The following is a 144179-nucleotide window of genomic DNA, read 5'->3' on the forward strand; positions in this document are numbered from 1 at the left end:
TTCCTGCAACCACCAGCATAATTTCCAGGAACGTTACTTTAGATTGTTTATGAATAGCAGAGAATAAATTGACATTTATCAGTACCTTTATCCTTCTTTGAATTTTTTGGTTACTCCTCTGGTTTTTTTTTTTTTTTTGCTCTTTTGTCCATTTATAGACTTACATATTTTTCCACAAACATCACAATAGTCTTTATTTTTGTTTTTTCTTATACCTTTCATTATGACCCTGTAAACTGTTTTTTGTGACCATAGCTTTACTCCTGTTTTTAATAGAAATTTAAAAAATAATCTCTTCAAAATATTCACACATAGGTTAAAAAGATATAGTATAAAGAAAGGGGCTTATAGTGAAGAGCAGAAGACTTAGGTGCCTCCTCCTTAGCCCTCCTATTCTCACTTGCCAAAAGGAACTGCTCTAAACTGTTTCTGTTTGTCATTCTGGTCATTATTCCCATTCTAATGAATAGTTCACACATCCCTGTCCCAAATTGACCTCCAGCTATGATAGATGAGTAGATCAGCAGCTTATGTTTGCTTTCTGTCCATGGTCACAAGAAGCTTGCCACGATTCCAAACATAGCCTCCCATGATGATGTCCAGAGGTAGACAAGGGAGAATTTCCCCCATCGTGTCTCTTTTAAAAGATGAAGAACTCTTTTTTGAAAGTTTCCCCAGAAGACTTGGCCCCTCATAGGAGTCTAGGTTGGAAATGGTTTTTCTTCAGGAACTTAAAGCCGTTGTTTTATCAACATTGATCATGGTATTACTATTGAAAGGGCTGATTCTTGTTCCTTTGGGGGTGATGCTTCTCTTTGTGAAAAAAACTTATGATTTATCTTTATCCTGGTGTTTTAAAATTTCAAAGTATTATGCCTTGTGTGTGCAGTGTCATCATGTTGGGCCTTTGATAAGCATTTCAGTTTAAACACCATTGTTTCCCTTCAGTTCTGAAGCTTTTATGTGAATAATTTCTCTAATAATTTCCTTTCCTCTGTTTATATGATTGTTTGGAGATTACAGCTAGTTGGATGCAGGGTCACCTAGACGGATTCTTACCTTTCTCAGTCAAAATTCCTCATGTATACCACAGAATGCAGAAAATGATTCGAGTGGCATTTTTCTCACATATTTCAAAGATAACTTTATCCAGTACCTTCCTGGATATATGGGAGAGAAATCAGTAGGTAGCATACAGTAAATGTCTTAGGACAGGAGTCAGCAAACTTTTTCATAAAGAGCCATATAGTAAATATTTTAGGTGTCATACAGATAGGAGGCAAAAAGTAAGGCTGCTATGTAGGTACTTTGATAGCCATTTAAAAGGTAACCATTTAAAAATGATTTAAAAAAAAAGAAAAACTGTTTTATGGACTGTTAAAAAAAAAAGGAAGCAGGTGCCTGGTGGGATTTGGTCCATAAGCTGTAGCTTATTCATCCTCTGTTTAGGGCATTAGGGCTTAATTTTTCACTGACTTTGTTCAGAAAATCCTCTTTTTATTTTCTCTCATATTTTCCTTCAGCTTAGCTTTTTGTTCTATATTTTGAGAGATTTCTGCAATTTTACCTTAGATTGCTTATATTTGAATTCAGCAGTCATTTTTAGTTGCAACACCACTGCATGCCTCTTAATATAGTGTCCTATTTTTGTCTTATAGATTCAAGACTTCCATAGATATTTCTAAGGAAACACCTTACAGTTTTTAAAGGTGTTTACTTTTGTTTCCTAAGTACTTTTTTTCTTTGGGGACAGTTCTTCTGGTTATACATCTGTGATCTCTGCTAATATAGTTACACTTAACAATGACACAATAGAAAAATCATCTATTGCTTCTATATATGAAAAGCACAAACATGGAACAATTAATTATATTTTTAGTTATCATTTGTACATTACACATTAAAACTGATGATTGCATTATTGTTGAACCTCTATCTGAAATCAAAGAGGAGCTCTTGCATAATGTGTGTGTGTCTGTGTGTTTAGGTTTAGGTGCCATATGAATGTTCTCTCATTAGGGCCATTGACCCCTTTGGTTCAACTTTCTGTTCTTTTGTTTTCAGTTTCTTCAGAAGCCCTGCTTCATTGCTTTCTTCCCCACTTCATCTCTTCCAGAAAAGTGTAGATATTGCTCACCTGCTGGTGGCCCTCGCATGTGCATATGATCTTTGCTCTGTTGCTTTTATGCTGATAGCTTATGGTGAATGATGTCGGATTCGTGATCTCCGAAGAAGATTTAACTTCGGGACCAGGGACCAGGCTTAATCACTCAAGTGCTTTGGTGTAGCAGAGTTTTATTAAAGTATAAAAAGGGACAGAGAAAGCAAAGATCTTACCAGGCCCACTCCCACTATATATACATTTTAAGATAACAGGATTAGTCAGAAGGTTTTCAGGAAGGAGAAACATGTCCTCAAGCAGGATACATTATTGTTATATAATCCTTACTAAGGAATGTAGAAAAAAACATTTGTCCTTTCCTCCTCCTTGAGAATTCCAGACCACTGTCTCTGCCTTGAGAGCCTCAGATCCCTTTCTCCTCCTCGGGGACCCTGGACTTCTTAACAATTGCCTAGAAATTGACTGTCAGTGCCTTTTACAAATTCCTTTGTTATTACGAAAATAAGATCTCAAGGGGGAGAGGATTAATGTTTGTGTTTAAGCTGTCCTTCTTGAATTAGAATTCTCAACCACACATTTTAAATTGTTTTCTTGCATTTACCGTGTGCCTTTGAAATATAAAGTAGACAAGTGTTTTATGGTGTTTTTATAATTCAGTAGGCAGCTATTCCTGGAGGAGGAAATGGCAACCCATTCCAGTATTCTTGGCTGGGAAATCCCATGGACAGAGCGTGCTACAGTCTATGAGGTCACCAAGAGTCGGACACGACCTAACCGAACAACAGAGAGCTATTACGTACTATTAACTTCAAAAATGGAAGGATGTAGTCAGTTTTCTAATAACTGAAAATGAAGGGGAGTGTCTGGGGAGGTAAAACTTCAGAGTGGAGTTGACATTTGAGCTGAGGCTTGAATAAGGGGTAACTTTTGGACTTGTTGCGTGGAGGAGGTATTGCACATGGAGTGACCTTAGCATGCACAGAGGTGCAGATCAGAAAGCTCAGTGAGCAATAATTAGACTGTTTGTTGTGGGACTAGAGCATAGGGTGTTGGTGTATTTGCGTGGACAGGGGACAGTTACAGAACACAAGGCTCGAAAGGCAAACTGGGCTCAGGTCCTGAAGCTCATTCTGTGTCCAGGCATTTGAGTAATTTTCTTTAGGCCACTGGGAGTAGCTTTTGAATACAGCAGTAAAGAAGGCCTAAATTGTCTTTCAGATAAGTCACTCCAGTTACAATAGGAAAGATAGATTTTGAAGATAAGACAGTTGAGGTAGAGCCTCCTGCTAGGAAGCTATTAATTATAGTCTGAACCAGGACGGCAGAGGCCTCTTCAGGTCACATCTGATATCTGTTGTCTTAGCAGTATTAAACATCTATACTGTCTACCAGGTATTTTGTTAGGCGTTGAGACTTTTTGTTTTTTCTCTTATAATATTTTTCATGGCTTTCTTCCCTGTTCTCACTGGGACCATCAAAGGCAAAGCTCTCAACACTTCATGCCTGAGTTACTACAGCCACAGTCCCTGTGGACTCCAGGGTCTCTCTCTAGTCCTGTTTATTTTGTGTATCACTCACAAAATAATATTTACGTGTGATCTTCATCATTTTACTCTTTTCCTTTAAAAGCTTAATTTTCTCCCATACCAATCAAGTTTTAATTCGTTTTCTGGGTATCAGTGCCTTCAGCCTGGCTTTTCCCTAAATAACAAAATTTTTCTTAAGACTTTCTACCATAAAAATGTTCTTGTTAGTTGATTTTCGTAGAGCATGCTCATTCTGCCCGCATGCCTTTCTCCCCTTTGATCTCCTTGCTGTGAGTATTCTCTGTATTTTCTTACTCAAATTCTTCCCATCTTTCAAGTCTTAGCTCGAGTATCATCTCCTCCCCCAAATTTCCTCTACATCTTCCTAGAAAGGATTATTCTCTTACACTGTTTTCTAACCCCAAGGCATCAGTTCAGTTCAGCCCCTCAATCGTGTCCAACTCTTTGTGACCCCATGAATCGCAGCACGCCAGGCCTCCTTGTCCATCACCAACTCCCGGAGTCTATTCAAACTCATATCCATCGAGTCGGTGATGCCATCCAGCCATCTCATCCTCTGTCATCCTCTTCTCCTCCTGCCCCCAATCCCTCCCAGCATCAGGGTCTTTTCCAATGAGTCAACTCTTCACATGAGGTGGCCAAAGTACTGGAGTTTCAGCTTCAGCGTCAGTCCTTCCAATGAACACCCAGGACTGATCTTTAGGATGGACTGGGTGGATCTCCTTGCAGTCCAAGGGACTCTCAAGAGTCTTCTCCAACACCACAGTTCAAAAGCATCAATTCTTCGGTGCTCAGCTTTCTTCACAGTCCATCTCTCACATCCGTATGTGACCACTGGAGAAACCACAGCCTGGACTGTGGCTTCCACCCTCGTTGTTCCTGCATAGTCACACTGTGACTGCAGGGGTGCCAGCTGTCCTAACCAAGTTCCACACAGGAAAACGGAGGACAAAGGGCAAAAGCAACAGCTCTTCCAGCTGAGTCAGCCCCATTTAAAGAGCTCTCCCAGAAGTCCCACCCGGTGACTGAAGCTAGGTTGGCCTCTTTAGTCACCCCTAGGTGCAAGAGAACTTTTTTAGGGAGTCTTACTGAGAGTTTCAATGTTGAACAAGTTCAGAGGGCACTGTTCACACAGAAAACAATACATGAAAAAATGGAGTGTTTTGTATTTTTATCTGGGTGATGATGACATGGTAAACATGTATGAACGGTCATCAAGCTGGATATTTAAGATTAGTAAATGTTATACTTTTCTGAATTTGTTCTACTTTTCAATTAAAAAAGTTAATGCCCCTCTTCCCCAGAGTTGTGGTGACCCTAGGCAGATTGCTTCGGGTATAATTAGGATTATGTTATCAGAAGGATTTAAGGAAGAGCAGATATTGGTCTGGGTATCTCAATATCCTTGTCACACGTATAGGACTTGACATCAGCTTTTGACATATAAGCCAAAGTTTTAATATATTTCAGTGTTTAATGTGATTTATCATAGTGAAAATATGAATTTAAATGTAAGAATGTTCTATACACCATCTTAAGCTCTGGTTTAAAAAGTTATTAAAGATTTTCTTTTTGTTTGATATTTAGTAAATATTGTTAATAACTTGATGTTGAAACATTTAAGCAAAAATAAAAGCATTGGCTTTGAAAAATAAAATATTAATACTATATGTTAATTTTTACTTGTGCTGTAAGATATAAACAATAAGTGAAAACTCAGTGTATACTTTTTGACTGCTTAGGTATTTTATATAGTAGAAGCAATATTGGTTTTATCAAGTCAGTACTACAAGGATCAGAACACTTGTTACCATAAAATCAACATCCACTTTGACTAGTTCTAACCTGATAAATAAAAAGTGAGTACATAAAATTAATAATAAGTTAAAATCCTGTCTGTATTTTTAAGTGCTTGCAAATATTTAAATTTTTGAAATTGTGTCTTTTATTGTATTTTAGAAAAAATGGGAAAATAAGAAACCAAATTCACTTTGTTGTTACGGTAAAACTTAGAAAATGGTTGACATGTGATGAGTCTTGGCTTTTGTATTAAGTTTCACATGTAATTTAAAATACATTGTAAGTAACAGGAATTAGGAAATGGCAATGTTTACAAGCATTTATTTCTTGGTGTCTGTGGCTTGATGTTCACTTCTTTAAAAATTGAAAGTAGAGTTGATTTACAACTTGTTAGTTTCTGGTGTACAGCAAAATGATTCAGTTATACACACAAACAAACAGGTATGTGTGTATATATATATTCTTTTTCATTGTAGGTTATTATAAGATACTGAATATAGTTCCAGTGTTCACTTGTTTTTAAGCAAAGGTTATTTTTTCCTTACTTAGGTTCATCCTCAGCAACACCGGCTTCTATTTGAAGTGTTTGATGAAAATCGATTGGTAAGTCCTACCGTACAAACATAAACTGTGAAGCAAAGATATACTTGAGTAATAAGCAAAAGTAGGCTGGGAATCTGTGAAATGAGAGATGCTTTTGAGGTGGTTATGGAAAGACTGAGCGAAGTGGTGGATAGAATTTTTTTTTCCTCCTCTTTCCTGGTGCTACTCTCTGCTCTTCTCTTCTCCCTGGCACCTCTCCTGATTATCAGTTCTCAGCAGATTTCATGGTCTTCCTCAAGGTCTCTCATAGCAGGAGATACAGAAAAGTCAGCTTCTTGGCCTGACTTTCCTGCACACTATGCTGGTACTCTGGTTGATAGTCCAAGGCTCAGGAGCCTTCCCCTCTGAGCTCCGGTAGAAATCTTGAGGTTGCCTGTATCCAGTTATGACATCCCATCCTCTCCCTTATCCTCACCCTTCTATTGAATACAAAGGAAACCACTCTAACTGATGCAGTTTCTCTAAAGAATTGCCAGTGTTCAGAGAGACAAAAAGCAAATATAACCTGATTTTATTTTTATAAGATAGTTGTGATTCCTAATTTCCTAAAGACTGTCTTGAAATCCTACCCTCTTCCTAATTTGTCTTGGAACTGTATTTCAAACCTTTTTAGCATTTTACATTTACATTTTAAACCTGTAAGATTTGAATATTGAGGCATAAGAACAGTGTTATATGGTCAAAGCTTATCAATTACTAAACAGAAGCACAACAAAAATTAAAACAGTTTTATTCATTTTGTAGCTAACATAGAAGCTAGATTTTTTAAAGAATCTATTTTTAGTGTTGGACTATATAACACTTGGTGTTATAGATGTGATAACTGTACTAGTAACAGAAGATACTAGAGAAGGGAATGGCAACCCACCCTAGTATTCTTGCCTGGAGAATTCCTCAGACAGAGGAACCTGGCAGGTTACAGTCCATGGGGTCACAAAGAGTCAGACACGGCTGAGCTACTGAGCATAGCACAGCACAACTGAAGATATTTCAGATGAAGTCATTAATTAGTACCATTATAGGCAAAGGTACTTTTTTTGCAGTCAAGGGAGACTTGATCACTAACTTGGCAATCTAATTTTGTAAGGCTCAGTGACAGATGTTGATGATTTGCTTATCATTTGGTTAGTCACAGAACTTTTATTTTCTGTTTGTATTTTTGCCTTTTTAATAATAAAATGGAGATGTTTTCGTTTTTTCCTTCTGTTGCTACAGATCTGTTTTCCTTCTAGATAGGACCAGGTGAAATTTAGTATTGGTGTTTTGTAATCATGAAATAAACATACAAAAATATGTATACTATAATATTTATCTTAAATAATAAGACAAATATCTGTATGTTTATTATTCAACTTAAGAACTTGAACATTACTAAAATCTTCAAAGCATCCTTTAACCCTTCCAATAGCATCTCCTTTTTCTCTCCCACAAATAGTAACCACTGTCCCAAATGTTGTGTCTATCATTTCTTTGCTATTTAAAAAATTTTATCATGTATATATGTATCCCTGAAAAACATAGTGGTTTCCGTTTTCATATTTTTGGAGTTACTAAAATAGTAGCACTGTGAATACTTCCCTCTGTGACATGCTTTTGGCTTAATGATATATTTATGAAGTCATTCCATAAGAACATATTTCACAAATGCATAGTTTTCCCTTCATCTGCAAATGCTATAATACCACAATTTATGTATTTATCCTCCTTAATAGATATAAGTGTTGTTTGCAGGTTTGTGCTATTATCAATTAATAAACATTCTTGCTGTGTTTCCTGATACACATGTATGATTGTATCTCTAAGATTCATATTTTGGGCTTGAATTGCTGGTCATGGTATTACTGTGTTCTTTTTCCTGTTGTTCGTGATACTGATGTGACTTTCTCCCTGATTCTTGGGCACATCATTGGTGAACTGTTTTATTTGAATTATTTGCATATTGTACACAAGGAGGGATAGCTCATGCTGATGCTTTCCACCCTGCTTATAGTTATCTAGTCTTTTTGCCAGTAATCTTAGTACAGTATGACTCTTCATTGCCAAAACTAATATTTGTCATGCTCTGATCAGTGCATTAACACTCCTTGAGCATTTATTGTGTATAGGGTATATACAGAGTGTCATGGTATGTCAAAAAAAAAGCATTGCTTATGATATTAACAATGGAATATTTCTAAAAGCAAAAAGAAAATAATGCATTGATCAGCATATTATAGATCCCTATACCAAAGAGTCAGAATTCCTTGTAGTCCGACTTGTGTTTTGGTATATTAGCTTATGCTGCTGCTGCTGCTAAGTTGCTTCAGTCATGTCCAACTCTGTGTGACCCCATAAACGGCAGTCCACCAGGCTCCCCTGTCCCTGGGATTCTCCAGGCAAGAACACTGGAATGGGTTGCCATTTCCTTCTCCAATGCATGAAAGTGAAAAGTGGAAGTGAAGTCATTCAGTCGTGTCCGACTCTTAGCGACCCCATGGACTGCAGCCTACCAGGCCCCTCCGTCCATGGGATTTTCCAGGCAAGAGTACTCTAGACAAATTATTTAATCCTTCTGAAGATATTTTCCCATGTTTAAAAAGTAGGGATAACAGTATTTGTCCTACCTATCTGATAAATACATTATGAAAATAAAATGAGACAGTAGCTATCAAAGCCCTTGAAAGTTTTTCATCATTAATATAATGTGTGATTTAGAGTTCATGGACTTAGGCATTTTCAGCTGTCTGATATCACATTTTGTGTGTTAATTACAGTATGCCATTTTGGGCATACATTTTGTTCAGTACTCTGCTATGCATTAGAAATTAGAAATGCTATGCATTTTCTTAAGAAGCTCACTTTATAAGCAAAAGGGAAGAAGAAATAATTAAGAGTGGTGCATGTCATTGTAATACTCTGATTTGTTGCTGGTCCCAGCAGATAATTGAAGTGTACAGATTACCTAAGATGTCATAGAAACTAGAGCCATTGATGGAATAGCAAGCTTGATTGTGTAGCAGTAAATTGACCTGTGCACTGTAAATGCCATTTTATCTTCTCCTGTAGCATTCACAACTAAGTTAGAGACACATCCTTTTCCTAGCAAGGTTCTCTTTAGAAGTGTATGGCAAAGAGCAAATATACTTTAAGGAGAAAGAATTTCTAGTATTATGGAAAATGTTTGCAATATAAGTGACATTTTTTTCAGCCAATTTTAAGAACCTGGGGATTATAAACTATCATAGTTTGGTAATGGTGTTGTTGAGGGTGATGGGACGTTTGAGAATGATGTGCCTTTAAATGAATTCTTCATGTACCAATGCGAAAGTTAGTGCTTCTGTGTCACTCAGTTCAGTCGCTCAGTCGTGTCCGACTCTTTGTGACCCCATGGACTGCAGCACACCAGGCTTCCCTGTCCATTACCAACTCCCAGAGCTTCCTCAAACTCATGTCTATTGAGTTGGAGATGCCATCCAACCATCTTATCCTCTGTCGTCCTCTTCTCCTGCCTTCAATCTTGCCCAACATCAGGGTCTTTTCAAATGAGTCTGCTCTTTGCATCAGGTGACCAACGTATTGGAGTTTCAGCTTCAGCATCAGTTCTTCCAATGAATATTCAGGACTGATCTCCTTTAGGATGGACTGGTTGGATCTCCTTGCAGTCCAAGGGACTCTCAAGAGTCTTCTCCAACACCACAATTCAAAAGCATCAATTCTTCGGCGCTCAGCTTTCTTTATGGTCCAACACTCACATCCATATGTGACTACTGGAAAAACCATAGCTTTGACTGTGTGGACCTTTGTTGGCAAAGTAATGTGTCTGCTTTTTAATATGCTGTCTAGGTTGGTCATAACTTTTCTTCTTCAAGGAGCAAGCTGCTTTTAATTTCATGACTGCAGTCACCATCTGCAGTGATTTTGGAGCCCAAGAAAATAAAGTCTCTCACTGTTTCCATTGTTTCCTATCTATTTGCCATGAAGTGCCATGATTTTAGATTTTTGAATTTTGAGTTTCACTCTCCTCTTTCACTTTCATCAAGAGGCTTTTCAGTTCCTCTTCACTTTCTGCCATAAGAGTGTTGTTATCTGTATATCTAATGTTATTGATGTTTCTCCTTGCCATCTTGATTCCAGCTTGTGCTTCATCCAGCCCAGCGTTTCTCATGATGTACTCCGCATATAAGTTAAATAAGCAGGGTGACGTACTCCTTTCCCAATTTGGAACCAGTCCGTTGTTCCCTGTCCGGTTCTAACTGTTGCTTCTTGACCTGCACACAGGTTTCTCAGGAGGCAGGTAAGGTGGTCTTATATTCCAGTCTCTTTAAGAATTTTCCACAGTTGGTTGTGATCCACACAGTAAAAGGCTTTAGTGTAGTCAATGAAGCAGAAGTAAATGTTTTTCTGGAATTCTCTTGCTTTTTCTGAGATCCAATCTCTGGTTCCTCTGCCTTTTCCAAATTGAGCTTGAACATCTGGAAGTTCTTGGTTCATGTACTGTTGAAGCCTAGCTTGGAGAATTTTGAGCATTTCTTTGCTAGTGTGTGAGATGAGTGCAATTGTGCGGTAGTTTTAACATTCTTCAGCATTGCCTTTCTTTGGGACTGGAATGAAAACTGACCTTTTCCAGTCCTATGGCCACTGCTGAGTTTTCCAAATTTGCTGGCATTTTGAGTGCAGCACTTTAACTGCATCATCTTTTAGAATTTGAAATAGCTCAACTGGAATTCCATCACCTCCACTAGCTTTGTTTGTAGTGATGCTTCCTAAGGCCCATTTGACTTCACACTCCAGGATGTCTGGCTCTAGGTGAGTGATCACACCATCATGGTTATCTCGGTCATTAAGATCTTTTTGTATAGTTCTTCCATGTATTCTTGCCACCTTTTCTGCTTGCCATTTTTTGCTTCTGTTAGGTCCATACCATTTCTGTCCTTCATTGTGCCCATCTTTGCATGAAAAGTTCCTTGGTATCTCTAATTTCCTTGAAGAGATCTCTAGTCTTTCCCATTCTATTGTTTTCCTCTATTTCTTTGCATTGATCACTGATGAAGGTTTTCTTATCTCTCCTTGCTATTCTTTGGAACTCTGCATTCAGATGGGTATATCTTCCTTTTCTCCTTTGCCTTTTGCTTCTCTTCTTTTCTCAGCTATTTGTCTTCTCCTCAGACAACCATTTTGCTTTTTTGCATTTCTTTTTCTTGGGGATGCTCTTGATCCCTGCCTCCTGTACAGTGTCATGAACCTCTGTCCATACTTCTTCAGGCACTCTATCAGATCTAATCCCTTGAATCTATTTGCCACTTCCGCTGTATAATCATAAGGAATTTAATCTAGGTCATACCTGAAGGGTCTAGTGGTTTTCCCTACTGTTTTCTGTTTAAGTCTGAATTTTACAATAGGGAGTTCATGATCTGAGCCACAGTCAGCTCCCAGTCTTGTTTTTGCTCACCGTGGAGAGCTTCTCCATCTTCAGCTACTACCCACAGTGACACATTTGTGTCACTACCCAAGAGCTATGTCTGCACACATCCAGCCTCTGAAGCCTTAGGAGACTCCTATATTTCATATTCTAGGTGGACATGCTGTGCATCTCAAGTTTAGTGGTTGTATTAGTCAGGGTTATCCAGAGAAACAAAACCGATAGGATACACATACGTGCACACAGAGAATGAGAGGGAGAAATAATGAGGTGGGGGGATTGATTTATTTTAAGGCATTGGCAGGTCTGACATCCGTGAGGTGTACTGGCAGGTTGCAGATTCAAGTAGCAGTGAGGCATCTGCAATCTGAGGGCAGGGCAACTAACTGGAAACTCAGGCAGTGTTTCTTGTTACAGTCTTAAGGCAGAATTGCTGCTTCCAAAAATCTATCTTTTTTCTTAAGTCCTTTAACTGATTTGAGATCTACTACCACCCACTCCAGTATTCTTGCCTGGAGAATCCCATGGACAGTGGAGCCTGGAAGACTACAGTCCCTGAGGTTGCAAAGAGTTGGACACGACTGAAGTGACTTAGCACACACGCACAACTTACGGAGGGCATTTTGCTGTATTTAATATCTACTGATTTAAATGTCAATCACATCTAAAAAAAATAGCTCCATAGCAACACTTGGATGGGTGTTTGACTCAAAACCTAGCCAAGTCAACATGCGCAATTAAGCGTCACAGGCCACATTGAGCTTCAGAGTTGTAGTCAGTGATTAGTAGAATCCTGAGCTTGTCCATAGGGGTGTGTAATCACATTTATTTTCTGTGTAGATAATTGGAAACTAAATATCTCAGAATGTGGGGTTCTGAGCTTCTGTCTAATCCTAAAATATGATCTGTTTCATTCTAGAATATAAAATGCTATCTGATTTGCATAGATTCCTCCCAGGTGAGGTCTGCTATCATTCTCCAGCTCTTCTCCCTTTGAGGTTAGGGTTGATACTCCTCTCTTGGCATCTCTTTGGCCAGGAGGCTACATCTTATCCCAGGTTCTCCAGGCTGCACGCAGAACTGCTCTATTAGTGGTACAGATCCTGTGCAATCCCAGACCAGAGCCAGTATGCACTGTTTAACCTTTCTAGAATTGAAACGTAGCCTAGAGTACAAGGAAGTGCATTTGATTTTCTTACTTTTCCTTGGCTGAAGCCCTCTTTGCAAATGTTTCAAGCATTGTGCCTTCTTGTCCAGCTGCAGTATTTTGATATTTCTTTGGAAGTAGTAGCTAGATCCATCCACCATCCATCCAGCCTCATCTCTGGTGTTACTTGGTGCTTGCATCATTCCAATGCGGTCTCAGGAGGATCAGAAGATATGCCTAGTTGCGATCCTGGAAGCTTGAAATGTAGTTAGGGGACATGAAGCTGATATTTATAGTGAAGCTTACTGTAGCTTTACTATAAGAGAAAGAGAAAATGCTTATTTGATTAATTATTTTATATTAACACCCAAAAGAGATTTGCTTATTAACTGGAATTTTTAGACTACAGGCATGAGTGGTTGATCTCATTGATTAGCTTACTAGAAATAATCCATTTATTGAGTCATCCCTAACTTAATTCTAGAAGGTAAGCTGAAGTGTTTTGAAGGCATAGTGAAAAGATTAGGACTCTTCCTTCTATAAACAAAAAAAGATTATAAGGGAATATGTACTGAAGTCTATAAAATCATAATGTAGATTATACCAAACCGAAACAGCATAACAATTTTATTACTAAGTTTACAACTGTACATATTCTAAAACATAGTAGTATCTCATTCTAGTCAGAAATAGAATCTAGTAAATTCCATATTTCTGTTTTGTCCTGTCTTAATTGATTAAAAACACTGTTTAGAAAATTATGATTGAGAACAGATCTATCCTAAGTTTTCTTTTTTAAACAAAGTGCAAGTATATGTTTTACATATTTGCTTTTACTTAGGAAAAAAAAACTTACTTAGAAAAGTACAACTTGGGTGTAGTACTATGTGGTGTAAACAACTGAACTATTTTACTTTTTACTTTCCTATGAATGAGCCAGTATATATTTATTACTGGAGTTCCAGCTGTAAAATTCAGGTAAGAAGTTTAAATATACCCTAGAGTATTATTTAAAAATAAATGTGTTTCTTTCAAATAGAATACCAACCTTGGTCTATGACATTTAGGGGAGAAATTAAAATATTAAACTTTTATTACCTAGTAAACTGAAAATAAAGTAAAGGTTAAATAAATACAAAGCAGAAAAAAATATATATATACAAAATCACAACGTCTAAAAGAACAAACAGTTTACTGTTCTCTCTTGTGGGAGCTTTATCAGCAGTAGTAAGTAATTCCATCTTTAGGTCAGTGTAGTACTCAAAAATGTAAGCAAGTATGTATTTTGTCTACATAAAGAAATATGCCATACGGTTTATACTTTATAGATATCAAACAACTAAATGAATTGTTTCAATGCACCAGTAGGGGCCAGCAAAGAGCTCTTAGAGTTTTTCAGAATAGAGTTGGCATTGAGATCTGTTTATTTGATGTGTTAAATCCTTTTTAGACTTCTTTACTTACCACAACACTCTCTTAAGTGAATGAATTGCATAGACAGTGGAATAAAATATCTTGTGTGCTCAAACTATATTGGGGTATAGTTTTTCTGTCTAATCTGCATATATTTTTAATGGAATGTTTGCTTAGGCTATTTCTTGGCAGAGTTTTAATAGTCAAAATATAAATGGAATCATTTAAAGACTGTACTGCTTGGCTGGAAAGGCCTTAAAATTACAGGAGAAAATGCTTGGTGACAGCTTCTCACAAACGTTTTTTTCTCAGACGTATGCTCAATTTTTGCAATAGAATTACTAGGCTAATTTTGTATTTCGATCCTTCAGCTTTCACTTTTTATAAGTACGTAGTGTTTTGGAAACTAAAATATTTATCTGTTTGGTTTAATGCTAAACTTTTAATTCACCCCCAGAGTTTTGGTATTTCCAAATATATACAAACATTTGAACTTTCTCCTTTTAAAAATATTAACAGTCTATATTCCTTTCTACATTTACTAAGTTGACTGGATTCCTAGTATGGCCACTATTTGGAAATGCAATCCTTGATTTGATACTCAATTACATGGAGTTTCATTCCTACCAACTTCCTGTAATTCTATCCCTATGGGTAAAAATATTAGTGGTCAAACTCTGCTGGAGAAAGTATAGGCACCGTGATTCACAGAGTTAAATGTTCATTTAGTAGAGCTGGAGTGAAAAAAATACTGTTTCAACTTGAAATGCTAGAAGATTGTTGTTCTTGTGTTACTCATTCATGCAAATTGGAGAAGGTATAATTGAAACAAGGTTGGCAGTGTTTGAGGCAGTGTGCTGCAGCTGAGCTCAGCTTAAAGGTCGCTGGAAATCAAGTGCTTTGTAAGTGAAGGCATTTTGACTACAAGCGATTCAAGACATTTTGGAAACGTCAGTCTCGGGAATGGGCCGTCTTTTTCTTTCTATGCTATCTGGTCTTTAAGGTTTTACTTAGGATGAAGACTACTACTTCTGAGCTCTTTCAGGCACCACAAATGATTTTTTCTTTTGCTGCAGTGCAGCTGCTTCTAGCCTGTCTACCGACAGAGATCTTTGTTATGACTCTCAGCCCTTAACATGTTTGGAAATGAGAACAAATGGCACAGAGCTTACGATTGCACTTTGCAGCCAGAAGAAGCAATACTTATCCTTTGTCAGAAACCTCCGGAGATGATTTGGATAGCAGCATTCACATGTGCTTCACGAGACCAACCCGGATTTCAACGGCAAACGTGGTTCAAATGAAGCTGACTCCCAAACAGACTGCACTAGCTCCGTTAATAAAGGAAAACCTTAAGTCTCGGGAAAGATCATCTTTTCCTTCACCTGAAAATGTTCATAAAAAGAGCAGCTGTCTGCAGATATCATTACAACCAACAAGGTACAGTGGATGTCTTCAGCCTGGCAGTGTCTTAGCTGATGGTGATGATGCTTCGTTTACTTGTGTCTTAAAGGATGGCAGTGCTGTGGTTGATAGTGAACTGAATGCCATGGGTGGTGGTGACCTCTTAAGCAGTCCTGCCCTTTGCAGAGGTAGCCTTAGTAACTTTTCAGCCAGTGAGAATGGGTCTTGCAGCAGCAATGGTAGTGATTATGGGTCCTGCACAAGTATCACCAGTGGAGGTTCATGCACCAACAGTATCCTCAGTGACAGCAGTGGTTATACTTTTCCACCAACTGATGATACCTTTTTTGGTGGGAATTTATCTTCTGACAGCGCCTCCAATAGAAGTGTGCCAAACAGGAATACTGCTCCATGTGAAATTTTTTCAAGAAGTGCAAGTACAGTTCCCTTTGTCCAGGATGACTTGGATCATGGACTAGAGATTATGAAATTGCCAGTGAGCAGGAACTCGAAAATTCCACTAAAACGTTGTTCATCCTTAGTCATTTTTCCTAGGAGTCCTTCAAATACCCCACCAACTTCTCCAACAAGTACAGGTACTCTTCTAAGCAAAGGATCCTATCAGACCTCACACCAGTTTATTATTTCTCCTAGTGAAATTGCCCACAATGAAGATGGCACTAGTGCTAAGGGATTTCTTTCAACAGCTGTCAATGGACTTCGGTTATCCAAGACAGTCTGTACTCCCGGAGAAGTAAGAGACGTACGACCTCTTCACAGGAAGGGCTCATTACAGAAGAAAATCATTATTGCAAATAATAGTCCAAATCAGACTGTCTGTGAAAAGCCATCTGAAGGATATTCTTGTGTTTCACTGCATTTTACCCAGCAGAAAGCAACTGCATTAGACTGTGAAGCAGCAAATGGTGATTGTAAACCAGAGATGTCAGAAACTGAGCTTAATTCTGATCCAGAGTTTATTAAGCTTATGCATAGGACATCTGCATGTTTACCATCCTCCCAAAATGTAGATTATCAAATAAATATCAATGGACAGTTGGAAAGACCAAATTTACAGATAAACAAAAACCATGCTCTTTTACAGAGAAGTATTTCATTGGGGGGAACTTATCCAAACGCTTCCTGTTTATCTAGCCTTAAGCACAATTGTTCTAAGGGGGGACCATCTCAATTACTCATAAAGTTTGCATCTGGAAATGAAGGTAAAGTTGATAATTTAACAAGAGACAGCAACCGAGATTTCACAAATGAACTACCTAATTCTTTAAAGCATTCTTGTAAGGTAAGTTTCCTTTGGTTTTGGATAATGTTAATTTATACTAGGATAGTTCTGTGAAGTATTTGGTAAAATTTATTATAACTTGGCTGCTTTATATATTTTCTTGGTCCTTAGCTAGCAAGTACTTTGTAGTCATGAACTTGATATTTGTGACTCTGAAAAGTGCCTAATAGTTTTTCACTGTATTTGCTATTTTATCAGCATACAAAATATGCATTAAAAAAAAAAAACCTTTCCAAAGTGATTTAAGCCATAAAACATTGTGTAGCATAAGAACAGGCTTTAAATAATAATTTATTTTATAATACTTTTAGTATATTTTCCCCTTGAGTGGCATGGTGTTTTAAAGTCTAACTCTGTATTTCATTCTTATTTTCAAAAATGCTCATTTAGTATTCTCCCCTCTTTAAGCATTATGAAAAAAAGTAAAATATAGAAAGCCACTTACAATATTAAACAGTAAAAAGTCGACTTAAATGTGAAACTTTTCTTATAAGTGAACATAGAGAAAATATTTCTTTGAAATACATATATTTATTTGATCATTGATAAAAACTATTATACTGAATGTTTAAAGCAGAGGAAAAATAAATGGTATTTGCATTTGTATATACCCTCAACCACAGGAATTTTGTTCCACCCTGTTTTTCTTTAGCTACCAGTTAAGAGTGCCTTCTAAAATGTAACTCATTCTTTTGACAATATTGAACTCTAAATTTTATATTTTCAAATTTGGTTTCAATTGCTAGGCATTTCCTACTTACCTTATTAATTTGTTATTTGGGTAATTTTGCTTTATTAGAGTAGTAATTTAACTCCGGTGAATCTTAACCAAAACAGTTTTTTAGTATAATTTGGCCTTTCCAAAGTAGTTTAAGTGTTTTGAAGTTGAATAGATTTTAAAAATTTCTGTGTTTGGAAGATCTTGCCAGATTTTAGGAAATTAAAAAAAAAGTATTTCTGACTAAACCAATTCTAGATGACAGTACATAATAGTTTGAGGCAAAGAAACTTATCTGCTTATCTGTGTTTATATAACACTTACTCTCAAAATTAAAGTTTTTTTTAAATTTCTGGGCAAATAAAGTATTAAATATTTGCTAGTTTGTTTGCTCTCTTTTGAAATCTGATGAATATAATTCTTATTACCAATGCCCAGATGTTAGCATAAGCAATTACTTTACTGAGGATGAATAAAAATCACATTTCATATTCTGATGTATGTTTTAGAATTATTAATTCTGTTTGCAAAACTTTTAAAACATTAACTGTTAGGAGATTATAATCCATTCAATTATTTTGTCTCCTAAAAAAAGCAATTAACTGATACTGTGAAAAAACACATTAGTAGTTTGCTAATTGAATTACATGTACCTTGTAAGTGTATTTTATGTTTAATGAAATAATTAACCTGAAACAAATAATTGACCTAGAAATATTTATAGCAATATTCTTTAAAGACTTGATTTTGTGGTAATATTATAGTTTGTTGCTTTTGATACTTTTGAAAAAATGGTCTTTTTAATGTTTTTAAATTAAATTTGACTGTCTTTTATGTGGCTAAAAGATATACTTTCACTGGTTTTTCTTTAAAACTGGGTAAGCTAACTTAAACATATTTTGTGACAGCCGAATGCCTAGCTTTCTGCAGATTCTATTTTTTGCTAGATTATTCAATTATAAAATAGTTGAAGTGTGTTGTTTGCTGGAAAGCTTTAAGTTGTTCCTCCTCTTAATGTTTATTAAACAACTTTTTATATAAGAATTGTAAACAACATAGGACCATTAAACAACACATGCTAGATCTAAATTGATCTAATTGATTAGTGGTAAATTAAGGGCTTGTTTTAAGAGGGAAATAGTAATGTTGTTTTTTCTAAACATAGCAGTAACAACAATAATGGGGTTTTAGAAATAATCCTGTGTTTATCAATAATTATATATTAATCTAATTATAGTGGTATATTGTAACTCACTTATAAATAAACAGCTCCCAAAATATTTCCCATGACTCCAGTTAGTCTGGGTTAGTATTCTGATATGCTGAGTCTGGATTCACATTTAACAAGTTGATATTAGAGTAGCATTTAGTAATGTCAGCTATCTGTACCCAGCAGCCGTGAAATTAAATCACTGCTTTGGTCAGGGACCCTGGTTTCTAAAACATGAAGAGGTCTACAGATTCTTTTCCTCTGTGTTTAGTGTCCAGTCTCTAGCAGAATAGTATCCAGTTTATAACTCTGTAATCAACAGCTCATTAATGGCTAATTATTTAAATCTAGTGAGAACTTTTATTTGTATCTACAACTGGGTTCTGTGTGTTGTTTACAATTTAGAATGAAGAAGAGACTTTGTAATCTGCATGATCATGTTTATTTCACTTATTTGCCTTCAAAGAATGTACCACTAACTGACATGTATTTATTGTATGTACTTTTTGAGAGGCAATATTACTTTTGTAAAGGCTTTATAATCTGGAATAAGGCATTTATTTGATATTTTAACATTGTGTGTATTATCAGCTTGATCAAGAGAGAGATTAGGTAGGTGAGATGGTTTTTATTCAGTTAAAAAAATTATCATTAGATTTCTAAAATCTGTGTAATAGTTAGTTTACTCTGTTATTGTTTCACTTTCCCCTATGTTTTTAAAATTTCCTGTGTTGTTAGGATGCTCAGAAATTTCATTGCCCTGTTATTTTAAATACTTTAGCATTTGCCCTAGCTCGTTAATGTCTTCCATTCTTCCTGTATATGCATATTTTTATCAGAAAGTTTGGCTTTACATTTTTCTTTTTATTGTAAAGGTTTATGTTTATTTTCTGTTATTTAATCTCAGGTAAATTGCTTAAGCCCAGTATGGTAGAACTTTAAAAAACTGCCTCAATTATTTCAAAGCCTTTAAAACTAATCTCAAGATTGTACGTTTCAATAATATATTTAGTTGTTCTTCCCAAAATAACTGTTTTAAATGTACACTATTTTCAGTGTTCCATTATTTTCTGTCCTCATTTTATTAACTTTAGCAGAATATTTAGAGACATTTGGTTAAATTTATTTTGAACACTTAATCTTTCCTATAAAAATCAATATAGTTTATAAATATTGACTCTAAAACTGTGATGCAACAATGTTAATGACCAGTTTTAGAAACTTGGTAAGAAGTATGTGCTTGTACATGTGCATTTCTTAGAACTGAAGAACTAAAATACTAATTTCAGGGTGGTTCAGGGAGCTAAATTGTTTTCTTCAGAAATATTTTGTATTTCTCTGGAGATGATTCTTTAATTCATTCATCTAGCACTTGTGTGAGTGCTTCCTGTTTGCCAGTCACGGACTCAAGCTCTGGGAATAAAAGATAATAAAGCACAGTGTCTTCCTGGGGGGACTCCTATTCTTCTTAGAGACATATTGGTAGACAAGAAAAATCTCAGACTCAAATGTGATGTGCTGAAATAGAGCTGTATATGAGAAAGTGAGAAAGATGCAACAATGTTTGTCTGAAGGAGAGGACCAAGTTGGTAGTCAAAGGCTTCACAGGGGAGGTGACATTTGAGCTGAATCTTAATGGGTGAGTTGGAGTTCCCCAGGCAAAGAATCAAGGAGGATATTTAGGTCAGGGATTCTCAATCTCAGCACTTTTTTGTTGTGGAGGGCTGTCCTGTATCTTGTAGGATGTAAGCAGCATCCCTGGTGTCCATTTACTTAATGCCAGTGGCATCATCTCCCTCACTTGTCACAATCAAAAAATGCCTCCGGACATGGCCAAATGTTCCCCAGGGGCAAACCTGACTGATGTTGGGACGTGTTGCCCTAGGCAGAAGCAGCCACACATACAAGGCTGGAGATGTGACAGAGCCACGCTGTGAGTAGTTGAGTGTGACTGGAGTAAGCAGAGTCCAGGGTCGTGGTAGGAGATGATAACACTAGAAGTGGGTGGGAGTTCCATGGCGTGGAGCACCTCATGCTTAAGGAAAGCAGCATGTCTCCTGCCGACAGACAACAGTTAGGCGACGGAAGTTGTTGTTGAGAGTGTAGTGTGCTTACTTTTGTGTTTGTAGATGATGATTTTTTTTACGACACCATGGATTATAAGTGAATTAAACTTTTCTTAACTTGGCCAGCCAGGTGAATAGTGACGTCATGGACTAAGATGGGGAATTCAGGAGAAGGGGCCAGATTGGGAGGGCAAAGAAGAAACCATGAATCATTAAGTTTTTGTCCTGAGAGGTTGCCCTGGTTGTACCGCTGTCCAGTAGGGTAGTTGGAGATATGGGCTCAGGCTCAGGAGAGGAGTGAGAGCTGGAAATGTAGCTTGAGTTAAGCGTCTAGTCAGACTTCGGTAAGGATGGACTGGAAAAAGCATGCAAGTGAGATGGGAGGAGTGATATATCAGAGTTCTGGGGACTACTGACTTGGGAGAAACAGTGGAGGAGGAGATAAAAAGGAGACTAAGAGTCACCAGAAGGGCAGAGAGGCCCAGAGAGCTTAGAGGCCTGAAAGCCAAGAGAGTGGAAAGTTCAAGGTGGGCAGCATACAACGCCATGGAATTTATGTATCCATTGAAAGTAGGAGGTCTTCTAACTTGACTAAGAGCAGGCTCAGGAGAATAGTGTGAAAGCCTGGATGAAAAAAGAATGAAACAGGTAAGGAAGCAAAAACAGGCATAGCTTGTTTGCTCAGTGTCACAAAAATAGTCATGAGTTAGTGTAGGCAAGGTTTATATTTAATGGCTACAATATAGAAGACACAGTGTTAGGCAGATATAATTGCATAAGACAGATTGTCTGTTACAAGAATATTGCAGCCTGTTCTCTAGGAGAAAAAAAGTTCTGTAGCTCCCTGTTGTTTCACCTTAGAACAATAGAGTAAGTGAGCACAGGCAGAGAAAACTGAAGTGGAGAGTCAGCAGTTATGAAATGAAGGGAAAAAATTAGGAGTGAAAATGTGAGATGGCCTATGAGTAGGCATAGCTCTTGGTGAACAGCATTATTCAAATTTTCTCCTGCCCCTCCCTACACCAAAAATAAGACAAAACAAAAATAGAACTTCTAGGTAGAAAACAAGTCAGGGTTTAAGGCTGCTTCCTAGAAACTACTTGGAGAAGAGGCACCTCTGTCTTGCTGTCACCTGCTTCTTCCAGAATATGGAGCCCACTGCAGCTCCCTGTTGCGAGGCCTTCTAGATCCTCTCTCCCCTTAGAGGGAACAGGACAGGCGAGAAGAAGCTAGGATCAGAGCCTTTGTGGGCAGAAGGGTCTTGGCAGAGTCCCTGGGGGTGGCCTGCCAATGTGTTGAGGTCAGGAAGATGGTTAGCAGGAACAAGTGAGTTCTGAGAAGGGCATCCAATGATCTTGTCAGCATATCCACAAAATACCTGAAATCTTGCTCAAGTGTGTGGTTGGCTATTCTTTGTTGGTCAAATGTGAGACTGGAAGGCTATGCTCAGGTAAAGATCCAACACTGAGAGATACAAGAAAGCCTTTCAAAACAAGAGGTGAACCCATCTGTGCTTGTTCAGTGAGATATTGGGGGGAAGCTCTCAACATAGCAGCAATTGTTGGAAAGTAATTTTACTTTCATTGAAACTTAAAAAACCTGTAAAATGTAACTAGAGCAGCTCTGAGAACTTGGAAGGGCAAGAAACTAGCATGTTTGTGTACCTCGTAACTCAATTCATGGATGGGTCATAATGAAGAACACCTTGACCAAGAGATCCCATGATGTTTCTAGTGAGGTTCTGGAATATCTGGGAGTGGGGAGAGGATCATGCTTTCTCTTGATTTAGATGTATTACATCTAAGATAAAACTGTAACACTGTAAAACATTTTATGATTTACTATAATACAAAAAAATATTACCAAGCAGAAAGAAGTTTATATCAAAGATATTGGTGGTACAAGGGGCAGTGTCTTTAAATGCAGTTGTTCATTAAATACAGAAACATTCTTAACTGAATTTTTATCTTTTGTCCTTCTTACCAAAGCTGAGTATAGCATTTTATGATATTGCTAAAATAATATATCTAGGACTGCTTCCTTTTTTCTCTTTTCTCTCAAATATTTGTTGGTAAGCTGCCTTCTAATGCTTTAAGGAATGCAATTAGAGAATAGTTCATTAAGTCATCATTTGGACTACTGATTTTCAAATTTTCATGTGTGTGTACATCTCCTAGAAATCTTGTTAAAAGGCAGATTATGGTATAGTAGGTCTGGGTGGGGCCTGAAGGTTCTGTATTTCTAACATGCTTCCCAGGTCGTACCAATGCTGTTAAAATTCCTTAAACACACTTTGAGAAGCAAGACTTAAGACCATTAAAAAAAATAGAGAGAATAATAATACAGTTCATAGTCCGAGTCTGTCTTCCACTGTTGCATAAAGAAGAACTCTATGTATACCATGGTCAGGGCTAAGCTAATTTGCAGGGCATTTTAAATCCACTTGGACATTTACACTAGTTATTGGTTGAGACCATGTAATACAGAAGAGACTGTGTGGACCAAAAGCCATTCAAGAGCTCAGTTTAGGATACTACTGAGAATGTTTGAATCTTACATTGGCTTATGTAATGAAATGAAATGCCATCTATAATCAGTGCTTACGATGAGTTATCCTTTTGATAGATCTGTAAGGAGAAAATGAAAAAAATTCTTTATGTGTAACTTTGTGATGCTACTTAAAAGTATATATTCCTTCTTAAGCATAAGTTGATATATGAAAATCTTAGGAACTGATCTTCCATTGGAGCAAGTGAAGACATCTTATTGGTAGCTGAGTTTTTATGGTCTTCAAGGCCTAAATTCAGGAAGCCTGGGTGTGTGTGTGTTTAGTCACTAAGTCATGTCTGACTGCAACTCCATGGACTGTAGCCTGCCAGGCTCCTCTGTCCATGGGGTTTCACAAGCAAGAATACTGGAGTGGATTGCCATTTCCTTCTCCATTAGGGAGAATAAAAGACATTAAACATTTCAAGTAAGCAATGAGAAAAATGGAGCATAGCAAGAAAAAAGTTGAAGGTGGGGAGATAGGCAGGCAAATGTAAATTTTCTAGAATTGATTGAATCTAGGGAAGGGGTTAGCAAATGAGTAATCTTTTCTGGGCTCTCATTTACTAGAATATTATTCCCTAAATCAGAGACTGCTAGATCCTTAGTACCTAGAACAGTGCATAGCTCAAAATAAACACTCATTAAGTATTCATTAAATTAATGACCGAAGCCAAGGGACCATTTGTAATGGGGTAGAGATGACTGTAGAATCTGGTAGGTGACCAGAATCTGAGGGTGACCAGACAACCTCGCACAAACAGATAACCAAACTGGGATATCTGAGGGATGACTGTAATGCTGAGTGGGAGCTTCTTGGTGCTTCATCCTCTGCTTGAAAGAGTGGCACTCTTAAATGAATACCTTGTCCCTGGGGTGGATGCCAATGGAATATTATGATCGTGACTCAAGGATTCGTTTCCACACTGGAGTCTGATTCATAGCCTACATATTCCACTAACTGGTGCCGTAGAGCTGTGTCTGGGTAGAGGCTCAGATCAAGTTTTCTAAAAAAGAAGATGGACTGGATCAGAAGTTTTAAGAATATTTAAACCCAGGTCATTTGATTAGCTTTAAGTTCATCATTGTTTAATAAAATGACTTCATTTCAGACTTGATGCAACAGCTGATTTCTCACCATTGTTCCTGGGGTTTTAAGTAACTGTTTTAGCTAAGAATGACCTTTACCTTTTGTACCAAGACTGAAAGACTGAACCCTTTTAAGGAGTCTCAGAGCTTAATGGAAACTCAAGTCATCTTCTAAGCAAATGAGTTTAACAAGTATTTATCAGAAATAGAATATGTGCCTACTTGAGTGGCAAATATTATTCCTGGCCTTGAAGAGTTTGCACTTCAGATGAGAAGACAGCGTTATCTGTTTAAATAAAGAACCAGAGAACAACATAATATATAATAAATGTTCATATGCCTACTTCAGGCAGGTGAACACCTAAACTCTGAATTATGTGATCGTCTATATAATTTGTAATTAATTCAAATTTTTATCAAGATGACACAGGTGCTTGTTTTAAAAATCAGGTGTTTTCTCATTGAGGATTTCCTTTCTGCCTTTTCCTCTTGTGTTCCCTCTCCCCAGAATTCCTATTAGCCCAAGTTTGTACATCTTGGATTGATCTTATAATTTACTTTTCTCTTCTGTTCTCTGTTTCTTTGCCTCTTTATTCTGCTTCCTGGAAGATTTCCCCCAAATGTTCCCTTCTCTTTAATTATAAAATTTTGGTTGCTTTAGTTCCTAAAGTTCTATCTTGTTTTCTGATGATTCCTTATTTTTATTCTGGCTTTAGAAGTGCAGTCTCCTGCAAATATTCTTGCTGTTCTGATTTTGTAATAATTAGGGCAGGCTAAACATTCGCTATGTTAAGACCATGCATGTGTCCCCAGACCTAGTTCTTTGCCTCGGTCTGGTTTTATAAATGCTGGTGATAAACCAAGTCTGATTTATATGACGTATCTTGTGTGGGAATTGTCTGTGACTCTAGGTATCTGATAACCTTGAGAAATGGTAGCACAGCTAGTGTGATGATTTTTGAAGATAACCATTGCTAGTTTGATGATTACCAGTCGCCATTAAATGAGTTGTAAAGATTAAAAAAAATAAAATAAAAAAAGAAGTGCAGTTTCTTATTTCTCTGAGAATATTTTACTTAAGGCTTTTTTCTTTTGAGTTTTGTTATGGGTCCTACATTGTGTCTGGTTCCTGTGGGTCACTTTGCTGCTGCTGTTTGTTTCTCTTTGTTATTAGATGAAAATTTTCCTCCAGGTGTCTGGTGAACCTTGGCTGTCTGTTCATATTTGAGAGTGAGTCACTCTGAAGTTATCTGGAGGCTCTGTAATTGGTAAGCTTCATTGTCAGGAGTCTTCTAACTGTCAGTACCTGGAGGCTTGTCTCAGAGGTCAGTTTCTCCAGAGAAGAAACTTGCAGTGATTGCCCAGTAATGTTTCATAGCTGTGGTGAGCGATAAACTAGGAATGGAGGTGATTTGTTTCACAAGTTCTGCAGCTAAGTTAATTCAAGGTAAATCATGCCTTAAAAGGGCATGATTTGATATTTACTTATCAAATTCTTAAGATACTAATTATACTTTAATTTATATACAGTCCATAAGGTGCCTGATTTACATAACTATTGTCTGAAATACATTGTGTATATATATTCTAGAAGGGAAGATGCTTCCAGAAAGATCAGATTTAAACATCCTTTATAATAGAATATGTGGTTTCCTTAACACATCTCCCAACCTCTTATATTCTTGGCAATATATTTAAATGTAAATGGAGGTGTCTGTCCTCAGAGGAAGAGGATAGAGCTGTGAAAACTATATTTCAGTACAGACAGAAGGGAGAGGAGACCAGAATGGCCCCCTGGTGGAGTAGAACATTGGGTGCTCACTGGCATGCCAAAATCTGAGACCTCAACTATGATTGTTTTAACTTGGACAAAATTCTGATATATCCCCTTTTTTTCCCCCTTTAAAAAAGTAGACTTTGTTTTAAAAAAAATTTTATTGGGGTATAGTTGCATCACCAACTCAAAAGACATGAATTTGAGCAAACTCCAGGAGGTAGTGGGATAGATGAGCCTGGCATGCTACAGCCCATGGGGTTACTGAGTCGGACATGACTTAGCAACCAAACAACAACAGATAGTTGCTTTATAATGTTGTGTTAGCTTCTGCTGTATGGCAAAATGAATCAGCTATATGTTTGCTTATGATATGGTTTTTTTTAAACTTTTGACCCAATATCTGTGAAAGGTTGAATCAGTCAACATATCATGTTATGTAGCACATTTCAAAAAAACTCTCTGAATTAGTGATTATCTCCATGTTACAAATAAGAGAAAAACATCAGAAAAGTTAAAAATTATTTAGTCAGGATCGTAAGTCAAATAAATGTCATATTTGGACCAAAACTCAGCTTAGTTATGTATTCTAAAGCCCTTTTCTGCATTTCTAGCCAGGAAGACTTCATTCCACACTGCAATAGGGGAAATCTACAAGATAAATAAAACTGCTTGGGGAAGGTTATTCTAGTAAAAATAGCATCAGAAAGGACAAAAAGAGAGTTGTCTCAAGGAAAATTTCCACTTAGGCTGACTACTACCTAATGAATCACTTTAACTCTCTGAAGAACAGATTGAGTCCTGTTCAAGTCCTCTTTTCTTGCCATTGTTGAGTGAAAGTGAGGTTCAGGGATTATTTAAGCATGTTTCTAGAGAACCAGTTTATCTTTCAAACTTTTTCTTTTCTTCTGAGTTGTGACCCAACACTTATAATTACTTTCTTCTTTCTGATTAATTGTATTGATCAAACAATGCATTGTGTGTTTCTACCTCCTACAACACTCTTTTGAGTTTTATTTCTCTTCAATAACTATTATATCATAAACTACCTAAATCATGGTAAACCATATGTCTTTTTTCCCCAAATATTTTAAAACTTTTTATTGTGGAAAATTTCAAACACGCACAAAAGTAGAAAGAATAATGCAGTGATCCCCCATGTATGCCCCCAGTGAACTCTCAGTTTCCGTAGTTACTAACATCTTGTCAATCAGGTAATCCATCTTTCCCCCTCCTTTTTAAATTAATTTTTATTGGAGTATGGTTGATTTACAATGTTGTGTTAGTTTCTGCTAAGTGAGTCAGTTATACATACATATCTATACACTCTTTTTTAGATTCTGTTCCCATGTGGGTCATTACAGAGTATTGAGTTCTCTGTGCCATACAGTAGGTTCTGACTAATTATCTGTTTTATATACAGTAGTGTGTATATGTGAGTCTCGGTCTCGTAATTTATCCTCTTCCCCCACCATAACCAGAAGATTGTCTTCCACATCTGTGACTCAACTTCTGTGCTATCTGTGTAAATAGGTTCATTTGTACCATTTCTTTCGATTCCACATGGAAGTGATATCATGCAATATTTGACTTTCTCTGTCTGACTCACTTCACTCACTATGACAATCTCTGAGTCCATCCATGTCACCGCCAGTGGCATTATTTTGTTCCTTTTTATGGCTGAGTAATATTCCATTGGTACCATGTCTTCTTTATCCATTTTTCTGTCAATGGACATTTAGGTTGCTTCCATATCCTCCCCTCCTTTTTTTTTTTTTTTAAGTAAATCCCATACATCTTATAATTTTACCCATAAATACTTGCAGTGGATCTGTAGTGGAGAAGGACCATCTAAATATACAAAGTACCTTACAGTCATCATTTTTAACAAAATTAACAATAGTTCTGAACTGTTTTGACTGGCTCTCTTTCTAAATCATCTAGGTCATTTTAGTATTGACATAGCTCTCTCCATTGACATGTGTCTGTCTAATTCTTCATTTATGTTATGATGTTCATTCACTTTGGGGCTGAGTGAGCCAATTATTAGGCATAGGATTTTCTATTTCTTTAATCAGATAATTTTTGATAATATGTTTGTTACCAACATGATTGAGGCTGTCTTCAGAACCTAAAAGTAAAGTTAGAATTAGGACTTAGAGCTGAACACCTTACCTCTACCTTAATTACCACAGAGCTGCCTTGAGAGTTCAAACATCTGGGATACCTACCTTCCGAAATCCCTGGGAGTGTGAAAATGTGCTCAATAGTGAATTAGCTGTATTAATTCCTCTTAAAGCTTTTCTGCATCTTAATTTCATGTTTAGGGAATGAGAAGGATATGAAACTTGGTGAAGTTGTTTTTAAGACTGGAAATTTTTTATCTGTTTGGCAAATAGTTGGTGCTCAGTAAAAAGTGACTATTATTGTTTGCCTTATAGTATTGTTGTGAGAGTATGTGAAGGTGCACTTTAAACTATAAGGTGACACAGTGCATAACATAATAATTATTTTTTATATGTACAATCTGAATCATATATAAATCTAAGAATCCAGGTTAGCAGTTAAGTAATAGGAAATTAAAAGAAGCTTGCTCCTTGGAAGAAAAGCTATGATCAACCTAGACAGCATATTAAAAAGCAGAGCCATTACTTTGCTGACAAAGGTTCATCTAGCCAAAGCTATGGTTTTTTCAGTAGTCATGTATGGATGTGAGAGTTGGACTATAAAGAAAGCTGAGCACCGAAGAATTGATGCTTTTGAACTGTGGTGTTGGAGAAGACTCTTGAGAGTCCCTTGGACTGCAAGGAGATCAAACCAGTCCATCCCAAAGGAAATCAGTCCTGAATATTTGTTGAAAGGACTGATGCTGAAGCTGAAACTCCAATACTTTGGCCACCTGATGTGAAGAACTGACTCATTTGAAAAGAACCTGATGCTTGGAAAGATTGAAGACAGGAGGAGAAGGGGACAGCAGAGGATGAGATGGTTGTATGGCATCACCAACTCGATGGACATGAGTTTGATCAAGCTCCAGAAGTTGTTGATGGACAGGGAAGCCTGGTGTGCTGCAGTCCATGGGGTTGCAAAGAGTCGGACACGACTGAGTGACTGAACTGACTGAGTAGGAAACACATGAAAAGAACACATTAAAAAGTAGTGTGAAAATACAGACTAGAAATCTGGGGAAGCATTTCTTTTTAAGACTCTAAATCAAATATCAAGATACATATTTCAAATGAACACAGTTTTTCCAAACCCCTATTACAAATTAAAGCTCAGATCTTTTCACTTATTCTCAGTTTTGACCATGCATATTCTTGGAGATAGAACTATGTCAAGACTTGATATTCAAAAGAAAGAAATAACTCAGCAAATTAATAGAAGAAGAGAATTAAAATCTAGAAAGGCCTCCAACTGGACTAGAAACCACTTTTTATGCAGTAACTGGTAGTGCTAAAGAAAGTGGTCCTGTCATTTTTTTCCCCCTCATTGAAAATACTGACTCATAAGAGACAGCCTTACTCATCTTATGTCATTGACAGAGTCAGCTTCTAGCCCTAAAGTGATAGTTTCCTTCTGTTCAATTTGTAGACTAAACAATTCCAGACCTCTCAAAAGGTGTTTTTTTTTTTAATAGACTTTATTTTTTTAGAGGTAAAAGTTTTAGATTCATAGCATTAGTGAGCAGAGGTACAGAGATTTCCTATATTCCCTACCCCAACTTATGCAGCCTCCTCCATTATCAGTATTCCCCACCAAAGTGGTACATTCATTACAATCAATCTATTTTGAGGTATCACTATCATCCAGAGTCCATAGTTTAATTTAGGGTCCATTCTTGGTGGTCTATATTTCTGTAGGTTTGGACAATTTTATAATGTCATGTACCCACAATTACAGTGTCATAACAGAATAGTTTCACTGCCCTAAAAATCCTCTGTGTTTTGCATCTTTATCTCTCCATCCCCTGTCCCTGGCAACCCATAATCCTTCTGCTGTCCCTATAGTTTTGCCTTTTCCAGAATGTCACATAATTGAGATCATACAGTATGTAGCCTTTTCAGTTGGGCTTCTTTCACTTAATATTAATAATAATCATTTAAGTTTCCTTCATCCTTTTACATAGTTCGATAACAGCTTGGTTTTTTTTTTTTTTTTTTTAGTGCTAAATAATATCCCATTGTCTGTGTATACCCTGGGCTTCCGTGGTAGTTCAGCTTGTAAAGAATCTGCCTGCAATGCAGGAGACCCCAGTTCAATTCTTGGGTCGGGAAGAGAAGGGATAGGCTACTCCCTCCAGTATTCTTGGGCTTCCCTGGTGATTCAGCTGGTATTCCATTGTCTGTATATACCTTAGTTCATTCACCTACTGAAGAACATCTTGGTTGTTGCCAGGTTTTGGCAGTTGTGAATGAAGCTGTGTGCAGGTTTTTGTGCAGACATAATTTTTCAGCTTCTCTGGAAATATCCCAAGGAGTGTGATTGCTGGATCATATGGCAAGAGTAAGTTTAATTTTTTAAGAAATTACCTAGATGTCTTCTGAAATGGCTCTATTAGTTTTTAATCCCACCATAAATGAGGAAGAGTTCATATTATTCCATATCCTTACCAGCATTTGGTGTTTTCAGTGTTCTGGATTTTGGTCATTCTTATGTGTATGCAGTGTTTCACTATTGTTTTAATATGCATTTCCCTGATGACATATGATATGGAGTATCTTTTCATATGCTTACATGCCATCTGTATATCTTCTGTAGTGAGGTGTCTGCTAAGGTCTTTGGACCATTTCTTAGTCATGTTATTTTCCTATGGCTGAGTTTTTAGCATTCTTTTTATATTTTGGATATTAATCCTTTACAAATGTGTTCTTTGCAAGCATTTTCTCCCAGTCTGTGGCTTGTCTTTCATTCTTTTGACAGTGTCTTTCAGAGAGTAGAAATTTCTAATTTTATTGAAGTTCAGTTTATCAGTTACTGTATTTCTTTCATGAATCATGCCTTGGTATTACATTTCACCAAACCCAAGGCCATCTAAATATTCTCTTATGTTATCTTATAGGAGTTGTATAATTTTACATTTAGGTCTGTGAACCATTTGAGTTAATTTTTATGAGGGATGTAAGTTCTGTGTCTAGATTCATGTTTTTTGCACGTGAATGTCCCATTGTTTCAGCACCATTTGTTGAGACTATCCTTTCTCCATTGCTCTTTGCTCTTTGTCAAAAGCCTACATATTTATGTAGGCTGGGGTCTCTATACTGTCTCTATACTCTCTATATTTATTTCTGGGGTCTCTATACTGTCTCTATACTCTCTATATTTATTTCTGGGGTCTCTATACTGTTCCACTGATCTGTTTGTCTTTGGCAAAGACACAAAGACAAAGACACAAAAATGTGCCACCATAGGCACACTGGAATATTGTAGTTTTACAGTGAGGTAGTATCAGTCCTCCAACTTTGTTCTTGTCCCTTAATATTTTGCTGGCTGTTCTGGGTTTTTTGTGTCTCTATATAGTAAGCTTTAGAATCAGTTTTCAATAGCCACAAAATAACTTGCTGATATTTTGATTGGGATTGCCTTGAATTTATATGATATCTTGACAATATTAAGTCTTCCTATCCCTGAGCATAGACTATCTCTCCATCTATTTAGTTCTTCTTTGAATTCATTCAACAGAGTTTTGTAGTTTTCCTCATATAGATCTTGTATGTATTTTGTTAAGTCATTTCTTAAGTATTTCATTTTGGGGAGTGCTATTGTAATTAGTACTGTTTTTTTTTTTTAATTTCAAATTCTACTTGTTCATTGCTGATATATAGGAAAACAACTGACTTTTCTTTATTAACCTTTTATCCTGTGACCTTGCTATAATTGTTAATTAATTCAGAAGTTTTTTGGTCATTTTTTTTAGACTTATTTTCTACAAAGATGCTCATGTCATCTGCAAATAAAGACAGTTTTGTTTCTTCTTTTCCAATCTGTATACATTTTATTTCCTTTTTTGTCTTATTGTATAATCTAGGACTTCAGTACAGTGTTGAAAAGGAATGGTAAAGGAGGACATCATTTACTTGTTCCTGATCTTAGTGGGAAAGCATCTAGTTTCTCACCAGATAGTGTGATGTGAGGTATAGGTTTTTTTGTAGATGTTTCTTTTCAAGTTGAGTAAGTTTCCCTCTGTTCCTAGTTTATATCATGAATTGATGTTGGTTTTTGTTAAATGTTTTTCCTGCACCTATTGATATGATCATGTGATTTTTCTTCTTTAACCTGTTGATACGTTGGATCACATTAACTAATTTTTGAATATTGAAATAACTTTACAAACTTGAGCTAATACCACTTGGTTGTGGTATATAATTCTTTTTACACATCATTGGCTTTAATTTGCTAATACTTTTTTGAGAATTTTTACTGTTATGTTCATCAGAGATATTGGTCTGTGCTTTTTTTTTGTATATAATGTATTCATCTAGTTTTGATATCAAGATAATGCTGGTTTCACAGAATGAATGAGGAAGAATTCCCTTGATTTTGTCTTCTGAAAGAGTTTGGTGTAATTATCTTCTGAAAGAACTGTATAATTTCTTTTTTAAATGTTTGGTAGAATTCATCAGTGAATTCCTCTGGGCTTGGTGCTTTCTGTTTTGTTAGGTTATTAATTACTGATTTATTTTATAGATATAGGCCTATTCAGATTGTCTATTAATAGTTGCTTTAAGATATCACTTTTTTACAAATAGCATTGTTTTCATTTAAATGAGCTTATAATATTTGAAGACATTAAAATAAATATTTAGTGAAAGTCATATTGTAATTTGATTTTTATTTTATTTTTTATCTTTAGGAATCAAATAACCTCCCAAGAGTTATCTCTACTTTTTAAATGTTTTCAACAAAAGGTTACTTTTACAAAAGGAAACATATCCTTGAAGCCCATTTATCTTGATATAAAATATTTGGTTGGCAGTTTTCAATAAGGTAAAAACAAAGCAACTCACCATTGTAATTTCACATTTATCTGGTTACTCTCTTTAGGAAATTCATATAAACTGAATTTTATACGATTCATACAAGCCATTCAGTTTTGTCCATCTAGTGTCCATTTTGTGGCTATTCTTCCCTTTAACTTAAAAAAACTATATATTGATACTTGGCTCTTAGGATTTTAGTTAACTTTCTAAAATTAATTTGGATATCATCTGAATTATCATTTGTAAATTTTATCAGACAGGTGATAAAACTGCTATAATGTATTGATGGAAACCAGTCAGCTCTCTTATTCAAAATGTAATATCTGAGTCTTCCCAAGCTTCATCAGACACTGGGTACCAGTGGAGACAAGATAGCAGTTGCAACCCAAGTTTAAATGACTTAGCAGTTCTCTTCTGCCCACAAAAGATGCAAGGCAGCTATGAAGTACTCTTCAGTATGGCTAGAGTTCCCAAGAGATGGTTTCCACGCATTCCTGAATACTAGTGCTATCATCATTGTTGCTATATTTTCAGGCATTTTCGCTTTGGGGTACTGCTACATTCTACTGGGATGCAGTTTCTCCTTCTTTTCTTAGGGTGACTTCTAAGGAGCATTCTTACAAAGCTTAACTCAGCCTTTCCTCAGGTATGATGAGCTAACCTAATAATAATGAAAAGAAAGGAGTCCTGATTCCAAATACAGTATAGTGGAGGAATCAGTCAACTCAGGGAATACTTAGGAGTCCCAGATAAAGAAATAAAATCAGTCATGAAACCAGAAAGTACTGCTTTACTAAAAATTCTTCTAGAATGTCACTGTTGAGTACAGTAACTCCATGTGGCTAGTGCGATTTAAATTAGTTTAAATGAAATAAAATTTAAAATTCTTAACCTCATTTGCACTAGACACACCAAGGCCCACATGTGATTAGTGGCTGCTGTATTAGATAGCATAGGTACAGAATATTTCCTTATTGCAGAAAGTTCTAGTGGACAAAGTTCACTAGAATATTACATCTCGAGCACAAGCCATTGACACCTCTGTGACTTTGACAGTGCTCCAGTGTACTGAGGAAGGTGCCTAAAGCTACAGTGCTTGGTAGCTGATATGGGTGAAGGAGTGAAACCACATCCCAATGGCCTTATTTTTCTCTACTAGTACCTGCCTTGCTGTTCAAGAAGAAATATTTGGTTTTAAAGAAATCCACTGAGTTCTTATTTTCTAAAACAACAGTAACTAACCCACATCTTCTTCCCACTACCTCATTTTCACTGATACATTATTTTCTTTAGTAAACATTATATGAGCTTTTAGCTCTTGGAGAAACTTAAAATCTATTTATAGATCTGCTAAAGTACACTTGATCAGATAAATAGGTAATCAAATTATAAGAATAATCAGTTTCTACTTCTGAATCATGAAAACTTAGAAAGAGTTGTTTATTTCAAAAAGTGAATATTATTAGAGAAAACATTTCATCCTACCACTGTATGGATATTGTTGTACCAAGGTTTACTAAAAAAAGAAGAAGAGGAAAAATCTTTGGGGGAATCATTTGATAGTTAATTATTTTCTTGTTCTTGAGAGCTATTTTTGGCCAGTCCCTTCAGGTTTTGTCCAAATGTGTTCATTTTTCTGACAATCAACCTTTGAAAATATTTGCCAGCCACTGTGTATTTTTTGTACTTAATATTATTTTAATACTATTTACTGATGATTAGGGAAAATGTGGTTGAAAGAGCAGATCAAAATCAAAAAACAGATTTTGCTTTTTTAAATGTCTTTTGTTGTGAAACACAAAAGAATAGAAGACATCCTCCCCAATTTTGATAGGCCTATCTTAGCATGGCAGTCAAATAACATATAAATATATGTATATAATGATTTGAACTGTAGAAGAGTTGAAATGATTGTAGCTTCAAGGCTGTTTGCTCATGAATCAAGGGAGTTTGCAGGAGGAAACTTCATTCAAGTAGTCTACAAACTGAAAACTTTGATATATTCTGAATTGTCAGCCATGTTCTCCAGAGTCACTAAGTACTAACTGTTGTTTAATACACTGAAGAAAAGTATTTTATACAAAGTTAAGGGACTTGTAAATTTCAGATTTAGTTACCTTTAAAGATGATTAAATCAGAATCTGGAGCAGTTAACCTAACAATGAGCTAAATAACTTCTTGGCCATCTGTATGGCATTGTAGGCCCAGTACCATAGGGCAAAATTTAGGAATTATTTTTAACCTTCTTTTTAAACATTCTTAGATTATACTTAAACTATTAAATGGGGTAGTTTTATCTGAATCTAAGTCTATGTAAGTTGTGAATTTCACCTTTCATGGATATATTTCAATTTGAGGATATTGGGGATCGATTCTACTTTTGTGGGACTTGAGTAATAGAGACTCAAGCCTAAATACACTGTCTGACAAACTTTACCAACTATGCAGATTCCAAGAGATATATTCCGTAGGCCAAGGATGGGAGCGTAGCTTCCAGCCAGTAGAGGGGAAAAAAGGTCAGAACAGTTTGGAAAGGCTGAGGCCAAGTGTAGGGAAAAGTTTGCACCTCGTCTTTGTGAGGAAGACAACCTCTCACAACTGGAAGAAAATATAGTTCAATCCCTGGGGTAGAAAATGATCCAAGAACATAAGCCATAGTCAAAGCAATGAAAAACACAGGCAGGGAATCAATAAACCAGACTAGAGGCCAGGCATTACCAAGTTATCACACTGATAGTTAAATTGAAGTCCAAGTTGAGGAAGACAGTCAGATTGCTGAAAGTGGAATAGGTCATTTAACCCTTTTCATTACTGCTCCAACACTGTTCAGTGTACTGATCCTCTTGAAATGGGCAAGCAGGAATTGAGTCTATTTCCTGAACAGGCAAAGGAAATCTGATACTATCTTATTTTGATATCATTGTATTTCCCGTCACTTTGCTGATTTAGATTCATAATGCTAGAACTATTACTCTTTTCTTCCTGGTAAGTTCTCTCCACATCAGAGAGTACTTGTTCGGATCTAAAGAGTTAGTTTTTTACAAAGGAAGAGTTAATTGATGTAAAAATGACATAATTTTCTAGTAAGTCTGGCCCATTTCAATTTTTAATGCTAGTAATTTATAATTTATCTCTGAGTATTACATACCTATAAAAGCAAGGTATATTAGGATATAACAAAGAATAAAATTTTCCTTAATCTCTCTCATATACATCCATGGAATTCTGTACTTTTCCTTTACATTTTTTACACGTTTTAATTATGTGTGTCAACATGTAGGACTGTACCTCCATGAAATCAAGAACATTTTCCATGCTTAGTATGGAGCCTGACTATAGAAGTCAGTCAGTAACATTTGTTGACCTCAGAGAATTTATGATCTAGTTAGAGTAGCAGAGAACTCTAATACAGATGTTAAAAGATACAAAGTAGAGTAGAACTGGGCTTCTCTGCTGGTTTAGTGGTAAATAATCTGCTTGCTGGTACAGGAGACGCAGGTTCGATCCCTGGGTTGGGAACATCCCCTGGAGAAGGAAATGGCAACATACTCCAGTATTCTTTCCTGGAAGATCCCATGAACAGAGGAGGCAAAGAGTTGTTCACGATTTAGAGCCTAAACAAAGAGAAAGGAGAATTACAGAGAAGGAAATGAGCAATTTAATGTCATAAAGAAAAATTGGGGGATTGATATGTACACACTATCATAATTAAAATAGATAATAAACAAGGACCTACTGTATAGCACAGGGGACTCTGCTCAAAACCTGTAATAACCTAAAATGGGAAAAGAATTTGAAAAAGAATTGATACATGTATATATATAAATGAATCACTTTGCTATATGCCTAAAACTAGCACAACACTGTTAATCAACTATAATATAAAATAAAATTTTCAATGGTGTTGAATAGGGCCTCATAAGGAGATAAGATTTTTTTTTGTAATTGAAGTATAATTGCTTCAGTGTTGTGTTAGTTTCTTGTGTACAACGAAGTGAATCAGCTATATGTATACATACATCCCCCTCCCTTCTGTACTTCCCTCCCCACTCAGTCCCACCCATCTGGATCATCACAGAGCACCAAGCTAAGCTCCCCATGCTAAAGAGCAGGTTATATCTCTCTTACACATGGTAGCATATGTACACCAATCCTAATCTCCCAATTCATCCCACCCTCCCCTTCCCCTACTGTGTCCACATGTCCCTTCTCTACATCTACGTCTCTGTTCCTGCCCTGCAAATAGGTTCATCTGTACCATATTTTTAGTGATAGTTCTTTATTTATTTACTTTACTGTTTTAAATTTTTTGAAGTTTATTTTTAAACTGGAGAATAATTGCTTTACAGTGTTCTATTGGTTTCTGCCATACATCAGCATGAATCAGCCATAGGTATACATATGTTCCCTCCGTCTTGAAACTCCTTCCCGTCTTCCGCCACATCCCATCCGTCTAGGTGGTCATAGAGCACCATTTTGTTCTCCCTGTGTCATGCTGCAAATTCCTCCTGGTTACCTATTTTACATATGGCAATTTATGTTTCTCTGCTGCTCTCTGTATTTATCCCACCCTCTTCTTGCCCTGGTGTGTCCACAGGTCTGTTTTCCGTGTCTGCTGCTCTCTTGCTTCCCTGCCAGTAGGTTCACCAGTACCATTTTTCTAGATTCCACATACATGTGTTAATATATATTTGTTTTTCTCTTTCTGACTGACTTCAGTTTGTAAAACAGGCTCTTGGTTCATCCACCTCATTAGACTCAAATTAAACTCAAATTTGTTCCTTTTTGTGAGTGAGTAATAGTCCTTTCGATGTATATACCACATCTTCTTTCTCCGTTCATCTGTTGATGGACATTTAGGTTGTTTCCATGACCTGGCTATTGTAAATAGTGCTGCAGTGAACAGTAGGGTACATGTGTCTTTTTGAATTATGGTTGGTTTTCTCAGGGAATATAACCTGTACTGAGATTCCTGGGTCATATGATAGTTCAATCTTTAGTTTTTGAAGGAAACTCCATACTGTTCTCCATAGTGACTATATCAGTTTACATTCCTACCAACAGTACAAGAGGGTTCCCTTTTCACCACACTCTTTCCAGGATTTACTGTTTATAGATTTTCTTGATGGCAGCCGTTCTGACTGGTGTGAGGTGATACTTCATTGTAGTTTTGATTTGCATTTCAGGAGATTGGATTTATATAAGCAGAGGGAGAAAGACATTTTCCAGGAAGTTGAAGGGAGTTTGAGAGGGCAAAATACTGGATTTGTTCAGCACAAGCATGAAAACTCAGTTGGGAGTCTTGTATTAATAGATAAGACTGATGACCCAATCAAAAAGTGGGCCAAAGAACTAAACAGACATTTCTCCAAAGAAGACATACAGATGGCTAACAAACACATGAAAAGATGCTCAACATCACTCATTATCAGAGAAATGCAAATCAAAACACAATGAGGTACCATTACACGCCAGTCAGGATGGCTGCTATCCAAAAGTCTACAAGCAATAAATGCTGGAGAGGGTGTGGAGAAAAGGGAACCCTCTTACACTGTTGGTGGGAATGCAAACTAGTACAGCTACTATGGAGAACAGTGTGGAGATTTCTTAAAAACCTGGAAATAGAACTGCCATATGACCCAGCAATACCACTCCTGGGCATATACACTGAGGAAACCAGATCTGAAAGAGACACATGCACCCCAATGTTCATCACAGCACTGTTTATAATAGCCAGGACATGGAAGCAACCTAAATGCCCATCAGCAGACGAATGGATAAGGAAGCTGTGGTACATATATACCATGGAATAGTACTCAGCCATTAAAAAGAATTCATTTGAATCAGTTCTAATGAGATGGATGAAACTGGAGCCCATTATACAGAGTGAAGTAAGCCAGAAAGATAAAGACCAATACAGCATACTAATGCATATATTTGGAATTTAAAAAGATGGTAACGATAACCCTATATGCACAACAGAAAAAGAGACACAGATGTACAGAACAGACTTTTGGACTCTGTGGGAGAAGGTGAGGGTGGGATGTTCTGAGAGAACAGCATTGAAACATGTGTATTATCTAGGGTGAAACAGATCACCAGCCCAGGTTGGGTGCATGAGACAAGTGCTCCGGCCTGGTGCACTGGGAAGACCCAGAGGGATGGGATGGAGAGGGAGGTGGGAGGGGGGATCGGGATGGGGAACACGTGTAAATCCGTGACTGATTCATGTCAATGTATGGCAAAAACCACTACAATATTGTAAAGTAATTAGCCTCTAACTAATAAAAATAAATGAAAAAAAAAAAGATAAGACTGTAAGGTAGATTAGAAAAACAAAAATAGAAGACCTAAGTCTGTCTGGAATCCCTGTCCAGATGAGTGCTTGTACCCAACCTCAGCACAGGGGTGGCACTGAATGTTTTTTGTTTTTTTAATATTTAAATATTTTATTTTTAAACATTTTATTTTGATTTTTAAATATTTTAACATTTTTAAATGTTCCTCACCAGTTTGTAAGATACCTTTGTAAAACCCATCCCATTGACTAATACATTTGTATAATGCCACATGCTATTCAACATTCTTGGAATGTCACAATGTATACTAGTAAAGTTCCTAAAGTCCTACAGGAAATAAACTTTAGAACTTTGTTTAACCAAGTATTCCCCAATAATGTGACCACCTCTGAAGTCTTTTAGTATCCAGCAGATCCTTTATTCCTCAGAACACCCTTGGGAAATGATGTCTCTGTGATAGCAAGCCTTCAAAGATTTTGAAAAGAGCATTGCCATCATTAGAAAATATGTTTTTATTTGTACATTTTAAGCTGAAAAGAAATGCAGCTTATAGATCCCTGACTCCTTGTGCTTCTTTTAGAGGGTTTCTCTTCTGTGTTATCTCTAAGTGCTAGTTACATTGTGTGTTATCTTAAAATTACCAAGTCCATTTGGATGTAGGCAGGATAAAAACAGATAAATAAAACAGATAAATTTAAATGCCCAGCTCATTCATTTTCAGCTGTTATCAATCACTGTTCACTTGTCCTGGTTTTCCCAGAAATTGAATTGAATAGAGATGTGGTTCTCTAGGTTTGACTACTGGATTAGCTGAGTATCACTTAAGAGGGAGGAGGCAGTGATCTGTCTTTAAAAAGCTCTCCAGGTGATTCTGACATTCTGAGCTTTGAGAACTTCTTGAATGGACTGACTCAATCTGAAGCTTTGGAAAGTCTCTGTTAGGTTGGAATCAGAAGCATCTCAGCTGCTTTCTCAACTGTCAACAACTTCATTGATCCATTTTAAAAGGATGATGTTAGTTCATCTTCTAGCACTTAATTAATTTTTAAATTAAATATCTGAGATTTTACACAGTTCTTTGGTTTCTTAGATTTATAGTCAATATATCTTTCTCAACGTTGACAGCCATTTGCTAGTTTCTCATTTAGACTACAGGTACAGTTCTCTAGAGAATATTAGCTTCCATCTTCTCAAATGTTTGCCTTTTTCTTTCCCTGGTAGCGTGGCAGACATTCCTAGAAAGAGAAGAAGTAGTATCATAATTTATTGAAGCTCAAAAGAATGAATCTCTGTGTCTATTTTTAATCAAGAATGAATATTTTTCTCTCTGAAAGGAAGATCCTTACCCCTTTTATAAGTTGTCTATAATTCCTTATTGAATTACAACTTTATATATTTTGTCCCCTTATTTTCCTTTGTTTAGAAGTGCAAATTCAAAACAATGGGAAAAATTAATGAGCCCTTGATGTTTTTTGAAGGGGGGGAAGTTGTAATAAATGCAAAACCTTCTTCACTCCTTCTGTAGTTCTCTGGTTTAGGGACATACATACAACATAAATTGCTTATAAAAGTATGTTAGATATATTAAAATTTAATTTTGAAAATTATTATAAAATCCTGTTTATGCTTGATATGTAGTACAACCTGACAACTGTTTACTCCGGCTTTAGATTCCTTCTCTTCTGTACCATATGTTGTTTATTTAATTTTTATTTTGTAATTAATTTTTTTAATATAGTTGCTCTTCAGCGTTGTATTTGTTTCTGCTGCATAGTAAAGTGAATCAGCTATACATATGCACATATCCTCCTTTTTTTTTTTTAATTTTCTTCCCATTTAGGTCACCACAGAGCACGGAGTAGAGTTCTGTGAGGTATACAGTACTGTAGTTTTTAAATTTTGTTTGAAAAGCCTCACAGTAAATTACAAACTGCATTTCAAAGGATGTAAAGATAGAGGAACAGGTCAAGGTAAATCTTCAGCTTTCACAAGTCTGTGATGATTCTAGAGTCCTCCATAGAAACTGAAATTCAGAGGAGGAAAATTCAAAGTGAAACTGGTTTAGGCAGTGGCTTCCCCGGACTCCCTTCCTACCCTCATCTATTAGGTTAAATTCCCTTTTAAAATGTGAGATTTGCTAAAGGCTGTAGGATGCAAGTACTGAAATTTTCAAGTGGTATGAAGCTATTATCAAAGAACAAGTACAGTTTGTGTCTTAGAGTTAAATCTGCCAGACAGGCTGGCTAGCCAGAGCAGGTCACGAGTTTGGTGTGGTGAGTGTTTGCTTTAAGCAAAGACATCCAGTCTCCACAGCACTGTGATTTTATAGCATAGATCAGATTATACTGTTTGTTTAGCTAACACCATTTTCCCCTCAACATACTAAAAATGATTAAGTCAATAAATCTTGAATTTCCAGAAAGATGTGTAAAATAAGCAGATCATAATATAAAGTGAGTCAGTATGTAAGAGGGAAGGTAGAAACTGTAAAAAGTGAAGGAAACAGCAATTTTACTTACTAAGATTTGTGTTAGAAAATAGTTAAGCTGAATTTAGCATAATTTTCATAATCCTTGTTTAATTATAATATTTAGGATATGGTATACATTCATGTAGTATGAATTTTGAGAGTAAGGATATTCATTAAAAATAATGGTTTTATAAAATTTTGAAAGCAGGAAATATATGGTTTCTTGTTTTTTAAAAAAAATACTGTAAATGAGTCCATTCATAAAAGTTCTGCTTATTTTTCTCAGAGATTCACATGTGTTTATATCCTCTATGTCAAAATATTGACTTTTCATGTGTTCAAATCAAGAAAACATTTATCCTCTTAAGATAAATAGTAGAATGAGAGTTTAAATTTTACGTTATATAAAGAGGTTTTTAGATAATTTCACTTCTAGTGTCTCAGGTTCAGAGTTTTAAATTCTACTCTTTTCTTTTATGATTCTGAAATAATTCTTGACCTGTTGACTTAATTTAAATAATATAATCAATCATGGCTTGAGCATTTTATAGATAGAAATTTGTTTCTTTTTCACTGCCTGCCCCAGTTAATTTTTTTTAGGCTATTCGTGATCTCTGCAGACGAATCATGACATTTTCACATAGAGAATTTGAACGGTGCTGTGTGAAGACTGTAGTTATTGAGCAAGATATTCATTTAAACGCAAACTATCTTAAATCTTTTATCTTGATCTTATCTTTGAAAACTTACATGTGCTTTTCAGCTTACTCAGGACACTACTTCCTTCTGTAACATCCAATCAGTCATTGAGATCTGCTTCCATTTCAGATTAGTTCAGGTTAGTTTAGTGTAGTATTTATTATTAGAAAAATTATCTTGGATATATATGAAAAATTATAAATACAGCTTTATTTGTTGAAGTATTTCTTGTGTGTGTATGCTCAGTTGTGTCCAACTCTTTGGGACTCCACCAGGCTCCTCTGTCCACGGAATTTTCCACGCAAGAATCCTGAAATGGGTTGCCATATCCTATTCCAGGGGATCTTCCCAACCCAGGGATCGAACCCACATCTCTGTATCTCTTGCAATGGCAGGTGGATTCTTTACCACTGTGCCACCTGGGAAGCCCTGGGCAAAAGACAGAAACAACCTAAATATCTGAACTAACTAAATAAATTTCAGTATTCCATACATTGGCATATACTATATCCCCATCAAACAGGTAAAATATCTCTTTGTGGACCAAGATTGGATAAGGCATTTGGGATATTGAAGAGCAAAAAAGCAAGGTACATAAAGAGTGTATCAGAGATCATTCTGAATGGTTTCAGACACACCAAACGTAAAAAATAACAGCTATTTTCTCTGGGTGGACAGTTAGATGGATGGAGGCTAGGAATTTTTTTCTTTTAATTTTGTATCCTGTGTGTGTGTGTATTGTTTTAAAGTGAACTTGAAAAATCATCTTGATTATAAATTGCTGATAATAGACTTGCTGATAGCTAAGTCTGAAAATTGAAACTATGTTATATTTAATGACCAGGTGTAAAGCTCATTTTTAGTGATTAAAATGTATGATTGAAATGAAAAGTTGGATATTACAGCAGAAAACTTTGGCTCTGTTGCTTGGCTCTGGTTTAAGGAAGTGATTCTTCCTTTAATATTTTGCTCTGTACAGTAGATTTACCCCGGGAAGTTATCTGTAACTCAGATTTAGTAGAAACACTTTTTAAAGCCAAGTATTCTTTAAAGCTATGACACTTTAACATACCTGTTTTTAAAATTCTGACTTCTTTTTATAACGTTGGGTTCTTGTAAAGCAGAGCATTCAGCTGCTATGCAGGTTTATCAAAGTTAATAAGTTTGTCTTGATAAACTTAGAGCCATGTATATAGTTCTAATTGAAGTTTTGCAAAAATAGCAATTTGGATTTTTATCTTTTAATATTATAAAAATTGTTTTAAGAGATTAAAATTTGTATCTTTAGATATTGGAAAAAGTGTTGTTTGCTGACTAAACTGTACCCTAGATGGTTGTTTAAAATCACCTGCTGTTCTAAATTCTTTCTCAGATTTTCAGACATTTTTAAATGACTTCTGTTTTACCAAATGCAAATTTACTTTACGAAGTGAGCTGTATGCAGTTCAATATAGGAAATACTTCTTACAAAGAAATGCTTGAATATTCAGTTTGGAACAATTGGTTGGCTAGGGAAACATTAATGAACATCACAGACTGACTTGCCTTCATAGGAATGAATTTTAAACTATTGCTTTTTCTTTGTAAATGGAAAAAGAACCTCTAATTGTCCTATATTTATAGTAACCATATGTCCCAGACTTTCCAGGATAGTTCCCAGTTTTGTATTCTCCATCGCCTCAGACCATGCACATTGATTTTTAGTTTGGAAAATGTGTTCATTCTTCCAGTGTTAGAAATATGGTTCTTTGGGATCATTTCATTTTAAGTAGATGTTAAGAAGCTCATTTTAGATCACTTCTTTTAAAGAAGGAAGATTTGTTGCAAGAACTGTCTAAAATGCATTTTTATATATTAGAAATACTTGAGAAAGGGAATGTTTCAGGATGTGGAATTTTTTGCTCTATGCTCTTATTCACACAGTGCAATCACTGAAAAAAGGAATATGGGATAAGATGTTTTCTTTCTGTCCCACAGTGACCAGGCACTGCCTTTGTAATGGAGACTGAATCTCTAGGAAAGATTATAGTAAGAAAGAGGTTTTAAGAACTAAGGAGCACAATAAACACATGAAAATGTGCTCAGCATCATTGATCATCAAGGAAATGCAAACAAACCTTAATGAGACATCACTTCACACCTACTAGGATGGCTGTATCAAAAAGATAGATAATAACAAGAGTTGGCAAGGATATAGAGAAATTAAAACCCTCCTACAGTACTGATGGGAATGTAAAATGTGCAACCACTTTGGAAAGTCTGGCAGTCCCTCAGAAGATTAAAGAGTTACCATATTACTCAGAAACTCTCCTCCTAAGAATATACCCAAGAAAAATGAGATCATGTGTCAGTACTAAAACTTGTACTAGAATATTCATAGCAGTCTGATTTATAATTGCCAAAAAATGGGAACAGTCCAAATTTAATCAATAGATAAACAATATGATATATCCATATAATATAATATTTAGCAATAAAAAAGGAATAAAGTGCTGATACTTGCTACAACATGAATGAACCTTGAAAACATTTCTTGTAAGTGAAAGAAGCCAGTCATAAAGAACCTCATATATAGGACTTCATTTATGTGAAATGTCCAGAATAGGTAAAGCCATAGAGACATAAAGTAGATTGGTGGTTGCCTGGGGCTAGAGAAAGAGGAGGGAAATGGGGAGTGACTGCTGATAGATATGGATTTTCTTTTGGGGGTGATGAAAATGTTCTAAAATTGATTACAAACTTTAAGTGGTTGAATTGTATAGGATGTGAGTTATATCTCAGTAAAGCCATTGTTTTGTGTCTTTTGCTCATTGGTTGAGACATTCTGTTTTATAGCTGTGGTTCTCAACCAGGGACAGTTTTGCTACCCAAAGGACATTCGGCAATGCCAGGAGATATTTTTGGTCATCACAACTGATGGAGGAGTGCTACTGGCATCTAATTGGTAGAGACCTAGGATGCTGCTAAACATCCATCAGCGCATGGAACAGACCCCACAGCAACAAAAAGTTTATCTGGCTTATATTGTCAATAGTGCCCATGTTAAGAAACCCTGTTCTCTATGTGTGTTACTCTAGTGATAAGTGACCACATCAATGTTTTTGAAGCACTAAAAGATCATGAATCATCAAACAGATAGATGCTCACTGAATTCAGTTTACTGTGGAAAAGGCTATTCAGTAAGACAGCATCCATCAAAAATGTTTTGTTTCTTTACCTGGTTAAGCCTAAACCTAAGTTAATTAGATAATTCAGTTAACCAAAATATTTTATCCCTCAGTTATCCTGATTGAGGTATTTCTGTATTTTGTTTTACTTTGTTATTCATAGCTTCTTAAAGATCAAGTTTATGGGATATAACATCTGCTTGCCATAAAAACAAAAGAAATATACCACAGCATGGCCTTGGGGGTATCATTAAAGGCAACTTGTCCATTTCAAAAATTATCATCAGTTCATGTTCAAGAATAGGAATACGCCCCTAAACTAAGCTAATTTGCTAGGCTTCCCTCTTCAGTCATGCTCCTTTAATGGTATGTATCTATTTGAAATGTCCAAAGACGGGTCCATGGTAAAGGGAGCAGGGATTTCATTATAATATCTAGCATTTCAAATATAATGGCTAACATTTATTGAATCTTACTGCATACTATGTATTATGCAAAGTACCTTGTGTATATTAAATAACTTAATTCTCACAAAACCCTGTTAGAGATTGTTTTTTCTTCTCTCCTGTCTTGAATCCCCTGCATCTTTCTTTAGCATACGCCCTCATTTTGGCAAAATATATCTTCTGTTACCTTACAATACCAGTGTCTTTATTCTGCTTTCATTATTGGAAAAGATATTTTGGCTGGGTATAGAATTTTATACAGGATACATTTTTTTTTTCTCTCTCAGAATTTTGAAAGCATTATTTCTTGTCTTTCAGTTTGGAGTATGATCTGTTTTGTATCTCTCAAAGCTCTTGGAATCTCTTTATCTCTGGTGCTTTGAAATGTCACAGTGATGTGCTTTGCTATGGGTCTTTTCTTCAAGCATTTTCCTTAATACTCAGTGAGGCCTTCCACTGTCAAAATTCATTTTCTTGAGTTTAAGGAAAATTTCTTAAAATGCCTCTTTGATTATTCCTTCCCTGTATTTTTTTCTTTCTGGAATGCCTGTTACTTAGAAATTGACTTTTAGAATTTATCCTGTAATTTCCTTACTAGGGGAATTCTGCAGTCTTTTTCTTTGGTGTTTTAGTTCTGCTTTCTGAGAAATTTCTTTAACTCTATCTTAAATGTTTAATTTCAGATAATGTTTAATTCCCAAGAGTTCTTTCTTATTTTTTAATTGCTTCTTTTTTTATAACTTTGTATCCTGTTTGCTAGATGTTTGTCTCTTATCTCCAAGAACATTAATTAGTTTTTCTCAAGTATTTCTCCTGCAGTCTGACTTAATTCTTATTCATTTGAGTCCCTTCTTGCTGCTTGTCTTTTGGATTAGGTCTCTTTTTTTTTCTAGTAATAAACTTTCCTCAAATATTTAATCATCTTTAACTGTCTATAATGTGTAAGATTCAGGGTTTTTGCCTGCTGATATGATGCATTGAGAAGTGCACAAGAGCGTTTTTATAGTATTCTGACCAAAAAATGCATAACCTAAATTCAGCCATGAAGAAACAATACACAAACCCAAATTGAAGGATATCCTATAATTAGCCAGTACTCTTTTAAAATGTCAAGATTATGGAAAACAAAGAGACTGAGGTACTTTCCAGATTAAGAAACTAAGGAGACATGGCAATTAAATGTAATGTATGATCCTAGATTGAACCCTGGACCAAGACTAGTAAGATAGTTTGTGAAATTTGAGTAAGATCTGTAGATTAGTTAATGTTATTCCTGGTTTTTTTATGCAACTCAATAGCAAAAAACAAACAATCCAATTTAAAAATGGACAAAGGCTATACATAGATGTTTTTCCAAAGAAGACATACAGATGGCCAACAGACACCCAAAAAGGTGTTCATTATAACTGATAAGGAAAATGCAAATCAAAAGTATAATGAGGTATATAATCTCACACACATCATAATGCCTGTTTTCAAAAAGACAGTAGCAAGTGCTGCCAAGGATGCAGAGATAAGGAACCCTTATGCACTGTTGTTAGGAATGTAAATTGGTACAGCCGCTATGAAAAGCAGTATGGAGATTTCTAAAAAAATTGAAACTAGAACTGCCATATGATTTAGCCATTCTATTTTGGGGTATTTATCCAAAGAAGAAAAAAATACTAACTTGAAAAGACACATGCACTCTCATGTTCAAAAATACACACACACACACACACCATGGAATATTATTCAGTCATAAAAACAGAATTAAATCTTGCCATTTGCAACACCATGGATGGACCTCGAGGGCATTGTGCAAAGTGAAATAACTCAGAGAAAGACTAATAATGTATGCTCTCACTTACATGTGGAATCTAAAAACAAAATAAGCAAAAACCAAGCTTATACAGAACAGATTGGTGGTTGTCAGAGGCAGGGGATGAGGAGTCGGGTAAATCGGTGAAAGGAGTCAAAAGATACAGACTCATAGTTTTAAAATAAATAAGTCATGAGGACTTACTGTACAGCATGGTAACTATAGCTAATAATACTGTATCACATATTTTAAAGTTGCTAAGAGAGTAAATCTTAAAAGTTCTCATCATAAGAAAAAAAAATCTATAACTATGCTTGGTGACCAATGTTAACTAATTTTGTAATGGTGATTATTTTACAGTATATACAAATATTGAATCATTATGTTGTACATCTGAAACTCATATAATGTTGCATGTCAATTATTCCTTAATTTTTAAAAAAATTAAGCATGTGGATGGATACATTCAAGAAAGTCTCAGAGAAGTTACTTAACTTAATCCTAGTTCCCCTGGTGAACTAGGATTGGAAGGGGAGGAGCTAGGATCAGAGGGTCAAGGTTTTCATTAGCTTGCATGTGTGCTAAGTCGCTTCAGTTGTGTCCAACTCTTCACGACCCTATGGGCTGTAGCCTGACCCATCTCCTCTGTCCAAGGGGATTCTCCAGGCAAGAGTACTGAGTGGGTTGCCATGCCCTTCTCTAAGAGATCTTCCTGGCTCAGGGATCAAATCTGCATTTCTTATGTCTCCTGCGTTGCTAGACTGGTTCTTTACCACCAATGCCACTCATAAACTTACTTTAAATCAACTGAGATTATGGGTGACAGATATTTACAGTCTGATATATATATATATAGTTTTTTTAAAAAAATTAAAAAAGCTTAAGAATAAAAGACTGAATAAACGGAAGGGTTAATATTTCCTCTAAAAAGGGTTTGCCTAGTTTTGATCATTGTGCTACGGTTATGTGAGATGTTAATATTTGGGGAAGCTGCAGACTTTATTCTGAAAATATTTTTCTGCCTTATCTTTTTTTTCTCTGTCTCTCTCTTTTTCTCTTTTCTTTTCCTTCCTCCCTTCTCCTTTCTGGAACTTCACTGCCATATCTATTACACTGCTTGGTATTTTACCACAAGTCCTCTTTTTTTATATTATATAAATTCTACTGATGTATCTTCAGGTTCACAGAACTTTTCTCTAGTCATTTTCAATCATATGTTAAGCCGATCCACTGATCTTCAATTTGTATATTGGATTTTTTAGTTATATATGGATTTCAAGCTATACATTTAACTCACTTTTATAATTTCCCTTTCATTTTATATTTTTAATTTCTTTTATAGATTCCCCATATATTTGTTTATTATGACCTTATTTTCCATTTTATGTCCTTGAACATCTCTGTAACAGTTACTTTAATTTTCCTTTCTGCCAGTTCCAAGATCTGACTTATCTTGTCCGTTTCTATTAATTACCTTTTGCTTCTGAGTCCTGTTTTTCTATTTCTTAGTAAGCTTAGTGACTTTTATTGTATTCGGACTGTGTAAGTGGCACATGATGAAGACATTGAGTTTGATCATCTTTCCCCAAAAAGATTTTTGTTACAGCAGGTTGGTAACTGAATTCTAAATGCTAGCTTCCCTAGGAAAACATCCACTGTGAAATCTATACTGAGTCCTTTCAGCCTTTGGGAACTTGGGTAGAGTTTATACATAGATCTAGAGGGACTCTCGTGGCTTCTTCCCTTTGGGAGCTGTACCCTCACTTTCCAGTTAGACTGTTGACTTTAAAGTAAGTTTTCAGACTCCTCAAATGAGTAAGATTTCAGACTTCTCTTTGAGTTCCAGTCATTCAGATGAATTGTGGAGTATTGCCAGGTGAAAAGCAATGTAAACAGGAATCCTACCTAGTACAGTTCATTCTTTCAAGGACTGACTCCTTTTTAGTTTCCGCTTGCTTTTGGTCATTCTATGTTGCTTTCAAATAGTTGTTTAATATATTTTCAGAGTATATAGTTATTATCTTCAGAAGGCTCAATGTAATTTAGTCTATTTTGCCTTTACCAGAAGTTGTACCATGTCACCTTTTATTTTCCATTGATTTTTTCTTTCATAGGGTTAAACAAAGAAACACAAAAAACTTCTATATATTTTTATGAATGATGACAATAGCTCTCCAAGTTTTCCAGAAAGATCAAGCATATTATTAATGTTATTTTTTTCTTTTTTTCTTTTGTAGACAAGAGATGATTTCCTAGGTCAAGTGGATGTTCCTCTTTATCCATTACCGGTTGGTATAGATGTCCATGATTTTACTTTTTATGTTTATTCTTTTTATTTTAATAAATCCTTAACAGATACACAATATAGTAAATGTAAATATATGATTTGTAAAATGTGTACTGCTATTAATTCTTGAGCCTCTTATTTTCTGAAAATATCTCAATTTTCCATTTTAATTTGAAGATTCCCTTATATGAACCCCAGTAAGAAATAGAGATGGGACGGGAACTTGGGGGAGATTGGAAATACTATATGTATGGCTGGATCAGTTTGCTATGCACCTGAAAGTATCACAACATTGTTAACTGGATATATTCTAATTAAAATAAAAATTTAAATTTTTTAAAAAAAGGCCTAAATGAACTTAGAAGGTATGACAAGAGCCTGAATTTAAAAAAAAAAAGAAAGAAATAGAGAGCCCCTGAAGTTGGTTGACATCATGAAAGCATTGTTTGAGGAAGATCAGTTTGAAAATATTTTACTGAGAAACTAGACTGGGGAAAGCTTAGTTTCACAGAAAGAAACTGATCAATTACAACAACATGAGCATGAAAGTGAATCTGGGCCAAGCATATAGCAACAGAAGAGAACAGATTCAGGAGATATTTCATTACAGGATATTATTGGACCAGGAGCTCCAGTTGAAATAAACAAAAAAGGCAGAAAGTAAAGATAACACATGTTGAACTTGGGAGATAAGGGTGGTATCTCAAGCAGAAAGAGTAGGAGGAAAGCCTTTGATTTTTTTAAGATATGGTAAGTTTATTTTTGGCCATATTGCATACCAGTAGAAAACAAGAAAAATGAAACTTAAAGCAGGCAACTGAAGAGGTATAAAAATAAATTGTGTAGGGAAAAGGGTCTGGAAGGATTGAGAGTTATCACTGATGAGATAACTGCAGAATCTCTGAGAAGGATGGACTGTCCAAATGAGAGGGATGAAAGCGTTGAAGGCCAAACACTGAAAGTTCATCAGTGCAGTTCTGTCAGGGGAGAAAGAGAAGATAGACCAAGAGAATACAGAAAAGAACCAAGTGAAATGTTGTCATGAGAATTTAAGAGTTTCTAGATGTAATGGGTAGTTTAACAATGTCAAATGCAGCAGGGAAGTAATGAATAATAAAAACAAAGGACTGTTGAACTTGTTAAGAAAGAGAAGTAGTAATTCTTGATCAATCTTTTCAGATGTTTATTGTCTCTCTACAGTCTTTAGACATTGCAAACTTTTAATAATGAATTTAATTCAGTCTTATTTTCCAAGCTGCTTACTTTCTTTGTTCTCCTAGAATTGCCTTTGTGGTCTAACCATGCCAACATTTTATTGAATACATATTCCGTATTCTTTTGGGGCGCAAACACACTAACCATTCTCTAGTGTTTTTCTGCTTTTACCCTCCTTTTGGCTTCACGAACACCTGCTTAGATAGTGTCATACTGACTTGTGCTGCCAGGAGCAATTCCTACAGTGCAGGAAAGTGAAAGTACTGTCAAATCACCAATTGTAACCATTTAATAAGCTAAATCTACTTTTTTCTGACTTCTAACTTCAGTTATGCCTTAGGTCATAGTTTATGAATATTCTTGAAAAGTATAAATTTTTGTTGTTATATCTTAAAAACCCACTGTTTTATTCTAGACAGAAAATCCAAGAATGGAGAGACCATATACATTTAAGGATTTTGTTCTTCATCCAAGAAGGTTAGTAAATATAAAATAATAGCTTATGAAGGTTTTTTAAAAATATCATTATACTTTACAGTAGCCTCTTTGGAAAATCAGTTTAAACCTTTGTAAATAAGCTACTTTTAAATATTAGTTTTTTAAAGCTTTGTTGCTGTTTCTGATTAAAAAGTAATTTCTGGTGATCTCGTGGTTCGGACTTCGCCTACCAATGCAGGGGGTGCAGGTTTGACCCCTGATCAGGGAGCTAAAATCTCACATGCCTCACAGCCTAAAAACCAAAACATAAAACAGAAGTAATATTATAACAAATTCAATTAGGGCTTTAAAAATGGTCCACATCAAAAAATCAAAAAAAGTTATATATGCACAGTACAAAAATTCTGAAAATATAGAAAAGTGATCATACCCCTTTGGGAAGGACTTTTCTCCCTAATATTTATCAGACTAGAAGAATGAAATATGTCATTAATTTATATGTATTTTATATCTTATGCTGTGTGTAATTTTGTCATACTGTGTAATGAAAAATTGCAAACATCAGTTTATCTAAGAAAAAATACCTAGGGAGTTCTCTGGTGGTCCAGTGGTTAGAACTCCGTACTTTCACTGTCATAGCCCTGGTTCAGTCCCTGTAGGGGAACTAAAATCCCCTAAGCTGCGTGGCACAGTCAGAAAAAAGAATCCAACTTGATACGAAAACATTTTCAAGGAAATGTAACTACATTTTGCATACTTTCATTTAAAAAAATTTCAGAAAACTCAAATATTTAGAGAAAATAGCATGAGCAAAGACTGTAATTTAAAACCCAAATAGCATGTTCATAATTCCATTTTCCTAAACTGAATTACTTGATTTTTGTCAAAAACTTTTAAGTTTAAGCTTTAAATAAAACACCTTTTGATCTTCTGTACCACATAATCTAGTAAAATCTAGTTAAGACATGTATGGGAATTTACTGACAAAAAGGTCGAAGTAAAGCCGAGGAAGGACATCTGTGCAAAACTATTTGTTTTCTCTTTAAAACTAGAAAATGCAAATGAACTTAGTAAAATTTTTGATTAAAAAATTTAAATATTCATTGTAATATAAATTTAAATAAAGGGAACAGTGGTCTTTGACTGTGTTCATATTTTCTGTCTATAAGAGAAGTCACATTTAATTTCTGTAGAAGTCGTGCAATGTGAGTCCCTTTTCTTGCTTTAATTATGAACTGATTGTGACATCTGTATACCAAGAATAACTAAATAGTTCTTCTCTTATTTGGTTGCCCTAGTAACCTGCTTTTCAGTTTGTTGAATGCTTTCTGGTATCTTTATCTTTAAAACACTATAACAGTTTACACCTTCTGTCTGCACTGGGTATTGCTGCAAGTGCAGAAAGAGTTTTATCCAACTACATTCTTAGATTTTTTTTGAACATCAATAGATTTAAACCCACAGGCTTATTATCTAGCTGGAAAAACATAATAAAACCTATCATTGTAGAGAAACTCTCCTATAAAATATTACCTGAGTAAGTTTTCTGTATCTGTCTTTTATAAGAAGTCATAGAGTGTTCATACCCCCTTGACTATGGAGACACGAGTCACATTAGTGGTCTGGAAATAAGCATTGGGGGGTTTACTGGCCAGTCAGAGAAGGACACTTTCCAAATCCATGAGAACTGTGTAGAGAACAACTAAAAAGAATGAGTGGCATAGGGGAGTACCTCTTGAAGACAAGAGGAAAGATTAGGACTCTTATGTCTTATTATATAACTGGAATCTATAAAAATTATTCAAAAAACCAATATAGAAAGCCATGACAAGCAAGGATTTCCTAAGTAAACAGGATGCTATTATAGAATTGGTGGGGGCAATAGACAGAGTTAGGTCTTAAGTTAAAATCTTAAGAAAGACAGGTTTTTTTAAAAAAATTGAATGAGGGGACTTCTCTGGTGGTCCAGTGGTTAAGACTCCATGCTCCCAATGCAGAGGGCATGGGTTTGATCCCTGGTCAGGGAACTAAGATCCCACATGCTGTGGGTATGGCAAAAATAAATTTAAAATTTTTTAAATTAAGTATTACTACTCTGGGCAGCAACCCTTAACTTAGACAACTCATTTTTATAAGAGGTGGTATGAGATACAGTATGAAAGTAGGTTAGATAAATTACTATATGACAGATTCAAACAGCTGTCAAAGACATTAGGTTTCAGATAGTTATCTGACCTTGCTCTCTACTTTTCTGTTATCTTATACAGCATGGCTAGATTATTATCCCTAAAGCACATCTGTGAGGATGCCTTTCCCTATCCTCCAAATTATATGCAAAATAAAATCTAAAAGTTCTACTTCACACAGACCTCATCAGCTGGACCATTCCCACCTCCTTTATATACCCTGTAATTCAGCCTGTCTCAGCTACTTCCATTTCCTTAACTGCACCCCTGGTTTCCCATCTATTTCCTTATTTTTGCCCTTTTCTCTACTCTTATGCCTTTCCCTGACTGCCATAGATCAAAATCCTCCCCAGTCTTCTAGCCCAACTCAGATACCAGCTTCTTTTTCAAGACCTCTCTGATCTTTCACTTAAACTTCCAGTTCCTTATTTATCTCATAACAATTATTTATTTATGGATGTTTCTTTTTCTCCACCATCTATTCCTTTTATTCTGCATTGAAACTTGTCTTGAATCTCTCCTAGTAAGCTAGTAGATGTTCAATGAACTCTTATTGAATGAATAGTTTTCTTCTTAGTGTTAAAGTTGTGTGAATTATTATTTTCTTTCTACAGTCACAAATCAAGAGTTAAAGGTTATCTGAGATTAAAAATGACTTACTTACCTAAAACCAGTGGCTCAGAAGACGATAACACAGAACAGGCTGAGGAATTAGAGGTGAGATTTTATAAATATTTGGTTAAACTAAGAAGAAAAATATCCAATTTCTTATTTTACTATACTCTAAAGAAAAAATAACTACTTAATAAAGTTAAATGTGTGCAATAAAAATTACTTCCCTAGACATTTGTTTATTTTACCCAAGAATTTGTTAAACATTTCTTTCCTCTAAGGATATTTCTGTGAAATGAATGGCCATTACTGATGGCATTCTTAAAGCTTAAGGAATAGAGATTACAATGTTTATGAATGAAAGCATTTGTTGTAATTAAGTCATTAACTGTTTCTAGTTTTTCAGAGTTTTCTAAAACCATGTCATGTGCCCCCTCTATTAAAGTAAGAACACAATTTATTGTTTTAAGTTAAATATATGGAAAATTTGAAGATGCTAATTAGGAACTCCTTTATGAAATGTAATTCCTGTTACCTTTCCTATCATGGTTGGAGTGGGTGTGGGAGGGCTCATAGAAAAGGAGACCAAGAGAGAGGAAAAAAATTCAACTGATCTAATAAAAAGCCATTTATTGGGGGCCAAAAGAGGTTAACCATCTTCATGGGTGACAGGATAAGAGGCAGCGCAGTCAAGGATTTGGGCAGAGCCACCTGCATTTGGGGTAAGTGAAGAAGAGGCAGAGAACACGTATTTGGAGTAGAACTGGACAGGGACTTGGGGCCTGGAGCCCTAGCCGCAAGCTCTGCCGCTTGTGAGCTGAGTGACCATGTGAGCCTCAGCCCTCTCTGGACTTCAGGCTCTTCCTCTGCAGAGTGACAGGGTGTACTGCTACCCTCTAGGGTTTCTTCCAGCACAAGAAGTTCGTGATCTGAAGAGGGAGCAAAAACATTTGCCCCTTGAGGTTCCCACTTAACAAACATTATCATCAGAAGGTAGCACCTTATTCTAACCACATTGACTGCACCCTTGCTGCGGCATTGGTTTGCTTTGGAGGGGTTGTGTGTGTGCCTCTTCTCAGGAGTCCTGCTTTTGTGACGAAGGGTCTGCTAAAGTCTCCAGAAGGACCGTCAGGTTGAGGGACCCTTCCCCAGGGCTGGGCTCTGCATCACACACCCAAACATCTTGAGAAAATTTGATAACAAGCAGTGCTTTTGAGACAAAGATTCCTGGGAATTTTTTTTTTATATGCACTAATGAGATTTTACTTTGTGGGGGAATCTATAACAACAGAAAGAAAGAACTTTTTTCTTTAAATAGTTAGCCTTATTACTCTGGTGACCAAAGAAACTTAATATCCTCTCTCATGTCTAATGCCCTTATTTGATACCTCTTTTTTTTTCTTTTTAGTTTTTCTGTGATGTGTCATATAATAATCTTTTTTTTTTAATTTAGGAATTTATTGAGTTGAATTTTCTCTCTAACTGGCATTTTAGTGCACAGGGAAACCTGAATAATGGAATTCTGTTTGAAATGAAGGATGTCTGCTATAAAGAAAGAAAATTCTTTATTTAGTAACTTAAAAATTTTTAACAGCATTTCATTATTTGGTAACCTGCTCCAAGTTTTGCCCACACGCATGTATCACAGGTACCTTATTCACAGTTCAGTTTCTGTGGGTAGAGCTGCTTCGCTTCATTTTGTGGTCTCATGTCTCAAGTTTGAATTCCCTCAGAATGCACCTTATAATTTCAGTAGATGTAAGCATGTAGGAGTTTATTTATGAAAGGCCCTAGGAATTCAAACACATGAATCTGTGCTTATTTATCTTCTGTGTAGCTAATGACCAGAGAAGTCTTGTCTTTGACATCTGGTTTGTGACTGAATATGTAAAATTCTACCATTTAAAGAAAATAGTTGTAATTTTCAAAAGAGGCTCACTCTTAGGCAGTGTGTACCCTGGTAGGATAAAGTTTGGTAAAGTGTGACTATAGTACATAATTATGTAATTTTTTTTTTGTACCCCTTGTAACTTTAGGTTTAGCTCTATGTATTTTATGTGATTACTACATAATAATGTTTGGTGTACCTCTGAATCCTTTCTTTTTGACCATCTTTGACTGTTAAGTTATGGGCAGTTGCACGTTAGCTTTGAGGTTAGTAATTAAGTAACATACATTGATCCTTAGAAAATTATTTTGTGAAGAATATTAGCTGATACATGTTTAATAGGGAGGCATTCTATACTGAAAATGAAAACCCGTTCTTTCTAAACAATGTTCATATTTAGAAATGAGTAAACAAATGGGTAACTATGCTTCTTCCTTGAACTGAAACAGGTTTTTAAAAAATAGGCCCTTAATTAAATTAGTTTTTTTCCCCTCCAGAAGTTTGCTTGCGTAACATAAACTCAATAAAAAGACCTTTAATAGAGAAATCTTTTAAGAAGATTCTAAAATATTTTTGGTACCATTTTCCAAGCTCTGAATATTTTTATAATCCTTTACAGCAGTAGGGAGGACCTTTTTATTAATGAATTTTATTAATCTGCAGAAATATAATCAGTGACCATATTTTTAAAAATTGGTCCTTTTTTCCCAAGAGGTTGAAATATAAAAATTCAACTCACATGCTTTTAAAATTGAGACCAGAGAAATAAAATGTGATTTGATATGTACAAGACTGATTTTTAGGTATATAGTTCTTCTATCATGATCATTTAAAGGAAAGGAAGCAAGAGAGAGAGAAGGAAGGTTAAACACAGATGGAGAGGAAAGGTAGAGGGAAGGGAGAGAGAATGGAGTTTCTGGCAATAAAAAGAAAGAAACAAAATTAGTGAGATGTCAGTTCCTACAGAAGAGATAAAAAGAAAAAAAATAAATAATGAGAAAGAGAAGGAATCTGTTTTACTTCCCATCCATATCTCTTTTCCTGGAACCCTCTCCTATGCCTCACCTTCCATTCCACCTCAGTCTATAACCCTCTCCTTGGAACTAGCCAAAGATCAACCCTGCTGCAACCTTATCCTTTTCTGTCTGCTGCCAGAAAATGATCGTTTTCTTCCCGAGGTCTCCCTGACCCTTCCTGTTCAGACCCCACCTTCCAAGAGAGAAGAATTCTCTTCTGTCTTCTAAACCATCAACTGGCTGGCACGGCAGTCCTCCAATGCTAGATCCCCAGTGTCTAGGAAGGAAAAAAGACTCTCTATATATTAAGGAAATTATTTTTTACCTATTATTATGGTACCAAATATGTTCCCCAGTTTGTCTCTCTCTTTTTTTTTTTTTTCACTTTTATTTAGTAGTTTTTGCCATGTACAAATTTGGGGGATTGTAATCAAATCACTCAGCCTCTTAGGCCATCTGGGTTTGATGTCATACTTAATGGATTTTTTTACTCTTAGAATATACTTTTTTAATATCCCTAGATTTGTTCTAATACATTTTGGTTTTACTTTGTAACATTTTAAATATTGCTCAATCTGTAACATTCTGGTTACAAGGTATGAAGTAGCAGTCCAGATAATTTTTCATTCTTTTTTTCTAAGTAATTTGCTTATCTTCCCACAGATTTGAAATGCCTGTATCATATACTGAATTCTATAAATTGGATTCTCTTTCTTAGCTTTCCAATTCTATTAATTAATTGTGGTTTATGGTATGTTTTATCTGATAAAGTTTATCTTCACTCTTTTTTGGAATTGTGCCGATTATTTTTGCTTGTTTTTGTGTCTGTTTGAATTTGAAAATTGCTTTGTCATGTTATTTTAAAAAATCCATGATGTAGTCTTATTTAAATCTTGACAACTTTATAAATTAACTTGGGGAGAATTGATGTGTTTGTGAGATTAAATCTCCCTAGCCAAGATCACATTGTCTTTTCGTTCAGTCAGGTCTTCTCTTGTGTACCTTTTAGGAGAGTTTTCAAGTTTTCATTGATAGTTTATTTATGCTTCCTAACCATATCGGTGTGTAGCAGAACCTTTTCCTGACTGCCTTCTCTGTTTTGAGGTTTCTCATATAAAATCATGTCATTAACCCTTGCTACTTTTTTCAAATAATTCCTTACTCTAACTACCCTAGCTAAGGTTTTTTTGTATGTTTGCCGCTTGCTAGTCTCAGAGGAAATTTCCAGTGCCTTCCTAGCATATAAACAAAACAAAACTTTCTTTCTTTGGCTGTTTTATGACTTGACCAAAATGCCATTCCATGGTCCAGAGGAGAAAGAGAAAAGTCAGACCAGAGAATCATAATGTCTTTTCAATCACCATTTCTAAATCATTTGCCCTTGCCTATCATGCCTCTACATGTTTGACCTTCATACAGCAATTTTTTTCAGGTTTCAGAGAGTTATTTACTTCCACAATTAGCAAGGTGCTTGCTCTCTGAGAGAGACAATACCCAGTAAGACACGATCCCTGCTTATAATTTAGAGAATAGTGTAAGGTTGAAGTGTGCTTCTCCATTTCTTAGTGTCTTCCAATGCTGTTTATTTTAAAGTTTTCCAAGTTCTTTTTCTCCTATTAGACATGTTTTAATTTTTTTCAAAAAAATTAAAAAAAAATTAAATTCAAGCAAAATCTAAGTGTTATCATTTTGGGGGAAAAAAAAAAAACAACCTTAATTATCGTCAGATATTCCTGTTAGGTGTTAAAACTTGACAGTGTGCTCATTCTGTCTGCATAGTTTATGAAACTGGGTATGCTTAATCTCTTAAAATTTCCTCTAGCATAATTTATGGGCTTTCCAGGTGGTGCTAGTGGCATTAATTTATAAGGTTAAAAAAAGTTAAGCATAAACTTAATTGTCACCATTCTGTTTTTCAGCCTGGCTGGGTAGTTTTGGACCAACCAGATGCTGCTTGCCATTTGCAGCAGCAACAGGAACCTTCTCCTCTACCTCCAGGATGGGAAGAGAGACAAGATATCCTTGGAAGGACCTACTATGTAAACCATGAATCTAGAAGAACACAGTGGAAAAGACCAACCCCTCAGTACGTGCTAGTGACTTTCGTGTTTGTAATCTGAATACATTTTGACCACTGATTTTCATTTTGAAGTCATGACTCAAATGGATTCATAATAGTATGGGAATCCAAAGACTGCAAGAATACTAGGATTTTTTTTATGGCACAGGGCATAAAAAGTGCTATCATAGGTGTTTCTTTCTTAAAATGATTTGATAGTACTAAAAAGTATTTGAATTACAAATATCAGCCTTCTGATTGCTTCTTTAATTTTAATGAATTGTCAGTTATTTCTGTTTTAAATTATTATATAGACACAAAAGGAACATTTTTCTTTCTAGACTGATTTAGAAAATCTTGGAGATTTTTTAGTTTGTTACTAAAATATAATGAGAAGTTGATTTCTACAGCACAGTGTTTTTAAAACAGAAATTACTTATAAAGTATAAAGGACTCAATAATAAGTTCTTTTGTTAAACACCCATTTACCAGTCTGGTGAATGTGTACATAATTTCTGATGTATCCAAATCAAGGACAGAATGGCCTTTCAGGCATTCTGATTTATGTTTCCTCAGTGATATTTTTCTTTTATTATCATCGGGCTGGTATTTATAAATGGGGCTTTCCAGGTGGCACTAGTGGTAAAGAATCTGCCTGCCGGTGAAGGAGATGCAAGAGATGTGGGTTCAGTCCCTGGGTCGGGAAGATCCCCTGGACTAGGAAATGGCAACCTGCTCCATTATTTTTGCCGTGGAAAATACCATGGACAGAGGAACCTGGTGGGCTATGGTCCATGGGGTCACAATGAGCAACTGAACACACACACATGGCTCAAGCACTTTTTTTTCCTTAATTTTGGCTGCATTGGGTCTTCATGGCTGCACACACAGGCTTCTCTTTTTCCAGTGTGAGGGCTGTAGAGTGCATGGGCTCGGTAGTTGTGGCGTTCGGGCTTCTCTAGTTGCAGCATGTGTCCTCTCTGTTTGTGACACACCAGCTTAGTTGCCCTGGAGAAGGCAATGGCACCCCACTCCAGGACTCTTGCCTGGAAAATCCCATGGACGGAGGAGCCTGGTGGGCTGCAGTTCATGGGGTCGCTAAGAGTCGGACATGACTGAGCGACTTCATTTTCACGCATTGGAGAAGGAAATGGCAACCCACTCCAGTGTTCTTGCCTGGAGAATCCCAGGGATGGCGGAGCCTGGTGGGCTGCCGTCTATGGGGACACACAGAGTCGGACACTGCTGAAGCAACTTAGCAGCAACAGCAGCAGCAGCAGCTTAGTTGCCCACGGCTTGTGGAATCTTAGTTCCCCGACCAAGGATTGAACCTGTATCCCCTGCAATTGGAAGGCAAATTCCTAACCACTGGACCACCAGGGAAATCCCCAAGCACTTTTGTAGACGTTTTCTGTTCTCTGATGCTTCCAGAGCAAGTTGATGATCCAGCTGCTTCGTGTCACAGAGGCATTGCTCTCTGTAGAATGGCATACAGATTACAAGACTGAATGCATGATAAAATTCTGAAACTTCTTGTTGTATATCTCTGTATTGTGGCAAGCCTGACTTGAGCAGAATCACATTTCGTTCACTGTGGTTGAGGTTGCTTTCAGCCAGCAAAAATCATTTATTTAGGGGGGAAAAATGTATGAGGCATTCCCTTAGGACCACTATGTTTTCTCCAGCAACTGTACAGCAAGAATTGGTCTTCTGAATATCCTGGGCTTATATGGCACTAGGTAAATTAACAGTAATCTTGTTATTAAATACTTATACAAAATTCTTGATCTTATGGTCTGGCTATATTAAACATGACTAGCTAGAGTAGTATAACTAATGAATGACTGCGGAAAGGATATGCAGTCTGATTTACCATGCCTTTCCTAAATTCAGACATTCCTTTACTACTGTGCTTTTTCAGAACAGGCCCATTACTGTATATGATAAAAAAACAGATACCATTTAATCTATAATCTATTACATTTTTAATTATGATATCCTTATACTGTCTTTCCTTCTGCCTTCTACATTCATGCATGGGAAACTAGAGGGCAGACCCTTGGCTTGAGACCAGTTCTGGAAAATGTTACTTTCTAATTCATGAAGATATAAATGCAACTCTTAAAAAGCTTCTGTTTTATGAACTTTCTAGAGCTACTTCAGATTTTGCTCTTGTAATAACATGGTGAAATAATAATATAATAAAATTACTTATGCAACACTCAGGTGTTCATTCATTCAACAAATATTTTTGAGTGCCCATACACAGGAGACATTTCCCTAGGTACAGTGATGAAATATTATGCACGTTACCCATTTTCACAAAAACTTTTAACTCCGTAAGGTACTCTGAGGGTACTGTTGTGCCTACAACTTAACCTGAGCATGTTGAACTAGCCTTTGGGTCCAAACAATGAATTCTGATCTAATATGGATACTTTCTAAATGAACACAGAATTTTTTAGCTATCATTTTAACTCTCATCAGGCGTGAGTGATGGCTTTTACATTTCTAATGCAGGGACAACCTAACAGATGCTGAGAATGGTAACATTCAACTGCAAGCCCAGCGTGCATTTACCACCAGGAGACAGATATCTGAGGAAACAGAAAGTGTTGACAACCGAGAATCTTCTGAGGTAGAAATCATTTTCTCGTTCTTGTTGGTAGATATATGTTATAGCAATTGATTCAAGTATGTAGCTTAAGCTTCTGTTCATTTTAGAACTGGGAAATTATAAGAGAAGATGAAGCCACCATGTACGGCCATCAAGCCTTCCCTTCATCTCCACCATCAAATAACTTGGATGTCCAGACTCATCTTGCAGAAGAATTGAATGCCAGACTCACTGTTGGTGGAAATTCAGCCAGTGGCCAGCCAGTATCCAACTCAGTAAGATGCTTCTTAGATTTTGGTGGAGCTTCAGGATTTTATACTTTTATATATAAATATTATATTTGTATTTTATATATAAATACATGTGGACTTCCCTGGTGGCTCAGTTGTCAAGAATCTGCCTGCCAATGCAGGAAATGTGGGTTTGATCCCTGGGTCAGGAAGATCCCCTGGAGAAGGAAATGGCAACCTGGCAATATTCTTGCCTGGGAAATCCCATGGACAGAGGAGCCTGGTGGGCTACATAGTTCATGGGGTTGCAAGAATCAGACATGACATAGCAACTGAGTATACACACACACACACACACACACACACACACACACACACACACATGTTATTCCATTCAGTATTTAACCTTTGCATAAAATGTTGTCTTTTTTCTCCATTTTTGTTGAGATATAATTGACATTATAATACATTGTGTTAGTTTAAGGTATAGAACATAATGATTTGATCTATGTATTGCAAAATTGTAAGTTTAGTTAATATACAACACCCATGTTTTTTTTTCTTGTGATGACAAAATATTGTCTTAAGCTGCACATAATAATGTGTTAGGGACTTTTGTACTTTACAGTATGGCCATTTTCAAATATCCCCACTAACAGTATGGAGCAGAGCTGTAGAAAATCCAAATGGTCATTGGAGTCTAATTATCTATTACATAAATCAATGCCCTCAGCCATAGACTATTAGGAACACACTTGTAATTGAACAAGTTGAGTTTATTACTCATTCCAGCAAGGGGAATACAAACCATGAACATCTTGGTAATAGTATGTTATGAAAGACTTAAAGGATTTCAACTTGTGTTAGGCAATTTTCAGGAGGGTTTAATGAAGCAGGACCTCACATTGGATGCTATCAGGAAGCAGGGATAATTCTGTGATGTGGTGTCTTAAATCTTATCTGTAGCAAGGCTAAAGCTATGATTAGCAAAAAGCAGCAGTCACTTGTATCTGCCAGGATAGGGAGATATTTGGTATCTTGTGGTTTGGACAGTGTTCATGTTTTGCTGTGTTTAGGCATGATTACAAAGTAGTCTTGATTTTGTCTTGAATTGTGCTGAGTGCCAGGCCAAGTCCTGGGTGCTTGGGGTTACTCTTCTCCTTTTCAGGGATACCACACATGTCACCAACACACATGTGAAAAAGAGCTGATATACTTTGACTAAACAAGGAGATAGATGACCTTCTCACTCCAGCAGCCACTATAAACTTGCTATCTCTGGGGTCCAGAAGTCAGTATTCCCACATACACTGCCCTGATGGGATCCTTGTGGCTAACTCTCTCATCTGTATCAAGGGAGACATTTCAATGGAAGACAAAGAGGTGTCCAAGGATATTGTGGTCATTTCCTTTTGGAATTCTGCACTTTCCATTCCGTCAGTAAATATGGAGGGCTGACTACACACTGGTTTTATGCTGGTTAAAATATCTTTAGAATACAGTTCACCCATCTGTTTAAGTATTGCCCATGGCTGCTTTCACAGTAAATTAACAGAGACGATATAGTCAACAAAAACTACTTACTATCTGGACCTTAACAGAAAAATTTGTTGACTTCTGTTTTAGCACCTTTCTCATGATGCTTCAGTGTAGACAGTTCTATGTAATTGCCTGTGTGAATATCCAAGAGCAGATAGGCCTGCCTGCTCCCTTCCCCTCCTTTCTTCCATCCATCTATCTTCCATTCATGTCATTTCATTTTTTTGTTTGAGGAGTGGGAGAGATCAGTCAAAGACTTAAAGGATAAACTATATTGATTTTTCTGGTGACATCCTATTCTTTTTCCTCCTGTTATTTTTATTTTTTTAATTACTAAAGTAATAGGTGGCATCTATACAATGGCATACTATGTAGTCCCTGAAAAGAATGAATTATCTTTGAATACATATGTTGTATGGAACAAAGAAATATTGCTCAGTGGAAAACTGAGGTACTGAGCAGTGTGGTTGATGTGTTACCATTTATAAAATTATTTACATGTCAGAATAAATGTGTGTATCATATTTCTTGAAAACTCAACTAGGTAACCTTGCTCAGCTCTAAAGAGAAAAACATGGTGAGCAGAGCATATATCTTTCGTACCTTTTGAATTTCTTACCATGTGCATATTAATTCAAAAAAGTTAATTTATTATTTTTAAAGTATTGTATGGTCATGGTTAAAAATTAAAACAGTACTGAGGTGTATAAAATAAAAATTAAGTTTTCCATCTTACCTCTGACATATGCTCCATCAATTGCCATTAATGGTTTGGCATATATTGTTTTTTAAATTTACTTTATTGAAATATAGTTGATTCACAATGTTATATTAATTTCTGGTATACAGCACAGTGATTCAGTTATATATATATATATACACATACACATTCTTTTTCATATTCTTTTCCATTGTAGTTTATCACAGGATGTTGAATATAGTTTCCTGTACTATACAGTAGGACCTTCTTGTTTATCCATTCTACATTTAATAGTTTGCATCTGCTAATCCCAAACTCCTGGTCCACCCCTCCCCCATTCTCCTCACCCTTGGCAACCACAAGTCTGTTCTCTATGTTTATGAGTCTGTTTCTGTTTTGTTGATAAGTTCATTTGTGTTGTATTTTAAATTCCATGTGTAGGTGATATCATATGATATTTTTCTCTTTTACTTAGTTTGATAATCTCTAGGTCTGTCCATGTTGCTGCAAATGGCATTATTTCATTCTTTTTTATGGTTGAATAATATTTCATTGTGTGTGTGTAGATGCACATACACACACATGCACCATATTTTTTTGTTTTTCATTTATTTCTAATTGAAGGATAATTGCTTTACAGCATTGTGTTGATTTCTGCCATACATCAGCATGAATCGGTCATAGGCATACATATGTCCCCTCCCTCTTGAACGTCCCTCCCACCTCCCATCCTGTTCTCTCCCCAGTGGTCACAGAGCACCAGTTTGAGCTCCCTGAGTCACACAGCGGAATCCCACTGGCTGGCTGTTATATATGTGATAGTGTATGTTTCCATGCTACTCTCTCCATTCGTCCCACCCTCTCCTTCCCCCTGCTCCTCACGTCCACAAGTCTGTTCTCTGTGTGTGCATCTCTGTTGCTGCCTTGCAAATAGGTTCATCAGTACCATCTTTCTAGATTCCATATATACATGTTAATATTCAGTATTTGTTTTTCTCTTTCTGACTTACTTCACTCTGTATGGTAGGCTCTAGGTTCATCCACCTCATTAGTACTGACTCAAATGCATTCCTTTTATGGCTGAATAATACTTCATTACATATATGTACCACAGCTTCTTTATCCATTCGTCTGTCAGACATCTAGGTTGCTTCCATGTCCTACCATTGTCAGTGGTAATGCAATGAACAGTGGGGTACATGTATATTTTTCAGTTAATGGTTTTCTCAGGGTATAAGTGGTTTGGTATATATAGTGTTAAACATTTTCTATGTGTGCATAAAGATGCATGCACACATATTTGTATATCAGTTCTTTAGCCTGAGATCATCTTGCACACACTTTTTGGTAACTTATTTTTTATGTACTGTATCATAGACATTGGACCATTTCAGTAAATATAGAAGTGCTCTTTTTATAACCACCACCACCAAAATAATCAAACATCATTCCCTAAGTAACCCTTAAGCTGTTTCTCCAGTTTCCTTCGATGGACTTCAGATCGTTTACAGTTCTTCGTTATTGTAAACAATCCTACAGTGGCTCCTCTGAATTAAGTCCTACATATATTATAAATGTTAATGTCATTAAGTAACCAAACTAAAATATTTCAGAAAGTGACAGCAGCATGCATATAAAAGCACAGGAAAGAAAAAATACTGGATTTCTAGGAAACAAGTAATCTTGAATGTCCAGAGGGTGGCTTGTGAGGTAAGAGGGCTGGAGTCAGCCCTGGAAGCTCACCCACATTGTGTTCTGTGCTGCAGATTTTACCCTAGTGACGGAAGAAGTCATTGAAAGGCTCTGAGAGAATGGTGATTAAGTCTGTGCTGCAGAACACTCTCTGGCTGCAACTCGTGGTATGGAGAGCAGATTTAAGCAAAAAGACTTGCAGCAGTCAAATCTGTTAGGATGTTGCCACAGTTAATAGTCAAAGTGACAAGTGATGAAAACTTGAAAATTTTTTTAAAGTGCAAGGGAAATGTATTTGAGAGCTTGCAAAGAAATAGAATGCGTAGCATCTGGTGACTGATTTGGCCATAGGGACAGGAGGGGAGAACTCAGGGGACTGACGATGTTTGCCTAGGGGGCAGCTGCTGGCCTCCCAGGCTGCCCACTGAAGACGAGGAATACCTGAGAGGGAACGGATTTGAGTGGGTGTGGACAGGGGAAAACTGAGTTCAGTTTTGAATACAATAAAGGGCTCTCTGTTAGACATTCAAGAAATGGTGTCCAGGAGACGGTCTAGGACTCAGGGGGAGAATTGTGAGCTGGAATTTGGAAGGTGTTTGGTGTTGAGCGAGGCTGAGAGAATCTCCATGTGGGTGGAGGGGGTGTTCATTTTTCTTCCCCATCACACCCATCCCACTACCTTATCTGCCGTTCAGAGACAAAGCGGAGACCTAAAGTTATCTTGTCCTTTTTTTATATATAAGAATCATTCCAGCAGAAGAGGCAGCTTACAAGCCTATACTTTTGAGGAACAGCCTACACTTCCTGTGGTAAGTTTTAGCCCCTCCCCTCAATCCTCAATAAAAATATAAGACTCAGCAACTTTTTTTTTTGAACACTGAATATGAATGTTTGCTCCAGCATAGTATCTGGGCTCTGGGGGATGAGGTTGGGGGAGGGGAATGGGATAGGTAGGCCCTTTAAGGACAAAACCCAGAGAACTGTCTCTCTCATAGTGAGAAAGCCAAGTCCCCACATGCCAGTGGCTGTGGGTGGCGTTCAGGCTTGGCAGGTGAAGTGCTGTGCAGGCTGGATGTATCGCATACTGATCAGGACTGTGGCATCCAGGGGCCTCTGCCCGGTGCCCAGCCTATGTGTCTTGCAGCTGTTTCTGCCCCAGACATGAAGCTACATCAACAGCTGGTCATATGGGCGGGTGTGCACATGTGTCGGCAGGCTCAGCAGCCAGGATGGAGTTTGTCAACCCCCTTCTCAGTCTTGTTTTCCAGGCTGCCAAACCATCCACTGCCTCTTCAGTAGCATCTCTAGCCATGACCTTGACTAGAGCTTAGACTTCATAGCTTCAGGCCTTTTAGTCTCCCAGCCTCCATCCTCTTTCTGACTCAGCTCTCACCTGGGTTCGAACCCTGGGTTGGGAAGATCCCCTGGAGAAGGGAACAGCTACCCACTGCAGTATTCTTGCCTGGAGAATCCCATGGACAGAGGAGCCTGGTGGGCTACAGTCCATGGGGTCGCAAAGAGTCGGATAGTATTGAGCAAGTTTCACTTTCACTGCTTTGAGTTTGTCTCTTCCTTATATGGTCCCCACTTATTTTTTTAAACTAAATGTAAATGTCCAGGCTCCCAGCTCCTTGAGCCTCCCCTATCCCTTAGCCACCTATGGACTACCCCACCACCACCACCTTCATTCCTGCTGGGCTCTTTCTTCCAAACAGCGTTCCTATGAATTCTCTCCCTTTTCTGGGTGTGTGCGTGTTCCACTTTCCCACTTGGAATGGCCACCTCACTTTTTTTTCTACCAACAGTTTGTGATTTTGAATGGCAGCCTATATATTAATTTTGAAAAGTGGGGGTTATTTTTACTTTTATGGGGGTTCCAGCAAAGGAATTCACAAAAGGCCTTGAATTGGCTGATCCTTCTAAAAAGGTGGCACTGCACCAAGAGAGGAACTTGAGCACTGTGCAGAGGAAAGAGGTGGGGGCACCCACCTGTGCATTTTGCCCAGTCGGTATCAACCTTCAGCACAAAGGTGGATGCCACAGAAAGACTGCCCTCCCTCGCCTTCCTCTCCCTTAGTGCCCCATGTCTGGCCATCTCCACTCAATTTATTGTTGTTCAGTTGCTCAGTCGTGTCCAACTCTTTGCAACCCCATGGACTGCAGCATGTCAGACTTCTCTTTCCTTCACCATCTCCCAGAGTTTGCTCAGACTCATGTCTGTTGAGTTGATGATGCCATCCATAATGCTATGAGATGTCATCCTCTGTCCACTCACCTGGAGCCACTTAAACTGAGATCCCTAGGTGTCTCTCCCGCTGCATTTCTCATTGTCCTCTATACAGTGAAACTGGTGAATTTCTGATTCACTGACAGGAAGTCATCCAAGAAACAATTTTAGGTGCACCAAATGAGCTACAGAATCTAGAGATGATTTACATTTTGTGTACTGGAAAAGCTATTCCCATGCCTTTTCCTTCTTAATACATTGATTAGAGATTTGTTTGCTTTCACAAAGCTTTCTTAAAGTATAATTTACATACCGTAACATCCACCCATTTTTAAGTACACAAATGAGTTTTAGTAAATTTATACAGTTGTGCAAACATGACCACAGTCAAGTTTGAGAACACTTCCATCACCACAAAAAGTGTTCTTAATCCTAATGCCTACTCTTAGCCCCAGGTGACTACTCGTCTGCTTTCTGTTGCTCGTTTTGCCTTTTCTAGGAATTTCATGTAAGTGGAATCATACAGTATGCCATCTTATGCATCTGGCTTCTTTCCCTTACTACGATGTTTTTGAGATAATCCATGTTGCTACATGTTTCAGTAGCTCATGATATTCCATCATTGTAGATGTGTCTACTACATCCCATTTATCTACTCATTAGCTGTTAGACATTTGTAATGCCAGGCAACTTTGAATTCCATTATTTTATAGACTCAGAGCTCATTGCAACTGTCAGCAATGTACATCTACCTCTGTGTATCTACAGGCCAGTGTATCTAGTGAACAGACTAGTGGTCATAGTTTTTATATTAACATGTAAGACACATTAGGGAACCAAGCCAAATGTTGAAGAGTCTAATCTAACTTAAAAGACAATAGGAAGGTCAGACCTGGACTGTTTTCAGTAAACCTGGAAAAATAGACCTCTTTTGTTCATTAACAACAAGCTACAGTAATCAGCACTTCCCCAGCCCCCACAGAAACAAAGCGGGGGTAACTTTTGACTTGACACATATGGGTGATAATTTATGGAGTTTGACTACCTGTGTTCAAATCTCAGCTGCATTATAGCAGTGTTATCTGTTAGGAATTTACTTCCATTTTCTAAAACTTCAGTTTTCTCATAAGTAAAAATGGGCCAGTAATATTAATTATCTCATTAAGATTTGTGTGGAAGTTAAATGACATGATCAGTGTGAGAGCAGTAGGTGGTTGTTACTACTCTCATGTTGTTATCACATGCATCATTATTGTCTGTTCTGCTGTTTTTTTTTTTAAGTGAAATGCTGTGCACTTTAAAATATGGTTTAAAACATGATTCATTTTAAAGAGGTGAAAAAGGAGTGAAAAAGGAGATATGGTCCTTTAAAAAGGATTCTTTCTGGGAGCTTTCCTGGTAGTCCAGTGGCTAAGATTCCATGCTTGCAATGCAGGGGACCTGGGTTCAATCCTTGATGAGGTTACTGGATCCCACATGCTGCAGCTAAAAGATCCTGCATACAGCAGCCAAGATCCCATGTGTTACAGCTAAGACCCAACACAGTCAAATAAATAAAATAAATATTTTTAAAAATAGTAATGATAAAATACAATAAATAAGAAGGATTCTTTCTTATTAATATTTAATTCTGTTATTCTTCACTGTAGCTTTTGCCTACTTCATCTGGATTACCACCAGGTTGGGAAGAAAAACAAGATGAAAGAGGAAGATCGTACTATGTGGATCACAATTGCAGAACTACTACCTGGATAAAGCCCACTGTACAGGTACCCTGCAGTCTGTTCATTATGGTGTTTTCTTAGGTAATTTAAACCATCATATTTCTATGGGAGCTATTATAATACATCAGTGAGTAGTAGGTGCTGGATGCTTCTAATTATTTTCTGATATTGGTGCTATCTGTAATTTCTTGCAGATCTCTAATACACATGAGTCATTACTGGTTATTAGGTAAAACAAGTCCATTTGGGACTAGGAGGACAAAGTAAATGATCTGGTCCACTGGGTAATTTTGTAATTTGAATGGTAAAGATCATTATTTTGCTAAAAAATAATCTTGGTGATTAGCATCTATCAAAGAACTTTGTCATAATGACACTCTGTCCTTGGCAACAGTTTGCCTTTTGTATTAATAATATTTCTTTGTAAGCATTTAGGAAAATATCACCATTTCTCTTGAGAAATTTTTTAAAACTGAGAAGTACAGGGAATAACATAGCAAGTATCCATTTTCTTAACGTCCTGAATTTACCACCATTAACAGCTCACCGTATTGGTTCTAGATTTTCTTTTTTAAATAAAATCTTACAGAGAAAAGATTTTATCTTTTAACCAAGCACTTGGCCCCACTACTCAGAGGGAACTATCACTGTGAGCTTGTTGGGAATTCTTCCTGCCTATTTTATGTACTTGCTGCTAAGTCACTTCAGTCGTGTCCAACTCTATGCGACCCCATCGACGGCAGCCACCAGGCTCCCCCGTCCCTGGGATTCTCCAGGCAAGAGTACTGGAGTGGGGTGCCATTGCTATTTTATGTACTTAGTAGAGAGCTAAGCAATGCAAGATATTATTTATGCCCATGTGTCAAATTTAATAAAGATATTATGTAATTCTAAATATTTTTTGCTCACTATTGTTTTAAAATCCTATCATGTTGGTTTATATATAGATCTAGTATATATTTTTTAGCTGCCTTATATTTTATCACAGGAATATATTACATTTCACTTATCCAGGTCTGTAGTGGCTATTTACCATTTATTTTGTCTACCCACCATTTGAACCCATTTTTGTGTGTGGGAAATTCCCACTCAATGTGAACCTTTGGGGTGAGCAAAAACAACCTTCTCTAGTTGTCATTGCGGCTTTCTTGCAACTAGGGTTAACAGACTGTTAACCGCATCTTACTGCTCAAGAATTAGCTGAAAAATTTTAAATTGTTTTAAAAACAAACTTTGACAAAGCACTTTATTGGAGAAATGAGCCTCCAGTCTTTAGGCCTGTTTATAAGTGTGTGCGCTGTTTGCAGATTCAGTTACCTTTTTAACCACAGCTATTTGTGTGTTCTCTGTAAACACTACTACATAATTGAATTAATGTGCTAGGCCACAGTGGAGACCGGTCAGCTGCTGTCAAGCCAGGGTTCTTCTGCAGGCCCTCAGCCACAGGCCCCCGCGAGTGATGCAGCACAACAGGTGACCCAACCATCTGAAATGGAGCAAGGATTCCTTCCCAAAGGCTGGGAGGTCCGGCACGCACCAAATGGGAGGCCTTTCTTCATTGACCACAACACCAAAACCACCACCTGGGTAACTTCAGTGGTTTCCAGTTTAAATTTGTAATAACAGTAACAATCACTTACATGTAGTTCTTGATAATCTTTATAAGTATACATTAATATGGGCTTCCCTGGTGGTTTGGATGGTTAAGAATCTGCTTGCAGTGCAGTAGAGACCCAGGTTTGATATCTGGGTCCAGAAGATCTTCAGGAGAAGGGAATGGCTACCCAATCCATTCCTAGTCCTTATTTAAACGTATGTTGAATTCTTAATAGCATTATTTCTATTCAGTATATTTATACCTATTTTTAATATTGGGAGGATTGTTAAGGAGATACATTTATTTCCTGTTTGCAGTGGGCTTTTGTTTTGTTTTTGGCCATGCCACATGGCTTGTGGGATCTTAGTTCCCCAAACAGAGATTGAGCTCATTCCACTCTTCAGTGGAAGTGTGGAGTCCTAACTACCAGAGAAGTCTTGTGTTTCTTGTATTTGCAGTTTCTAGCTCCCTAGCCATAAGTTCCCAGGAAGATATTTAGTCATAATCATTTCCCTTTATATGAGGCCTCTAGTTCCAAAGTACTTTTGAATCCATACCTCATAATATCCAGAAAGCCTTATGAGCTAAGTAGACTAAGTATTTTTATTTTAAGATAAGGTTTAAAGTTGTTGTGCAGTTGGTTCACCACTAATAGAAATTTGTGAATTTCTATTACTGAAATTAAACTACTGAAAATTATCAGTAAATGCAGAGATTTTTATTAATAAATTGTTTAAAAGTTACCAATATGCCTAAATTAAAATTATTTAATACATTATTTAATGAAACAATATTGAAATGATAATATATAAATAAATCCAAATAAATTAAATTTTGTTCTTTCTTTCAATAATTTGAGTTGCCTTTAATAACCTTCTTGAGCTTACCTTCTTATCTCTTAAAATTAATAAATTATCTAATAAACATCTAATAAATTATCACCTTAGCACCTGTCTAGGTACCAAAAATCATGTCCAAGGCCTCAGAAATAACACGTGCTCCAGCTTTATGTCCACTGTTACACCAGTTTTTATTCAGAGAAGAGCCCTGTGTAGTGACATAATCCTTAAAGCGTGGGCAAAATACTCTAAATGGCTTTTGTGAAAGAGCAAGTAAGTTAATACGGATCCTCCTCAAGATCTAATTGAATTTTTTTTAATTTTTAAATTTTTTTTTTTTTTTTTTTTTTTTTTGCCCATGCCACAAGGTATGTAGAATTCTAGTTTCCCAGTCAGGAATCAAAGCCATGCCCCCTGCAGTGGAAGCATGGAGTCTTAACCACTGGATTGCCAGGGTCCCTTAGAACTGAATATTGTAGCCCATGAATGAGAGATTGTAGATGAGAACATAGTATTTCATTGAGTAAGCAAATGAAAGTGAACCCATTGATACTAGAAAACATAGTAACAGATTGACTTTCATGATTTTAAAGTTTGTGTATATATATTGTTTTCTTTATTTACTCTACCAAAAAAGGAAGATCCAAGACTGAAAATTCCAGCTCATCTGAGAGGAAAGACATCACTTGATTCTTCCAGTGACCTGGGGCCTTTACCTGTAAGTTTAGAGAACTATTACCCATCTAACTTGACTGTCTCAAGCATTTGTATTTCGAAATGCAGTAGTTCTTTCACAACTATAATTAATATTATTGTTGAAGTGTTGATGTCTTCTACTAAGAATGGAATATACAAATTAAATCAGCCATATAACCAAAACCATTTTTCTGCCCATACACTGAAAACCTGTTCCTAATATAATTGAAATATGTTCTTCATTATAGCCAGGATGGGAAGAAAGAACTCACACTGATGGAAGAATCTTTTACATAAATCACAGTATGTGCAATGTGATTTTTTTCCCATTACATTATCTTTTGTAATATCAAATTTTGTGCATGAGAATAAAGAACCTCTTTTTTTTCTCTCTTTCTTCAGATAGTAAAAAAACACAATGGGAAGACCCTCGTTTGCAGCATGTAGCAATAACTGGACCAGTAAGTCTCTTTGTATCAGCCTCCTCTGATGGGGTTGTCCTCTTACTTGTCTCTTCAAGGACAGATGATGAAGGGTATAGCACTAAATAAAGGTGTTGAGAGGAAAGCACATTTGCAAATCTCTCCTCTCCCCACCACCCATACACCCAGTCTCAGTTATTTGAAAAGGGCATTTAAAGTAGTTACCTCTACTCTACACAACAACCTTGGGATGCCAGTGAGCCAGAAAGTTAACTCAGTGAAGCTAACTCAGCGAGGCTGCTGTGCTCAGACTGGTACTTGAAACAATCTGAAAAAAGAATGCTGGAATCCTCAGTAAATCAGAGAGGAACCAAGAGTGTATCTGATGAGAAAGCCAACAGTGCCTTGTCAAATCAGGGTCATGTCTTGAACTTTTTGGTTGAAATCATTATAAGTACTGGTATATAAGACATTCATATTTAAAGTACAAGTATTACCATGTATGATGTTTATACTATTCTTGAGTCAGATTAATGATAGGAAAATAATTTTCCTCTTTTATATAGCTTCTTTTTCAGATTATAATTGTTTTCTTATTCACAAAAATAAGTAAAATTGAAGATACTATTCTTTCAGATTACTCTTGTGACTCCATGTTTAGTCTTTTAATGGATAAAAAAGGCAACTCCTCAGAGTTCAAGGAAAAAGTACATTTTTCAAATTGTTCCTTTAATGGAGAAATCACTTTGAAAGCCTCTTTAGAAATGGAAATTTTCATTTCTAATATTTCTTTACTTGGAAGACATTTCCTGTTTCTGGCCTATTGCATTTCAAGAATACTGCATGATGAAAATTGCAGCCATAAGAATTGCTGGATACAATTTTATCTTAAACGGAGAAATTAAAATTTTTTAAGTTTTATATTTCTTTGTCTTTGAATTAAACTTTTCTTTCCAAATATTCTCTTTTAATGCCTTTAACTTATGTTCATAAAATACCCAGAGGGGAGTTTTTTAAATTGTTCCAGAATAAAATAACTTAAACCTTCTTTATTTTTCCAAAATTTTTAACTCAAGGCAGTGCCCTACTCCAGGGATTACAAAAGAAAGTATGAGTTCTTCCGAAGAAAGTTGAAGAAGCAGGTTAGTGATACTTATTATAATGAGTTCTTAGGAATGTTTGTCATATGGACTGAAAGCGTGAGAAGTACATTTGAAAAAGTAAAAGAGAGTTTATTATATATGAACAATTTTGAATAGCTTCTTTTAGGGAAAGGATGCTTATTTTTTTAGTAGCTGTAATATATGATTAGAGTCTAGTTATTTTATGTCTGTATGTTTCAATATGCCTTGCAATAGAGAAATAGTTTTAAAAATTTGCTTTTGAAGAAATCTAACTAGAGTTCCTCCTGGGTTTGTGGGGTTTGGGTTTTGTAGAAACTGAGCAAGAGTAAGTCAGGAGATTATCCTGTGGCCTAGACTTTGCTTGTGTAGGAGGACTCTGGATTCTGCTTCTGCTTGGACTGCTGTTTTCCAGTGTTAGTCACTCATTCTTTACAGCTTCAGGTATATCTCTGCATAATTTGAATGTACGGCTGTGATTGGAGCAGTCCTCTTGTTGTTTATCTCCTTTTGCTTATCAGATATATTCAGAACACTTTTTCCATCACCACAAATTCAATGTGTTTGGCACTAAATCTGCCCATCTATTTCATTGCTATTGGTTATGACTGTTTTTTTAAGTAATTAACTTTTTAAAATTGAAAGAGTCTTCAAGTTCCATAATGCTTTACAGTTTTCAAAGGTTTCATACACATGGTTTTATGTAATTCCATAGTAACCCCCCCCCCCCGTATTGTCCCTCCCACACCCATAATCACTAGTTTGTTCCTCTCTCTCTCTGTGTGTATATATATGTGTGTGTGAGTGTGTGTGTGTGTGTGTGTGTGTGTGTGTATAATTTATTTATTTATTTTTGGCTGTGCTGGGTCTTCGTTGTTGTGTGGGCTTTTCTCTAGCTGTGGTGAGCAGGGAATTCTCTTCACGGCAGTGCGCGGGCTTCTCATCATGGTGGCTTCTCTTGTGGCGCACTCGGGCTCTAGGGCACGGGGGCCTCAGTAGTTTCAGCTCAAGGCCTCAGTAGCTGCGGTTCCTGGGCTCTAGAGCACAGGTTCAGTAGTTGCCGCGCACGGGGTCAGTTGCCCGTGGCATGTGGGATCTCCCAGGACCAGGGATCAAACCCATGTCTCCGCCGTTGGCAGGTGGAATCTTTATCACCAAGCCCCCACGGACGCCCTGCTCTCTGTATCTGTGAGGGATGACCCGTTTTTTAACGCCTTTCTGATTTACTCATGCGTCTCCCCTTGCCCTGCAGTTTAGGAATACTGCCACTAGGTGGCTACATTGGGTTACACTTCCTTGCCTTCCAAGCTGGAAGCCTGGTTTTCCAAAGATTCAAGATGGCTTCTGCTGCCACAAATTTTTCTCATCCAAAACAGGACAAAAATGAAATACAGTACTTATTTAGTGCAAATATGCCTTAATAAAATCTTAAAATATCTTCAGTGTTTTAAACTCATCGTCAATAATAACCTTGTTTTAAAATTGCTCTGGAAATTTGTTTTCTACTTCTTAAAATTCTTTGGGATTCTAAGTCTGTTTTGAATTACTTATACAGTAAATATTTTCACTTAATGACAAGACACTGGTGGAATAGAAGTATTAGCTTCTCCATTTGCCAATCTGAACACTTACAAACAACGTTACAGTGTCTAATGGTTGATATTCTCTAAGCAGCAGGTCACAGAATACAAAACCATAATGAAAGTGGTAATTTTTATTGAGTTCTGACCACATATTGGCATTTTTCTTAAGTTACATGTATGATCCCTGTGTAATCTCTGCAATAACTCTATAATGAAAGGACTATTATTATCACATCCTAGAGTTGAGGAAGCTGAGGCTCAGAGGAACTAGGCAGTGTGATCAAGTTCCATGGTTATTAACAGCAAAGCCAGGTACAAACCAAGTGGTGCTGTGCCAGAGTCCATGCTTCTGACTCACATGACATACCAGATTGGGGATTAAGGGAAGAAGTTACCCAGAATGCAAGAAAGGTATATAAGAAGATGAAATTATGAAAGAAAAGATTAAGAGACATGAAGCTGTTCCAGAAGAAGAGCTTGAGGAAGAGGCTGAGAATCTGAATCCTCAGTTTAACAAAATGTCCCAAGCAGGATTTAAGAAATAAGACTCCTGTCTGGACACATTGCATCACAGCAGAAGAGCAGAACATCAAGGCGGAGATAAAAATGTGTGAAGCAGTGCTCCAAAGCCTTGAGCTGCCTTTATCCTTTCCCTCCACCTCATCCCTAATATGTCATTAGTTTGGATTAAGGGTGGCTAATCATTATTGAGATCACTGTGTGCCAGGCACTGTGTCAACACAAGCAATGCGTTGTCCCAGTTATTCCTAAAACAGATCCCTAAGGGTAAATACTTTTATCGTCCCTATTTTATAGATGAGGTAATGAAGCATTAGGAAAGATGTGCAAGCTGAAGCCAGAACTTGAACACAGAGTCACCTGACTCCAGAACCCATGCATGATCCACCACTCAGCTCAGATGTGGAAATTGCTCCTATGGTCTCCCTTCTGTAGCTGTCGCTCACTCAGAGGGCGCATTCATCTTTCTGTCACTCAGGCTGTTTCAGGGGTCTTTCACTGACCGGTGTATCTTTTGTCTCCCCTCGTGTGTGCCTAGCTGCTTAGTCGTTTCCGACTCTTTGCAACCCCATGGACTGTAGCCTTTCAGGCTCCTCTGTCCATGGGATTTTCCAGGCAAGAATACTGGAGTTGGTTGCTATTTCCTCCTCCAGGGGATCATCCTGACCCAGGGATCGAGCCCCAGTGTCCTATGTCTCCTGCATTGCAGGCAGAGTCTACCCGCTGAGCCATTGGGAAAGCTCCACTGAAATACCTTTTAGATCTGATGGCGTCAGCTCCTGAGAACATAGCAAGAAGCCTGATCCTGTGACTCCTTCTCTTCTTCCCCTTCCCCTTCTGTACCATCCAGCTCTCAGACGGCTGGGACTCTTCTCCCTGCTTGCTGTTCCTCAGTCCTTCTCTCCCTTCCCACCCCAGATAGGACGTTCTCTCGAAGCCTCCTTGGTTGTCTCACTTGTAATTAATAGCTCAGTTTTATTTTTGCTTACAAAACTTTGCTTCTGTTTCTGTTGTTAGCAATTTTTCTACTCTTTTAAATCTCAGAATTAGTAACATTTACATTTGTTTCTCACACACACACCAGATTGTAAACTCCCTGAAGAAGTGACCACACCTTATGCCATGTTTTCATTCCCTTTTCCTCCCATCTCTGGCCCCTTTGCGGTACCTACCTAGCATGGACCTGGCCCAGAGTGGGCCTTGAGTCAGTGCTTGTTGAGTCACTTACCTGCACTAGTAGTTTGCCCACTGTCTAAAATTATAAAAGTGCTTTCCTCCAGTCTTACCAGTTTTTTAAATTGCAGAGGAAACTGTGGTTTACTTCCTTTACTGCTGACACAGAGAGGAAGGATACTTACTTCAGTTGCAGCCCTCAGCCTCAGCAGCTGTGGCACATGGGCTTAGTTGCTCCACAAAACTTACATTATACTTATATTGCTTATCTAAACTGCTTATATCATTATGTTTCTAAGGGCTTTCCACTTTTCCTAAGTATTTTGTGAGTGAAACTGCTTTAGAGTTAGCCCTCTTTCCTTTTCTTGATTCTACAGAATGTTGATGGCATGTTTTCTTTTCGTGGTTTCCACTGGAACATTGCACACAGAGTACTCAAAAATAAAATATTCAGATATATTTCTATATAATTTACAGTAAGGTCTGCCTAAAAGCATAGTTATATACATTTGTCATATAAGCAAATTGTGTACAAAAGATAAGTGAGGCAATGTGGCTCATTCATTAAGAACAGAGGCTCAGAAGCTAAGACTTTCTTAACTTGTATCTTTAGTTTCTTCATCCATAAATGAAGACAATAGTAGGTTCTTCATAATGTTGTTATGAGGAGTAAATGAGTTAACCCATTAAAATTCTGGGAACAGTGCTGGCACAGTCTGTAAAAGTTAGCACCTGTTAATGAGTGAAGTAAACCGCTCCAGAGAGGGAATATGGAGGCCAGAGGAGAACCCTAAGCTGACAGGCAGACAAGTATTGATAGCAGGCAGTGACTTGACTGACCGTCAGTCAGAGAATGTCTTTCTTGGATCTTAAAGTGGAAATGACTGCTCATGAAATGCCTTCGTGTGAGTGTTACTGTCACTATCAGTAGCTGCTTCTTCAGATGTGAAAATGAGAAGTCTTTGTTATTACGTGACCAGAGAAAATGCATGAGTTCTTTAATACTGTGGAAGGAATACGAGACAATATACCTAGGCCTGTTATCCCTGAAAAAGGATCTTGGGCACAGGAGTAGAATAGAATGAATTTTATAATGTTCATGAGAGAAACGTGTGTTGAACTGATTTGAACAGTTTCTCTTCTCTGGATTTTCAGAATGACATTCCAAACAAATTTGAAATGAAACTTCGCCGTGCAACTGTTCTTGAGGACTCTTACAGGAGGATTATGGGGGTCAAGAGAGCAGACTTCCTCAAGGCTAGACTGTGGATTGAGTTTGATGGTGAAAAGGGACTAGATTATGGAGGAGTTGCCAGAGAATGGTTCTTTCTGATTTCGAAGGAGATGTTTAACCCTTATTACGGGCTGTTTGAATATTCTGCTACGTAAGTACCTTTACAATGACTGTGTACAGAAAAAAAAAAAATCACTGTTTTGAAAATAACAGAGTGACGTGATGGGAGGGAAATGTAAGTCACAATGCGCCAGAAAAGGGGAGAGGGTAACTAATGTTGTTTCAGAAATAACTTTTAAAAGTTATAGTGAAATATATATAATATAAAATTTACCATTCTTATCATGTTAAATGCATTCATTGTTGTGCACCCATCACCACCGTCTACCTCCAGAACTTTTTCATCATCCCACACTGAAACTCTGTATCCTTTAAACATCATCTCCCCCATTCCCTGGCATTAACCATACTACTTTCTGTCTCTATAAACTGGACTGTTCTCAGTACCTTGTATAAGTAGAATCATACTGTATTTGACCTTTTATAACTGACTTAACTTCATTAACATAGTGTTCTCAAGGTTTATCCATGTAGCAGTATGTGGTAGAATTTCCTTCCTTTTGAAGGCTGTGTAATATCCCATTATGTGTCTGTACCACATTAGTTTATCCATTTAGCTTTCAAAAACATTTGGATTGTTTCCACCTTTTGAACAAAATGACTATTTTTAAAACCATTAAATCCAGTGGTCTAATATGGTTGTAATAGAGTTGAACAACTGTAAAAAGGGGGAGACGATTTACAATTACTTGTCATATTAAAATTTTTATATGAAATTTGGAAAGGAGCATTTATATGTGATTATCTTTACAGGGATAATTATACCCTACAGATAAATCCCAACTCTGGACTGTGTAATGAAGATCACCTCTCTTACTTCAAGTTTATTGGTCGGGTAGCTGGGATGGCAGTGTATCATGGCAAACTGTTGGATGGTTAGTATTTTTTTTAATTGGAGGATAATTGCTTTACATGTTGTGTTGGTTTCCACAATACATCAATGTGAATCAGCCGTGTGTGTGTGTGTGTGTGTGTGTGTATCCTCTCGCTCATGAGTCTCCCTTCCACCCAACCCCCCGTCTCACCCCCTCAGTTGCCGCAGAGCTGAGCTGAGCTCCCTGTGTTACACAGCAGCTTCCCACTAGCTGTCTTATTTTACACATGGTAGTGTGTAATTACCATTACACGCTAACATTAACATTACACATGGTAGTGTTTTTTTTCTTTTTATTTATTTTAATTGGAGGCTATTTACTTTACAGTATTGTAGTGGTTTTTGCCATACATTCACATGACTAAACCACGGGTGTACATGTGTCCCCCATCCTGACCCCCCCTCCCGCCTTCCTCCCCATCCCATCCCTCAGGGTCATCCCAGTGCACCAGCCCTGAGCACTGTCTCATGCATCGAACCTGGACTGGCGATCTATTTCACATATGATAATATACATGTTTCAGTGCTATTCTCTCAAATCATCCCACCCTTGCTTTCTCCCACAGAGTCCAAAAGTCTGTTCTATACATCTGTGTCTCTTTTTCTGTCTTGCATATAGGGTCATGATTACCATCTTTCTAAATTCCATATATATGTGTTAATATACTGTATTGGTGTTTTTCTTTCTGACTTACTTCACTCTGTATAATAAGCTCCAGTTTCATCCACCTCATTAGAACTGATTCAAATGCATTCTTTTTAATGACTGAGTAATATTCCATTGTGTATATGTACCACAGCTTTCTTATTTGTTCGTATGCTGATGGATATCTAGGTTGCTTCCATGTCCTGGCTATTATAAACAGTGCTGCGATGAACATTGGGGTACACGTGTCTCTTTCAGTTCTGGTTTCCTCGGTGTGTATGCCCTGCAGTGGGATTGCTGGGTCGTATGGCAGTTCTATTTCCAGTTTTTTAAGGAATCTCCACACTGTTCTCCATAGTGGCTGTACTAGTTTGCAACAGTCTAAGAGGGTTCCCTTTTCTCCACACCCTCTCCAGCATTTATTATTTGTAGACTTTTTGATAGCAGTCATTCTGATCAGAATGAGATGGCACCACATTGTGGTTTCGATTTGCATTTCTCTGATAATGAGTGATGTTGAGCATCTTTTCACGTGTTTGTTAGCCATCTATATGTTTTCTTTGGAGAAATGTCTGTTTAGTTCTTTGGCCCATTTTTTTTATTAGGTCACTTATTTTTCTGGAATTGAGTTGCAGGAGTTGCTTGTATATTTTTGAGATTAATTCTTTGTCAGTTGCTTTGTTTGCTATTATTTTCTCCCATTCTCAACTCCTGCAGCTCAATTCCAGAAAAATAAATGACCCAATCAAAAAATGGGCCAAGATCTAAACAGACAATTCTCACTCATTATCAGAGAAATGCATATCAAAACCACAATGAGGTATCATTACATGCCAGTCAGGATGGCTGCTATCCAAAAGTCTACAAATAATAAATGCTGGAGAGAGTGTGGAGAAAAGGGAACCCACTTACACTGTTGGTGGGAGTGCAAACTAGTACAGCCACTGTGGAGAGAACAGTGTGGAGATTCCTTAAAAACCTGGAAATAGAACTGCCATATGACCCAGTAATCCCACTCCTGGGCATACACACCGAGGAAACCAGATCTGAAAGAGACACGTGCACCCCAATGTTCATCGCAGCACTGTTTATAATAGCCAGGACATGGAAGCAACCTAGATGCCCATCAGCAGACAAATGGATAAGAAAGCTGTGGTACATATACACAATGGAATATTACTCAGTCATTAAAAAGAATACATTTGAATCAGTTCTAATGAGATGGATAAATCTGGAGCCCATTATACACAGTGAAGTAAGCCAGAAAGATAAACACCAGTATAGTATACTAACACATATATATGGAATTTAGAAAGATGGTAATGATAACCCTATATACAAGACAGAAAAAGAGACACAGATATACAGAACAGACTTTTGGACTCTATGGGAGAAGGTTAGGGTGGGATGATCTGAGAGAACAGCATCGAAACATGTATATTATCAAGAGTGAAACAGATCGCCAGTCCAGTTTGGATGCATGAGACAAGTGCTCCGGGCTGGTGCACTGGGATGACCCAGAGGGATGGGATGGGGAGGGAGGTGGGAGGGGGGTTCAGGATGGGGAACACATGTAAATCCATGGCTGATTCATGTCAATGTATGGCAAAAACCACTACAATATTGTAAAGTAATTAGCCTCCAACTAATAATAATAAAAAAATAAAAAATTAAAAAAAATATTTTCTCCCATTCTGAAGGCTGTCTTTTCACCTTGCTTATAGTTTCCTTCATTGTGCAAAAGCTTTTAAGTTTAATTAGGTCCCATTTGCTTATTTTTTCTTTTATTTCCATTACTCTGGGAGGTGGGTCATAGAGGATCCTGCTATGATTTACATCAGAGAGTATTTTGCCTATGTTTTCCTCTAGGAGTTTTATAGTTTCTGGTCTTACATTTAAATCTTTAATCCATTTTGAGCTTATTTTTGTGTTTGGTGCTAGAAAGTATTCTAGATTCATTCTTTTACAAGTGGTTGACCAGTTTTCCCAGCACCACTTGTTAAAGAGATGTCTTTTCTCCATTGTGGTCAGAAAAGATGCTTGAGATGATTTCAATATTCTTGAATTTACCAAGGCTAGATTTATGGCCCAGGATGTGATCTGTCCTGGAGAAAGTTCTGTGTGCGCTTGAGAAAAAGGTGAAATTCATTGTTTTAGGGTGAAATGTCTTATAGATATCAATTAGGTCTAACTGGCCCATTATATCATTTAAAGTTTGTGTTTCCTCGCTAATTTTCTGTTTAGTTGATCTATCCATAGGTGTGAGTGAGGTATTAAAGTCTCTCATTATTATGGTGTTACTGTTAATTTCCCCTTTCGTACTCGTTAGCATTTGCCTTACATATTGCAGTGCTCCTATATTGGGTGCATATATATTTATAGTTGTTATATCTTCTTCTTGGATTGATCCTTTGATCATTATGTAGTGTCCTTCTTTGTCTCTTTTCACGGTCTTTATTTCAAAGTCTATTTTATCTGATATGAGTATTGCTACTCCTGCTTTTTTTTTGGTCTCCATTTGCATGATATATCTTTTTCCAACCCTTCACTTTCAGTCTGTATGTGTCCCTAGGTTTGAGGTGGATCTCTTGTAGACAGCATATATGGGGGCTTGTTTTTGTATCCATTCAGTCAGTCTTTGTCTTTAGGTTGGGGCATTCAACACATTTACATTTAAGGTAATTATTGATAAGTATGGTCCCGTTGCCATTTACTTTATTATTTTTGGTTCGAGTTTATAAACCTTTTCTGTGTTTCTTGTCTAGAGAAGATCCTTTAGCATTTGTTGGAGAGCTGGTTTGGTGGTGCTGAATTCTCTGAGCTTTTGCTTGTCTGTAAAGCTTTTGAATTCTCCTTTATATCTGAATGAGATCCTTGCTGGGTACAGTAATCTGGGTTGTAGGTTTTTCTCTTTCATCACTTTTAAGTATGTCCTGCCATTCCCTTCTGGCTTGAAGAGTTTCTATTGAAAGATCAGCTGGTATCCTTATGGGGATCCCCTTGTGAGTTATTTGTTGTTTTTCTCTTGCTGTTTTTAATATTTGTTCTTTGTGTTTTTATTTTTGTTAATTTGATTACTGTTTGAATTGGCATATTTTGCCTTGGGTTTATCCTGTTTGGGGCTCTCTGGGTTTCTTGGACTTGGGGGGCTATTTCCGTCCCCATTTTAGGGAAGTTTTCAACTGTTGTCTCCTCAAGTATTTTCTCATGGCCTTTCTTTTTGTCTTCTTCCTCTGGAACTCCTATGATTTGAATGTTGGGGCATTTGACATTGTCCCAGAGGTCTCTGAGATTGTCCTCATTTCTTCCTATTCTTTTTTCTTTTTTCCTCTCTGCTTCATTTATTTCCACCATTCTATCATCCACCTCACTTATCCTATCTCTTCTGACTCAGTTATTCTACTGTTGGTTCCCTCCAGAGTGCTTTTGATCTCAGTTATTGCATTATTCATTATTGATTGACTCTTTTTTATTTCTTCTAGGTCCTTGTTAAACTTTTCTTGCATCTTCTCAATCCTTGTCTCCAGACTATTTATCTCCATCTTGTTTTCAAGATTTTGGATCATTTTTACTGTCACTATTCTGAATTCTTTTTCAGGTAGACTCCCTATCTCCTCCTCTATTGTTTGGCTTGGTGGGCTTTTATCATGTTCCTTTACCTGCTGAATATTTCTCTGCCTTTTCATCTTGTTTAGATTGCTGTGTTTGGGGTGGCCTTTCTGTAGGCTAGAAGTTTGTGGTTCCTCTTTATTGTGGAGGTTCCTCCCTGTGGGTCGGGTTGGACGAGTAGCTTGTCAAGGTTTCCTGGTTAGGGAAGCTTGCGTTGGTGTTCTGGTGGGTGGAGCTGGATCTCTTCTCTCTGGAGTTCAATGAAGTGTCCAGTTATGAGTTTTGAGGTGCCTATGGGTTCGATGTGACTTTTTGGCTGCCTACATTTTTGCGCTCAAGGTTATGTTACTGTGTTGTTGAAGAATTAGCTTGGTATGTCTTGCTCTGCAACTTGTTGGCTCTCGGGTGGAACTTGGTTTCAGTATAGGTATGGAGGCTTTTGGATGAGCTCTTGTCGATTAATGTTCCCTGGAGTCAGGAGTTTTCTGGTGTTCTCAAGTTTTGGATTTAAGCCTCCTGCCTCTGGCTTTCAGTCTTATTCTTACATTAGCCTCAAGACGTCTCCATCCATACAGCACTGATGATAAAACAGCTAGGTTAATGGTGAAAAGATTCTCCACAGTGGGGGACACTCAGAGAGGTTCACAGAGTTACATGGAGAAGAGAAGAGGGAGGAAGGAGATAGAGGTGACCAGGAGGAGAAGAGGGGGAGTCGAAAGGGGAGAGAGCAGTCTACCCAGTGATCAATTCCCTATTTGCCCTCCACAGTCTGGAACACTCAGAGAAGTTCACGGACTTCCATAGAGAAGAGAAGAGGGAGGAGGGAGATAGAGGTGACCAGGAGGAGAGGAGAGGGGGGTCAAAAGGAGAGAGACCAATCTAACCTGTGATCAGTTCCCTAAGTGTTCTCCACAGCTCGGAACACCCAAAGAGATTCACAGAGTTAAGCAGAGAAGAGAAGTGGGAGGGAAGAGATAGAGGTGACCTGGGGGAGAAAAAGGAGAGTCAAAAGGGGAGAGAGCAATCAAGCCAGTAATCACACTCCTGAGTAAAAAATGGATACTGAATATTGGATTCTTAAAGATACAGAAATGATTCAGTTCAGTTCAGTTCAGTCACTCAGTCGTGTCCAACTCTTTGCGACCCCATGAATCACAGCACGCCAGGCCTCCCTGTCCATCACCAACTCCGGAGATTACTCAAACTCATGTCCATCAAGTTGGTGATGCCATCCAGCCATCTCATCCTCTGTCGTCCCCTTCTCCTCCTGCCCCCAATCCCTCCCAGCATCAGGGTCTTTTCCAGTGAGTCAACTCTTCACGTGAGGTGGCCAAAGTATTGGAGTTTCAGCTTCAGCGTCAGTCCTTCCAATGAACACCCAGGACTGATCTCCTTTAGGATGGACTGGTTGGATCTCCTTGCAGTCCAAGGGACTCTCAAGAGTCTTCTCAAACACCACAGTTCAAAAGCATCAATTTTTTGGCGCTCAACTTTCTTCACAGTCCAATTCTCACATCCATACATGACCACTGGAAAAACCATAGCCTTGACTAGACAGGCTTTTGTTGACAAAGTAATGTCTCTGCTTTTTAACATGCTATCTAGGTTGGTCATAACTTTCCTTCCAACGAAATTGGAATTGATAACAAATACCAAAAAGTAAAGATTAAAAATCCAGAGTAGAGGTTAGACTCTCAAAATTACAAAATTAAAAAAACAAAATTGCAAAAGTTATACTAATATACATATATGAAATTTGCTTTAAACATAGGGTCTTTTTTTTGCAAGTTAATAGCAGATTTTAAAAATGAAAATTAAAGGAGTAATAAAGAACTTAAAAGTAAAAACAATTTTTAATTTAAAAATTATAATAGTAAAATATATCTAGGAATTTCTCTGGAGCTGTTGAGGGCAGTGTGGGGTCAGTTCAGTTTCAGATAGTTCCTTGTTACAGCTTACACTTCTCAGGGTCTATAGGCCCCTTCCAATGTAGTCAGTGCTAACTACAGGGTTTTAATCTGTTGCACCTGTCACTTCCAAAGCGGTTCCCTCTTGTTTGTTTGTTTTGGCTTCCTCTGTTTGCAAGTCTCTTCAGTATCTAACTTCTGCCCTGACACAAGGGGGTGAAAATGGTCATTTATTTAGGCTCACTTGTTCAGTTGTGCAGCGGGGAGGGAGGAACACTGCCATCAAATATCACTGGCGTGTGTGGGGAGTGCGCGCAGTGTCTGGGCCACACTGGGTTTGCCCCCGTCACCGCATGTTTGCTTTCCCCGTCTACACTGCTCAGGCTCCACGTTGCTCTGGAGGGGAACTGTCTAAGGCGCGCCCTGCGTTTCCTGCACTTCCCAGGTCTAAGCCGCTCAGGTTTAGGTCCTCGGGTACTCCACAAAGGCACAGACCTGGTTGGGCCTGAGTTTTGTGCCCTTCCCAGGTCCGAGCCGCTCAGGTGACCAGGTTCTTGGCGAGCGCACACTCCGCAGGTGGGCGGCGCGTCTTATCGCCTCCCTGTCCCAGCCGCCAGTTTCCGGGAGCGCTGTCTCGGGTGTGCCGTGTGTCTCCTCTGGGGAGCCGATCTCTGGCTGCCACCCTCCTGGTGGATATCAACCATCCTGGATCCCAGGAAGACTTGGTTAGCAACTGGGAGCCTGCTTGCGGTTTGGTAGAGGATGCCGTCTCTGGGGCCAAGTTTTCCCCTTACCTCCCGGCTCTGGCTGTCGCCCGCCTGCCTCTCTGCCTCCGGTGGGGCATGGGCCCGGTCCACTGTTGGCTAGCTCTCCTCTGGTATTCCCTCAGTCCTATGTTCTGTGAGCAGACACTGCAATGCCTTAGGTTAGAGCTTTTCGCAGGAAAGTACTCTCTTTTTTTTTTTCCCCTCTCTCTGGCTATCCCACAGTTTGGGTTGCTATCTCATGTTAGCTCCTTCAGATTGCCCTAAGGGCCTTCAGGCTCAATCCTTACCCTAAGCAATGCAACCCGCGCCTCCTTGTTCAGCCCCCACTTGCTGGTGGCAGAGGTGAGCATCTGGGCTACTTCTCCACTGGGAGTTGCAGTTAGGCGCGTAATCTGTGGGTTTTATTTATTTATTTTTTCCTTCCAGTTATGTTGCCCTTTGAGATTCCAAAACTCCCCACAGATGAGAGGGTTTCCTGGTGTTTGGAAACGTCTCCTCTTTTATGACTCTCTCCCCGAGACGTGTCTCCGTCCCTAACTCTTTTGTCTCTTTTTTTATCTTTTGTCCTACTTCCTTTCAAAGACAATGGGCTGCCTTTCTGGGTGCCTGGTGTCCTCTGCCAGCGTTCAGAAATTGTTTTGTGGTATTTGCTTAGCGTTCAAAGATCTTTCGATGAATTTGTGGGGGAGAAAGTGGTCTCCCCATCCTATTCCTCTGCCATCTTAGTACCACCCCCTGGGTAGTGTATATGTTTTAATGCTACTCTTTCAATTCATCCCACCCTCCTTCCCCGACTATGTCTACAAGTCTGTTCTCTATATCTGTGTCTCTATTCCTGCCTTGCAAATAGGTTCATCAGTACCATTTTTATAGATTACGTTTATATGCATTAATATACAATATTTGTTTTTCTGATTTACTTTACTCAGATGGTTAGTATTAAGCATAAAACTTTTTGGTATGTAATTATCTGATTTTTTTTTGCTTGGTAATCATTTTAAATATATTTGATTTTTTGCAAGGTTTTTTCATCCGCCCATTTTACAAGATGATGCTGCACAAGCCAATAACACTTCATGATATGGAATCAGTGGTATGTCTTTTTCACTTATCATATAAACTATAATTTAACAGGCAACTGAATATTTTAAAGACTTTTTAATGATGAAGTCAACAGATGTTCCAAATATAAATGAACATTTCTCCCAACATTTTATTTTGAAAATTTACTAACATATAATAGAGTTGAAAAAGTTTTACAGTGGATATGTATATATCCACCACCCAGATTCCACAATTGGCTTTTTATCCATACTTATTTCATGACATACCTATCCACATGTCTACTCCCTATTCATCAATTCATCTTATTTCTTTGATGCATTTCAAAGAAAGTTTCAGGTATGAGTAAATTTCTCCCTAAATATTTCAGCATGCTATATAAAATAATTTTATATGTCTCTTGTGTCAGTATTTGAATTGTGATCATTTGTGATGAATGACATGTTTTCAAACTGGCAGTCCAAAGCAAAGTTTTGAAATTAGGCTACTACAGAGAAACAGAAACCCAAGAATTAAATCCTTGACTGTAGCCTTGTAACCCATGCTGAATATCATCATATAACATGTAGAAGACATAGATTCCAAGACTTCTTCCATGGTACCAAGTCCCATTCTTGTGACATAATATCAGTGTGAACATTATGTGCATGAATGCTTAGTTGCTTCAGTCATGTCTGACTCTTTGTGACCCTGTGAACTATAGCCCTCCAGGCTCCTCTGTCCATGGGGTTCTCCAGACAAGAATACTGGAGTGGGCTGCTATGCCCTCCTCCAGGGGATCTTCCCAACCCAGGGATCGAACCTGCGTCTCTTATGTCTCCTGCATTGGCAGTTGGGTTCTTTACCATTAGTGCCACGTGGGAAGCCCATAAACAGTATATTTCTTTATAAATCATAACACCACATAGTTATTGGAGTTGAAAAATTAAGGTTCTGTATTTAATTTGAGATTTTTCTTCAATTTAGGGCCAAGTATAAATAGCAGTCTCCTCATAGTTACTTAAGCATTTCAAACACAGTCTCATTGGCCGTATGGACAGATGCTGAGAGCCTCTGAGTATCATGGAAGTTACTCAGATATATATCAGATATATATTTGGTATATCTCAGAACTGACACTTTAACTGGATAATAAAAATCTGTACCTCCACTGCTTCCAAACAGAAATAGACTTCTAAACTTTTAAGCAGGCACCATGCTATTGATAAATGCTTTTTTTTTTTTTTTGGCCACACCCTGTGGCCTGCTGGATCTTAGTTCCCCAACCAGGGATGGAACTCACACCCACCTGCAGTGGAGGTATGGCATCTTAACCACTGGACTGCCAGGGAAGTCCCAATATTTGTATTTATACTCATGTACTTACTATTCATTTCTTTTTGTATTGTGTGTGTTTGTGTGTGTGTGTGTGTGTGTGTGTGTAAAAGAGATCCATCTGACCTTATCATCTTTTGTCCAGTTATTCAGACTTCGGCTACTTTTTTTGCAGATTCATGTATCTTCTTTCTGTATACAAATTTTACATATGCAATTTATCCCATCTAGGATAGTGAGTATTACAATTCATTAAGATGGATTCTTGAAAATGATCCAACAGAATTGGACCTCAGGTTTGTCATAGATGAAGAACTTTTTGGACAGGTTTGTAAATTTTGATTTATTTAAATGGTACATAAATTGTGAAGCTTTAGAACTTAAGTTTAATAACTTAAGCAAAATTTTATAAATTTAGACCTTAAATAATGCATGTACTCAACACATTTCTGCATTCTATTTTAAAATTTATTTTCTTGTAACAAAAGCTGTCTCTCAGAAAGAATTTCTGCTTCTTTGACTTTTGACTCATTTCATATGTATATTAGTAAAACTAATATTTCAAGTTTCCTTAGCTTTTGAGTGGATTAAATTTAAAACACCAGGCTTCTTGTGTAACTGTAATATGTATACTTTATTTTTTTCACTAAAATAACGTATCAAGGTATCATGCTTAATTTCAGACACATCAACATGAGTTGAAAAATGGTGGATCAGAAATAGTTGTCACCAATAAGAACAAAAAGGAATATATTTAGTAAGTATTTTGTTATACTTTACTATTTTTAGTAAATACTTTATTGGAAATAATTTTGTACTTTCTGTGAAGATTCTTTGTGTCTTCTTTTTCTTTCTCTAGAGTCAGAGTCTCAATATTGTTTTCTATAAAAATTCTGTACTTTTACTCACTCATTCAGTTCTTGCCTTGGGCTTAGCTAGTCTTTATTTTTTGTTTCTAACCAGAATACCTGTACCTTAACATCTTTTCTTATTCCCTGTGAAAAAGATAAAATGTTTTATTTCTTCTAGTCTTGTAATACAATGGCGATTTGTAAACCGAATCCAGAAGCAAATGGCTGCTTTTAAAGAGGTATTCATTTTCTTTTGTTTCCTCTTCTGTAGTTTCAAAGCACGGTCCATATCATATCAGAGAAAAAGGGGACCTTATTGTATCAGAGAAAAAAGTAGTATATGATTTGCTTTTTAAAGCCATTTAAAATTATGTTTTCATACTGAAGTAAAGTGTTACTCGCTCAGTCGTGTCCAACTCTGCAACTCCATGAACTGTAGCCCACCAGGCTCCTCTGTCAGTGGAATTCTCCAGGCAAGAATATTGGAGTGGGTTGCCATTTCCTTCTCCAGGGGATCTTCCCCACCCAGGGATGGAACCCAGGTCTCCTGCATTGTAGGCAGATTCTTTACTGTCTGAACCACCAGGGAAGCCCATGTTTTCATACTGAAGTGAAGTGAAAGTCACTCAGTCATGTCCGACTCTTTGCAATCCCATGTACTATACACTCCATGGAATTCTCCATGCCAGAATACTGGAGTGGGTAGCCATTCCCTTCTCCAGGGGATCTTCCCAACCCAGGGATCAAACCCAGGTCTCCCACATTGCAGGCGGACTCTACCAGCTGAGCCACCAGGGCAGCCCAAGAATACTGGAGTGGGTAGCCTGTCCCTTCTCCAGGGGATCTTCCTGGTCTAGAAATTGAACCGGGGTCTCCTGCATTGCAGGTGAATTCTTTACCAGCTGAACTAGCAGGGAAGTTCTTGTTTTCATACTGATAGAGTATTAAATGAATAGATGTTGAGTTAAAAAGCAGTCATTCAAGAAGTCTATGCAATAAACAGTCCTCCATAACATGGATCCCCCCTCACCTTTTATAGTCCCCTCCCCTCACCTTAGTAAACATAGGTGAAAAAAGGGACAAGAGTCCTAGAGGGATGTGGAATATATCAGCAGGCCACAGACTTTTTGGCCCCAGGGACCAGTTTCACAGAACACAATTTTTCTGTGGATCTCGGGGTCAGGTGGAGGGATAATTCAGCAGTAATGCAAGTCATGGAGAGTAGCAGATGAAGCTTCACTGGCTCGCCCACCCCCACCTCCTGCTGTGTGGCCCAGTTCCCCAGACCAGCACTTATTCATGCCCCAAGGGTTGGGAACCCCTGAAAAGTGAAAGTGTTAATCACTCATCGTGTCCAACTCTTCTCAACTCCATGAACTGTAGCCTGCCAGGCTCCTCTGTCTATGGAATTCTCTTGCAGGAATACTGGAGTGGGTAACCATTCCCTTCTCCAGGGGATCTTCCCAACCCAAGGATTGAACCCAGGTCTCTTGCTTCGCCGGCACATTCTTTACTATCTGGGCCACTAGGGAAGCCTCTGGGAACCCCTGGAACATGCCGTTTATGTCTTTTCCTAAATGGCATCATGCCATACATGTTGGTTTGTGACTCCCTTCCTTCTCTTGTCAAATACTTATTGGAGGTGTTTTACATATCAAGATATACAGTGACCTTTCTTTGTAGCTGTATTTTATTCATAATGTAAATTCATAAGTCACTTAAAGTTCCAAATTGATGGACATTTAAGCTGTTGCCAAGGCACTCATTTCCTAAGCTAATTAAAAGTCTTCTGTTAAATATTTATCACACACTTCTTCATTTATTCGATACTGAGCACTGACCATGTGTCTGGTGCTGTGCAAGGCAAAAGGACGTAGGTCCTGTCGTCAAGGAGCAGAGAATCTGAGGGTGAAATGGACCAGGGGAGCTCACAGTACTAGGTGAGCAGAGAAGAGAGGTCGAAACCAAAGCAGGAAGAGGTGGGGGCAGGGGCATGGGAGGGGTAGAGGGATTGGCCAGCCACAGAGAAGAAGGAAATGCAGTTCCAAGCAGAGGGAGCGACGCATGTCAAATCTAGTAATAAGACAAACTGGGCACACATTAGAGAAAATACAGGCAGTTGTACTGGATGAGAGGATGCAAGTGTTAATTGCCCAGTCATGTTCAACCCTTTGTAACCCCATGGACTATAGCCTGCCAAGCTGCTCTGTCCATGGAATTCATTAGGCAAGATTACTAGAGTGGGTAGCCATTCCTTTCTCCAGGGGATCTTCCCAACCAAGGGATCCAACCCAGGTCGCCTACATTGCAGGCAGATTCTTTGCCATCTGAGCCAATGGGAATGCAAGAGGCGAAACTAAGTCTGGAGAGATGGGAGGAACCTGATGATGAGGGGCCTGTTTGTTTGGTGTATTCTCTGAAGTCCAGTGAGGAAGGAAGTTGGCATTAAAGGCTGTTAACAATAAAATACCAAGATTCAATGTATATTTTGCTCAGATCTTTCTGGAAGTGGTATGAATGAATAGTAAGCTAGAGGAGGGTGAGACAAGCAGCAGAGGCTAGTGGAGCAAGTGCTGGAATCACCCCAGGGGAAATGATCAGGACAGTGGGAACACAGCTGTGCATGCACATGAATGATACTCAGGAAGGGAGAGTTTTAGCTCAGGGTGACTTAAAGGATGGAGATCTGGGGTCTATCTGCTTTCTGTAGTGGAGCTGTGGACTAAACAAGATGGAAAATTCAAAAGAATGGTAAGAATGGTGCAAGTGGATGGCCACACATGAGAATGTGGGAACACCAACATTTAAAGAATGGACAGGAGGAAAGGAGACATCAGAGAAAATCAGCAAAGGCAGAGACATAAGAGGAAAACCATCAACAGCAGACAGAGTTTCGAGAACAAAGGTATTGTCAACAATATCGTAGTACAGAGAAGTCAGATAAGATAGGGAACTAGAAAGTATTCATTAGACGTAGCCACAAAGTTGTCTTTGACTTTCTCCAGGACTGTTTCAGGGAAGCATTGGTGAAGAGGTCAGATTACAGTGGTTGAGGGATAGATGAGGGGGAGCAAGTGGATTTGGTGATGTGTAGTAACACTGTCCAGAACGTGGGTGTGAAGAAAAGAAAGAGGGGTTTGCTTTCGTATTTTGTTTTGAAAGTAGATGTGGCTTGAACAAATTTAGATGCATCAAGAGTGAGTTAATAGGGACTTCCCTGGTGGTCTAGTGGTTAAGACTTTGCCTTCCAATGCAGGGGGCGCAGGTTCCATCCCTGGTTAGGGAAACTAAGATCCCACATGCCTCGTGGCCAAAAAACCAAAACATAAAACAGAAGCAGTATTGTAACAAATTCAATAAAGACTTGAAAAATGATCCACATTCCCAAAAAAATCTTTAAGAAAAAAACATGTGCTAGTAAAAGTTTAGTGAAGACATCCTTGGGGAAACAAGTGAAGCACAGACAGAAAGTGGCCCCTGTCTCCACAGCAATGGGGACAAGACCCTCATGGATGTTGGTGCTAAGTTGGGGTGCAGAATGTTGAGGGGAATTCCATCTGGCAGAGCTGCTTTTATTTTCTCTCTCAAATAGAAATTATCTGCTGTAAAGAAAGGGTGACACGGAGAAGAAGGAAGCTTGAAAGGTATGGGGTGGTTTGAAAATAGTCACTTTGAGGAATCAGTGGGAGAACAGACATGTATACTTTCTTGCTGACATTGAAATGTCAGTTAAAGAGCCCATGAACCATGTAGTGGTAGGAATCTGTGTGGGTACGGGATTTCTCCAGTCCCACCCAGATACTGAAGTATGAAATTGTCCATTGGCCCCACTAACTAGGGTTTTAAATATATTCTTTCTTCTAGGGATTTTTTGAACTGATACCACAGGATCTCATCAAAATTTTTGATGAAAATGAACTAGAGGTAAGAAATATTGCTCTTAACACAGGACTTTTGTACCCCTGATTTTTCTTGTCTACAGTTTGACATTTCTTCTTATGTAGCTTCTGATGTGTGGCTTGGGAGATGTGGATGTGAATGACTGGAGAGAGCACGCAAAGTACAAAAATGGCTACAGCATAAATCATCAAGTCATCCAGTGGTTTTGGAAGGTAATAGAAGGCTTGCATTTTCTGAAGTTACTTCTTGATAGATTCAATCATATCTACCGATACTAGTGGATCACATGTAGATAAGACAAAAAATATATTGGGTTGGCCAAAAAGTTTGCTTGGTTAGGGAATATGTTATTCAATTAAGTTGTTGGTGAAAATGAAAAATATGTTTTAAAATTTTACTTTTAAACCAAATGAACTTTTTGGCCAACCCAGTATATAGCCCCACAAAAATTTTTTATTTTGTACTATATATATTTACCTCCATACATACTTATTTGCAGATAAGTAAAATGTAGTAAGTGACAGTGTTACCTGAGATCAGCTCTTGGTTCCTAACTAAAAAGAAGGGATTCTTCAGGGGACCTTGTAACCTGCAGTGTATTCTCTGGGACTCCTATTTGGCTTCTTGGAATGTGATAGAGAAATGTGTATGCCAGTAAATACAATTTTTAAATAATAATTCCAGTAAATACAATTTTTAAAAAGCCACATAGTCACATCCAAGAGGAAATTTTGTCACTGTGTTAGGCTATAACCCCATTCTAAACAGTTACCATAAAGCCTTGGAAATGGAGTCTCAAGGACTTTGTAAACTACTGTAAACATAACTTGAAGTAAAGGAAACATGCAAATTTCATAAGTGATGATTCAGGCTCTAACTAAACTCTGGTAACATATTTTTCAGGGTAGTTTTGTTAACATTTTTTCCAGTGATGTTCCTAAATGCTGCTTTTATTTTATGCAGGCTGTTTTAATGATGGACTCAGAAAAAAGAATACGATTACTTCAGTTTGTCACTGGCACATCCCGTGTGCCTATGAATGGATTTGCTGAACTGTATGGTATGGATTTTCCATAGATCATTAAAAAATGGAACTGATGCCAGTTGTCTTTTTCATGACTGACTAGTCTTCAGTCTTCTTTCATGTATACAAATTTTTAATTAGTTAAAAAGAATTCATAGTTTTAAATGATTACAGTTAGATACACTGCAAAAGGTCAAAATATATGTATACACCTTCTATTTTGTTGTTGTTGTTTGTTGTTCAGTTGCTAAATCATGTCCAGCTCTTTGCAAGCCCATGAACTGCAGCATGCCAGGCTTCCCTGTCCTTCACTGTCTCCGGGAGTTTGCTCAAATTCATGTCCATTGAGTCAGTGATGCTGTCTAACCTTCTCATCCTCTGCTGCCCTCTTCTCCTTTTGCCTTCAGTCTTTCCCAGCATCAGGATCTTCTCCAGTGAGTCAGCTCTTCACATTAGATGACCAAAGTACTGGAGCTTTAGCATCCAAGTACTTCAGCTTTAGCAGAAGTCCTTCCAATGAATATGCAGGGTTGATTTCCTTTAGGATTTACTGGTTTGATCCCCTTGCATTCCAAGGGACTCTCAGTGAGATAGCAAAAGAGAAAACTAAACACAGGAAATGATTCAAGTTACTTTCCATTCTTGAATTTTAAATTTGATTCTCACTCTGTATTCTGTTACAGAAAAAACATTGCCCGTGGTATGATGGTTTAAGATAGACAGCATATAAAGTTCCACGGGGTGTTAATAAGTGTATAACAAAATACAGAATGTATCATAGTAGAATACATTTGGGGGAAAGAATGGAATAAACAAAGTTAAATATTCTGTTTATTGGAATGGCATGTACTTGCTTTTAAGGATACCAAGAAAAAAACTCTTTCAGAGGAGGAATAGCCAAGATCGGAGCCCTTCTATCCCCTCCTTGGCCTACGTGGTTTCCTTGTTAAGCTTAACTGAACATCTGTTTGCAGAACCTGTCAGGCAGCTGCCCCTTCTCTCCCAAGGAGGATGAGACTCAACAACATGTTCATTCCCCACTTGACTGGATTTGTCTTTCCAGTGGTTTCCCCTGACTTACATTCCATTCTCTCCTCCTGCTCTTTAACCAGTTAGTAGAGAAAATCAAAGCAGGGCAGGCACCCCCTCCATCTCTAGCTCCTCTTATATGCAGCCCAGACCTACATTCACCCACTGATGGCATGCACTTTTTTGGAATTTGGAGGAGATATTTCACATAGTGTCTTCCCTGGTGGCTCAGATGATAAAGAATCTGCCTATGATGCAGGAGCTCCAGCTTCGACCTCTGGTTCAGGAAGATCCTCCGGAGAAGGGAATGGCTATCCACTCCAGTATTCTTGCCTGGGAAATTCTATGGACAGAGGGACCTGGCTGGTTACAGTCAATGGGCTTGCAAAGAGTCAGACACGACTAAGCAAGTAACACACTATCTCATACACAGGTCCAGAGTTATTAGTGTTAGACTATAAATTCAAATTCTTATGGATTTACAAAAGAAGTAGAAGTTGCTTCAGAATGTTAATATTACAATACAGTATTATCTAGCCAATAAAAATTATGTTACGGGGACTTCCCTGGCAGTTCACGCTTCCACTGCAGGAATTTGATCCCTTCCACTCGGGTTTGAGCCCTGTTTGTGGAACTGGGATCCCACATGAAGTGTGGCTTAGCCCCCCAAGAAAGAAGAAGCATGTTACATTTATATTGGTTGACTTAATAGGGAGTTTTTCAAATGGAGTGTTCAGGTGAGAGAATCAAGAGGCAGGAAAATATATATGAATCCATGTTGTGGAAGATACAATGACAAAAGTACTAAATTTTAACTGTAGATATAATTGTGATGGGTGATGTGTGAACAGCAGTGCTTTTTGAGAAAACAGTAACATGGAAAATAGTATTTTTAGTACTGCTTCTGACAGTTATACTCTCACACATGTGTTTGGATATGAGTCTGAGACATAGAGAAAAGTATGGAAGGTGACTCATTGGGTTGTTACCATTGATGACCTGGGAGGTTGGAGGACGTTGAGAATTGCAAAAGGAATAATTGAGTAAAACTCCAAAGGAAGAAAAAGTTTCTCAGAATGTTCATAATAACAGAAAAAGGTAGCATGTATAAATGATCCCATGCACATAAAATTCTATACATATGTATATGCAGAAAAAGATTAATAATAGGATGTTTACTTAGATTTAACAGTGGAATTTCAGGTGATCTTTACATCTTTCATTGTATAATCTTACTGCAAAAAAATAAATCAATAGAGAAAAATAATTTAAAAAACTATTAAAGCTATTTTCAGTGGGACTAAAAAATAATGCCCATTTTCTGTGTACCTAAGATAGAGGTGGTATATGAAAATGCAGGGCTGGGGAACAGCAAAAGTCCCGTTAGACATGCCCCCCAGGTCAGAGTGATACCGTGACCACAGACGAACTGATAGGAGTCCTCATTTCATAGCTGGACAGTAAAGTCATGAGCCCAAGACAGTATTATTTCTTTTGAATTTAAAGAAACTAGATGAATTATCTGTGTGTTTTAAGTGCTGCATTAGCAAAAGTGAGTTGTGAAATGTTCAGGAGCTCCTATAAAGGCTAAATGAAACCAAAGTAACTTCTTTTCTTGTAGGCTCAAACGGACCACAGTCATTTACAGTTGAGCAGTGGGGCACGCCTGAGAAGCTGCCAAGAGCTCATACCTGGTAAGCAGTTTCTTTGACCCTCGAGAACCAAGTCTTCAGAGAGAGAAGGTCCTCTCACAGTCTAGACACAGAAGGTCAGGTCCTCTCACAGTCTAGACACAGGTCTAGTTCCCTCTATGCTGTGTTGGTGGCAGATAAGGAGGTGGGGAATGGGAGGGAGAGGATGGAGAGACAGTGAGACTAACTCAGGAACAGGTGTTTCTTTACCAGGCAGGCTTTAAGTCTAGGTTGCTGAACACTGGAGAGACACATCTGAACTGCTGATGATATGTTGCCTCCATCACATGAATGATAAGCCATTCCACAAAGGGCTAGAACATTCGCTCTTGAAGTTTCAAATGACAGGAACCCAGACATTTGGAGGTCAGGGTGGAGGTGAGAGGTTACCACCAAGAAGTCATGAAGAGAGTCCATACCTTGAGTCCAATCCTAGACCTTCCTTCTCCCTGAGAAGAAAAGGTCTTTTCCTGTTGTTGGAACATTCAGTCACAAATAGCTGTACTGTGAATAGTTTGCCCTGGGAACTTTGTCACTTTTTCACTGTCTGTCATAACCAGCCTCTCTCTGTTCTTTCAGCTTTAATCGCCTGGACTTGCCACCCTATGAGTCATTTGAAGAATTGTGGGATAAACTTCAGATGGCCATTGAGAACACTCAGGGTTTTGATGGCGTTGATTAGATTTCAAGTAACCATTTATGGTGTTTTACTGCCACTTTTTTTTAAAGCAAAATCTTGACTTAAAATTTTCCAGGGAACTACTAATCCTTGGCCATTGATGCTTCTCAGATATTGGAGAAAATCATGTCAATGAATTAGAAGAAATAGTATTGACAACTTTTCCATTATTTCATTCATTTTAATAATGTGTTGCATTTACATAGTTGTTTTGTTCTATTTTGAGTTCACACCCAAGGATTTAAGTCCTGTGTGCCTGAAATAGTGAGTTTTGTCCTTGGATTTACCTCTTTAACAGTATTTGCCAGGCAGTTCTTTCTTAAACTACTGAAATGATAACTGTGAATACCTGTGATAAGTGTCATGTGTGAAAAGTGTGATTTTTTTTTGAGAAGGAGAACTGAAATTTGGGGGAAAAAAACTTCAATACTGAGTACACGACAATATATTCAGTGCTGCCTGCAGCTAGTTATTATTTTTTAGACCTGCCTACTGCACGTGCAGTAACAGGTTTTTGTAAAAATTTTGCAAGGTGTGTTACCTATATTTTCAGTCAACTGATTAACTTACAAAAAGCTGTTTACTTCTTCATTTTAAAAGTATTTGGCTTTTGTTAGTACACAGTTTTACTAAACAAGGTAGTTCATAGGACATGTGAAGCAAATTCAGATTTGCAAAAGTTGAAAGGTATCAGTGCCTCCCACTTGCCTGTATATCCTATGGCTCATTGATAAAGCCATTATTCTTTACTGTTTTCATTTAGTTGAAAGAATTCCTTCTTCAAACTAAAGCTCAACAAAGCAGTATTCCTAAATATGCCTTGAAGAACTAAGTTAAATGTGTAATACTTGCCTTTACTAGTCATTCTTTAAACTTGCACAATTATGTAGTACTTATATGTTTACAGGGTTTATTATGTTTACAGATTAAGCTAATTTCTGTAGTTGCATTTTTATATTTTTAGTATTTCACTTTAGTCAAGAAAACCAAATAATTTGTTAAAAATTACCAAAGAATAGTTACAGTGTATCATTTGTATTAAATTTATTACCATGTTTCTTATGCTTTTTAAAAAACTGTTTACTATGAAAATAATGTTTTGCTATAAATCCAAAACTCTTTAGGCAAAATGCTAAAGATAGACTTCTACTTTAGCTAAATAGAAGTACATAAAAATCCTGTGCGTGCATTCAACAAAGGTTTACTGAATGCCTGCGATATGCATAGCTCTGTCTAAGCCAAAGGGTGAGAGTTATCAGCTTCAAAGAAATCCATCCCCATGCTCAAGGAACTTAGAGACGTGTAAAGGAATTTTGAAACAATCAAAAGTCAGGGTGAGCAGAATAAGGCGAAAGGGAAAGTGTTTTAGTGCACCTGGAAAGGTAAAGTGTGCCAAGGCTGTATTTATATACTTTATACCTGTATTGGAATGATTGTATAGAAAAATGCTCTTGAAAAAAGTTAAAGCTATTTCTCAATATGGTATTTTGGTGATTTAGGGATAATTGTAAATATATGTTATGAATCTTCTGAAATACACACACACACACACACTCCAAGAGGTATAAAAAGTGTACCCGGCTGTTGGTTACAGTTTGCTGGGGTCTAATACCATGTGTACTTTTCAGCACCTGGTAGCGATCTCGTAAGTGACAGAAGCAAAACCACTTTCCAAACATCACATCAACAGCCCAGCTTAGAGAAAGTAATTCACAGATCCGTGCACCCTCTGTCTTATCTTCTGTGTTAAACAGCTTTCAGGGGAAACACCTGTTTTTACCACTTACCAAATGTTTAAACTGAAGCAACATACTTCACCTCTCTGGGTTCCTGGTTCTTCATCTGTCAAAGGAAAATAACCGTGCATCACACTCGCATTGTCATGTAAGATTGTTGTCAGTTCCAGAGAGATGCTCTGTAAAGTCTCATACAATCAGAAGGTACTTTGTGCCGGCCGTCAGATTTTGTCAAATCAGATGTGAACATGAACCACACTCCCAAAGAGAAATCTCTTCATTTAAACATGAGTTGACTGCTAACAGACAAGGCAGGATCATCTCTGGTATTGAATACATACAAATATATGTATACATATTTTTATCTGTATATGGATCTTACCATCAGAATTCATTTTCTCCACATGAGCAAAGTAATGTTAAGATGGGCCAATGCATTTTGGAATGTTCTCATTATGTAGAACTGAACGTGAAAACTGCTTTTGTTAAAAAAGGATTTTACCACATGATTGTTTAAATATCACTTCTGTCAAATATGGCAGATATCAGACCTTGAGAAAATATATAGCTTGCTTTTCATCTGACTCATTCACTTGGATGATTCTGTGACTCAGATAAAACAGCGTGTTAATAAGACCAGACACTCCCACCAGCACCCAGCCATAGACCAGCATCTGCTTCATTTTCCAGTTATGCAGTGATGGTCTGAAAGGAACCTGTATCAAGCAACACAGCCCCTCATCCCAAACAGCAAAGTATCTCAAAACGCATTCTACAGCTGGAAGTAAATAGGGTCATTTTCTTAAAGCAAGGATGTCATATTTTTCTAGAAATTATAAGCACATAATTTTAGCCTATATTTTCTCTGTAATCAAACAAATTTTAATGGACATAAAATTGTATTACAAATGCATTTCATCCTAATTTAAATGGTTTTGTTTTAATTTTTTATTTATAATGCTGAAATTCCAGAGAATTATCAAGTCAAACAACTCTTTTGAATTATAAGCCACTTGACATTGTTTTCTAAAATCTTCTCATATGGGAAAAATATTACCAAGATTAATGTATCAAAATTTATTGCATACTTTAAAATATAAAACCATTTTAAAAAATCTTGATACCATAAATAAAGTTCTATTCTAGCAAAAACAAAAACTGTGACTTATTTTTCAAATAGAACTATTTCCAAGCCATTATCCTTGGTGATAGTTCCTGATACAGTTTTTTGCAGCAACACAAAGAATTCTCAAGATGACCTTGAATTTATAGCAGATGATGTAGCATGATTATAAACTCAACCGCAGAGAATCTCCACTTTACAGACAAGTCATGTTCCGAAAATCTGGTTGTTAGTAAACTATCTGGAAGACAATATAATAGTATACAAATGGACTAGATTTCAGACTTGCTATTCATTCAAGATGAGCACAATAAAGGACAAAAATGGTATGGACCTAACAGAAGTAGAAGATATTAAGAAGAGGTGACAAGAATACACAGAAGAACTGTACAAAAAAGGTCTTAATGACCCAGATAACCATCATGGTGTGATCACTCACCTTGAGCCAGACATCCTGGTATGTGAAGTCAAGTGGGCCTTAGGAAGCATTACTACGAACAAAGCCAGGGGAGGTGATGGAATTCCAGCTGAACTATTTCAAATCCTAAAAGATGAGGCTGTTAAAGTACTGTACTCAATATACCAGCAAATTTGGAAAACTCAGCAGTGGCCACAGTACTGGAAAAGGTCAGTTTTCATTTCAACTCCAAAGAAAGGCAATGCCAAAGAATGTTCACACTGCCATACAATTGTGCTCATTTCACATGCTAGCAAGATTATGCTTAAAAATCCTTCAAGCTAGGCTTCAACGGCATGTGAACCAGGAACTTCCAGATGTTCAAGCTGAATTTAGAAGGCAGAGGAACCACAGACCAAATTACCAACATTACTGGATCACAGAAAAAGTAAGGGAATTCCAGAAAAACATCTGCTTCATTGACTATGCTAAAGCCTTTAACTGCATGAAAACAAATTGTGGAAAATTCTTAAAAAGATGGGAATACCAGGCCACCTTACCTGCCTCTTGAGAAACCTGTATGCAGGTCAAGAAGCAACAGTTAGAACTGGACATGAAACAACGGACTGGTTCCAAATTGAGAAAGGAATACGTCAAGGCTGTATATTGTCACCCTGCTTATTTAACTTATATGCAGAGTACACCATGTGAAATGCTGGGCTGGATAAAGCACAAGCTGGAATCAAGACTGCTGGGAGAAATATCAATAACCTCAGATATGCAGATGACACCACCCTCATGGCAGAAAGCCAAGAGGAACTAAAGAGCGTCTTGATGAAGGGGAAAAAGGGGAGTGGAAAAGCTGGCTTAAAACTCAGCATTCAAAAAGTAAGATCATGGCATCTGGTCCCATCACTTCATGGCAAATAATGGGGGGAAAATAGAAACAGTGACAGACTTTATTTTCTTGGGCTCCAAAATCACTGTGGACTGTTACTGCAGCCATGAATTAAAAGACACTTGCTCCTTGGAAGAAAAGTTATGACCAACCTAGACAGCGTATTAAAAAGCAGAGACATTACTTTGCTAACAAAGGTCCATCTAGTCAAAGCTATTGCTTTTCCAATAGTCATGTATGGATGTGAGAGTTGGACTATAAAGAAAGCTGAGCACCGAAGAACTGATGCTTTCTGACTATGATGCTGGAGAAGACTTTTGAGAGTCCCTTGGACAGCAAGGAGATCAAACCAGGCAATCCTAAAGGAAATCAACCTCAAATATTCATTGGAAGTACTGATGCTGAAGGTCCAACACTTTGGCTACCTGATGCAAAGAGTCAACTCACTGGAAAAGACTTTGATGGTAGGAAAAATGAGGGCAGGAGGAGAAGGTGGCGACAGAGGATGAGATGGATAGATGGCATCAGTGACTCAATGGACATGAATTTGATCAAATTCTGGGAGATAGTGAAGGACAGGGAAGCCTAGTGCGCTGCAGTACATGGGGTTGCAAAGAGTCAGACCTGACTGAGCAACTGAAGAACAATTCATTCAAGAGGCCTGTCATATAATGTATTTATAACATTGTTTGTATGAGAAAAGGAGTTCCAGGTTTTAATTCAGAACTAAGTGTCTTTTCATCCTTCCTCTGGATACCTGGAAGGGAATCCAACACCCAACCCCTATCAGCGCTGGGAATGTATTGTTCTAGCCCTGTTTCTATTAAAATCACGACTGTAGTTTTAATCTGTGGGGTGCAGACCCTTTCCTCCCTGCTCCCACCCTTCCAGTGCTTACCAGCTCAGGCAGTAGCTAGCCCTCACCATGTCTCCCTGTACAAGAAGTCCTTGCTTTGCTGTCCAACGTGGCAGACACGTTCCTTTTATAAAGGATACTGAACTGTGTTCTGGGCTTCCCAGGTGGTGTAGTGGTAAAGAATCTGCCTGCAGTTAAGGAGACCCGGCTTGATCCCTGGGTCCAGAGGATTCCCTGGAGAATGAAATGGCAACCCACTCCAGTATTTGTGCCTGGAAAATCCCATGGACAGAGCCTGGTGGGCTACAGTCGATGGGATTGCAAAGAGTCGGACACAACTGAGCAACTAACACACACAAACTAAGTGTTAGAATCTCAGGACCTCATTCTGAATAGTGGGCTTCAGTAGATTCCTGTGTATTTTTCTTGAGCATTAAAACTTACCACTAAATCAGCCGCCTGTTTGGGTTCTCCCAGTCTCTTCATCTGCTAGCCATCCTATGCAGCCCATCCCTCCTACACCTGTGCTCCTTTCTAGTAGACAAATCTGATCAGGTTACTCTGCCCAAAACCCTTTGAAAGCTCCCCAGAGGCAGAAGCAAGGAGCCCAAACCCATTGGCATGAAATTCAGTCTGTCCCCAGCTTAATGCGTGAATTCCACCTTCCATTGTACCCGACTCAGGCACCCTCCTCTCCCCCCAAACTGGGACATCCTCCAGTCCCTAATCACTGAAAGTTTCTCTGCAGCTGTTAATGTCCACTTGCAAAATCACTCCTCCTTTTGGACCAGTGCAAGGGTGCTGTGGCCTTGGCATTTGGTACATAGTAGCATGAATTGCATTGTTTCGCTTTGCTTTGTTTACATAATTCTCTCCTACACACTTGGGCAGCTTGAGAACAGGGACTTTGTATACATTTTTAATATGTTCACTTCCCAACACATAAATACTTGATAAACATGACTACAGTAAGTTCCCTACATGCAAATGAGTTCTGTTCTGAGAGCATATTTGTAAGTTCACAATTTGTTCATAAGTCCAACAAGTTAGCCTAGGTACCCAGCTAACATAATGAGCTATATATACTGTATTGTAATAGGTTTATAGTACTTTTTACACAAATAATACATAAAAACAAACACAGGCTGAGCACATACATATGCATCCTTAGAAGCTTCCTTATTATATAAACAGACCATCGCTGATCTTTTTGTTTGTTTGAAGGATTGGTATTCCTTCCAGTGAAGTTATGTTCAGGATAGTGTGTGTGTGCATGCTGTCTCTTCAGTCATGTCCAACTTTTGCAACCCCATGCACTATAGCCCACCAGGCTCCTCTGTCCATGGACTTCTCCAGGCAAGAATACTGGAGTGGGTTGCCATGCCCTCCTCCAAGGGATATTCCTGATTCAGGGATAGAACCTGCATCTCTTTTAAGTCTCCTGCAGGTGGGTTCTTGACCACTAGCACCACGGTGCAAATCAAGTGAAAGTGAAAGTCGCTCAGTCATGTCCAACTCTTTGCAGCCCCATGGACTGTAGCCTGCCAGGCTCCTCTGTCCATGAAATTCTCCAGGCCAGAATACCGGAGTGGGTTGCTGTTTCCTTCTCCAGGGAGTCTTCCCAACCCAGGGATCGAACTCAGGTCTCCCGCATTGAGATGGATTCTTTAACATCTGAGTCACCAGAGAAGCCCTAGCCAAAAGCAGAGAAAGCTGTTCACAGCCCAGAGCTGTTGATCATTTGCTGGCTCTCAGTCTCCAGAGAGGAGAGGGGTGGGAGAACCTTCAGATGCCCTGGGGACTGAAAGGCCAAGAGCAGGCACAAAACTCTGGAGCAGAGTGTTCTCCTTGGGAAGCTAACCAGTTGTTAAAGCCATAACTGTAGGCTGTTGAGGATCAGCTGTAGGCTGATCTGAATTCATTGTTCAGATTCTGATTTAAGTTCTCTTATGAAGAATAATGACTATCAAGGCACACCCCATACCTGCCTGAGAATTGTTTTTTCTTTAATATATATATTTTATAAATCAGAAACTCAAGTATATTCTCTCCAGTTAGTAAGAAGTAATGAGCACAGTGAGCTAAGGATAATCTGTTTAAACAAACAGGATTTTCATGAATGCTAGACTTAAAAACAGAATCCAGATCAATGATGTGGTTAATACTACATCACGGGGCATTAGGCCAATTGTAGCATAAACTTCTAGACTTGAAGACAATGAAATAGCTCAGTGGGATGACCAGAGTCTCAGTGATGAAGACTGAGTAGCCAAGTACGTTTGCTTTTTCAGTATTTCTCTGTATTGTAATGCTGTCATGCTTATGAATAAGTGTTGATGTTGTATGATTTTAAGCTATGAGGAATTCAGTGTTTTATTCTTCAAAAGAAGTGTGAGAAGGGAAAAAAGAAAGCTCTGTTAACTCAGTCACTACTAGAGCTCTGAATATCTGTGGTTGCCCCTGTGAATCAGTTTACATACTTTCCCCATTGCCATCTGGGAACAATGTGGATAGAAATTTGGGGTATATCAACAAGACATCTAATTACTCATTTAAGCCAGGGATGGAAAAAAGGGAGCACACAGCATACACTGCAAGCCGTTGGAAGGTATATTAAGACATTTAAGGCTGAGCCAAGGTCTAGTCCAGCATTGTCCAATAGAAATATAATACAGTTCACATTATTATACAGCAGAAACTTAACATGGTAAAGCAATTATACCTCAACTAAAAAAAATTTTTAAATAAATATAATGCAGGTGACATGTAATTTAAAATTTTCTAGTAGCACATTTTAAAAAGTAAAAAGAGGTAAGTGAATTTGACAGTAGTAAGATATTTTAATGAAGTATATCTAAAATATTAACATTTCAACATGTAATTAACAATGTTTTTTATCATCTGATACTAAGTCTTCAATATACAGTGTGTATTTTATGCTTCCAGCACATCTCAATTAACAATGACCATATTTCACATAGCCACAAGGGGCTGGTGCTATGTATCGGACACCACTAGAATCAGTGGGCCTGGGTCATGCTTCGACGTCACAAAAAGGAATGAAGAAGCAGCTAAGAGTGGCTCACCCAGGGAGGTGCTAAATTAGCTTACTTCCTACAGGCAACTCCATTCTTGGAAGAAATTCCTCTAAGACAGCCCAGTGCCAAAAACTAAGCAGCATTCCAGATCACCAGTCTGTGCCAATTCCAAATTTTACATTTAGGAGCTTAAGGATGGCAGTCTGGTTGAAAGGGGAGCTGTATCTGCACTGTGAACAGTCTCCCCACATGGATTCTGTCTGCTAGGGATGGCTTGGGAGAGATCCAATGCAGATTATGCGAAGAGAAGCCAAAGCCCCAAATCACACCTGCAGCCTCCTCCCTGAAGTTGCCCCCTGACAGTGATGCTGAAAGTGCCCCACAATGAAACGTCCTGCATGCTGTGGGAGAAAGCAAACGTGTGGAAATCACTGGCAGCCGGCATCCACTGTGAAGCACTGGGTCTAGGACCTGGGAAGAGCGTGACAGAACAGGGAGAGGGGGATGGGGAATGAGGTGATTTATCAGAAACTGCCAGAAATGGGGAGGGTGGTGACCAGACTAGACAACTAGGAGGACAAGGCCACCGCAGAGGAAGGAACTCCACGGGGTCACACGGGGTCACCTGGGGGAGAGCCTCTTGGACCTTGGGAGGAAGGCAGACACTGTGGGCGGGACAGCTGTTTGTTTTTCCTGCTGCAAGGAGAAGAACAAAATGCTATCGGGAGAGCTAATAGGCTGCAGATGCAGAACTTCTGGCTGAGCGCTCAGGTCTGTGAAACGCTTTGAACTGGAGCCAGCCCTCTCATTTTCAGTGCGTGTGGCCTGTGAAAAAGAAAGAGTGAAGTAAAACAAAGGGACTCGCCAGAGATAACAAGTTACTCCTAGCGGATAAAACAATAGAGACGATACTGGGCTGGAGAAAAAGTAGGGGTTTGATTGTGAAAGGGACTTTTGTTTGATGCTAAAGACGTTGATTAACACTGAGGAAACTATTCAGAAGTGATACGTAAAAGGTGTATGCTTTAGTATGAACTTTAGAAAGCTAGCTCTGCCTTTTTAAGGGTAGCAAGCCTGGGGTCCAGTGCTAATGTGGAGAGCAGTTCACAGACTCAGGTGAGAGATAGTAGCCAAGGTTCAGGTGTATGGAGTGAGGTGGTGCTGTTGTTGGGCAGGGGGATCCTATGAGTACGCTGACACCTACTCCTACGCTTGAATGGGTGCTGGTGCCCCCATTGGTCTACCACATTGACTTTCCACGAGGTGACATCAGAGGAGAGGCTGCTGGTAGGCACTTGTGGATCTAAAGGTGGGTAAAGATTTGGAGGTTATCAGCAAGTAGTCGGAAGCCTGTGAGGGGATCATATTACATGTGTAGCAAACTAAGAAAGCTGATACAAATGATCAAACATCACTTTTTAAAAAACTACATTCATTTTTAATTGATGATTGCTGTGCAATATCGGTTTGATTTCTGCCATAAATCAACATGAATTAGCCATAGGTGTACGTGTGTCCCGTCCCTCTTGAACCTCCCTCCCACCCCACCCCTCTAGGAGAACAGATTTGTGGACAAGTACAGGGGAGAGGAAGGAGAGGGGGAGATGAAGGGCAAGAGTAGCATGAAAGTATATATGCTAACATATGTAAAATAGGTAGCCAGTGGAAATTTGCTCTATGAATCGGGGAACTCAAACATTACTTCCAAAAAATTCCATTGTCAGATTTTACTGGACTAACATAAGCTAACAAAGCAGAGGAAAAGTCTACAGCTAATACTATATATGTTGTATTTAAAACATCAGTTTTACATTTTAGGTTATACCAAGAAAAAACACTGGCTGGCCATTGGCATCATTCAAACAAAAGTAACCACATTGATGTTTAATATCTGATTATAATTTTTCCCTAAGAGTAAGTTTCTTTGTCAAACATCACTTCTGATAATTAGTAATTTTTATTATACTTTGTGTTTAATGGAATAAGTGGTGATTGGGAGATTATAGCAATACAATCTGTAGTGTGAAAGTGAAAGTCCCTCCCTCCTGTCCGACTCTTTGCGACCCCATGGACTATACAGCTCATGGAATTCTCTAGGCCAGAATACTGGAGTGGGTAGTCTTTCCCTTCTCCAGGCGATCTTCCCAACCCAGGGATCGAACCCAGGTCTCCTACAGTGAAGGCAGATTCTTTACCAGCTGAGCCACAAGAGAAGCCCCAATCGGTAGTGTATATCTAGCCAAAACCAGATTTTTAGGTTTTTCTTCACTCCTTGTTAGGTATTCCAAGACCTGTAATTATTGCCAACAGTTTTTTCTACTTGGTGTTGATCTTCCCCTTTCCGGCAGGCAAGAACCTAATGCTTACTGATGACCTGGGCTCCCAATTGTCCCTCAGTCAGGCCACATTACTCCTTGCTCGCTTGCTTCTGAGGCCCTTTATGGTCCTCTTCCCTGGAGCCCTGGCACCTGTAGGTAACGTCGCTGATGGGAGCCACCTGAAGTCTCGCGAGGGTGAGAGAGACCCCCTTCCCCGCTAACGTCGCGAGCCAGATGGTCCATAGGAGGGAGGAGTAGGGAGCATGCGTTCTCCAACCAAGGCAAGACGCCGGAGAGGAAGGAGGGCCTGGCAGAGGACGAGGGGCCCGAGACCAGGCGCTGTGGTCACCAGGTGATCTGGATGGAGAGCAGATAAGATAGCAGTCCTGGAGGAAGAAGAAAGCCCCTCCTCTCCCCTTTTACCTCGTGACTCGAGTGAACCCGCAGCACCCCAAGTGAGTAAATTTAGTTCCCTTGGGACTGACCTTCCTCAGGGTGAGCGTCAAGGCAATTGGATGAGCCCCCCAACACCCCCCCACACACACACCTGTTTGCTGATGCCTGAAATTATTTTAACAGCAAATAAGACCTTTCACTTCTGTACTTAAAAGAATTGAATTACAATACAAAGGACAAATATTTCCTGACGCATATGAGTTCGTAGTGAAGTATAGGGGACTAAGGTGGGGCCTGTACAGTAATGATGGAGGTTGGGAAATGGCACCCCTCCCCTGAGTGGAAAAGCTCTGAAATGGGAGGCTGGGGTTGGAAAAGACCAGTATTCATTCACAGCCTTGCCTGTTCCTTTGGGCTGTTAACCTGAAACGGACCCGAGTCCAGGAGAAACGGGGCGGGGCGGGTGTAGGTGTGCGGAGCCCTGGGGGTGGGTGGCCGTGTTGTCAGCTGTAATAGGGGTCGCTACTTGAGTCATTTCATCTGCATGAGATCGAGCTCAGAACTCCTGCGTGAGAGAAACATTTCACAACTCACTGCACCGCAGAATGCTTCCAAGTATTGAGTTACTCAAAAGATGCTTACTATTCATGGGCATGAACTCAGAGAACAAATATGCTCACTCCAAAAGGGACAGACATAAATGTGGGGTTTTCTTTAATTATATTGGTTCCTAGTTAAACATAACAGACTCTGCTTCTCCGAGTGTCTTTTCCACAGTGACAATAACTTTTCCCCTTTGACTTAACCTCTTTCTGCATCTCAGTGTCCCCTGCCGGCGGTGTGGGGATGGCCTCATTCCCAGGACTGCCTGCCTGGTTATGGGGCTTGGAAGTCTTTTTAGCAGTGGGACACAGATTCCTCAGCCCTTTAAAAATGATCTAAGGTACATACAGACGTGGTTAAAACAGTGATTCAGCCACTAAGTGAGTGGATATCTTTTCATCCATGACAAATACGTCTGAAAATTATATAATTGTTTCCTCACTTCCTAATTAGGACACTGAAAAGTTCTAGAACAGTTCACTGGAGCAGTCTAGGGAGGCCCTTCCATTCAGGCAGCACTTTTCCTCTTTAATGTATTTTCATGTTCATTGTCTGCTTTGATTCAGCGCTAGTAAAGTAGGCAAGGCACATGTCATTCTGCTCACTTGACAGACCAGAAAGATAAAACACGACAGGGCAAGGGTTTGCTTTCCTCCCAGAGTAAATTAGGAGCAGACCTGGATCTAGAAGTGAGGTCAGCCACGTTGGGTGGTCTCCTGACCCCAGCTTCACACAACTTCAGACCCTTGTATCCAGGACTCATGAGCTCACCTGAATCTCACTAGGCCTGAGTCAGGTGAGCTGTGGAGGTACCCCCTCCACTAGGTTATCAGTCATCCAGCCAGCACCCTCCTCCCTCCAGATAGGATGGGGGATGGACCCTGAACCAGGGATTAGGGCAGGAGGAGCTTTGCATTTGATTAGGTAAGGTTCTTAAAGTGGAACTTTTAGTGAACAGTATTCTCCAAACAACATTTCAGTGATAGACAAAATTTTCTAAATAGTAAAACATTACTGTTAATTAGAAATTAATATGTCAAGGTGCTTTGGACTTAAAACATGACACTTCACTCACAGAGGGGCTTTGCTAATCATCCTGTGGTCACGGTGGCAGAGTCAGGGTCTCTGTTCTGTCCCTCTCAGACCTTTGTTCTGTGTCTTGATCAGTTCTTCTCTGTCCTCTGTGGGTATGTTTGTGCAAGAGGATAGAAAGGGTAGATGGATATGTATAAATTCGCTGCAGTATATACAGTGCCTGATCTATTATGAGGGCTTTGCTGTCCTGCCTGCATATCCCTACACACTTTCTTTCTCTCCCGCACTCTGTTCAGCAAATTTTTGCCTCAGATCATTGACTCCATTGGTTATACCAGCCTCCCTCTCCCTTTCTTCAAGAGATAGACGCTGTTTATCTTTCCCAAGAAATTTTATGGTTTAGGTGGGAAAGATCTTGCTCCCTGCAGAGCTCTGAGAGGAAGATCCAAGAAAGAAAATAACCTTGTATTTCTGGCATTTCCTGGCTGCCCAGAGCTTTCCTCTACAGCTGACATTGATAAAGTTTCATCAAAGACATCAGTCGATCAGGCTACTGGCTTTTATAACTTTATATTAGCATTTAAGATATTGGTCTTTTTTCTGCAGAGAATATGACATATCTCTACTTTGCATGTTATCAGATTGCTAAAAACTCAAAACAGCCCCTACAGTAATTGAAAAGTGATTTTTAAAATAGGATTTGACACTCCTGACAGACACAAAAGTATTCTTAAACAGACACCTCCCTGTTTTTGCATAGGATGATACAACATTGTAAAGATGTCATTTTCTCCTAGGTTAATTTAAAAAGCTAATGCATACTGACAAGGTTTTTTAGGCAAGTTGATAATGAAGTTCACATGAAAAAACAAAGGCATCAATAGCCAGGAAAACACTTGAAAAATACCAACTACTAGAGATGATTTACTCTACCAGATATTAAAGTATACTCTAAATCCTGTGTAATTAAAAGTGTAGTAGTACCACATGAAAAGATATATTGACCAGTAAAATAGAATGCCCAGAAATAGATCCAAAAATATGTGGAAAGTTAGACATTAAAGATGGCATCTCAAATCATGGGGCAAAGATGGATATTTTAATAAATGACACTACAAAAGCCAAAAAGTGAAAAAAGCCCAAATGTCCATGTAATGGATGGATAAACAAAATGTTGTGTACTCGTACAATGGAGTATCATTCAATAAAAATGAGATATTAATATTTTCTATAACCAATAAACCTTGAAAATATGCTAAATGAAAGAAGCAAGTCACAAAAGACCATTATTGTATGATTCCATTTATATGAAATGTCTACTATAGGCAAATCCATAGAGACTGAAGTTGGTCAGTGGATGCCTAGGGCTGGGGATGGGGAAGAATAAGAGTGGATGCAAGGTTTCTTTTGGGGGTGATAAAAACATTCTAAACTTAGACCATGTTAATGGTTACAAAAGTCCCTTAATATACTAAAATCATTGAATTTACACTCAGAGGGTAAATTCTATTGTATATTAATTTATCTCAGAACGGGTGCTTTTAAAAGGGACAAATGATCCAACAATCCAATAGAAAAAATGAAGATATTTTTCAAATATATGAAAAAATGTTCAAACTCACTCAGAAATGCAAATTAAGCAACACAGAGATGCAGTTTTCATCCATCATATTGGCAAAATATCAAAAAGTATGATGATCTGTTCTGTGGGCTGTGGGAAACAGGCATTCTCACACATTATTGGTGGAAATCCAAACTGCAAAGAGAATTAGGCAATAACCTAACAAAACTACACAAGGAGTTTGACTCAACAACACCACTTTTAGGAATACATCTTGCAGATATACTTCTAACAATATGAAAATATATATGCACAAGGTTACTCATTGCAACACTGCTGGTAATTACAAATCTAAATGCTCATTTGAAAGATTAATTGAATCAGCTATGGTTCGTCTAGAAAATGAAAATACTAAGCACTCTAGAAAAGAATGAGGACGATCTCTATAAAACTGATATGATTTCCAGGATATACTGTTAAGTGAAAAGAATAACATGCCCAAGAGCATTTTTAGTATGTTATCCTGCATGTGAGAAAGAAGGGATATAGGGAAAATATATAAATATTTGTTCTTTAATACACAATCTGAGGAGAAACTAAAAACTGAGGAGACAGATTACTGTTATAAGTTCAGTTGTGGTTCCCTGGACTCCCACTCCTGAAAAGATATGTCAAAGTCCTAACTCCTGGGACCTCAGAATGTGATCATGTTTGGCAACAACGTCCTCCCAGATGTAATTAGTTAAGATGGGGTCATGCTGGAGTAAGGTGGGCCCCTAATCCAGCGTGACTGGTGTCCTTCTAAGATGATGACCATGTGAAGAGAGAAACAAAGGGAAAGCAGCATGTGGAGATGACAAGCTTCTGGAGCATTGATAAGGATAATGTGTCGGTGAGCTTAAGAGCACCAAAGATCACCAGCAGATCATCAGAGGCTAGGAAGCAACAAAAGGTATTCAGAGGGAGTTTGCCCCTGCCATAATCTCCATTTTGGACTCAGAGCCTCCAGAACTGAAAAGATAACTTTTTATTGTATTAAACCAGTCAGTTCATGGCACTTTGCATGGCAGCCTTAAGAATTACAGTTCTCTACAGGCTGTAGGTGGGAAAAGGGTTGAAAGAAGGGAGGAACTGGATTGGGGTCATGGGAATAAGGAGAGAGCATACTTCTCTGAATAGACCTTGGCTGTGTCAGGTCTTAATTGTAGCATGGGGATCTTTAGTTGTAGTTGGCAGCATGTGAACTCTTAGTTGTGGCATGTGGAATCTAGTTCCCTGACCAGGGATCAAACCTGGGCTCCTGCATTGGGAGTGTAGAGTCTTAGCCACATTCAGGGAAGTTCCTGAATGGATCTTTTTTTGAAGCTCTAACTCAGAACCCTTGTAATGTTTCACATACCACCCCAAAATAAACATTTAAAAATCAAGATGTGGGGGAACACAATGTGGCATTCAGACAGTAAAAACTGAACCTGACTGAGGTAAAAATAACACAACTCCACTGAGGAGAGGAAGGGAGAAAAGGAATAACTTAAATAACTTTGTAGAACAATATTGTAGTTGGATACCATAAGGTTAAATACAAACTACATACAAACTTTGTACTCTGGTTTTTAAGTTTTTTCCACAGTGGTATGAGTTAGCAGTTCTGAAACTACTGTAGGTATATATTCAGAATTGAACAAATAAGTAAATATATTGTAAATATTGAAAGTCACATTTCTCAAAGCTAGAAGAGGCTCTAAAGGAGTGAGTGGGTTAAATTTGGAGGCATTCTAATAAATCATGGTTTGTAATATATATAAATATAGATAGAGCCATCCTTCTCTACTAAAAAGAACCAAGGTTCCTTAGAGAAAAAGTTGAATCCAGGGTTGGGGCAGGGAAAATTAAAAAATGAGCCTGGACCATCTTGAAGTTACAGAAAATAAGTTCTGAAAACATCAGAAGAACCAAGGAACCAACCTCATGGCTCTGTCAACATTAAGAGTGGAACAAATTGAGCAAGAAACTGATAGTATTGTATTACAATCTATAGAAAAAATATCCATGAGTCTGTATTGATAAAAATAATTGAGTAAGTAAAACAGTGGTAGCAGGAGACAGCTCTTCCTCACAAAAGAGTTCCAATGAATCAATGTGAGAGGACTTAGAAAGTAAAAACTTGGTTAGGTAAACATCATAGTGATAATTGTTGCAGGCAAGGCTCACACTAGTCGATTCTGGAGTTTAAAGAGAAATGGACATTTGCATATTCTTAAAACTATTTCCTTGGAGAGAGTAGTTACTGAGAGGAAAATAGTAACATTTGGAGAAGCCCTGCATACACCATCTTAACCAGGTGATCAGGGTTAACATCACCAATTGATAAGTCATGTTGATATCAGGTACCTCTGATTCAAGGTAGTGAGAAGGGCACAGCATCACTCATGATCTTCTTGTCAAATGCATAGCTTCAACCTAATATAATAAGAAAACATCACACAAACCCCTGCAAAACACTACAAAATAACCCTTTAAAAGAGTCAAAGTCATGAAAGACCAGGCAAGACTGACAACTGTCACAGATTGGCAGAAACCAAGGGTGCATGACTAATAAATGAATTATGGGATCCTGGATGGGTTCCTGGGACAGAAAAAGGACAAAAGTAGAAAAACTGGTGAAATTCAGATAAGATCTCTATTTTAGTTAATAGCATCATATCAATGTTAACTTGCTGGTTTTGATCATTTGCCATGGTGATATAAAATGGTAACATTAAGGGCGGCCAGATTAAAAGTATATGCAAAATATTGGTACTATTTTTTACAACTAAGTTTAAAATTACTTCAAAATATTTAAGGAAAATGATGTAGTTTGAAATGTTTATCCTCAATCTTACCCCCAGAGTTTTAGTTATTTCCCATCATATGTATAAATAACATTTCTGCTTGTATTCCTTGATTTACCAATTTTACACTTTACCTATTTCCTGCTATAATAAATGATATAGCTCATTTTTTTCTGTCTCCTACCACTATAAAATCCTAGGAATAGTTATATTCCAGTTTTCAGTTTCTCTGTTGACCCATCGCTATGGCCTGAATGTCTGTGTCCCCCCGAAATTCACATGTTGAAATCCTAACCAAAGGTAATGGTGTTAATATGTGGGTTCTTTGGGAAGTGATTAGGTCATGAGAGTGGAGACCTCATGAATGGAATTTGCTCTTATTAAAAACTATCCCACAGAGCTCCCTTGCCCTTTCTACCACATGAGGATACAAGGAGAAGTCCAAACCTGGAAGAGGGCTCTCACCAGACCAGGATGGCACCCTGATCTGAGACATCTATCCTCCAGAACCGTGAGCAGTAATTTTCTGCTATACATAAGCCACTCAGTCTATGGTATTTTGTTATAGGAGCCAGACAGACTAGGGCAGCCATACTTAAAACTTTAAATACAATAATATCTTTATCTCTTCCATCTTCCATCTTGGCTTCCTATCAATATCCCTGCTTTTTTCTTCAGTTTGGCTTCCTCTCTTTCTTTTCTCCTCAGTTCACCTAACTTTTAGTTTTGTATTTTCATTTCCTAACAGTGTATCTGTTAGTGTATCTGTCATTTCCTAACAGTGGCTTAAAGCTTAACATTCAGAAAACTAAGATCATGGCATCTGGTCCCATCATCTCATGGGAAATAGATGGGGAGACAATGGAAACAGTGTCAGACTTTATTTTGGGGGGCTCCAAAATCACTGCAGATGGTGACTGCAGCCATGAAATTAAAAGACGCTTACTCCTTGGAAGGAAAGTTATGACCAATCTAGATAGCATATTAAAAAGCAGAGACATTACTTTGCCAACAAAGGTCTGTCTGGTCAAGGCTATGGTTTTTCCAGTGGTCATGTATGGATGTGAGAGTTGGACTGTGAAGAAAGCTGAGCGCCAAAAAATTGATGCTTTTGAACTGTGGTGTTGGAGAAGACTCTTGAGAGTCCCTTGGACTGCAAGGAGATCCAACCAGTCCATCCTAAAGGAGATCAGTCCTGGGTGTTCATTGGAAGGACTGATGCTGAAGCTGAAACTCCAATACTTTGGCCACCTCATGCGAAGAGTTGACTCATTGGAAAAGACCCTGATGCTGGGAGGGATTGAGGGCAGGAGGAGAAGGGGACGACAGAGGATGAGATGGCTGGATGGCATCACTGACTCAATCAGCATGAGTTTGAGTAGACTCCAGGAGTTGGTGATGGACAGAGAGGCCTGGCGTGCTGCAACTCATGGGGTCGCAAAGAGTTGGACACGACTGAGCGACTGAACTGAATTGAATCATAATTTAGTCTTCTTTGAACTGCCTGTTAAGTCCAGTAACTGAAAACCAGTAAGCAACAATTATATTATTATGACCAGGTAAATATTGTTCACTGCTGAGTCACACAGTGTATGTATCATAATTGAATTTCTTTTTGTGCAGCTTTCTGTTTTTCCTGGAATTTCTCAGTAGCTTTCTTTTCTGTTCCATTAGTTGTCTTTATCATATTCCCAATTATTTCCAAGCTCTTCCTAGCTTAAGTATTAGGTCTCCATTTTCCCTGGAGACCTCTTTTCAGGGATTTCTGGCTTCCTGCTCAAGTTGGAAATGCTTGCTCTAGAAATCTCTGGGATCCCTTGACTCCTCTCCTAGATTGATTCCAGGACCTTCTAGGTCTTATTTTTACCTCAGTTTACTACCTCCTTTTTTGAGAGCCTGTGTTAGTAAATTCCTTAGAGACTGTGTGAAATAAATTTCTTGAGTCCTTGCATGTCTGAAAATACCTTGGTTTTACCCTTGTATTCAAATGATAGTTTTTTTGAGTATATAAAAGTTATCATTTTTTTCCCCTCAAAGATTTTAAGATCTTTGTTCCACTGTCTTCTTGTATTTATTGTTAATATTGTCATTCTGATTTTTGTGCTTTTGTTGATGTTCTATTTTATTTGCCCCTGAAGCATTCAGCATCTTCTTCATTCTCAGTATGGTGCACTTTAATGTTATATCTAAATCTGAATCTATTTTTTAAGTTTATTGTACCAGGCACTCAGTGGACCATTTTAATTACAATGTACATTTACATTGTAACATCATTCAGGTTTAAACATGTTTCTTATATTCTTCCTTTCATAATTTCCCCCCTTCTGTGTTCTCAGTTTGTTCTTTCAGAGACTCAGGAGACAATTTGGACCTTAATTGGTTGTCTTTTCCCCTCATTTTTAGTGTCTTTCTGGGTTTTTTTGCATCTTAATGTCCTTGTGTCTTATTTTTGTGTCTTCATGTTATTGGCGTCATGTTACTTTCTGGGAGAGTTCTTTTTGTTTCTATAATCTCTATTGAATATCTATTTCCACAATCATATTTTAATTTCCAAGATCTCTTTCTTGTTTTTTTCCTTTTAAAACAGCATCCTATCCTTGCTTTAAAGGCATTTTTCTGAGGATATTATTTACAGTTCTCTTCTGTTTTACTGAATTACTTTTGTTTCCTCTGAAACCAAGTTTCTCTATTTGTTTGGCTCTTTTGTTCATGTTGTAATTTGAGCCAACTGTCTGGCAATCCTTGGATTTCTGTTCTTGTTTGAGAAAGAGAGACTTAAGAAATTGTGTGAATGGGAGAGGCCTGTCAATCAGCAAGTGAGTGAGCAGGAAGCTAGCTGTCCACTGGGCATTCCCTAAATGCTAAATCTAGAGCTGCTCAACTTCATTAGAAGAGAACTTCTCCTTTAAACTTTTTAAAGTTTTTTCCCCCTAGGGAACAGATTGCAGCTTCCAAGGGTTGTGTGTATAGAAAGGGGAAAGATGGTAGGACTCACCTTCCTCCTCACATGGCTTGGTGCAGCACAACTTTCCAATCTGGGTTCAAGTCCTGGTCCCCTTCCTGGGCAACCTTGGTGAGTGACTGCAACATCACAGGGCCCAGGCTTCTTCCTACTGCAGTTCCGTCTAGGACACTACCTTCAGCCTCAGCAAGGTCAGGTGGTAAGGGCAGTCACAGAGAAGCGTTCTCTGTGTGGCGGTAAGCCTGCGAGGCCAGCTCTATAAATAGCCACGGTGATTACAGAGTAACACTCCTTTTAAATTCTTGGACTTTATAGCTTTCCATTCAAAACAGTCCTGGCCCCCTGTTTAGTCTCTCCAGGGGGTAGCTATAAAGGCCACCTTGTTTCACAGCTAAGGAGAGGTTACAAGGCAATTAAAATATTTTTGGCTCTTCACTCCTGTGATGATTATCCCCGTGTGGTGGCAGCCACTAGAGTATTCCTGCCTCCGTTACCCACGAGGAACTCGACAGTGCAGCAGCAACGAGCCGGGCTAGAATTAAGAGTCTTAGCCTGAAACCTTCCTGTGGTTTTCAGAGATTATGAAGTAAAAGTCAGAAATAGTGATGTCTCTGGGACTTCCCTGGTGGTCCAGTGGTTAAGACTTTGCCTTCCAGAGAAGTGGGTGTAGTTCGATCCCTGGTTGAGGGGTTAAGATCTCACATGCATCATGGCCAAAAACAAAAACAAAACATAAAACAGAAGTAATATTGTAAAAAATTCAATAAAAACTTTAAAAAATGGTCCACATTAAAAAAAACAATAACATAAAGAAACTAGTGATGTGTCCAATTGTGATAGCCAGGCAACTGCTACTTACTTCAAAGATGTGTTTTTCTCCTGTAGGAATAGGATTAGATCCTTAAGGAACAGAGTAAATACTTCTTGTGCTAGAGTGATCAGATGCTCAAAACTCTGTCTGTTCTTCAGTCTGATAAATGTAGTATGTGCCTGTGTGCTCAATTGCTCAGTTGTGTCCAACTCTTTGCAACCTGATGGACTGTAGCCTGCAAGGCTCCTCTGTCTGTGGGATTTTCCTTTCAAGGATACTGGAGTGGGTTGCCATTTCCTCCTCCAAGGATTTTCCCAATCCAAGGATTGAACCTGAGTCTTCTGCATCTCCTGCATCACAGACGGATTCTTTACTGCTGAGCCGCCAGGGAAGCCCAATAAAAGTAGTCTTTGTACAAATAAATGTATGTTCAGAGCACATGGAGATATTTAGGTAAATACAATGTGCCACATCTAATAGCTCTGAATAGCAAATAATGCTGATTATCCTGGTCATAAAGATTATCATTATGTGGAAAGAGTAGCTGTAGAGTAGCTATAATCTTAAAAATGACCCTGACACAAGCAGCCTGTTCAGTGTTCAAAATCGTGATTAACTCCTCAGAGCATCCACACAGGGCAGGCTAGACAGGTGTCATTACCACCACCCCTGCGCCATACAACTGAATACACAGAGACCTAGAGAAGTTCTAGCAATACTTAGTAATCAGTTCTGTATTAGGCTTATTAGACGTCAAATGCTCTGTGTAGTCTGTCTCCCTCGGGCTTGGTGGCCAGTGGACAAGAGCCCACATTACACACTTCCCAGTGCTCTCTGCACCAAGTGATGGAGGCTGGTGTTTAGAGTGCTTGTTCCTGAGGTACAGATGACAGAGAGGAGAAGGAGAGAGAGGATTAAGGATGTTAAGAATTCTGCAACTCAGCAGGAACAGATTCTGCAAAACTGTTTTCCCCCCTTTCTCTCTCCCCCAACCCCAAAGAGCAATTATGAAAAATATTTCCAGGAAGGAAAATATTAAAATGCAAATTAAATACAGTTGTGACTGTAAATTACTGAATAAGAATGCCAGCACTGTGTTTAAGAGTCCAGTGTAAGCACTGAGGACTACTGGTCATGAGGCCAACGGAGATGACATGAGATAGGGTAGGACCACAGAGATGATCCAGTCCAGATCCCTCATTTTACAGATGAGAACACTGAGGCGGAGATGGTTAGTGAATTTTCCCAATGACTGGAGATAGCATTAGTACAGCAGCCAGCACAGGGCTGGATACAAAGCAAGTACTTATATCCATTAGGAAAGTGTTCAGTTGCAAAGAGTAGAGAATTGGCTTTACAAGTTGGTTTTTCTCAACATGAGTCCAGAGGTAGGAGTGCATGGCCTGGCTGTTCCTGGTCCTAAACAAGAAAAGTGAGCCTTGCACGTCAGCAGCTGATCTGCCCAGAGGCTGGGTAGAGTTCTAGGTCGCAATGTGACCAGAGAAGGGTGGCCTTGTTAAATGATGAGAGTAACCAAGGATATTTAACTTGAAGAGGAGGAACTGTGGAAACTTAAGAGAACAGGCCCTGTGTTGCCCAAGAGGTCAGAATTAAGACCAGTAGTGCAACTGTTAGATGACCAACAGGATTGGACAACAGGAATAATCTGTTTTAATATTTTTTATTTGACTGTGTTGGGTCTTGCGTGTGGCATGTGGGACCTTCACTGTGGCACATGGGCTTCTCTGTAGTCGTGGTACTCAAGCTCAGTAGCTGGAGCACGGGGGCTTAATTGCTGCACCAGGGATGGAACCTAAGTTCCCTGCATTGGAAGAAAGATTCTTAACCACTGGACCACCAGTGAAATGCCAGGCATAGTTTTAATGACAAGCACTTACTGAAAATTATCTGCCTTTGAAAACAGTTTCTTAGAGACATTCATGGAATTGGAGGGGGTGGGGTTGTTGGATGCTGCATGTTGGATGGGGGCGAATGAAGGAGAACTTAGGAGGGAGAGAAGAGTCAACAGCACTGAATGGGCAGATGGTCTCCAAATTCCCTTTTGGAACAATCCATTTAGCAAGGATCTGTTGAGTTTCTACTATGTTCCTCTGAGGAACCATATTTTCCAAATAAGAAGCTGGTCTGACATTTACGAAAAAGCTAACGGAGAGAACAGGGTGTCTGATGAGTGTTACGTAGTGTCTTCTCCGGAACCACTTGGTTCCTCCAGATGCCAGGGCTCCCAGTACCCCCTCCCTCTCCAGGGAACCGGCTGTTTTCATCCAGGCTCTCAGGGCGGGTGAACAGGGCCAGATGCATAGTTCAGTAGCAGCATTTTTTCCAGATACGCTGGAGCCTGGGTTTACTGTGTCGCATGAGATGCCCACGTGTCTGCAAGACAGCTGGGAAGTATCAGAAAGGTAGGGAGCTCAGTCACTGATCTGCTATCTCTCAAGGCTTTCTTGCCCTCGCTCTTCTCACCTGGAACATGAAAAAGTATCTTCCTCCCAGATTTGCTGTGAGGAAGTTACGGGCTTTTCATAGTGCTCAGTCCTTGGTAAGGATTCAACAGGTGTGGTTCATGTCGTTCCTCAGCTCTGTCACTGATTTTGTCCGGTCACTTTGGCAGACGTGGGTATCCTGTCCTTTACATCGCAGCCAGGTTGGGCTGCAACAAGCCCAGGGATTCACCCCAGGGCTGAACCGGCTGGTCCTCAAACAAAATGGCCGCCGTGCTTTCCCCTCCTCGGCCGGGAGGCATCTCTGCCAGGAGGGGGCACCACGAGCTCATGTTTCCGGCAGGGACGTGGCTGACCACATGGTAATCGCCCCTCAGCATTGCAAGGAGCCTGAAAATTCGCCTATTTAATAGCTGCCTCTACACAGACTTTTAATCACGGTGCTGATGGTGTGACTGGATTTTCCACTCTTCTGCTTGCTTCCAGATCAAAATCATCTTCCTGCAGACTGTCCTCAGTATTTAGGAAAGGGGTAAAGAGAGAATGTGGCAAGGCCAGCTTCCCCGCTGTGGTCTTTCCCTGTGCTCAGAAGCACAACTACAGACTCCAGGGAGCATGTACTGTGGAATTACACCTATAATAAGCCATTTGCATGCTATTCAGGAGCACAAATGGCCACTGATGCTGGCAGTTGCCTCGTTGTCACGTAGAAGATCACAGATAAGATTTTGAACCCTCACACCTCACAGCAGTGGCTAGGCTGGAGAGGTCCAGAAAAAGTGGTTAAGGGGGTCTTCTTGGGTTCCTGTGAGCAGGATCAGTGTTGTGAAGACTGAGGAGGACTTGAACTAAAGGCAAATAGGGCCAAAGTCTGGGCTTCCCAGGTGAGGCTAGTGGTAAAAAACCTGCTTGCCAATGCAGGAGATGTAAGAGGCCAGATTGGATCCCTAACTGGGGAAGATCCCCTGGAGGAAGAAATAGCAACCCACTCCAGTATTCTTGCCTGGAGAATCCCAGGGTCCTGGTCAGGGGAGCCTGATGGGCTACAGTTCATAGGGTTGCATAGAGTCACCCAGGGCTAAAGTCTTAAACTTGTCCTGGGTTTGTTAAGTGAATTGAAGAGGGAAATTCCTCAACTCTCTTCCACTCTGTGACGTTTCTCAAGAGAAGAAAGAGGAACGAAGAAAAGAGATGGAATGAGAGGTGGAGTGAAAAGAAAAACTAATTATGTAAAAGAGTTAATGTTCAATTAGATTATCCTGCCTTTTCCCTCTTAAGTGCATAGCTTTAAGCTTTAGAAAGTAGAAGATATATAAATGTTTTATTTGGTCTTGGCTTTGAGCTCTTCCTGTCTCCTGTACATGTGTGAGCACTAAACATGTATTTGGTTGGCAAGCTGGAAAATTAACGGGCTAAATCAAATTATCATGTGGACTGGTTTTGACCTTTTGAATGTTAGGTTGTCAAAACTTTCTTCTTTGGGGTACTAGCCTCAACTGAACATTTAGGATGCATTCATTTTGAAAAGGAAAAAATTACTTTCAGACCCCATACAAGATTCTTTTATCATTTAAAAAAGATATGCTGATTCCTCATTTATGGCAAAGGAAGTGGTGCAAACAGAACAGGTGTCTCTCTGTTCTCTTTAAAAATTTTTTTAATTTAGCTTTTATTTTATAATGGGGTACAGTTGATTTACAATGTTGTGTTAGGTTCAAGTGTCAGTTATACATATACATATATCCATTCTTTATCAGATTCTTTTCCCATATAGATTATTACAGAATATTGTGTAGAGTTCCCTGTACTATACAGGTCCTTGTTGATTATTTATTTTATATATAGCAGTGTGTAAATGTTAATCCCAAACTCCTGATTTATCTCTCCCCACCCACACTTGCCACCTTTGGAAACCATAAGTTTGTTTTCAAAGAACGAGTCTGTGTCTGTTTTGTAAATAAGTTCACTTGTATTTTTTATATTCCATATATAAGTGATATTTATATTTCTCTTACTTCATTTAGTATGATATCTAGATACATTCATGTTACTGAAAATGGCATTATTTCATTCTTTTTATGGCTGAGTAATATTCCATTGTGGGCTTCCCTCATAGCTCAGTGGTAAAGAATCTGCCTGCTAATACAGGAGACACGGGTTTGAACCCTGGGTTGGGAGGGTCCCCTGGAGAAGGAAATGGCAACCCACTTCAGTATTCTTGTCTGGGAAATCTCATGGACAGAAGAGCCTAGCAGGCTATATCTTCCATGGGGTCACAAAGAGTTGGACATGACTTAGTGACTAAACAACAACCACAACAGTACTCCATTGTGTATATGTACCACATCTTCTTTATCCATTCACCTGTTGATGAACATTTAGATTGCTTCCATGCCCTGGCTATTGTAAATAGTGCTGCAGTGAACATTGGAATGCATGTATGTTTTTGAATTATGGTTTTCTCTGGATATATACCCAAGAGTGGGATTGCTGGATCATATGGTAATTCTATTCTTAATTTTTTAAGGAACCTCTCTACTGCTCTTCACAGTGGCTGCACCAATTTACATTCCCAACAACAGTGTCAAAGGGTTCCTTTTCTCCACATCCTTCCTAGTATATATTATTTGTAGATTTTTTGATGATGGCCATTCTGACCAGTGTGAGGTGATATCTCATTGTATTTTTGACTTGCATTTCTCTAATAATTAGTGATGTTGAGTATCTCTTCATGTGCTTTTAGGCCATCTGTATGTCTTCTTTGGAGAAATGTCTGTTTAGATCTTCTGCCCATTTTTTCGATTGGGTTTTTTTTTTTTTTTTTTTGAGCTACATAAGCTGTTTGTATATTTTGGAGATTAATCCTCTTCTGTTAGAGCTAAACTGTAAATCTTGTGACACAATCGTTTTTCTTCATTACTACCAAGTGCTTTGTGTGTGTGTTTGAAATTTACATTAAAGAACCCATGTCTTGAAAGACTGAAAGTCTGTTGAGGTTGGAGAGGTGGAATGGGACAGGGGATGTGAGAATGATGGTTCTGCAGTGTCCAGTATTATGTGGACTTCAGTGGAGGCTTGTTTTTTTCACTGGGCTGGGACATAAGGGGTTGCTACATCCTGGAACAGTCCCTCCTGCTCTTCCCCCCATACCATCTGCAGAGTGGAGCAGGGGGTGTGTGGTTGAGAACACTAGCATGGTTTCATCTGTTGTTGCTTACAGGAGGAGAACCTTCCTGTTGAGGTTTTGGCTTTCTCCTGTCTAATGAATGAGTCCTACTCTAAGATCAGCCTCTCATGGTGCCACTGACAAATGAACTCTGTTAGAGGATTTTCCAGCAACTTTAAAAAATATCATCAGTACCATGCTGTGTCCTTGCAAAATGCATTTTCTTTCTCTTGCTTAAAAGTCACACTTCTAGTGTGCAACTGCCTTATATGACAGCATATAAAAAGCAGAGATTTTTCTATTTTGAGAAGCATATCCAGTCAGATTTCTGACAAACTGGAAGATGCTTTAGGGCCTATTTCCTTTTTGGGGACTTTCCCAGAGTGTCAAATAATGAACAGGGGGCCAATTCTATAGGCTGTTCTGAGGGGTGGTGCTCTATTAAAATGCATTTGAAGTGAGAAGAAACCAGCGTTTGCTGGAAACACACTGTAAAGGAAGACATTTAACACATGATATGAATTCTCTCGTTTAGTCCTCACCTCAGTGTATAAAGGTTTTCTTAGGTAAGGAAACAGGTTCAGAGAGGAGTAATTTGTTCTGAGTCACCTTGCATGTAGGCTTTAGAGGGGAGTTGAAATCTAGGTTTGTTTGACCAACCCTGGTGCTGTTTTGATACTCCATGTAAGTTGATTGCTATAGAAATGCAAAATGTTATTTGTCAATCATTTCTATAGCACATATTTTATACTAAGCACTGTTTTGAGTTAGAGCCTGAGCTAGGGTGGTTGGGAAGAGAGTGACTGCCAGAACCTGGAGGAATGGGCTGGGGAAATAGGTTCAGGGGAGTTGTCAAAGGAAGCATCGGTAGCACCCAAGGATGATTCATTGTGGGGTCTGAGGCAAGGAGGGAGCAGTCAGTTTTGGTACCAGGGTTGGATCTGTACCAGAACATTATTGCATATGAACTTGGAGTAGCCTGAGGTTGAGGAAGATGATCCCCCTTCCTCAGGCTGTACTTCTCTAAGCTTTGCAAAAGGTTCAAGAAAACATTGGCCCAGAGGAATGTAAAACATAGATGTGTAGACCAGCTGAAGTGAGTTTTAGGCCCAGTTGAATGTTGTCTTGGCCACATTCCCTTGAAGCAGTGAAGTTCTCAAGAGTCTGGCTTTCACAGTTAAGATCTGGCTTCACATTTCCATGTTTACCTACTTGATATGTGACCTTGCACCTCAGTTTCCTCATCTCCAATAATAGATGCCTTTTAGGGTTATTGTAAGGATCCAGTGATATCATTTACAAGATGCTCTTGATTCAGTGCTGGCCTGAGTTCTGCATATTATACATAGCACGTCTGGGATTTCACTTTCCTGTCTATCCCCCTTCCTTGACATTTCCAAACTCTCCATCTCTATCTCCCCTCCGTCTGAGACCATATGCAGATCTTCATCTTAATACCAAAACAACAACAAACCAAACAGATTTTCTCTCCACTGCTTTGTGGTGCTACCCTCCTAGTTCTCCTGGTTGTTCCTCCAATCTTCCTCCTTTTTTTTTTTTTTTTAATTATAGAGGTATAATTGACATACAGCTTTTTTCCTCTTCTTAAAAGAGGACTCATGGGCTGCTGGTTCCAAAAAGCAGAGACATGACTGTTGGATATGTCTGAATCCCTGTGTCTAGCGAAGTGCCTGGCATGTAGATGGCACTGAAATATTTGCTGAATGAATGACTGACTGTCTCCATTTCTTCATTCCCAACTTGTATCCTTACAATGTAGCTGCTTGTCTCACCACTTTTCTAAAACTTCTCTTTCCAAAATTACCTCTGACTTAATTACCAAAATCAGGGCTTGTCTCTTCATCCTCTTGTCTCTGAGCTCTCCCTAATGACTGCAAGTCTTTAATCTACTTTGGAGTATAGTGAAGCAAATCCGAAAGTACTCCAGAGGACACAGACAAGGCTAGGCTCTCCAGTTTCTAACTTATCTACTTGGTTAGCAGTATCCTTTGAAGTCTTCTGAGGTCATGTCTCTTTGATGGGGGTGAGTGGCATAAGACAGTGAACATCCCGGAAGCCATCTTCCCTGATCTCAACAGCTGGAAACAATCTCCTCCTCTTCTCTGACATGCTGAACTAAGCTTTATCTGTGCTTCTCTAATAGAACTCTTTCAGTTTTGAGTTATGGTTCATTATAACCATATCTGTGTCACCTGCTACATTTACACCATCTGATGGCAGGAACTGGGCTTTTTCCTCATCTTCCTATCCTCCTCAGCCTATACAATCAGGTAATGCAGATAGGCCATTTGAAAGAACTAGGGACTTCCCTGGTGGTCCAGTGTTTAGAACGTCACACTTTCAGTGCAGGGGGCACAAGTTTGAGTCCTGGTTGGGGAACTAAGATCCTGCATTCTGTATGGCATGAGGAGCTGACCTTAAATGACTACAGAGCTCCTACCCATGGAGGTTTTTATAATAAGCCTTTCACTCATGTTAAACTGAGTAAAGCCCTGTTTTGTCTTAGCCCTGTGTTGGGTACAATGGGAAGAATAAGATAGAGAATAACACTGAGAGCAGAGACCTAGCTTACGGTCTAAGAACAACAAGCTATACATGAGAAATGTTAAATAGCAATTAAAAAGTGCAAGAAAAAATACGAGAACAACAGGTAAAGAACATATTGAAATAATAAGTAGCGACTACATGCTAGCTATGTGTTATAGAACTAGTGGAGGCTGGGAGGAGAAACTCTGAAGTTGCAGTGATGAGGGGCAGTTTCTAGAAGACATTGGGATTATGCTGAATTCTTTGGATGACTCCATTCAGTTTTCCACAGTCTTAGATAGATATGTCCTAGCATTAATCCCACTCTATAAGCTATGGGTCTTGGGTGCTGTGCCCTTTAAAGCTCAGATGGTTCCACTGCAGTAGGATGGTCAAGAGCAAGAGCTCTGGGTCAGCAAGATCTGCATCTGCCTGGCTGGTGGCCCAGGAACACGTGGTCTCTCTGATCTGGTAGCTTGCTGCAGTAAGAGGAGTTCAGTCCAGTCTCTGCTACTGCTGCTGCTAAGTCACTTCAGTCGTGTCCGACTCTGGGCGACCCCATCCCTGGGATTCTCCAGGCAAGAACACTGGAGTGGGTTGCCATTTCCTTCTCCAATGCATAAAAGTGAAAAGTGAAAGTGAAGTCGCTTAGTCATGTCTGACTCTTCACTACCCCATGGACTGCAGCCTACCAGGCTCCTCCGTCCATGGGATTTTCCAGGCAAGAGTACTGGAGTGGAGTCCAGTCTCTAGTATTTTTTTAAATGTCTAAATGTCATGGTACTGTCTTCCCCCAGAAATATTTCCAAAATGTAAACAGAATAAATGCTAATTGTCATTAAGTTAGAGCCACAGCTGGGCTCAAGAGGATGCAAGGGTGAACTTTCTGGGCTGTTCTTGGCTGACACGAGATGCTCAGTGCCCGTTGAGGGTGGACTTTGCTGCTGGCTCCCTTGCTCTTCTCCAGAGTCTCTACTCCCCTGCTCCTGCAATGGTGCTGGGTAATCAGAAACACAAATCAGATGACTATACTCACTTATTATCTGATTTGTTTTGGGTCTACTCCATACTTGTTTGAGGCAAAGTTATCCAGTTACTAGGTAACTTGACCTTTAATCCCACCAATTTTAAGTTAAAGGTTCTTTATTCTACACCCCATCAATTTACCAGCAATAGGTTGTGTTCAATTACACCCATGTAGGGCATCCTCTGTTTTATGTATACATTTATCAGTTCAGTTTAGTTTCTCAGTCATGTCTGACTCTTTACGACCCTATAGACTATAGTATGCCAGGCTTCCCTATCCATCACCAACTCCTGGAGCTTGCTCAAACTCACATCCATCAAGTTGGTGATGCCATCCAACTATTTCATCCTCTGTTGTCCCCTTCTTCTGTCTTCAGTCTTTCCCAGCATCAGGGTATTTTCCAGTGAATCAGTTCTTCCCATCAGGTAGCCAAAGTATTGGAGCTTCAGCATCAGTCCTGCCAATGAATATCCAGGATTGATTTCCTTTAGGATTGACTGCTTGGATCACCTTGCAGTCCAAGGGACTTTCAAGAGTCTTCTTCAGTACCACAGTTCAAAAGCATCAATTCTTCAGCGCTCAGCTTTCTTTATGGTTCAACTCTCACATGCATACATGACTACTGGAAAAACCATAGATTTGACTATATGGATCTTTGTTGGTAAGGTAATGTCTCTATTTAATATGCTATCTAGGTTGATCATAGCTTTTCTTCCAAGGAGCAAGCTTCTTTTAATTTCATGGCTACAGTCACCATCCAAAGTGATTTTGGAGCCAAAGAAAATAGTCTCTCACTGTTTCCATTGTTTCCCCATCTATTTGCCATGAAATGATGGGACCAGACACCATGATCTTCATTTTTTGAATGTTGAGTTTTAAGACAACTTTTTTACTCTCCTCTTTCACTTTCATCAAGAGGCTCTTTAGTTCCTCTTCACTTTCTGCCATAAGGGTGGTGTCATCTGCATATCTGAGGTTACTGGTATTTCTCCTGGCAATCTTTTTTTTTTTTCTTTTCCATTTATTTTTATTAGTTGGAGGCTAATTACTTTACAGCATTGCAGTGGTTTTTGTCATACACTGAAATGAATTAGCCATGGATTTACATGTATTCCCCATCCCGGTCCCCCCTCTCTCCTCCCTCTCCACCCATCCCTCTGGGTCTTCCCAGTGCACCAGGCCCGAGCACTTGTCTCATGCATCCAACCTGGGCTGGTGATCTGTTTCACCCTAGATATACATGTTTCGATGCTGTTCTCTGAAACATCCCACCCTCGCCTTCTCCCACAGAGTCCACGAGTCTGTTCTATACATCTGAGTCTCTTTTTCTTTTTTTTTGCATATAGGGTTATCGTTACCATCTTTCTAAATTCCATATATATGTGTTAGCATACTGTAATGATCTTTCTCTTTCTGGCTTACTTCGCTCTGTATAATGGGCTCCAGTTTCACCCATCTCATTAGAACTGATTCAAATGAATTCTTTTTAATGGCTGAGTAATATTCCATGGTGTATATGTACCACAGCTTCCTCATCCATTCATCTGCTGATGGGCATCTGGGTTGCTTCCATGTCCTGGCAATTATAAACAGTGCTGCGATGAACATTGGGGTGCACGTGTCTCTTTCGGATCTGGTTTCCTCAGTGTGTATGCCCAGAAGTGGTATTGCTGGGTCATATGGCAGTTCTATTTCCAGTTTTTTAAGAAATCTCCACACTGTTTTCCATAGCGGCTGTACTAGTTTGCATTCCCACTAACAGTGTAAGAGGGTTCCCTTTTCTCCACATCCTCTCCAGCATTTATTGCTTGTAGACTTTTGGATAGCAGCCATCCTGACTGGCATGTAATGGTACCTCATTGTGGTTTTGATTTGCATTTCTCTGATAATGAGTGATGTTGAGTCCTGGCAATCTTGATTTCACCTTGTGCTTCATCCAGCCAAGCATTTCGCATGATGTACTCTGCATATAAGTTAAATAAGCAGGGTGACAATATACAGCCTTGATGTACTCATTTCCCAATTTGGAACCAGTCTATAGTTCCCTTTTCAGTTCTAACTGTTGCTTCTTGACTTGCGTACAGATTTCTCAGGAGGCAAGTAAGGTGGTCTAGTATTCCCATCTCTTTAAGAATTTTCCACAGTTCGTTGTGATCCACATAGTCAAATGTTCTAGTGTAGTCAATGAAGCAGAAGTAGATGTTTTTCTGGAACTCACTTGCTTTTTCTGTGATCCAACAGATGTTGGCAGTTTGAGCTCTAGTTCCTCTACCTTTTCTAAATCCAGCTTGAACATCTGGAAATCCTTAGTTCACGTATTGTTGAAGCCTTGCTTGGAGAATTTTGAGCGTTACTTTGCTAGCAGGTGAGATGAGCACAGTTGTGTGGTGGTTTGAACATTGTTTGACATTGCCTTTCTTTGGGATTGGAATGAAAACTGACCTTTTCCAGTCCTGTGGCCACAGGACTGAGTTTTCCAAATTTGCTGGCATATCGAGTGCAGCACATTCACAGCATCAGCTTTTAGGATTTGAAATAGCTCAACTGAAATTCCATCACCTCCACTGGCTTTGTTCATAGTGATGCTTCCTAGGATCACTTGACTTCACACTCCAGGATGTCTGGCTCTAGGTGAATGATTACACCATCGTGGTTATCTGGGTTATGAAGATCTTTTTTGTATGGTTCTTCTGTGTATTCTTGCCACCTCTTCTTAGTATCTTCTGCTTCTGTTAGATCCACCCCATTTCTGTTCTTTATTGTGCCCATCTTTGCATGAAATGTTCCCTTGGTATCTCTGATTTTCTTGAAGAGATCTCTAGTCTTTCCCATTGTATTGTTTTCCTCTATTTCTTTGCATTGATCACGTAGGAAGGCTTTCTTATCTCTCCTTGCTATTCTTTGGAACTCTGCATTCAAATGGGTCTATCTTTCCTTTTCTCCTTTGCCTTTCACTTCTTTTCTCAGTTATTTGTAAGGTCTTCTCAGATGGACAACCATTTTGCCTTTTTGCATTTCTCCTTCTTGGGGATGGTTTTGATCACTGTCTCCTGTACAGTGTTATGTACTATGACTATGTTATGTATTCTGACTATGACAGCTTACTAAACTAGATACAGCTGTGAAGTTTTCTTTTTGAAGACGATACTATTGTTTAAATCAGTAGACTTTGAGTAAAGCAAATTACCCTTCATCATAGGGGTGGACCTGACCCATCAGTTTAAGGTCTTAAGAAAAAAGACTGATCTCCCCTGGTGAGAAAAGCATTCTGCTTCCTGAGTGCCTGCAGACTCAAGGCTTCAACATCAACTCCAGTGGGAATTTCTAGCCTGCTGACCAGCTCTGCAAGTTTCATACTTGGCAGCCCTAGTTCTTTCAGTCAGTTCCCATCTATTATCTATCCATACATACACACACAAAACCTACTGGTTCTATTTCTCTGGAGCACTTTGGCTAATAAACTACTCAGTAAAGAGTTATCATATCTTACAAATGCTTTAACCTGTACAATACACACTGCTTCATGCTAAAAAAAAAAAATGCTCTCAGAATATATTAGACTCTGAAATTTCAGGAAGTAATTAAAAAAAAACCTAACTTTGTCTAACTCAAGGATTCCTTAGGCATATTAGACCAGAGGACCCCTTCAACCTGTTAGATGTTCTCCCAGCCCAAGGGGCATTGTTATCCATTGAAAGCCATGGGAGAAATTTTGGGATTAGCTTCAAACCCTGAAAGTACAAGTGAAAGTTAAAGTCACTCAGTCGTGTCTGACTCTATGGGACCCCATGGACAGTCCATGGAATTCTCCAGGCCAGAACACTAATGCTGATGCGAAGCACTTCACTGTCAAGCTCTCAATAGCCTTTCTAACCTCTTTCTGTTTCTCATCATCATCTTTTTCTCTACTCTCTCTCCTCAAAGTAATCCATATCATAGCCTCAACAGACTGGCTTCCCATATTGCTATTTGGCTATTTCACACATCTGGACTTTAATGCTTTTCCTTCTGCCTTGATTGCGCTTTCCCAGCCCTCCACCATCAGCTACTTCTACACTTACAGCTCAGTCTCTATATGTAGACATCTCTTAAGACCTAGTTCATATGCCTCTTTCTCTAGGAAGCCTTCCTGGAGGGCCCAGCCCGGTGCCTCCCCCAGGGCGAGCCCTCTGTCCTGTGCCTGCGCAGCTCATAGCCATCCCTCTGCTAGCATGCCTGGCCAGTGGGGTTGCAGTTACTGCTTACACACTTGTCTCCTCGGCAAGTCTAAGAGACCACATAGGGCAGGAATTGGCTTATTCATCATGGTGATACTCGACTACAAGTTTGTTAAATTGAATGAAAAAAATGAAGAGACATTCCTTAGTTCGAAACTTCCAAAGTTTTTCAAAGACTCCACAGAGCATTTAAACTTCCCTGACTGTTAAGATCCTCCATAAAATAGCCTACCTACCCATCTAGACTTCCTTCTCTCTGCTGCCAGCCTGCAGGGCCCACTGCCACACTCGCTTCAAGACTATTTCCTGATCCCTCCTCCAGCCATCCGTTTGTTAGCACAATTTTCTGAAAGGAAAAGGTGCTCCTGTCTTTTTTTCATATTTATTCAATCACAGGATTGTTGGTGGGGATCCTACAGAATAAGAAAACTGAATGTTTTGCAGAAAGTATCAAAGGTCAGACCTGGAAGGGAGCCCCATTGGGAAGGGGACATCTGTGGACTGACTTTCCTTTGTGACACATTGCAGCATGGTTGGGACAGCAGCCGTCCACCACCCTCCCACGCCCTCCAATTCTCCTGTAACTGTAGCCAGAGTCTGCAGAAGCCTTTCTGGGTAGCCCGGGGCTGCTGTCCCTCATCCCAAAACCTGCTGAAGTTATTCAGGGGCTCTTTTGTGTTAACAAGCTCCTTTCTAGAAGTTAGAAAGGAAAATTAAGCCACTTGCCTTTTACATCTTGATGTGAATTGTCATAAACTTTGCCTTTCTATGAAAGTCTGAGGGGAGGGGATTTCTAAAGGGGGCTACTCAAGCTATTTGCCATTCTGACTATGACAACTTAGTAAACAGAAGTGGGAACCAGCCTTTCCAAGCTAATGGGTACATTTTTACCTAACATTTCTTTCTTAGTCTAGTAGTACATCCACTGGAGGCCCTCAAGCTTTTGAACACTCCCTTTATGGAGCAGCCCCCCGTTGGTTGCTGTAGAACGATTGACAGAATAACCTGGGTGTGGGCTCTGCAGATGGCCTCTCAGGATCCTAGCCCTGCCACAGCCATTTACTAGCTGTGTGATTTCAGGCAAGCCACAAAAACTCAATTTCTTTATCCATCGAATGGGACTTATAGTAATTATGCTCACTTACAAAGTTGTGAGTCTAGACAAATAAATAAAAAGTGCTCAGCAGAGAGACTAGCCCGTGGCGAGCTTCCCAGGTGGTGCAGTAGTAAAGAATCCATCTGCCAATGCAGGAAATGCCAGAGACTCAGGTTCAATCCCTGGGTTGGGAAGATCCTCTGGAGAAGGAAGTGGCTGCCCACTCCATTATTCTTGCCTGGGAAATCCCATGGGCAGAAGGGCCTGGCGGCTACAGTCCATGGGGTCACAGAAAGTCAGACATGACTGAGCATGCACATGAGCATTGTTACTTGTTAGCATTTATTCCGTGTGTCCTCCACTAGGGCACCAGATACCTAGAAGACCCTTTGTGAATGTTAGTTGAAAAGGAGAAAAGCATTTTGCAACAATAGAAGGGACACTTGGGAGAGATGTCCTGGGTGTGATCTGTTCATTTCTCCATTCACTCACACTGAATACAGAGCAACCAGGCCAACCAGATAGACATCCTCCCAACCCCAGGGGCCCTCAAGTCTAGAGGAAACAAGTATACAAACAGATCACAAATCAGACCAAGTCCAGGAAGGGATTGAGATTAAAGTAGAAAAAGGGGGGCGAGAGGGGAGCAACATCACATAGGTACCTCAGAAAGGTGAATTCAAGCTGAGAATTTAAGGATGGATGCTGGGGTGGGGTGGGGGTGTGTGGAAGAACTGGTGGGAAAGAAAGGAGACACAGCCATGGGTGCCAGCACTGAGCTTTCATGCCTGCAACTTTGGCTGGGGGGTGAGTGCTCTCCCCTTCTGCTGAGATCAGACAGACAGCTGCTTCTTTCTTAGGCGCCCAAGGAGAACGGGTCCCAGGCCCCCAAAGCCCATGATCCTGTCTGCCATTGGGAGCCAAGCTGAGGGTACTAAATCTTCTCCGTCTTCCTCGGGACAGCCCTTCACCCACAGTCCAGGGACGCAGCTCCAGGGACAGAGTCCTGTTTCTTCCCTTTTTCTTCCCAATTTCTTCCCTTGCTGCCATGGGAGAGAGAAGCCTTTCCTCCCTCCCTCCCTCCCTCACATGCCCCAAGAGCTGGCGCCAGAAGGGAACTCAGAGCCTGGAAAGATTTCTCTGGGACAAAAGCAGGAAGACACCAGAGAATGGACTTCTGACCACTAGGGGCCTCTGGCGGGGAGCTCTGTCTGCAACTCATCAAGCAGCCTTTTGTTAACCTGCTGCTGGGGGATTATTGACCCAATTGTCAATTCTGAGAGGTTATCGGTTTAACATTCCTACCTGGCCCAGGGACTGTGTTTTTCTGTGTTTCATTCCTACCACCAGACATGAGATTTGCATGTGTGAGTCCATTAGGGGACAGTGTTTACTTCTTCGATTTATGTGGGGCCTTCTCTTTGAAAAGCTAAATCCAGGCTTGCAAATCATGCCAGTAGGTAACTGTCAGTGTCCTGACAACAAAGTCTATTGCTCTTGCCCTGAAAAGAAAGAAGAATTTTGAGAGTAGGCCTTTCCATGGCTCTGGTGACCAAACTGCTCCCTACCCTCCCACCTCCCACAATTATTCACTGATGGAAATACTCACCTGTCAGGCTTTTTACTGAACTATTTTAAGTATTTAGTTGCATTACTACTTGCATCCCTTCCAGAAGTAACCATGCTCCACTCCCACCCCGTACTACTGAATCAGACAGCAAACAAATAAGATGCCCTGGGGCTTCAGAGAATCTCCTCTGGTGGAGGGGGAGGTGGCTGCCATGAAGACCTGAGTCCACAGCGAGCTTAAAGATAGCAGAAACAGTAGTTGCTGCAGACATACTGGCAAGATGGACAGGCGTCCCCAGAAAGAAATTCAAGCAGCTATTCTCAGGTGGCAGATGTAGCATCAGAGAACCACTGTGTGTTAATACCCTTCTCTTCCCCATTTTTCTGTTTGCTCACCTATTTGGAGGGGGGCAGTGATTTTGTTTTAAAGATTTTTTTTTTGATGTGGACCATTTTTGAAGTCTTTATTAAATTTATTACAGTACTGCTTCTGTTTTATGCTTTGATTTTTGGCTGCTAGGCATGTGGGATCTTAGTTCCCTAACCAGGGATTGAACTCAAACCCTCTGCATTGGAAGGCAAAGTCTCAAGCACTGGACCACGAGGGAAGTCCCTGCTCACCTATTTTTGAACCAGTTTGTCTTGGCATTGCCGCCTCCTAAAAGCGCAAGTTGTGCTAGCTGCCCCGGGGGATCCTGAGATGGCAAGAACGTGTGACTGAGTGCAGGGCAGTCATATTTGGGGTGTTTTTAAAGCAGGGGGATGGCCAGAAGGGTCCTTCCAGAGCAGGGGTGGGTAGGTGGTGCTGGGAACAAGCTTCACAGACAGAGAAATCTGTTTATCTTCACACTCTGGAGAGGCAATCACTCTTCCCCTGACAGCGGAGAGTACTGTAGGGAGCACATTCCAGGAGAAGAGACGTGTGGGCTCCCCGGCCAAGTGGCCCTCTCCTCATCATCAGTAGGTCTCCATGAGATAAAATGGGGTGAGAGCAGCAGGAAGCCTGTTCCATCTTTCCCCCTAGGTCTTCAGAAGAAACTTTGATCAAAGGAGAAGTGGTATTTGTGAAGAGCTGAGAAAACTTGAAAGAAAATCACAGTGGGCATGGATATTTGTTTATATTTGTCTGGGTTTCTGGGGCAGTCTGGCCTGCAGCTATTCAGCGGCTCTGCCCTCGCTTCATCTCTCCACCCCTCACCCCATTTATTCCCCTAAACAGAGAACTTTTCTGAAAGGTACAGCATTTCTTACAATTCTGTCATTTTTCCAAGTACCTAATCCATTCATGATTTTAGAGGCTAAGCAGGAGTTGCGAGGGTTCGCTCAGATTTTACAATTTTTATTATGTAAAAAAGTAGAAACTCTCAGGAATGTTCTTATCTTTGTCTCCAAGGCCTCAGAAAGGAAGGCTTGTGGACACAGACTGGTCGGAGAGAAACCAAATGTGTGTGTGTGTGTGTGTGTGTGTGTGTGTGTGTGTGTGTGTGTGTTGCAGGGGCATTTTTTTTTTTAGATCAAAGAGTTTCATTTGGTGTCCTTTCTCTCCTCTTTCCTTCCCCTCCCCCCTTCATCTCAGATCAGTTTGAAAAGGACTCAGATCTCTTTTCCCACACACACACAGGCCGACCTGATAGTGGAGGAATGAGGGGGGAGGGATCTGTGCTGGTGTGGAGTGGAGCCAACTCAGCACCCCCAGTCTCTGAGCTAAAGAGGATCCTGGTAAAAGGAGACTGTGTATGATTGCTGGACAGTGTGGAGGTGCAAAAAGTAAAAACAAATGCCCCCAGACCATTCAGTAGTAGTGTTACTTTTTTATTGCTTCACCCAAGACTCCTGACAGCTGCTGTGGACTGTGTGTTTATATTCCAGGCACTGTGTTGAGTATGTTCCAGGCAATGTGTTCAGCACTGTCCACAAATTAGCTCATTTATTGCTACTGACCACACTCTGTGATAGAGCCAACCCCTGATTTCCAGATGGGGAAACTGAGGTTAAGGGACATGAACTGACCCAAGACTGCCTGGCTGGTGGAGCCAGTGTTCACACCCAGCTCTGTCCCACTTCAACCCCCCAGGTCTTGGTCACTCTGCAATAAATGGTGCTTATTGGTAATGTAGATATAAATCCAGTGCAGGGACTCCTCTGAGAAGAGTTAGGCAACACACTGTCCACGACAGTGCAACAAAATGAATAACATATGTCAGTAAACATGGAAGCCTTTGTGGGAGCAGAAGGACCATGGCTCGGCTGACAGATGGAGACATTATTGTAGTCATCACGGAGTGTGGCACATCTGGAAATAGAGGCCAGCCTTGAAATCAGATGTATTCCAGACATGCACAGGTCCCCCTGCATCCCCCTTGGAAAAACCTTTGCTGGGTCCTGCTGTGCCCTCCAGCTACGAGCCTGTTCTCTCTTCCCTTGTCCTGCCAAACTTTCTGAATGAAAAATGGAGCCACTCATCATCCCGTTTCCTCAACCCCACCCCCTGCACTCCTGCTTCCTCCCACTGCTCTCCTGAAACCTTGAAGGGGTCACCAGTGAACTGACTGCTCATTTCTAAATCCTGTGACATTTTTTCCATCTTCATTCTCTCAACCTTCCCCCAGGATCTGATGCTCTTTATCATCATTTTTTCCTCCTTCGATTCTGTGGTTCTGTCCTGTGCGAATCCACTCACACCTTGTCTCTTCCGTGTGGTCAAAACATGGTCTTGGTGGACTAGGCCTCTCCCTCGTCCCTTTTTCCTCTACCCTGTGCTCTTTTAGTGATGTCTTGTAGTTGTCACTGCTTCAGCTGTTGTCTGTGAAGAAGACATCTAAGGGGATTCTGGGAAGTCTTGGGAAGGTCACATAAGTGCTTTTCTGTGCCTCACTTTTCCTCATCAGTAAGTTAAGGATGGCCCTAGGTACTGAACAGGAGCATCCTGTACAAACTATAAAGCACTGTGGAGATACTAGCTATTGTTATTGTCATAATCTTTCTTTTCTCACCTTCTGCTCTAAAAATAGCACTCACTGGCTTTTCCCCCAAAATTGGAGCAGGACTTTTCAACCCCCCAAACTGCCATTCCCATCCCAAGGTGCATGAGTATTGTGAGTTATTAAAATACATCAACTGACATTTAATGGTGCAAATCTGCCATGAGAATTTTATGTTGCCAGCTCGACTGAGCCCTTGGCCACTTGGCAGTAACCCTACTACTACTTCGTAAGTTGAGTGCCCACACTGACTGCTGCTGACTTTCTCTCAACCGAAACTTTCCACGTTCTCTTCATCAACCCTCAGTTCACAGAGAAGGTGAGAGCATTTCAGTCTTCAGTTTAAATTCTGACTCTGACTCTCATAAGCTCGATGACCATGGCAATGCATTTGGCTTCTCTGAACCCCAATCTGCTGATTTATAAGAAGGAAATTGTAAATGGTTGAATAGTGTCCCCCTAAAACAAGTATGTGACTCAGAATATAGTCCAGTAACTCAGGGTGTGATCTTATATGAAAATAGTGTGGTTCCAGATGTAATTAATTAGGATTGTGTCAGGACTTCCCTGGTGGTCCAGTAGTTAAGACTCTGTGCTTACAATGTGTGGGGCACAAGTTTGATCCCTGGTCAGGGAAGTTCCACCTGCCACATAGCATGACCAAAAACGATTGAAAAAAAAATTAGGATGGTGTCATACTAGAGTAGGAAGGACCCCAGTCCATTATTATTGTTGTCATTGTTTAGTCACTAAATCATGTCTGACTCTTTTTTGGCCATATGGACTGTAACATGCCAGGCTTATTTGTCCATGGGATTTCCCAGGCAGGAATACTGGAGTGGGTTGTCATTTCCTCCTCCAGTGACTCTTCCCCAGGGATTGAGCCCATGTCTCCTGCATTAGTGTCCTTATAAGAAGAGGGCTGTGTGAAGTCACAGGGAAAACACCATATGAAGGTGAAGGCAGAAACTGGAGTGATGAACCTACAAGCTAGGAACACCAAAGACTGTCAGCAAACCAGCAGAAGCTAGAGCCCTTAGGAGGAACCAACCCTGCCAATTCAGAGTTCCAGCTTCCAGACTGGGAGGCAATGAATTTCTGTTGTTTAACCTCATAGTTTGTGACACTTTATTACAGCAATCCTGGGAAACTGATACAGGAACAATGCTCATCAGAGAAGAGACCATACACTAAAGTGTTAGGCTGTTGGTATGGGATCATCCCTGCCCCACTTTTCTGGAGTCCATGTTGTCTGCCTTGCAGCCAAACTGTTATCTTCACCATGGCCCCAAAGGGAGGGCGATGTCCTTCCTCTGCTTGAACACATAATAACCATCTACCCCAACTTTAGTCCTGACCCCTTCTTTACTCCACAAAATCCTGCCGGCAGTGAGCCTGTCTTTCAGAAGCTGCCATGATAGCTAGAACCATGTCCCAGTCCCCAAGGATGTGCCCCTCCACCCCATCACACACACCTTCTTACTTGACCCTCTCTTCCCACTCGTTTATCCTGCTGACCAACTTATCTTCAGTCACATCCTCAGCTCAGTTCAGTCACTTATTTGTGTCCGACTCTTTGTGATCCCATGGACTGCAGCTTGCCAGGCTTCCCTGCCCATCACCAACTCCTGGAGCTTGCTCAAACTCATGCCCATAGAGTCGGTGATGATGCCATCCAACCATCTCATTCTCTGTCATCCCCTTCTCCTCCTGCCTTCAATATTTCCCAGCACCAGGGTCTTTAAGTTTCCACCAACATGAAAAGAGAACAGTCCCTGGAATTTACAGAAATTTTCTCTTTCCATTGCAACTGACTCTTCAATTATATGATTCAAATCAGCAGTGGGTTTAAGATCGGCTTCTTTGCTGTATATTCTTTTTCCCCTCCAGCTTCTACCTGTACAGTCTACAAGATAAAACAGACTACTAAGAATGAGAGCAACATTTTTATTTTTAAAATAAATACATGTTTTCATTCTCCAACTTAATAGGGGTTGGTCAATAACTCTTTTCTTACCCAATATTTGCCTTTTCTAGAGGTGAATTTATCCTTCCTCTTTCTGCCAGACTTTCCAAACAGGGACTTCTGACTGTGAGGTAGGTGATTGTGATTCTGCTTGTGATTCTGCACAGTTCACAGACTCCTCCTCCTTTGAGAGGCAACCCTACCCCACAGGCCTGGGCCCCGGAGGCCACATCCTTACTATGTGACCCAGTGACCTTGGCCATAGGTGTGCTAATTCCTCCTTGGGACATGAAGTATGGAAGGGAGAGATGAGGGATCCTGGGCCTTGTTGAGGCTAAGTCATGTCAATGGAAGGACACCCAAAAGATCAATGTCTACTGCACAAGCACCCAGAGATGTCCTGGGTACTTTCCTTTCTTTCATCTGATTCTTTCTTTCATTTTTAATTTTTAAAAATCGAAGTATAGTTGATTTACAGTTTTGTGTTAATTTCTGCTATACAGAAATGTGATTCAGTTACACATATATGTACATATACATTCTTCTTAAAAATTCTTTCGCATTATGGTTTATCATAGGGTATTGAATATAGTTCCCTGTGTTATATAGTAAAACCTTGTTGTTTATCCATTCTATTGTCTCTCTATATAATAGCTTACATCTGCTAACCTTCCACTCCATCCCTTCCCTGACTGTCTCCCTCTTGGCAACTACAAGTTTGTTCTATGTCTGTGAGTCTGTTTCTGTTTTCACAGATGCGTTCCTTTGTGGTACATATATTCAGTGGGATAATACTCAGCCATAAAAAAGAACAAAATAATGCTATTTGCAGCAATGTGAATGCAACTAGAGGTTATCGTGCTAAGTGAAGTAAGTCAGAAAGAGAAAGACAAGTACTATGTCCTATCATTTATGTGTGGAATCTAAAATATGACACAAATGAACCTATCATGTGATTCTTTCTTATTCCAAAATAGACCCTACAGACACTTCCAGTCCCCTGTCCCATGTGTAAGGAGTTGTCTCTCCCATCCACACAAAAAAGAAAAATCCTGAACAGATGGAAAATAAATGTCTTCTTAAATCCATCAGAGAACTGAGGTCACAGGGCAAACTCTTGACCCCAAAATTGAAGAGATACACAGTAGGATACAAAGAAACACTAGTAATCAGAGTAGAAGCCCAAAGCAGGAAACTCTACAGCAACCACTGCCAGTTTCCTTTTACTTGGCACTGACATCTGGCTTTCAGCAAGACAGACCCTATTCGTTCTTGTCTTTAGTTTAAGATAGACAGTGTTGGCTCCTGTTGTTCAACTCTGATGAACATAGCCTAGACATTTCTACATTCTTTCACATAGTCAAAGCTACCAAGTGCCCACTGGGTAAAAGATTGGTACCAGCCCTGGTGAGAAATGTGAAAACATGGGATTCCTCTGTCCTGGAAGTCACAAACAACCAGAAGCAAATTTACGAAACTAATGTTAAGTACAAGTTTGGTTGTGATCTGCTAAAGCAGAGGCACCGGGAAGTGCTATGGGAATTTAAGCTTGTGAATATTTAGGAAAGCTTTCGAAAAGCAAATGACGTTGAACTGGGTCTGATTTCAACAGACACAGATAGTGGTGTGGTGGTTTTCTTATAAGTGGATGGAAATGAAAATGCAGAGTTTAGAACCAGAACATGAAGAATGGGCATGCAGAATGGGCATGAAGAATGGGCATGCAGACATAGAGAACAGACTTGTGGACAAAAGGGGGAAAGGAGAGGGTGGGATGAATTGAGAGAGTAGCATGAAAACATATACATTACCATATGTAAAATAGATAGCCAGTGGGAATTTGCTGTAGGATGCAGGGAGCTCAACTCAGTGCTCTGTGACAGCCTAGAGGAGTGGGAGGGAGGTTTAAGAGAGAGGGGACTTATGTACACCTATGGCTGATTCATGTTGATATATGGCAGAAACCAATACAATATTGTAAAGCAATTATCTGCCAATTAAAAAAAAAAAAAAAAGAATGGGGAGGGACTGAAAGTGGCATGCGGGCCTGGAGTTGTGGGACCAGACTGTGATGAATGTAATAAATTTGACATCTTGCTGTAAGGTGAATTAGAAAGAGGAGAGATGCTGAGGGAGGTTACTGAAGTACATCAGAGAAGTTCTTGAAACCCAAACTAGATGGAAACTATGGGAAGAAGAGACAGACACAAGCTGTGTGGCAGGTGAGATGTGTGCACACATCTAACTAACTGGATGTGTGCACACCAAGGGGACGAAAGGAGGCAGAGATGGGTCTACCTCTACCCATCCCTTTCTTCACCCCATACCCTTTCTAGCCCTGGTGATCTTCTGCGATTTGTGATCTCAGAGGGCTCCACCTCTGCTCTGAGCCACCAGAGCAGGCCTGGCCTGTGTCCAGGAAGGTCTGGGGCCTCAGACTATCTCAGAGTGTGTATCCTTAGCAGAATCTCACTGGTACAAGTCAGCATCAAGTCATACAGCCTTAAAAAAGGGAAAGAAAGGCTAAGCCATCTGTCATTATTCCAGTATGTACATGCCTTGCATTTTAATCACATCTCTGACTATTAAGTCACAGATTTTCCAAACTGAAGGTGATCTTGTAAATCACAGCATCGAGTGCCCTCATTCACCTCTGAGGAGACTGGAATCCAGAGGAATTAAGAAGCCTGCCTGTACCTATTGTATAGCACGGGGAACTCTGCCTGATGTCATATGGCAGCCTGAATGGAAGGGGAGTTTGTGGGGAATGTGTGCCCTGTCACTCAGTCGTGTCCAACTCTTTGCGACCCCATGGACTGTAGCCCGCCAGGTTCCTCTGTCCATGAAATTTTCTAGTTAAGGATACTGGAGCAGGTTGCCATTTCCTACTCCAGGAGATCTTCCCAACCCCAGAATCAAACCCTTGTTTTTTGTGTCTCCTGCATTGGCAGGTGGATTCTTTACCGTTGCGCCACCTGGGGGAGAATGGATACATGTATGTGTATGGCTGAGTTTCTTTGCTGTGCACCTGAAACTATCACAATATTGTTAACTGACTATACTCCAATACAAAAAAAAAAAAATTCAAAAAGTAAAGTGAGCGCATTTTTCCATGTTAAGAAAAAAAGCACATTAATTTTGCCATGTTAACAAAAAAACCCAAGCAGATAACTTGACCTCTCTGGTTCTCAGTGTTTTCATCTGTCGATGGAAATAACAAATCATGCTTTTTTCACAGAGCTGTAGCTTAGATTAAATAAGACTGTGAAGATAGAGTGCTGAGAATAGTATCTGAAGCAGAGAGCAAATGTTGGCTATTACTATTATTAACTGCTCAGACATCATTATTGTTGTATAATGGCTTTGAATGTATGAGTAATTTCCCCATTCAGTCCATGCATACTTCATGAGTATCCACCATGTGCCAAAGACTATGCCAGGTGCTAAGCGTAGAGTTAGACCTTGCCCTCAACTATTTCACAGGTCACTGATT

The 144179-nt window shown here is 38.9% G+C and overlaps 1 protein-coding gene and 1 non-coding gene across 2 annotated transcripts; both read left to right on the plus strand.

The window, feature by feature from the left end:
* Nucleotides 1-15039: 15039 nt before the first annotated feature.
* On the plus strand, nt 15040-99448 carry NEDD4 (NEDD4 E3 ubiquitin protein ligase). Its single transcript, XM_020881237.2, has 25 exons — nt 15040-16737; nt 50241-50291; nt 51921-51982; nt 54744-54846; nt 59565-59731; nt 62225-62342; nt 62429-62596; nt 67226-67291; nt 70359-70478; nt 71817-72020; nt 73507-73587; nt 73814-73868; nt 73968-74026; nt 75064-75129; nt 79539-79768; nt 80491-80612; nt 88563-88633; nt 90148-90243; nt 90600-90673; nt 90946-91006; nt 94632-94691; nt 94772-94879; nt 95631-95727; nt 98342-98414; nt 98991-99448. Exons 1-25 carry the CDS (start codon nt 15187-15189, stop codon nt 99091-99093), a joined length of 3966 nt encoding a protein of 1321 aa, XP_020736896.2. The 5' UTR covers nt 15040-15186; the 3' UTR covers nt 99094-99448.
* Nucleotides 25096-25227, plus strand: LOC139035778 (small nucleolar RNA SNORA72). Its single transcript, XR_011488491.1, has one exon. It is a non-coding gene; the product is annotated as a small nucleolar RNA SNORA72 (small nucleolar RNA).
* Nucleotides 99449-144179: the final 44731 nt, after the last annotated feature.

This window comes from Odocoileus virginianus, chromosome 6, assembly GCF_023699985.2.
Source record: "Odocoileus virginianus isolate 20LAN1187 ecotype Illinois chromosome 6, Ovbor_1.2, whole genome shotgun sequence".
NCBI lineage: Eukaryota > Metazoa > Chordata > Mammalia > Artiodactyla > Cervidae > Odocoileus > Odocoileus virginianus.

Bases quoted from the DNA above. Each gene is read 5' to 3' on its own strand.
- NEDD4 (XM_020881237.2), top strand. From the start codon at position 15,187: ATGGCACAGAGCTTACGATTGCACTTTGCAGCCAGAAGAAGCAATACT. The intron at 50,292-51,920 runs GTTGGTATAGAT...GTTTTATTCTAG, and splicing joins TTCCTCTTTATCCATTACCG to ACAGAAAATCCAAGAATGGA. The intron at 94,692-94,771 runs GTAAGAAATATT...CTTCTTATGTAG, and splicing joins TTGATGAAAATGAACTAGAG to CTTCTGATGTGTGGCTTGGG.